Below are 142879 nucleotides of genomic sequence, written 5' to 3'. Positions count from 1 at the left end.
GAGCAGAGCCCAGCAGCTCCTGGCTCCATCCTCCTCTCAGGCACTTGTAGGGAGCCATCAGGTTCCCCCTGAGCCTTCTCTTCTCCAGACTGGACCCCCCAGGTCCCTCAGCCGTTCCCCATCACACTGTGCTGCAGGCCCTGCACCAGCTCCAGTGCCCTTCTCTGGCCCCGCTCCAGCACCTCAATGTCTCTCTTGTAGTGAGGGGCCCAGAGCTGATTTGAGGTGCAGCCTCACCAGTGCCCAGTGCAGGGCACAACCACTGCCCTGGCCCTGCTGCCACACTGGTGCTGATCCAGGCCAGGATGCTGGTGGCTTCGTGGCTGCCTGGGCACAAGCTGCTCCTGTTCAGCTCCATCAGTCAGCACCCCCAGCTCCTTTCCCATGAGCAGTTTCCAGCCACTCTTCCCCAAGCCTGGAGCGTTGCAGGGGGTTGTTGTGGCCCAAGTGCAGGAGCCGGCACTTTGCCTTCTGGAACCTCATTCCATTGGCCACAGCCCATGCATGCAGCCTATCCAGATCCCTCTGCAGAGCTTCCTACCCTCCAGCAGATCAACGCTCCCATGCAATTCGGTGTCATCTGCAAGTTTACACATCCCAGTATGGAGCAGTACAGACCAGTTTGTACCAGTACAAACCAATATAGGCCACTACGGCCCCAGATACTGCTGGGGTTTCAATATCCCAGTGCTCCCAGTCCCTGCCGCAGGTCTTCCCTCTTGCAGCCGTGCTCAACTTCCAATCCCTCCCAGTGCTCCCACTACCTGCTGCAGGTGCTCCCAGTCCCTCTCAGTCCTCCCAGTGCTCCCAGTCCCTGCCACCGGTGCTCCTGCTCCTCCCCCACCAGACCTCCTTGGTTTTTTTCGGGGGGACACCCCAAATCAGGCACCCTCCCACTCTGGGGTTGCCCCCCCAATCCCTGGTACGGGGGGGTGTTGGAGGGTGGAGGCGTTGGAATGCCCCATGGGGTGTGGTTTGGGGACAACAAGGAGCGTTTTGATACTGGTGGCTTTGGGGGGAGCAGCTTTCTGGGGGCATCCCCATTTGGGGGAGTGTGCTTGGAGGGGCACTTCCAGGATTTGGGTCCCTGGGTTCATTTGGGAGGTCCCGGGGTGATGGTGGGGTGCAGGTCACTTTTGGGCTGCCCCAGGATCCCCATTTGGGGGTCCTGTCTGCTCTTGTGATGCTTCAGGAAGATTTGGGGTACCCCACGATTTTGGGTGGCACCGCAACTGGTTTGGGTGCCTCCAGGGCCCTTTGGGGGGGGCAGCGTGGTTTTGGGGTGCCCCTTAATTGAGGTGCCCCTTTTGGTGGATCAACCCTCTCTGGCCCCCTAAATTCACTCCTGAACCCAAAGCAATGTTGGGGTCTCCCCAGTGGATTTGAGGTCCCAGAGCACCTTAGGGGACCCCCAGGGCAGGTGCTGGGGGAACCCCTCTTTTCAGGACACCCCTTTTAGCAGGCTTCTGCCACTGAGCTGAGACGGGGCAGCTTTGGAGCTGCGGGCACTGAATTTGGGGAGATTTGGAGAGGTCCTGGGATGATTTGGGGGATTCAGGCTGGTCCCGAAAATGCCTCGAGGTGGCACAGTTATTTGAGGGACACCCCGTCTCCCAAAAATAGGGGGTCCATCTATCCCAGGGCAGCCAAATCTCATTGGATGCTCTAGGGAGACCCATAGCCATAAATGGGAGGAATTTGCGTGCTTGGAGGGATTGGGGGTTCAAGGAACATTTAGAGGTTCAACAGGGGTCCCCAAAACTCGCTGTAGGAAGCACATTATATTGGAAGATCTCCCATATGCTGAAAACAGCGGGTACCTGGGTCCCAGGGCACATTGGGTGAACAATGTTCCCTCAGAGTGGTGATGTGTTGAGGGGAAGAGTTTGGGGTTTCAGAGGGGATTTGGGCATTGAGGGGGGATCCCCAAATCTCCGCAGGGTGCTGCAGGGATTTGCAGAACATCCAGTGTCCCAAAACTTGGGGTTCCATTTGTCCCAGGGTACCCTGACTCTTCAGTGCCCCTGTTTGCCCATGACAGTGAATGGGAGGGATTTCGGGTTCAGAAGGGAACTGGAAGTTTTGGGGGATTTGAAGGTTCATGGGAATGTGCCCAAGCTCTGTAGGGGGCAGAGTAGTTTTGGAGACCAATGGAGCCCTCAAAGAGTAGCTACAGCCACCAGAGACCACCCCACAGATCATCGGGGATGGGAGAACTGGAGATATGGGGGGACCCTGCCAGGTTTTGGGGTGCAGCTGAGGGATTACCCCTTAATCTTTCCTGTGAGGATGCTGGCGATGAGCTCATGCCTCTGCCTGGGGGGGGATGAAACTAAGAGGGGTTCCTGGGAGCTGGGGTGACCCTTGCACTCCCCTAGGCTCTGACAGGGACGTAGAAGCTCTTCTGCACTGACACCTTCTCAGCACCTCTGACACCAGCAGCTCCTGCACACAGAAGGCTCCTGCTTCGCCCCCAGCACCTCTGCAGGCAGAGCTCAGCTCCAAGCACATGAACGAGCCCAGCACCTCCTCCTCACCCAGCCCCTGCTCCTACAGCTGGGATGGCACCAGCACATCTCCTGACAGCTTCTCCTCCCTTTAGAGCACGCACCCACCATGTGTTTCAAGCCAACACTACAACAGGATTGCAAAGTCAAAGAACACGTACCTGGATGCGCAGGGCAGGCACGGGAGATGCAGCCTCCCGAGGGAGGGCTCTCCTCTGCACTGGTTTCTGCAGGGCTCTGGCTCCTTAAATAGCCCACGCTCAGCGTGTGGGCCCCGTCACAATGGGCGTCTCCACAGCGACCACCACGGCTTTGTGATGGGGCAGCATCGTGCCCGTGGCACTGGGCACCCAGGGGTGCTCCAGGAGTCACTGTAGGGGACCAGCCTCTGCCCAGATGGCTCGGGGATGTCCCTCATGGGCTGCTCTACCTCAGTGCCTTTGGTCCGGAGGTGGAGCATGCGAGGGGTCACAGCTCAACCTGGGCAATGGAACAGGGCGTCACGGCCACCTAAGACAAGTGCAGAGTGACCGACATTTGCACAGCAGAGAATCATGGAATCCCAGACTGAGTTGGGCTGGAAGGGCCCTTAAAGCTCATCCAGCTCCAGCCCTTGCCACGGGCAGGGACAGCTTCCACTAAAGCAGTTTGCTCCAAGGCCCTGTGTCTTTGTGCACTCACAGAGCATCCGAGGATACCCCTACTGAATCCCAGAGAATGCCTACAGCACCTCCAGAGCACCCCATGGGCCCAAAATGAGCTCATGCATCACAATGAACATGGGGACATGGGGAACTCAGTGTTGGCTGATTCTGCAACTCCCCGTGTTCAGGTGTGCGATGCCATGGAACCCCACGGAATCCTTCAGTGGAGGCACCGGGAGACCACAGCTGGCTCATGGAACACAAGTTACCAGTGGAGGAGGCAAGAGCAGCTCCTCTGGTGGTTCCCGTCTTGGTGTCTTGGAGCCGGTGACACCTGTGGACACAGGAGCATGGGACGAGGTGGGTGGCGATGGCGATCTTGGGGTGCTTTAGGAGTTGCCAAGAACACCTCAAGTGACTTCCCCAGAGTGGCTGCTTTGGACTCGGTGTGCGAGTTGTGCTGGCTGAGCCGGCAGCGGAGTGCTGCGGCTGCCTTAAATCCTGGGATCTGGCCTCATTTCTTGTGGGGAGAAGAAGGGCCTGTGGGGATGGGACAAGGAGGAACGGCTTTAACCTGATAGAGAGGAGATTGAGGTGAGATCTTAGAAGTTGTTCCCTGTGAGGGTGGTGGGACACTGGCATACGGTGCCCAGAGAAGCTGTGGCTGCCCCATGGCTTGCCATGTTCAAGGCTAGATTGGATGTGGCTTGGAGCAAGCTCCTCTAGTGGAAGGTGTCCGTGCCTATGGCAGGGATTGGAGCTGGAGGAGCTTTAAGGTTCTTCCCAACCCAAACCATTGCATGCTTCTATGACATCCTCAAGTCCCCAGTGCTGCTGAGTGGCAGGAGCTGCCCCTCAGGAGCTCTGCACTGACGTCTCCTTTCTCCTGCAGGCTGCACACTCTCTCCCTGCTGCTCCGCTGACCTCAGGCTGGCATCGGAGAGACTCGTCCTGGCCATGGGCTGCACCGTGTGTCTGACGGTTCCACCGCTGCAGGGTGGCAGAGCTGTCACCTGGGAATACAAAACTGCCCAGCAGGAAGGAGCCATCCTCAGTTATGGTTTCGATGGAGCCAGCACCACCGCTCCCCCCATGAGAACCACGTGAGGTTCAACAGAAGGAACTTTTTGCTGCAGATGGTGCTGCAGCAGGGGGACCACTGGCTGTAGAGCTTCAGGTCCCAGCTGGAGGTCATGTGCTAGTTGCAGCTGCACGTTGTGGGTGAGTGGTGAGATAGAAACCTTCTTTCTCCACAGCCAGAGAGCTTGAAGGTGCTTTGGGTGTGGGACCTATGGAATTGTGGGTTTGAGCGCTGACAGTCACTGCATCTCTCCTAAAACCACTTTCCAAGCCAGAAATAGTGGGCAACTCATCCGTGAAAGTAGATTTTTGCTTGGGTGTTTGGGGGAGTTAAATTCAGTCTGGGTGCAGACACTGTGGATTCCCTTCTCCAGAGATACAGCAAATGTGGTGCTGCCCATGATGCTGGCAAGCTTTGCCGTGGGCTCACTGGCAGGTGAGTGCTGGGCCTGGCTCTTGCCCTGGCTTTTGGGCCACTGCAGTGGATGCTGCATGTGAGGAGGGATGTGGGAAGAGGCTCTGTGCTGGCTGAGGTGGCATGGTCATGTTTCCACCCCAGGAACTCCATGGGCAGGGACTGGGGCTTTGTCACTGCTGTCATTGCAAGCAGGGTATCCCCTATCCAAGGAGGTTGTGTTGTTCTCTGCTCCTTTCCCACTTCTGCCTAGGACACCCCTCAGCTGCAGCCCAGCAGTGCTGCTCTGCCTCCCTTTGGCTGCATGGCCTCACTCCAGTGTTTCCTATATTCCAGACAGGGAAATGCTCTGTGTGCTCTGGGAAAGCCCGAGAGTCCCCTTTCCATCCTCCCTTGGAGAGCATCCTCTCCTCAACATGCTATTGATTCCTGAATCCTGGAATCCCAGACTGGGTTGGGCTGGAAGGGACCTTAAAGCTCATCCAGTTCCAACCGCCTGCTACGCGCAGGGACAGCTTCCAGTAGAGCAGGTTGCTCCAAGCCCCTCTGTCTAAGCTAGCCTTGAACAGTGCCAGAGATGGGGCAGCCACAGCTTCTCTGGGCACCCTGTGAGGGCTTGGGCATCCCTGTCCCCATGGGGCACACCAGAAGGGTTCTGTGTTTGACTCTGCTTTATTGACTGTCCAGAAGAGTTTGTGTGGGTGTGTTCTGTGACAGCACCGCTGCTGCCTTTGGAGCTGTGCCCCCTGTGTCCCTCCTGTCCCCTCTCCCTTCTTCCCACGGACTCTCTGTGCCCAAGGCTGGAACCCAGGGGCAGGTCTCGAGGCTCCTGGCCTCCTCCTCAGCTGCTGGAGCTGAGCCAGAGCCCGTGGCCTTTGCTGGGTCCCCACATCCCTTGGGTGTCGCTGGGCCCGCAGGAGCTCTGGAACGGAGGGAGGTCGCTCCTTGCAGTTCAGTGTCTTTGAAAGAGGCGACTTGAACATTAAAGTTCTTTTTGGTCCATCAGGGCCAGTTTGAATAGGTCACAGGAAGAGCCATGCTCAGCAAAACCCCATTCTACTAGGGGGGGAGGGGCGGGGTGCAGGCCCCAGTGACAGGTTTTAATTCCTGTATTAGGAATTTCCTGCTTCCTCATGCTCTGGATTCCATTCCCATGGCTTTCCCTTTCATAACTGTGAGTACAGTGGGTGAGCAATGATAGAGAATCCGGGTCCATGTTTCCTCCAGTATCCTGGAGGACACATAAGCTGTTGTAATTCTTTCCTAAACTGGGGCATCTGCCCTTGTTCTGTTTTTCTGAAGGTGTCTGCAGGAATCACTGCACTGCTGCTATCCACCAAGTACCCCCCGATTTGACTGCTTTCTGCTTTGTTTCTGACATTCCTTAGGTGGAACTTCAACTTCTGCACCAGGGAGTGCTTGCAACACTTCTGAGGAAGTGAGAGCTCCTGTGGGTTTGTGGTGTTCATGGGAGGGAGCTGAGTCCCCTTCCAGCCCCACGGCTACAATCCTAGGATGAGATGCCTCAACTGAGCAGGCTGAATCCCTTCCTTCAGCAGGGGTAAAGGAGATCCCAGCCTGTCCTGGCCTGCCTGTCCTGTCCTGTCTGATGATGGGACAAGAAACAGGCTGCCTGCAGAAGTGGTTATGTCACCATCCCTGGAGTTATATAAAAGACATGTTCTAAGGGACATGGTTAATGTGTTGAGACAGTGAGTTAGCTGGTGCGTGGATGTGTTTCAGCAGCCATACACTGCCTGCTGTCCTCTGCAGAGGGCTCCAAGTGTAGGTCATGACAGACCTTGTCTGTCCTTGCTACTTTACAGTTGTTTTTCCACTTGTGCCATTGCTATCTTCAAAGACATGTCAGTTTTCATCTCCTGCTACTTACGTATCCAAGCAACTTGTCTGACCCACAGATTTTGTGTCAATGGTGGTCTGTCATTGTATTTGAGCTGGGGATGTCCAGCCTGGAGAAGAGGAGGCTCCAGGGAGACCTTACTAAGCCCATACCTAAAAAAGCCTACAAGAAATCTGGAGAGGGGCTTTTTACAAGGGCCTGTAGGGACAGGACAAGGGGAATGGCTTTAACCTAACAAAGGGGAGACTGAGATGAGCTCTTAGGCAGAAGGTCTTTCCTGTGAGGGTGCTGAGGCGCTGGCACAGGGTGCTCAGAGAAGCTGTGGCTGCCCCATCCCTGGCAGTGTTCAAGGCCAGGTTGGACACAGGGGCTTGGAGCAAGCTGCTCTAGTGGAAGGTGTCCCTGCCTGTGGCAGGGGTTGGAACTGGATGAGCTTTAAGGTCCCTCCCAAGCTTGTACATAAATATTTAGTGCCTCTACAACTGAAGTGTTCCAGGCAGGTCAGGTTTTGATAAAAGCTACTGGTGTGCTGAATGCACAGTGGGTTGGTGTGATTCTGAAAAGGGATTAGAGCTCAGCTGAAGCAGTGACCCCTGGTGTCACAGAGAAGAGTGTGTGTTTCCTTCCTGTCACTGGTGGATTTCTTGGGAGAAAAAATCCCAGCTATTTCTGGAGTCCCCAGCTGTGCAGTTCCCAGCAGGGCACTGCAGGTACAGCTGAAAATTACCTGCCTGTTTCCTTGGTACATGGTTGAATTGCTTTGGAGATAAATTCTACCCTACAGATCTAACCCCAAAAGGAATTGTTCCATATTTTCCGTGGTAATTGGAATGTATTTTTGTTATTAAAGGTAATATTTCATTCCCTCCTCCCCTGTGCTCTAGGAGGAAAAGCAACAAAGGTCTCCCTCAATCCATCCTTCTCACAGAGTGTTGTGTTCACCCCTTGTCTCTGTGCCTCCAAACAGAGTAGTGCTGAATTCCAGTTACAAATTGAGGGAAATGTTTGGTTGGTTTACTCAGTTATTAAGAGATTGTTAAATGTTTTTAAGTCCCATGATCTATGCGAGGGGGTTTCTGCAGTAAGGTAACTTGTCCAGCTGATTTCCATGCTCTAATGTAGAGCAGAATGTTTAATAACAAACAGGATAGAATAGAAATGAGTGAAATTATGGTAGGCTGTAAAATTTGACTTGCTTCCAGTTGCTGTTGGTGACCATCCAAACAGGGTATCCCACAGGGATGTTGCCATGGTCAGCGTGTGGACTTGTTAGGGACAGGTTAACGGCTGGACTCGATGTTCTCAAGGGTCTTTTCAAATGCAATGATTCTGTGATTCGAATAAAATTTGATTTTTAGCCTTAACTCTGTCTCTCAGCAGAGAAATGACACTGCAGGAAGGCAGTGTGTCTGCCAGCTGAGGGAGGGAACATCAGTGCTTGCTTCAGGCTGTTTCACTTTTGGGTTGATTTTTCTCTCCTCTCTCTGGAGACTGATCCCTCGGGGATGGCATCTTTGCTGCATCTCGTCACCCTGTCACTGGCATTTGGGACCCTGCTTGGTGGGACCCACAAGGCATGAGATGAAAATGCTCTTCCACCTAACTACTAGATCAACCAGTCTTTAAAGTATTCATAGGTCTTTTATTTATACGTGTGTCTCTATATATTTATATGTGCACTGTAATGTGATGAGGTAGTGGACTTTACCTGGAAGCTTCATCCCAGCCCTGGAACTAGGATTTTTCTTTAGGGTATCTTAGAGCTGTCTGTGAAGGAGAAGGGGTATTGCAGCCCAGCAGAAATAATGGCAGAATCCCAGCCCCTCCAGCATGTCTGTGAAACCCTCCTACTCTCCCGCACACCATTAATCAGTATCTCTTGCAGGACTGGTCCAGGGACATCTGCCTCAATAGACAAGAGCAGGACTGCAGCAGAAGTAGCATGAGCGCCTGGCAGAGTTTGACTAAGACTAGTAATTGGTAGTGAGGGTGCTAGTGCTCAGTCCAAGTATGTGGTACGTGACCGTTTGAAGGTTGTGAGAACCCTGTGTAAAACCACATTTTCGGTTCCCCAATGTGACTGGGAAACCCTTGTAATCCTCTGCTTTGTATCCCAGCCTCTGGGCACAGTGGGCACGGGCCACTTGCAGATTGTGGTGGCAGTTTGTCAAGGCAGATGGGACACAGCCAACTGCCTGAGCCAGCGTCTCCCCAGAACCTGGGCTCCAATGATCCACACTGCTGGCTGGGGGTGAGTTCACCTCCAGGTACTGAGGTGTCAGGGCAGTGGGTTCTCCATAGCTATGCTATGCTCTGTTGTTCTACGACATGCTGTGCCTTGCTATATGCTACATGCTGTGCTCAGACCTCCCCGAGCCGGCTGTGCCGAGGCTGGACCTCCCACGGCTACTCCCGGAGCACCACTGGGTACCCAGTGCCATGGGCACGATGCTGCCGCCATCACAAAGCCGTGGTGGTCGCTGTGGAGATGCCCATTGTGATGGGGCCCCCACGCTGAGCATGGGCTATTTAAGGAGCCAGAGCCCTGCAGTAACCAGTGCAGAGGAGACCCCTCCCTCGGGAGGCTGCATCTCCCGTGGCTGCCCCGTGCATCCAGGTACGTGTTCTTTGACTTTGCAATCCTCTTTTAGTGTTGCCTTGAAACACATGGTGGGTGCAAAGCAGGAGCCTTCTGTGTGCAGGAGGCATGTGTGTAATCCACCATTCTTCATCGGGCTTCTTGGCTCCTAAGACTAGGTAATTTCCCATCCTCTGTTTGATAACTTGGAACTTCATTACCCAAGCTCTGATACTTATGAGGCAATAGTAATGAAAGGTCCCCACCCACAGCTTCTTCGGCTGCTTTGTCAGCAACATGATTACCAATATTCTCTGGAGTGTTATCAAACTAATGTGCCTCAAAAGCAAATTTTGACTTTCTGACAATTTCAGAAGTCTCAGTAGCACCATCAGCTCAGCTTTCTGTGCTGATGTGTTGGGGGAGGAGGAATGCAGGGCTTTAGCCTCTATTATGTTTGGTTTAGCTCTATAATGTTATGGTCTGTAAACAGTTGTGAGTCAGCTCTCTTGCTTCTGGATCTCTTGTCAAAACCACTGCTGCTACAAACGGTTTGATACTTTCAAGTCTACGTCCTCTTGTCATAGAGGAATAGTTACTGCTTCTGCATCTTGTGATGGTCCTCGTGCTTCGGCAGCCCATACTTGCGGATATACCCACTTTCTCTGTGATATCCGGCTCTGTGCCTGCTCTTACCTCCACAGCTTTTTTTTTTTCATTATGAACATGGACCTGAATTTTCTTTCTTTAACCCTAATGGATGCATGTAATTTACTCAGTAAATCCCTATCCAATAACAGCATAGGGCACTCGGGCATGCAAAGAACTTGATGGCTCAACATCTGTTTGCCAATTTCTCAAATGTAAAGGAAGGATGAGTTCCTGTCCACCTGTGGCACCAATGCCTGAAGCTGTTTGTTTGCTTGATTGCCCTTTACAAGTATCTATAACAGAATAAGTAGCTTCTGTTTCTACAAGGAATTTTACCTTCCCATTCCCCAACCTAACTGTAGCCAGGGGCTCTGCTGGGGAGGGATTCGAATCTTCCTCCGCTCCTCCTCAATCTTCATCTAAAGGAATCATTCTCTCTTCCTGTCCTGATGGTCCACTAAATCTCCAGTGTTTCTTTTGATTCTGAGGGCATTTTCCCTTTGAGTGCAACCTGTGGAGTCTGTTCACAACCCTTTCCATGTAATCCTTGTTTCGTCTCCTCCTGGGCCACTCCCCCCTTTCCTGGTTTCTTGTGGGATAGCTACAGGCAGCAACTTTTCTCTCTTTTTTTTTCTCCTAAAGATTCCAGTTTTACTCTGGAGCTTATCTTATGGCTCCACATATACATTAACAAATTCCTAGTTGAAACCTGACACACTATAACCAACAAAACACAATGTTGTATTATATTAATAATTATATGAATTCTATTAATAATACCTATATTAAGCATCAGGGATTGAAAGCCCTCCCCAGTACTACTGAACCACTTGAACCATTTCAGAGAACTTGCACCAGAGCAATAGTGGTCCGATTGTGATAGGTCTTCAAGGCCACATCCATTGTTTTTACCAAATCACATTGGTCCTCCCCCTGAAGATTTTGTACCCTTTTCCTTATGTCTTCCATGGATTGACTTTTTGTTAAATGGCCTAACACTTTCTTTCCTCTGCTTCAGGATCAATAGTAGCATATTTATGCATCACATTTTCTAATCTTCCCACAAATCCAGAAGGTGATTCATTTACATCTTGCTTTATTTCATATAGCTTAGACCAGCTCACTGCCTTGGGGACCGCATTCCTAATGCTGAATAAAATCCACCTCCGATATTGCTTCAAAGCTTGCCTGTCCCGATTAGGGTCCCAGTTAGCATCGGGGGTAGGTACGTGAAAATTCACTGTACCTGTCGCTGTGCCTGCTGTTATTTGTTGCTGCACTGCAGTCTGAGCCTTACGAATAATCATATTTGTGTCAACACTCTAGAAAGCATGATGCATAATTACCAGCCACTTGTTTCCAACTCTTCAAATCTATAATAGTAAAGAGAATCTTCATTATGAGCAGACCATCATTACGCACAGCTTGACTTAAAGGTGCAATCACTGTTTCCCCTCATTTTCCCCTAGTTTGTTCTCCTGAAGAGCAAAATCCTTCAGCCCCCTCCACCCCCCCAATATCTCTGGTGCCTGTGCTGGTGCTTGTGCTTGATTCTCATTGTCAGCAACTTCAGCCCAATTATTCACAGTACCCCTTTTCCGGGGGGCTCCCATCAAATCCAAATCCTCCTCCGCATTCCTCAAATGTTTAGTGCATAACCACTCTATGGTACACAAAGAGCAACAGCGTTTAAGCTAATTTCACTGTCTTTCTCCAAGACAATACAGACAGGTCCTGCAGTGCAAAATTAAAACTGCAATCCTTTTGCCGTTCCAGATGATTTCTCAAAGTGAAACACATTTCTGCATAAGCTACTTCATCCCAAATTCCTTCTCATCTTAAGAATAACATCCACCACTGACGACAGTATTTTACCAGAGTCTCCCAAGTAACCTAACACCTCAGGGGTCCACCACTTTGTTTCAAAATCTCCCCAGTGACCAAACCACACAGGGGTTCACCGATTTCTTTCCAGTGTTGTGAAATGCAACCCAATGGGGATTCTTCAACCCCCCCTGTGAAGGCAGTGGTCCTGACCTCCACCGGGATTGTTGCAAAATGCAACCCAATGGGGACCTTTTCAGGATCCCCCCTTTGGAGGCAGTGGTACCCACGATCCTGACCTCCACCAAATACCAAAGTCCAGACAACCAAAACTAAACTGCCTTTTAACCTCCGTGCAGGGCGTCCCTCTTTGCCTTACGTGGAAAGGGACCAAAAAGAATGCCTTTTTAAAGAAATTAAATCAGGGTCTCACTGAGGTCCCGAGATTAGTTCTGGAAACTGGGTTTCCTTTCAGGCAAACTCCCCCGATGCTGGCGTGAAGGTCCCAGAGACTCCCCAGATCTGTGGGAAACACAGCTGAGCATCCCTGTTCAGGCACCAAATTGTTACCATCAAAGCAGGTCAGAGAAACTCTCTAAGGCTCAATTTGGAGTTTCAGAAAGCAGCATTCTTTATTGCAGCGCTGGTCGCACGCATGAATCGTTTCACAAAGGTGAGCACACCTGGTACTTGCCAACAGCAGCTCTATATTTATTTTTTATATATATATATATCTATATATATATAATTTATATATTATATATATAAATTATATATATATTATATATATTTTATATATATTATATATATTATATATATTATATATATATTTATATATTATATATAAATATTATATATATTTTTTATTTATTTTTTATTTATTTTTTTATATATATTATATTATATATATAGCAGCTCTATATTTATTTTATATATTATATTTTTATATATATATTATATATTTATATATTATTTTATATATTTATTTATGTTCTTTTATATTTATCCACGCTGGGTGCCACTCTGCTGTCTTGAAGGCTGGCATCCTTGGTCTTATTTACTGTCTCCTTAGCTGTTATCAGTCCCATGATGTTCCTTCCCCCAGCAGCCAAACATTCCTTTTTCTCTACACGTTAGGAAGTTAGAACAGTTTGGTCTATTCTACTATGCTAAAGGCACACACACTATTGTTAGTTTAAGATTTAAGGTTACAACACAGTGACCACGGGGACGCACTAGGGACAGGGTGCCCATAGGGACATGGTGGGTCACATGAGGACCATGGGGACACAGACATCAAAATGACCATAGAGACATGGGACCACAGGGGTGGCTGAGTCTGGAACACCCCATGTTCAGGTGTGCGAGGCCACGGAACCCTACGGAACCCTTCACCAGAGGCACTCGGAGATGACAACTGCTCCTTGGAACACAAGCTATGGGTGGAGGAGGCAAGAGCAGCTCCTATCCTGGTTCCTGTCTTGGTGCATGGACAGGCAGCGGGGCTGCTGTGACACACTGTGACATCACCTGCCACACACTGTGACGTCACCTGCCATGCACTAGGACATCACCGCTCCCACTGCTTATATTGCATGCGGTGACTCCCCACGGCAGTCACTGTGCAGAGACGACTCTCAGAATTTCCCAAAGCAGCATCATTGGGCAGCATCCAAGAAGAGGGACCTTCTGCAGTGCCAGCGCCAGCATCCCCAGGTGCATCAACCCTCCACGATGGCCCAAGGGCTTGTGGGGAGCTTCCAACCTCTGCCTGGGAGTCCCTGTTCCAGGGGCACCCACAGTTCCTCCGGTTGCGGCAGCCCTGGCTTGTCTTAGGAACTGGAGCAGTTCTTTGGTGTGAAGGGTTTCAAGGCTGCCTGGGCAGGCAGCGAGCCTGGTGCTGGCCTCAGGGATGATCTCCCATCCCCTGGTCAGACAGCAGGGCTGGTGCTGACATCGGGGTTGAGCTCCCAGCCCCCTGGGTGGCATTTTGGCTGCGATAGATTTAATCCTCTTTCCTGTGGCTGGTGCAGTGCTGTGTTCTGCCTTTATTCTGGCAATAATGCTGGTAACACACTGATGCTTTAGTTGTTGCTCAGTAGCACTTACCCTGATCAAGGACTTTTCAGTCTCTCATGCTCTGCAGTGAGGAGGGGCACAAGAAGCTGGGAGGAAGCAGACAGGACCTCTGACCCAAACTAGCCAAAGAGGTATTCCATCCCACAGCACGTCATGCCCAGGATAGAAACTGGGGGAGTCACCCTGAAGGGATGGGATTGGGTCAGGCTGGGTATTGCTCAGTGGGTACTGAGCAATTGCATTGGGCATCACTGCTGGTTAGCATTATCCTCTCTCCTGTCTAGTTTTATGCTCTGTCCCTTTTAAACCACAACAGCTCTACAGCAGCAAAGTTTGCTGTACAGCTCTTCATAGTGTTTTTAGTGATAGAAGGTTTTACCTTTTCTGTTGTTGCTCCAGGTTCGGTTTTTCACTTCTTTTCGTGACTTTGTTCTTGTATTTTTAAAGAGCTCTGGCTGGTGGGTGAGTTATTTCTCTCTCTAATTCCTGCAGGTTTCCGATCCCACCCCTTGCTCCTTCAGCTGCTGATTGCCAGGTTTTCCATGTGGGTCCTTCCCTCTGTGTGCGTCCCATGCCCGTCCCAGGTCTGTAGCGTTCCCGTCAGCAGTCTGGTGGAGGTGCAGAGTGGCTCCTGCTCCCCAGCTCCCTGTGGCCATAGTTGTGGTCGCTGCCGTTTCCCTGGCACGGGCAGATTCTCAGTCTGCAGCTGAAGGTTGCTTTTCAACAGGGGGGTCTTGTCTGGGGCTGGGGCAGGGTGGGGGCTGGTCCCGGCGGTCTGCGCTGTTGTGTCTGGCCATGGGACCATGTGTTGAGTTGGTGGGATTTGTGCTCACAGTTGCTAATAGTGCACAGTGTAGTGAACGCAGGAATCTGGTTTGTTTTCCATGCGGATTGAAGTAAAGGGAAGGACTTAGCAGGATGGAGCCATTTCATTCTTGTGGGGTTGCGGGATGAAGGATGCTGCAAGCGTGCGGAATGCGGGGCATCCCAGCATGGCTATTGCGGGGCTTGAGGTTTTTCTCTTACTGAGACTGACTGTGGCTCTGGCAGCAGAGGCCAGAGGCTGGTCCCCCTATGTCCACTTCCGGAGCACCCCTGGGTGCCCAGTGGCCATGGGCACGATGCTCTGAAGCCATCACAAAGCCGTGGTGGTCGCTGTGGAGACGCCCATTGTGACGGGGCCCCCACGCTGAGCGTGGGCTATTTAAGGAGCCAGAGCCCTGCAGGAACCAGTGCAGAGGAGAGCCCTCCCTCGGGAGGCTGCATCTCCCGTGGCTGCCCTGCGCATCCAGGTACGTGTTCTTTGACTTTGCAATCCTGTTTTAGTGCTGGCTTGAAACACATTGTGGGTGCGTGCTCTAAGGGGAGGAGAAGCTGTCAGGAGATGTGCTGGTGCCATCCCAGCTGTAGGAGCAGGGGCTGGGTGAGGAGGAGGTGCTGGGTTTGTTCATGTGCTTGGAGCTGAGCCCTGCCTGCAGAGGTGCTGGGGGCGAAGCAGGAGCCTTCTGTGTGCAGGAGCTGCTGGTGTCAGAGGTGCTGAGAATGTGTCAGGGCAGGAGCAGCCCCTGGGCAGTGCAGCTGCTGGTGCTGTCACTGGGAGCTCAGCACAAGGGGACCTGCCTGGCTCTGGCCAGGCCCGTGCAAGCCCCCCGGGCATTGCGGAAGGCAGGAGGGGTGCTGGCAGGTTCAAGTGATCCCTGTGCCAGGCATTCCACAAGTCACAGAACACACATCGAGAAGAGGATCAGAGCAGAGTGGCTCAGGGCTTGATTCAGCCTGAGTTGGAAATCCCCAAAGCCAGAGACTGCACAGCCCCTCTGGGTGACCTGATGCAGCACTTGCCTGAGCCTATGGGAGCAAGGTTTCCTTATGTCCTGGCTCAACCTCTCCTCTGTCACTATCCCCCATTGCCTTTTCCCCTCCCACCAGGCACCATGGTCAGGAGCCTGGTTCTGTATTCTCCATGTCATCCTTGCCGGTACAGGCAGCCATTCCCGACAGCCTTCCCTTCCCAAGATCTCAGGTCCCCATCAGCCTTTCCTTCTCCAGGCTGGACAAGCCCAGCTCCCCCAACCTCTTCCCACAGGCACTGTGCTCCAGTCCCCACCTGTCCTGAGGGCCAATTGCTAAACCCACTCCTGCTTGCCAATGGTGTTCCTGAACTGAGGATCTGAAACCTGGATGGAGTATTCCAGAGCATCCCTTCCCTTGTTCTCCTGCCGTGCTCCTGGTCATACAGCCCACCATGCTGCTGTCCTCCCTTGCTGCCAGGGCACACGCTGCCTCCTGTCCAGCTCCTGCCCACCCAGCCCTTTCCCATGGGCTGCTCCCAGCCAGGCAGCCCCAGCCTGGGCCATTGCAGGGGAGTCCCCTGCAGGGACCCCTGTGTCCCCTGCTCTCCTGCCCAGGACACCCTGAGAGCTCTGCAGCCCCCCCATGCCATCCCATCTCCCCACACCAGCACAACAGCCCCCGGCCCTTGGGCTCCTCAAGAGCTCTTCCTGCTCCAGGCACAGAGCAGCCATCCCAGAGCTGGAGCAGCCAGAAAGCTGATTTCATTCCCCTTCATTCAGAGAATGACAGAATCCCAAGGGTTGGAAGGGAGCTCAAAAGATCATCTAGTCCAACCCCCCTGCAAGAGCAGGGTAACCTAGAGTACATCACACAGGAACTTGTCCAGCCAGGCCTTGAATATCTCCAACATAGGAGACTCCACAACCCCCCTGGGCAACCTGTTCCAGTGCTCTGTCACTCTCACAGTAAAGAAGTTTTTCCTGATGTTCACATGGAACCTCTTATGCTCCAGTTTACACCCATTACCCCTTGTCCTATCACTGGACATCACTAAGAAAAGCCTAGCTCCATCATCCTGACACTCACCCTTTACATATTTGTCAACACTGATGATGTCACTCCTCATTCTCCTCTTCTCCAAGCTAGAGACCCAGCTCCCTCAGCCTCTCCTCATAAGGGTGGTGTTCCACTCCCTTAATCATCTTTGTGGCTCTGTGCTGGACTCTTTCAAGCAATTCCCTGTCCTTCTTGAGCTGAGGGTCCCAGAACTGGACACAATATTCCAGATGTGGCCTCACTAAGGCAGAGTAGAAGGGGAGGAGAACATCTCTTGACCTACTAACCACACCCTTTCCAATGCACCCTAGGATGCCATTGGCCTTCTTGGCCACAAGGGCACATTGCTGGCTCATGGTCATCCTCCTATCCACCAGGACTCCCAGGTCCCTTTCCCCTTCACTACTTTCCAGCAGGTCAACCCCCAACCTGTACTGGTACATGGGGACTCCCTTGCAATGGCACAGGCTGGGACTGCCTGGCTGGGAGCAGCCCATGGGAAAGGTCTGGGTGGGCAGGAGCTGGACAGGAGGCAGCGTGTGCCCTGGCAGCAAGGGAGGACAGCAGCATGGCGGGCTGTATGACCAGGAGCACGGCAGGAGAACAAGGGAAGGGATGCTCTGGAATACTCCATCCAGGTTTCAGATCCCCAGTTCAGGAACGCTATTGGCAAGCAGGATTGGGTTTAGCAACGGGCCCTCAGGACGGGCAGGGACTGGAGCACAGTGCCAGTGGGGAGAGACTGGGGGATCTGGGCTTGTCAGGCCCGGAGAAGGAAAGGCTAATGGGGACTTGAGATCTTGGGAAGGGAAGGCTGTCGGGGACTGCCTGCCTGTACTGGCAAGGAGAACGTGGACAATACAGAACCAGGCTCCTGACCATGGTGCCTGGTGGGAGGGGAAAAGGCAATGGGGGATAGTGACAGAGGAGAGGATGAGCCAGGACATAAGGAAACCTTGTTCCCATAGGCTCAGGCATGTGATGCATCAGGTCACCCAGAGGGGCTGTGCAGTCTCTGGCTTTGGGGTTTTCCAACTCAGACTGAATTGAGCCTTGAAAAACTTGGTCTGATCCTCTTCCTAGCAGGTTGGACTTGGGACCTCCTGGGGTCCCTTCCAACCTCTGTTCTCTTATGATCTTACAATGATGGGATTACAAAAGGCCACAAAGATGCTTCTAGGGCTGGAGCACGTCTCTGAGGAAGAGGCTGAGAGACCTGAGGGTGTTCAGCCTAGAGAAGAGAAGGCTCCAGGGAGACATCTTAGCAATCTGCCCATACTTAGACAGGGCCGACAAGAAATCTGGAGAGGGGCTTTCTGCAAGGGTGACAAGGACAGGACAAGTGGGAATGGCTTTAGGCTGAAGAAAAAGAGGTTTAGCTTGAACATTCGGAGGAAGTTCTTCCCTGTGAGGGTGCTGAGGTGCAGGAAGAGAGTGCCCAGAGAAGCTGTTGCTGTCCCATTCCTGGAAGTGTTGAAGGCCAGGTTGGATGGGAGTCAGGTTTGCTCTGAAGCAGTGCTTTGTCCAGCTCTGATGTTCACAAGGGATTTCAGATGAAATCCAGCTTTATTGTAAAGTTCTCTACTTGGACTCATGACTCGGATGAGTCTAGGCTGCACAAGAGAAGCTCAGCATGGTCTTAGTGTCATTTTGACTGTGTTATTTAGAATCATAGAATCATAGAATAGTTAGGGTTGGAAAGGACCTTAAGATCATCTAGTTCCAACCCCTCTGCCATGGGCAGGGACACCTCACACTAAACCATGTCACCCAAAGTTCTGTACAACCTGGCCCTGAACACCAACAGGAATGGAGCATTCACGTCTTCCCTGGGCAACTCATTCCAGTGCCTCACCACCCTAACAGGGAAGAACTTCTTCCTTAGATCCAATCTAAATTTCTCTGTTTAAGTTTGAACCCATTACCCCTTGTCCTGTCACTACAGTCCCTGATGAATAGTGCCTCCCCAGCATCCTTATAGGCCCCTTCAGATACTGGAAGGCTGCTGTTAGGTATCCATGCAGCCTTCTCCAGGCTGAACAGCCCCAACTTTCTCAGCCTCTCTTCACACAGGAGGTGCTCCAGTCCCTTGATCATCCTCGTGGCCCTCCTCTGGACTTGTTCCAACAGTTCCATGTCTTTTTGATGTTGAGGACACCAGAAGCATGCACAATACTCCAAGTGAGGTCTCACGAGAGGAGAGCAGAGCAGAGGGGCAGGATCACCTCCTTCGACATGTTGGTCACACTCCTTTTGATGCAGCCCAGGATACGCTTGGCTTTATGGCCTGCGAGTGCACACTGCAGCCGGCTCATGTTCATTTTCTCATCGACCAACACCCCTAAGTCCTTCTCCACTGGTCTGCTCTGGATCTCTTCTCTGCCCAACCTGTAGCTGTGCCTGGGAATGCTCCAACCCAGGTGTACGACCTTGCACTTGGCAAGGTTAAACTTCACAAGGTTGGCATCAACCCACCTTACAAGCATGTCAAGGTCCCTATGGATGGCATTCCTTCCTTCCAGCATATCAACCGAACCACACAGCTTGGTGTCATCGGCAAACTTGCTGAGGGCGCACTCAATCCCATTGTCCATGTCAGCGACAAAGATGTTGGAGAACACCGGTCCCAACCCTGACCCCTGAGGGACACCATTAATTACTGGTCTCCAGCCAGATATTGAGCCATTGACCACAACTCTTTGCGTGCAGCCATCCAGCCAGTTCTTTATCCACCGAGTAGTCCACCTATCAAATTGATGTCTCTCCAATTTAGAGACAAGGATGTAATGTGGGACAGTGTCGAATGCTTTGCACATGTCCAGGTAGATGACATTAGCTGCTCTACCCCTGTCCGCCAGTTCCATAGCCCCATCATAGAAGGCCAACAAATTGGTCAGGCAGGATTTCCCCTTAGTGAAGCCATGCTGGCTGTCACCAACCACCTTGTTGTTTTTCATGTGCCTTAGCATGCCTTCCAGAAGAATCTGCTCCAAGATTTTGCCAGGCGCAGAGGTGAGACTGATTGGTCTGTAATTCCCTGGCTCATCCATTTTCCGCTTCTTGAAAATGGGGGTTATATTCACATTTTTCCAGTCGTCAGGAACTTCACCTGACTGCCATGATTTTTCAAATATGATGGCCAGTGTCTTAGCAACTTCATTTGACATCTCCTTCAGGACCCGCAGATGGATGTCGTCAGGTCCCATGGACCTGTGTATGTTCAGTTTCTCAAGATGGTCTTGAACCAGATCCTCTCCTACAGTGGGCCCAAGGTCTTCATTCTCACAGTCCTTGCTTCTGCCTTCCAAGACTCAGGTGGTGCAATCAGAGCATTTGCCAGTGAAGACCAAGGCAAAGAAGTCATTAAGAACCTCAGCCTTCTCCAAATCCAGGGCAGTCAGTTCTCCCAATATCTTCCAGAGGGGGTCTACGTTGTCCCTAATCTGTCTTTTATTCACTACGTACCTACAGAATCCCTTCCTGTTATCCTTAACATCCCTAGCGAAGTTCAGTTCTAACCGGCCCTTAGCTTTCCTCACCTGGTCCCTAGCTTCCCAAACAACATCCCTGTATTCTTCCCAGGTTGCCTGTCCTTGCTTCCACTTTTTATAAGCCTCTTTTTTCCTTTGAATTTTCCTGAGCAGCTCCTTATCCATCCAGTCAGGTCTCCTGGCCCTCCTGCTGCACTTCCTTCTAGTTGGGATGCAACATTCCTGAGCAGGTGATCCTTGAATATCAACCAACAGCCTTGGGCTCCCCTGCCCTCTAGGGCTATATCCCATGGAACCTTACTAAGCAGGTTCCTGAAGAGGCCAAAGTCTGCTCTCTTGAAGTCCAGGGCAGTGAGCTCGCTGCACACTCTTCTCACTGTGCTGAGGATCTCAAATTTGACCATCTCAAGATCGCTGCAACCAAGGCTGCTCTGGAGTGTCACATTTCCAACGAGCCCTTCCCTGTTGGTGAGCACGAGGTCAGGCATGGCACCTCTCCTTGTCGGCTCCTCTATTACTTGCAGAAGGCATTTGTCTTCTACACAGTCGAGGAACCTCCTGGATTGCTTGTGCTGGGCCGTACCATTGCTCCAACAGGTATCAGGGTGGTTGAAGTCCCCCATGAGAACAAGGGCCTGCGAGCGTGAGGCTCTTCCTATCTGTCTGTAGAGTGCTTCATCCACAGACTCCTCTTGATCAGGTGGTCTGTAGCAGATGCCCACAGTAATGTCTCCCATGGCTGTTCTCCCTTTAAACCTGACCCATAAGCTCTCTGTTGACTGCTCACCTGTCCACAGGCAGAGTTCCATGCTCTCCAGCCATCACAAAGCTGTGGTGGTCGCTGTGGAGACGCCCATTGTGACAAGGCCCCCATGGTGAGCATGGGCTATTTAAGGAGCCAGAGCCCTAGAGTAACCAGTGCAGAGGAGTCCTCTCGCTAGGGAGGCTGCATCTCCCGTGCCTGCCCTGCGCATCCAGGTACATGTTCTTTGACTTTGCAATCCTGTTGTAGTGTTGGCTTGAAAAACATTGTGGGTGTGTGCTCTAAAGGGAGGAGAAGCTGTCAGGAGATGTGCTGGTGCCATCCCAGCTGTAGGAGCAGGGGATGGGTGAGGAGGAGGCGCTGGGCTTGTTCATGTGCTTGGAGCTGAGCCCTGCCTGCAGAGGTGCTGGAGGCGAAGCAGGAGCCTTCTGTGTGCAGGAGCTGCTGGTGTCAGAGGTGCTGAGAATGTGTCAGGGCAGGAGCAGCCCCTGGGCAGTGCAGCTGCTGGTGCTGTCCCTGGGAGCTCAGCACAAGGAGACCTGCCTGGCTCCGGCAAGGCCCACGCAAGCCCACTGGGCATTGCGGAAGGCAGGAGGGGTGCTGGCAGGTTCAAGTGATCCCTGTGCCAGGCATTCCACAAGTCACAGAAATTTCTAAACTGAAAAGTAAGAAAATAAACACTTTCAAATAACTTTTATCAGACGCTCTTTGTAATCTTCCTGCACTCAGAAACCTCCAATGTGTTGTGTCATCTGAAAGACTTCACAAAACCCAAAGGTTTTCATGAGCCCCATGATATCTTTGGGCTCAGTCCATGAACCTCAGGTGCTGAGAGGACACTGAAGAAACCTCTCAAGATGTCCAAGTCAGAAACAAAGCCCCAAGGCCCTTCAGCATTAATGGACCCCACTGAGGGCTGTTACTGACAAAGCCTCCCCAGGGACTCGTTAAAGAAAGTAACTGCAGGCTGTGATTACTGGGAGACAAAGGCAAAATGCAGGTGTTTGATGGTGAGAAAACCCTTGGTTTGTTTGATGAAGCAGAAAGGCCAAGCCCTGACCACAGCCCTTGGAGAAGAAGAGCCTGAAATCCTGAGAATGAAAGTTCTCCTCAAAGGCCTTGATGAAAGAGGCAACTGCCATAGCCCAGGGCACAGAGACCTTTTGTTCTTTTGGGCCTTTCAGCCTTGCCAGAATCCTCACTCATCTCTGCTGCAGGCTGTCCTGCACTGGCCCATGCCTGCACCTCTTTCCCTTCAGGCTGTTGACACCCATCTTGCTTTCCCACCTGGCTCTCACCTGGCATTTCTGTACCTTCAGTCACATCTCTGCACCCATCGCTGTCTGCTCCTTGACACACAAAGCCATGGGCTGAGCAAGACTCCCTCTGGGTGACCTCTGGCACCACAACTCCACATTTGAGAGACATTTCTCTTTCCTAACTTTGAGTCTGAACCTTCCAAATGGCACTTTGCAGAGGTTTCCTTCTCTTGCTGCTAGCAAGAAAATCTCCATCATCTCTGAAGCCACATTTCAAGTAGTTGTAGGCTGCTACTGTAGTGTCAATTCAGCAGGTGGAGTGAATATTCCTCAGCAAGGCCATCTAAAGGAGGCTTCTAGAGGAATGGGTGATGCCATCAGGATAGAGAGCTAAGCACCATGGGAGAGCAGTGGGAAAAGCCAATGGTCTGGATTGAGAACTTCCTGGCAAAAGCCATAAGGAAAGGTGGTGTCCTTGGGTGCAAGCTACCCCATGCTGTGAGGACAGGGCACCTTATCTGGGACAGCTTCCTGCCTGTAGCACCCTCTCTGCTGTGCACACCCCACTCTCTGCTCAAGCTCACAAGTGTCTCACAGAAGCTTTGCACTTCCCCTGCAGCAGCAACCCCTCACTGCAGAAGGTTCCTGCATTCTCCAGGCTCAGGGATGGATCCTGCATTCCAGGCAAGTTTGGGTAGTGCAGGAGAGGCAGACAGGAAGGTCGGCTCATGGGGCATGATGAGCAGTGTTGGACTGGACTCTGCTCCTAAGGAACAAGGGATGGGACAAGAGGAAATGGCCTCAAGCTGCACCAGGGCAGATTTAGATGGAGCTGAGGAACAATTCCTTCCCCAGAGGGTGCTCTGGCATTGGAACAGGCTGCCCAGGGCAGGGCTGGAGTCACCGTCCCTGCAAGTGGTCACACACTGTGGAGACGAGCCCCTCAGTGCCATGGGTTAGTGGTGGCCTCAGCAGTGCTGGGGTAAGGTTTGGACTGGATGAGCTTAAAGGTCTTTTCCAACCTGGCTGATTCTATGATTCTATGATCCCTTTCGCTGAGGCATCAGTGAACCAGTGAACCATTCTGTTGAAGTTCCATCATTGAAAGGGAGGTGCTCCTAAACGTGGTGAGGGTTTGAAAGGTTTCTTTAATGCTAATGTCTCTGCATTTGCAGGCATCTTCAGTAGTCTGGAAACTTCAGTCTGTCCTTCAGGTAATTTCACTTCCTCTGCAACCCCTGGTAGGTAGGCATGCCATTTTCTGCCAGTGGGTTTGTGCATCTTCGTCCTGAAGGGCAGTTCCCTTTGGAATACTGTCAAATCAAGTGAATTTACTGAATGGATGTTTTGTGCTGCTTGTTCTTGATCATGTTCTCAGTTTGTTTTACTGATGTAATTAAAGTCAAGAGTCTCTTTTCCCACTCAGAATGTCGGTTTAGTGTCTTATAAAGAGGCAACTTGAACATTAAATTTCTTTCCGGTCCATCAGAGCCAGTTTGAATAGGTCACAGGAAGAGCCATGCTCAGCAAAACCCCATTCTACTGTGAGAGGGTGGTGGGAGTGTACAGGTGCCAGTGACTGGTATGGTTTTGATTCCTGTATTAGGTATTTCCTACTTCCTCATGATCTGGATTCAATATGCATGAGTACATTGGGTGAGCAATGATAGAGAATCCAGGTCCATGTTTCCTCCAGTGTCCTAGAAAACCAATAAGCTGTTGTAATTCCTTCCCAGAGTGGGGCATCTGCCTTTGTTCTGTTTTTCTGCAGGTATCTGCAGCAATGACTGCACTGCTGCTATCAACCAAGTACCCCCCGATTTGACTGCTTTCTGCTTGGTTTCTGACATGCCTTAGGTGGAACTTCAACTTCTGCACCAGGGAGTGCTTGCCACACTGTGGTTTCTGCAGTTCTTTGGGGCAACCTCCTCTGATTAAGACATCATCTCTAGAATGGCACATTTTCACCTTCTGAGGAAGTGAGACCTCGTGTGGGTTTGTGGTGTTCATGGGAAGGAGTTGAGTCCCCTTCCACCCCCAGGGCTACAATTCTAGGATAAGGTATGCCAACTGAGGAGGCTGAATCCCTTCCTTCAGCAGGGGTAAAGGGGATCCCAGCCTGTCCTGGCCTGCCTGTCCTGTCCTGTCCTGTCTGATGATGGGACAAGAAACAGGCTGCCTACTGAAGTGGCTGTGTCACCATCCCTGGAGGTATATAAAAGACATGTTCTAAAAGACATGGTTAACATGTTGAATTGCAAGTGAGCTGGTGCCTGGATGTGTTTCAGCAGCCATACACTGCCTGCGGTGCTCTGCAAAGGGCTCCAAGTGTAGGTCATGACAGATCACATCTGTCTTTGCTGCTTTACACTTGTTTTTCCACTTGTGCCATTGCTATCTTCAATGACGTGTCGGGTTTCATCTCCTGCTACTTACATATCCAAGCAACTTGTCTGACTCACAGACTTTGTGTCAGTGAGGGTCTGTCACTGTATTTGATTTAGGGGTGTCAAGCATGGAGAAGAGGAGGCTCCAGGGAGACCTTACTAAGCCCATACCTAAAGAGGGCCTACAAGAAATCTGGAGAGGGGCTTTTTACAAGGGCCTGTAGGGACAGGACAAGGGGAATGGCTTTAACCTAACAAAGGGGAGACTGAGATGAGCTCTTAGGCAGAAGTTCTTCCTTGTGAGGGTGCTGAGGCGCTGGCACAGGGTGCCCAGAGGAGCTGTGGCTGCCCCATCCCTGGCAGTGTTCAAGGCCAGGTTGGACACAGGGGCTTGGAGCAAGCTGCTCTAGTGGAAGGTGTCCCTGCCTGTGGCTGGGGGTTGGAATTGGATGAGCTTTAAGGTCAGAGCACTCCACACACCTCTGGACGGGCTGGGCCATTGCTCTGGCTCTGGCAGAGGCACAACTGCCTTTGGAAGCTGCCAGCGAACAACAAGAGCTGAGAAGCAGCTGCTGAAGGGCTCTGCTGTGGGGCTGAAAGCCAAGGGTGGTGCAGGGGAAAGGAGAGACTGCAGAGCCTCAGCCCTGGGGCTTCTTTCAGAGAAGGTGGCGGTGCCACCCTTGATCCTGGCTGTTCTCTAGGCCTGATCTGCCCCCAGTGGTCTCCAGTGACCTCTGCCGAGGCCAGCAGCAGAGACAGGATGTTCCTGCACAAATGTCTGCACCTGATCCTGGGCCTGACTCAGTGCTGAGAGCTCTTCTGCAGCCAAATGCAGATCGTTTTTTACAGTCATACAGTCACAGCCTGGTTTGGGCTGGAAGGGACCTTAAAGCTCACCCATTGCCAGCCCCTGGGTGCCCAGTGCCATGGGCACGATGCTGCCGCCATCACAAAGCCGTGGTGGTCGCTGCGGAGACGCCCATTGTGACGGGGCCCCCACGCTGAGCGTGGGCTATTGAAGGAGCCAGAGCCCTGCAGGAACCAGTGCAGAGGAGAGCCCTCCCTCGGGAGGCTGCATCTCCCGTGGCTGCCCTGCGCATCCAGGTACGTGTTCTTTGACTTTGCAATCCTGTTTTAGTGCTGGCTTGAAACACATGGTGGGTGCGTGCTCTAAAGGGAGGAGAAGCTGTCAGGAGATGTGCTGGTGCCATCCCAGCTGTAGGAGCAGGGGCTGGGTGAGGAGGAGGTGCTGGGCTCGTTCATGTGCTTGGAGCTGAGCTCTGCCTGCAGAGGTGTTGGGGGCGAAGCAGGAGCCTTCTGTGTGCAGGAGCTGCTGGTGTCAGAGGTGCTGAGAAGGTGTCAGGGCAGGAGCAGCCCCTGGGCAGTGCAGCTGCTGGTGCTGTCCCTGGGAGCTCAGCACAAGGGGACCTGCCTGGCTCTGGCAAGGCCCGTGCAAGCCCCCCGGGCATTGCGGAAGGCAGGAGGGGTGCTGGTGGGCTCTGGGAAAGGCCAGGCCAGCGCCGGGCATTGCGCAAGGCTCCAGTGCTCTGCTGGGCTCTGCCAATGCATTCGGGAAGGTGACAAAGGCCCTGGCAGGCGCAGGCAAAGCCCAGAAGCCCAGCGGGCATTGCGCAAGGTGGGAAGGAGCTGGTGGGCTCTGGGCACACCTGCGCAATCCTGACTGCGGCAATGCCCGCGGGAGCCCCTCTGGTCCCCCAGCAACAGGGCCAGGACAGGAGCTGTTGCTGGGCCTCCCCTGCCCTTGGCAAGCACTGCCCCAGCCCCAGCAACACTCGGGAGCTGCGCTTCCTGAGCCAAGGAATGCTGCTTCCAGCTGCGTGCCCATACAAAGAGCCCAGTTCCAAGAGTGCAAACGTCCAGCCCCTGCTGCCACAGCAAAGGGGCTAGGACAGGGGAAGTGTTGAACCCCAGCCAGGAACTCAGCACCAGCAGCCGCTTGCTCAGCACCCAGGTGGGTTGGGGAGGAGGATGGGAACAGTGTGAAACCCACAGGTGGAGATGAGAACAGGTCAGGAACTGAAATCAAGCACAATGTAATATTAGTGTTATTGTTATTGATAAGAATGGAAACAACAAGGGGAGAGATACAGAACCAAAAGGGGAAAGAAAGCTCCTATAATAAGTAGTGACGCCTAATACCATTGCTCAGCACCCACTGAGCGACATCCAGCCCGACCCAGCCAGCAAGGTGTCCCTTCTTGGTGACTCCCCCACTTTCTATGGCCTGGGGTGTCATGGGCCCATTGGGCTGAAAAGCATTTATTGTACAGTATATGAATTATAATGGTAATATATATGTTACCATCAAAATCGGTCAGAGAAACTCTCTAAGGCTCAATTTGGAGTTTCAGAAAGCAACATTCTTTATTGCAGCACTGGGTACACATGTGAATCATTTCACAAAGGTGAGCACACCCGGTACTTGCCAACAGCAGCGCTATATTTAGCATACTCATGCATATTCACAGCTTTTCCCAGGAACTAGTTATCATATTTGCATCCTAGTTACGCATGCGCTTTCTTGCTGAGTGGGAGTCTTTGGTGGGCACAGATAGTCTTCCTCACTGTGTTTACTGAATGAACTCTGTGCTTGCGCATGCTCGCAAGGCCCGAGTGCCCAGTTAGCAGTTGGTATGTCCTTGCTTCTGCTCTATTCCAGTCTGGCTCCACACTGAGCGCCACTCTGCTGTCCTGAAGGCTGGCATCCTTGGTCTTATTTACTGTCTCCTTAGTTGTTATCAGTCCCATGATGTTCCTTCCCCCAGCAGCCAAACATTCCTTTCTCTCTACATGTTAATAAGTTAGAACAGTTTGGCCTATTCTACTATGTTAAAGGCACACACATTATTGTTAGTTTAAGATTTACGGTTACAGTTCGATCAGCTGTATCTTTATCCTTACCAAAGCAATTGCTAGGGCTTGTATCCAAGTTCAACAAGTTTCTTGACATATTTTACTTAATTGTACCCTGAGTGTCTGATTCGTATGTTCCACTTTTCCACTAGCCTGAGGTCTCTATAGGGTATGCAGATCATGCTTCATTCCCAAACACTCTCCCACCTTCCTATTTACTTCTGCAACAAAATGCAGACCTCTGTCCAAGGAGAAGCCTGCTGGTACACCATATCAGGGTATTATCTGATTCCAAATATGTTTTTCTACTTCACGAGCCATATTGGTGTGAGAGTGGAAAGCCTCTGGCCAAGCAGAAAATGTATCTATCAGTAGATATATATATATGTGTCGTCGCGCACGGAGGGAACACATGCACAGTCAATATGATTGATAAAAGTGATCCGTTTATTGTGCTCAAATAATGGGTATATATAGTGTCAAACTGCCACGTACACACAGGTTCCCGTAGTGATTGGTTGGCATATACAGCATTGGGTACATTCCAGGTGCATTTCGGTGATTTTCCCCTGCTCATATACACATCCTCCTCTCAAGGTCTCAGCTCCTAGTTCACAGACAATTTTTAGCTACAAGGTTGGCCAGCTGGTCTTCTATCTCTATTGGTTAACTTCCAGGGTTTTTCCACTGCTGGCAACTGTACACAACTGGTGTTTTTTCTCACTTTCACAGAATCTGTGCTTAATTAAGCTCAGACATGGGAACATGACCTTTGCTTGCTAACCATGTCTCCACAGTGTCCCTGCCCACAGCAGGGGGGTTTGAACTAGATGATCTTAAGGTCCTTTCCAGCCCTAACTATTCTATGATTCTATGATTCTATTATTATTACTGGTGGTAGCGGCGGTGGTTTGTGTTATTCCTTAGTTACTGGACTGTTCTTATCTCAACCTGTGGGAGTTACATTTTTTCGATTCTCCTTCCCATCCCTCCGGGAGCGGGGAGGAGGAAGGGGAGGGAGCGAGCGACTACGTGGTTCTGAATTACTGACTGGACTTAAACCACGGCACCGCGGCAGCACATCGGGGCTACTGGAAGGCGGCAGAGGCCCTGCTGGGAAACTGGAGGATGCTGTCTCTGAAAGTCAGATGTAGCCAAGGACACAGTTAAAATGCTTGGGCTGTTCCTTAGCTGAATCATCAAGGGAGTGAGTAAAGACCCTGCAGTGATGTACTTCGTGTTCACTCAATGCCTGCAGCTAAAGGGTGGCAGAAAGGACAGACCTGGCATCACTGATAGCAACTGATGCCTGATGCTTCTGAGCGCTTACAAGAATATTCCCAACGATATATTCTTGTCTCTATATCAGCCTGCATGTATCTTTGGCCTGTCTCTATAACTTGCATGTAACTTTGACCAGCCCTGTAATGCCAAATGTCTCCAGAGATATGCACCCAGACACCTCACTCCTGGCCCCAGTCAATGTTAATGCTGAGACAAAGCTCCCTCATGTAGGTGCCTTTTCAAGGAAGACCTGACCAGAGGCAGGAGGAATCCTACCTCCTGTGGGTTTGTGGTGTTCATGGGAGGGACCTGAGTCCCCTTCCAGTCCCAGGCCTACAGACTGAGGAGGAGATGCCTCAACTAACCAGGGTGAATCCACTCCATCAGCAAGGGTAAAGGAGATCCCAGCCTGTCTTTGTCTGGCTATCCTAACGATGGGACAAGAAACAGGCTGCCCACAGAAGTGGTTCTGTCACCATTCCTGGAGGCCTTTAAAAGACATGGAGATGTGGCTCTTGTTGACATGGGTCAGTGGTGGACATGACAGTGTTTGGTTAATAGAGTTAAGAGTTGATCTTACGGGTCTTTTTGAATCTATATGATTCTGTAATTCTGAGAAACTTTGTTTACACCAAACTGCATCTCTCAGCAGAGAAATGACACTGCAGGAAGGCAGTGTGTCTGCCAGCTGAGGGAGGGAACATCAGTGCTTGCTTCATGCTGTTAACCATGAGGTTCCTCTGGAGCCCCAGGGAGCCCTGGAGGGCGCCCAGTGGGGCAGAAGCAGAGCCACCTTGGGCTGGGCCTCTCCTGATGAGCTGGGACCAAGGGGAGACCTGCGAGCCTCAGAGAGCTTAAAGGCACTTGGCAGTGGAGGATGCTGAGAGCTCCCTGCAGGAGAAACCTTCCCAGCCCTGTGCATGCTAAGGCTCTGGGTGCAGGGCAATGCAGCTGCAGTTCTGGAGGGATCTGCTCAAGCTGCTGCCTCGGACAGGCCATGGGATCTGTCAGGAGGACTCTCTTGGTTTCTCTGTGTAGATAGGCACAAATTCACTAAAAAAGGGGAGTCCTAAAAAGAGGGGCTCCCCCAGCACTCACCCTGGGGGTCCCCTAAGGTGCTCTGGGACTTCAAATCCACTGGGGGGACCCCAACATTGCTTTGGGTTCAGGAGTGAATTCAGGGGGCCAGAGGGGGTGGATCCCCCAAAAGGGGCGCCCCAAATAAGGGGCACCCCAAACCCACACTGCCCCCACAAAGGGCCCTGGAGGCACCCAAACCAGTTGCGGTGTTACCCAAAATCCTTGGGTACCCCAAATCTCCCTGAAGCACCACAAGAGCAGGCAGGACCCACAAATGGGGGTCCTGGGGCAGCCCAAAAGTGACCTGCACCCCACCATCACCCCGGGCCCTCCCAAATGAACCCAGGGAACCAAATCCTGGAAGTGCCCCTCCAAGCCCCCCCACCCCAAATGGGGATGCCCCCAGAAAGCTGCTCTCCCAAAACCACCAGTACCAAAATGCTCCTTGTTGTCCCCAAACCACACCCCATGGGGCATTCCAACACCCCCCTCCCCACCCTCCCCATCCCCTGTATCAGGGACTGGAGGGACAGACCAAGAGTGGGAGGGTGCCTAATTTGGGGTGTCCCCCCGAAAAAGACCAAGGAGGTCTGGTGGGGGAGGAGCAGGAGCACAGGTGGCAGGGACTGGGAGCACTGGGAGGGACTGGGGAGGGCTGAGAGGGATTGGGATCACCTGCAGCAGGTAGTGGGAGCATTTGAAGGGATTGGGAGATGAGCATGACTGCAAATGAGAAGACCTGCAGCAGGGACTGGGAGCACTGGGATATTGAAACCCCAGCAGTATCTGGTGCCATAGTGGCCTATATTGGTCTGTACTGGTGCAAAGTGGTCGGTACTGCTCCATACTGGGATGTGTAAATTTGCAGATGACACCAAATCGGGTAGGAGCATTGATCTGCTGGAGGGTAGGAAGCTCTGCAGAGGGATCTGGACAGGCTGCATCCATGGGCTGTGGCCAATGGGATGAGGTTCCAGAAGGCAAAGTGCCGGCTCCTGCACTTGGGCCACAACAACCCCCTGCAACGCTCCAGGCTTGGGGAAGAGTGGCTGGAAACTGCTCATGGGAAAGGAGCTGGGGCTGCTGATTGATGGAGCTGAACAGGAGCAGCTTGTGCCCAGGCAGCCACGAAGCCACCAGCATCCTGGCCTGGGTCAGCACCAGTGTGGCAGCAGGGCCAGGGCAGTGGTTGTGCCCTGCACTGGGCACTGGTGAGGCCGCACCTCGAATCCTGTGTTCAGTTCTGGGCCCCTCACTACAAGAGAGACATTGAGGTGCTGGAGCAGGGCCAGAGAAGGGCACCGGAGCTGGTGCAGGGCCTGCAGCACAGTGTGATGGGGAACGGCTGAGGGACCTGGGGGGTCCAGTCTGGAGAAGAGAAGGCTCAGGGGGAACCTGATGGCTCCCTACAAGTGCCTGAGAGGAGGATGGAGCCAGGAGCTGCTGGGCTCTGCTCCCAAAGAACAAGGGATGGGACAATAGGAAACGGCCTCAAGCTGCACCAGGGCAGGTTTAGATGGAGCTGAGGAACAATTCCTTCCCCAAAGGGTGCTCTGGCATTGGAACAGGCTGCCCAGGGCAGGGCTGGAGTCACCGTCCCTGCAAGTGCTCACAACCCGTGGAGACGAGGCCCTGAGTGCCATGGGTTAGTGGTGGCCTCAGCAGTGCTGGGGTAAGGGTTGGAGTGGAAGAGCTTAAAGGTCTTTTCCAACCTGGATGTTTCTATGACTCTAAGATCCCTTTTGATGAGGCATCAGTGAACCAGTGAAACATTCTGCTGAAGTTCCCTCGTTGAAAGGGGGGTGCTTCTAAACCTGGTGAGGGTTTGAAAGGTTGTTGTAACGCTGATGGCTCTGCATTTACAGTCTAGAAACTTCAGTCTGTCCTTCAGATAATTTCACTTCCTCTTCAACCCCCGGTAGGTAGGCATGCCATTTTCTGCCAGTGGGTTTGTGCTACTCCATCCTGAGGAGCAGTTCCCTTTGAGATACTGTCAAGTCAACTGAATGGATTGAATGGATGGTTTGTACTGCTTGTTCTTGATCAATGTTCTCTGTTTTACTGCTGGAACTAAAGACAAGAGTCCCTTTTCCCACTCAGAATATCTCAGTTCTGTGTCTTTGAAAGAGGCGACTTGAACATTAAACTTCTTTTTGGTCCATCAGAGCCAGTTTGAATAGGTCACAGGAAGAGCCATGCTCAGCAAAACCCCATTCTACTATGGAAGGCAGTGGAGGTGTACAGGCCAAGTGACTGGTACGGTTTTAATTCCTGTATTAGGTATTTCCTGCTTCCTCATGCTCTGGATTCCATTCCCATGGCTTTCCCTTTCAGAAAAGTGAGTACAGCGGGTGAGCAATGATAGAGAATCCAGGTCCATGTTTCCTCCAGTATCCTGGAGGACACATAAGCTGTTGTAATTCCTTCCCAAAGTGGGGCATCTGCCCTTGTTCTGTTTTTCTGCAGGTGACTGCAGCAATCACTGCACTGCTGCTATCCACCAAGTACCCCCCGATTTGACTGGTTTCTGCTTTGTTTCTGATATTCTAGCCTGTCCTGTCTTGGCTGTCCTGTCTAATGAAGGGACAAGAAACAGGCTGACCATAGAAGTGGTTGTGTCACTGTCCCTCGAGGTCTATAAAAGACATGGTCTAAGGGACATGTTTAATGTGTTGGCTTGCCAGTGTTCAGTTAATGGTGGACTCAATGTTCTTAAGGGTCTTTTCCAACCTCAGTGATTCCATGATTCTACAAAATCTCGTTTTGCAGACCAAGCTCTGTCTCTCATCAGAGAAATGACACTGCAGGCAGGCAGTGTGTCTGCCAGCTGAGGGAGGAAACATCAGTGCTTGCTTCAGGCTGTTTCCGATGGGGTTCGCCTGGAGCACCAGGGAGCCCTGGAGGGATCCCAGTGGGGCAGAGGCAGAGCCACCTTGGGCTGGGCCTCTGCTGCTAAGCTGGGCCAGGCTCCTGGGACACAGAGAGATGCTGGCAAGCGGGCAGCGCTGCAGAGAGACAGCTCTGCCCAGGAGCAGGGCTGGGGCACTGGCTGCAGGCACCCAGGGGGGACCTGTGAGCCTCAGAGAGCTTAAAGGCACTTGGCAGGGGAGGATGCTGAGAGCTCCCTGCAGGAGAAACCTTCCCAGCCCTGTGCATGGTAAGGCTCTGGGTGCAGGGCAATGCGGCCGCAGTTCCTGGAGGGATCTCCTCAAGCTGCTGCCTCGGACAGGCCATGGGATCTGTCAGGAGGACTCTCTTGGTTTCTCTGTGTAGATAAGGAGGAGGATGTGCTGCAGAGCAGGGCTTCTCTCTGCACCATGCGAGGGACAGGACAAGGCAGGTCCCTTGTCCCGGGGCTGGCTGCAGGCTGTGAATGTGGGTGTGCAGGCAGGGGTGCCCAGTGCTGTCCTTGCGAGCAGGGTGCCTGCAGCCCAGGGGCTGTGTGCAGGGGCAGGGACTCTGCTGCCTGCCAGGGTCAGCACTCAGCCTGCCCGGGAGCTGCCCACGGTGCTGGATGAGAAGCTTTGGGTGGAGAAACATCCCCTGGCAGGGAAGGAAAAGTGTTCTTGTGCACTGGAGAGGGTGCTGTGTGTGGGTCAGGGCTGCTCACAGCTCCACATCACTCTGAGCACGTTTGCAGAGGGTCCTTCTGAAAGACACTGAGGCAGCGATTGCCTGATAGAGAAGGATCCTGAGCTCTGATGTTTTCCACTCTTGGTGGGCAGGTTGGGCAGTGGGAGCTGGGAATTTCCTTCTCTGCTTTGGAGAAGGCACCGAGAGTCTTGTCAGGACTTGTGTGAGCTGCTCCTGAGCCCCTGCAGAGGCAGAGCTGCCCCTGGGCAGAGCCCTGCTGCCGGGAGGGGTGTGCAGGGCAGAGCTGAGCACACAGCCCATGGGATGGGCTCTGGGAGCACTGAGAGGGAGCAGAGCTGGGCCCAGAGCAGCAGCTCCTGGCAGGGACAGCTCCAGGCAGCAGAGACATGGGCAGGGAGTGGGGGGAAAGTGCAGCCCAGGCCTGGGGAGGGTGCATTCACGCAGCTGTCTTGAGCAGGAGAGCTGGGAACAAGAATGATGGACCCTGCAAGTCTCCAGACTATGCACTACACAGTCCTTGGAGCCACAGTGCTTCTGCCAGCACACTCAGCCACCAGCACCAGGAAAGGGAAAATGCATTTGCGGGGATGGTGGAAATCTGATGGGAAATGAACTGGTTTTATCCTGAGAAGTCTCCCGTAACCTCTCACTGCCTTTTCCTCCTGTGACAGTGCCCCATGCCCAGAGGCAGCAGATGTCCAATGGCAGCTCCATCACCCACTTCCTCCTCCTGCCATTCGCAGACACACAGGAACTGCAGCTCTGGCACTTCTGGCTCTTCCTGGGCATCTTCCTGGCTGCGCTCCTGGGCAACGGCCTCATCATCACCAGCACAGCCTGCGACCAGCACCTCCACACCCCCATGTACTTCTTCCTCCTCAACCTCTCCCTGCTGGACCTGGGCTGCATCTCCACCACTGTCCCCAAATCCATGGCCAGTTCCCTCTGGGACACCAGGGCCATCTCCTACACAGGTTGTGCTGCACAGATCTTTTTCTTTCTCTTTTTCATTTCGGCAGAGTATTTTCTCCTCACTCTCATGTCCTACGACCGCTACGTGGCCATCTGCAAGCCCCTGCACTACGGGAGCCTCCTGGGCAGCAGAGCTTGTGTCCACATGGCAGCAGCTGCCTGGGGCGCTGGGTTTCTCAATGCTCTGCTGCACACAGCCAATACATTTTCACTGCCCCCCTGCCGAGGCAATGCTGTGGAGCAGTTCTTCTGTGAAATCCCCCAGATCCTCAAGCTCTCCTGCTCACATTCCTACCTCAGGGGAGTTGGGCTTCTTGTGCTAAGTTTCTGTTTGGTACTTGCCTGTTTTGTGTTCATTGTGGGGTCCTATGTGCAGATCTTCAGGGCTGTGCTGAGGATCCCCTCTGAGCAGGGACGCCACAAAGCCTTTTCCACGTGCCTCCCTCACCTGGCCGTGCTCTCCCTGCTTGTCAGCACTGGTACCTTTACCTATTTGAAGCCTCCCTTCATCTCCTCCCCATCCCTAGATCTGGTGGTGTCAGTGCTGTACTCAGTGGTGCCTCCAGCAGTGAACCCCCTCATCTACAGCCTGCGGAACCAGGAGCAAAAGGATGCTGTGAGGAAGCTGGTGACTGGATGTGTTTCAGCAGCCATACACTGCCTGCTGTCCTTTGCCAAAGCCTTCCATTGTAGGTCATGACAGGCCACATCTGTCTTTGCTGCTTTAAATTTGTTTTCCTGTTTCAATTTGTGATGATGTTTCCTTCATAGAAATGTCAGTTTTCATCTCCTCCTGGTTAAGTAGCCAGTCGTCTTGTGTGACCCACAGACTTTGTGGCAGAGGGGGATCTCACAGTATTTGAGTTAAATAAATGATCCTGCAGCACCTTCTGCTCTGTGCTATGTCCTCACATGCCAGGAATGAAGGGGAATGAAATCAGCTTTCTGGCTGCTCCAGCTCTGGGATGGCTGCTCTGTGCCTGGAGCAGGAAGAGCTCTTGAGGAGCCCAAGGGCCGGGGGCTGTTGTGCTGGTGTGGTAAGATGGGATGGCATGGGGGGGCTGCAGAGCTCTCAGGGTGTCCTGGGCAGGAGAGCAGGGGACACAGGGGTCCCTGCAGGGGACTCCCCTGCAATGGCCCAGGCTGGGGCTGCCTGGCTGGGAGCAGCCCATGGGAAAGGGCTGGGTGGGCAGGAGCTGGACAGGAGGCAGCGTGTGCCCTGGCAGCAAGGGAGGACAGCAGCATGGCGGGCTGTATGACCAGGAGCACGGCAGGAGAACAAGGGAAGGGATGCTCTGGAATACTCCATCCAGGTTTCAGATCCCCAATTCAGGAACGCACTTTGCAAGCAGGATTCGGTTTAGCAACAGGCCCTCAGGACAGGCAGGGACTGGAACATGGTGCCTGTGGGGAGAGGCTGGGGGGGCTGGACGTCAACTGCTTTAACTGAGTTATTTATTTACTAGCATAACACTGCTGAGTTGTTTTTTTGGTTATAAAACATTCTCTGTATGACTGAAAACCAGAAGAGTATTGAAACAGGGAGAAGTTCTCAGCTCTTTATAACTTAGTGCAGAGCCAGGTGAGCTGCAGTGTCCATCAGTCCTTTCCCATTTGCCCTCTGCTTTCACTTGCAGTGCCTGTAAGATGCCTTCACACACAAATTGATCTGAAGAACCCCCACAAACACCTGTCCTGTGCTGAGAGCAGGGCAGCACGGTTTCAAAGGGCAGATCAGGGAGCTCTCATGGGGAGAAGCAAAGGACTGTGCCCAGCAGAGCATGGCCAGCAGCCACCTCCAGTGCCAGACACCAAGAGAGCTGCCTGAACGCACCCTCCCCAGGCCTGGGCTGCACTTTCCCCCCACTCCCTGCCCATGTCTCTGCTGCCTGGAGCTGTCCCTGCCAGGAGCTGCTGCTCTGGGCCCAGCTCTGCTCCCTCTCAGTGCTCCCAGAGCCCATCCCATGGGCTGTGTGCTCAGCTCTGCCCTGCACACCCCTCCCGGCAGCAGGGCTCTGCCCAGGGGCAGCTCTGCCTCTGCAGGAACCTCACACCTGGCACTCCATCAATGGTGAATGGAGAAACATGGTCACCCCCTGAGGAAAGCCTTGAGAGCTTCTTAACTCTTCAGTGAGTTACTGGTGGCAATGAGCAGTGTGCAGGGAGGTGAGGGAGGGTGGAGGGAAGTCAGCAAGAAGCAAGGTGATGGTTCAGGGCTTTAACCAATCCTTACAAGCAGGATGGAGCCCAGCAATGGAGAGCAGTTGATGTCTGTAGGTGGAGGAGGAGGAGGTGTTCCTGGAGTGTGGCTGCAGAGCCTGGACAAACCAGAAGCTATCTGAGAAGTTTCCCTCATGGGAACATGCCTCAGCGTGGCCCATGGGGAATGCCCACTGCTGGGGGTGCCTGAACACTGCTCCTCATGCCCCATGAGCCGACCTCCCTGTCTCCCTCTCCTGCAGTACCCAAACTTGCCTGGAATGCAGGATCCATCCCTGAGCCTGGAGAATGCAGGAACCTCCTGCAGTGAGGGGTCGCTGCTGCAGGGGAAGTGCAAGGCTTCTGTGAGACACTTGTGAGTGTGGGCAGAGAGAGAGGTGTGCACAGCAGAGAGGGTGCTACAGGCAGGAAGCTGTCCCAGATGAGGTGCCCTGTCCCTGTTAGGAAACAGATAAAATTTTATGTTAAATATAATCATATTCCATTCTAGCGGTCATTATATTTGACAAGTTTGTAAAAACAATAGAAAGCCTTTATGCACATGTTAAAATTTGTAACTTTGCTGTACTGCACCTTAGTTATTTTATAACTGTTCCAATAGTTGATTGTGTTTAAAATCATAGATCAAAGCTTCATACATTGAATACTACAATTGTGTTGGTTTGTGCTTAGTTACTTTATAACTAAATGTTATACTGGTAGCCTTAGGAATAGAAACAAATGTGTAGGAAGGAATGTACTGTGAAACTCCAACTTAGCAGAATCAAAGTTTGAACCACATACCAAGGGCAACCAAGTGAGGATCAAAGGAAGGTGCGTCCACATAGTGGTTGGGGCCAATCCAAAGAACAGAGAGGTGAAAAGGACAGAGTGAGGAAGACTTCTTACTTCATCAAAGGTGAAAAGGGCAGAGTGAGGAAGACTCCTTACTTCATCAGGACGACCACAAGACGACCACCACAGGGGGCTGCGCAAGCACAGAAGAGGCTGATGTTGTAATGGACTGATGAAGCAATCCCTGATGCATATGTATTAGTTAGTGTAGCAACCTATGTTGAATATGCATTAATTGCGAGACTTTTAAAGTATAAATTGCGAACGCGATGTGACGAGGTTGGAATCAGATTTGGGTGAGTACCCCTGGTTCCTGGCACCTCAATAAAGCACCTCATATAACCATTCCGGTGCTTATGTGTTTATCTTGACGCTAACATCCCCACAGCATGGGGTACCTTGCACCCAAGGACACCACCTTTCCTTATGGCTTTTGCCAGGAAGTTCTCAATCCAGACCATTGGCTTTTCCCACTGCTTTCCCATGGTGCTTAGCTCTCTATCCTGATGGCATCACCCATTCCTCTAGAAGCCTCCTTTAGATGGCCTTGCTGAGGAATATTCACTCCACCTGCTGAATTGACACTACAGTAGCAGCCTACAACTACTTGAAATGTGGCTTCAGAGATGATGGAGATTTTCTTGCTAGCAGCAAGAGAAGGAAACCTCTGCAAAGTGCCATTTGGAAGGTTCAGACTCAAAGTTAGGAAAGAGAAATGTCTCTCAAATGTGGAGTTGTGGTGCAAGAGGTCACCCAGAGGGAGTCTGGCTCAGCCCATGGCTTTGTGTTTCAAGGAGCAGACAGCGATGGGTGCAGAGATGTGACTGAAGGTACAGAAATGCCAGGTGAGAGCCAGGTGGGAAAGCAAGATGGGTGTCAACAGCCTGAAGGGAAAGAGGTGCAGGCATGGGCCAGTGAAGGACAGCCTGCAGCAGAGATGAGTGAGGATTCTGGCAAGGCTGAAAGGCCCAAAAGAACAAAAAGTCTCTGTCCCCATGGCTATGGCAGTTGCCTCTTTCATCAAGGCCTATGAGGAGAACTTTCATTCTCAGGATTTCAGGCTCTACTTCTCCAAGGGCTGTGGTCAGGGCTTGGCCTTTCTGCTTCATCAAACAAACCAAGGGTTTTCTCACCATCAGACACCTGCATTTTGCCTTTGCCTCCCAGTAATCACAGCCTGCAGTTACTTGCTTTAACGAGTCCCTGGGGAGGCTTTGTCAGTAACAGCCCTCAGTGGGGCCCATTAATGCTGAAGGGACTTGGGGCTTTGTTTCTGACTTGGACTTCTTGAGAGGTTTCCTCAGTCTCCTCTCAGCACCTGAGGTTCATGGACTCAACCCAAATACACCATGGGGCTCATGAAAACCTTTGGGTTTTGTCAATCCTTGCAGATTGCACAGCACATTGGAGGTTTCCGAGTGCAGGAAGATTGCAAAGAGCATCTGATAAAAGTTATTTTGAGGGTTTTTTTTTCTTACTTTTCAGTTTAGAAATTTCTGTGACTTGTGGAATGCCTGGCACAGGGATCACTGGAACCTGCCAGGGCCCTGCTGCCTTCCACAATGCTTGATGGGCTTGCACGGGCCTTGCCCGAGCCAGGCAGGTCCCCTTGTGCTGAGCTCCCAGTGACAGCACCAGCAGCTGCACTGCCCAGGGGCTGCTCCTGCCCTGACACCTTCTCAGCACCTCTGACACCAGCAGCTCCTGCACACAGAAGGCTCCTGCTTCACCCCCAGCACCTCTGCAGGCAGAGCTCAGCTCCAAGCACATGAACAAGCCCAGCACTTCCTCCTCACCCAGCCCCTGCTCCTACAGCTGGGATGGCACCAGCACATCTCCTGACAGCTTCTCCTCCCTTTAGAGCACGCACCCACAATGTGTTTCAAGCCAACACTACAACAGGATTGCAAAGTCAAAGAACACGTACCTGGATGCGCAGAGCAGCCAAGGGAGATGCAGCCTCCCAAGGGAGGGCTCTCCTCTGCACTGGTTCCTGCAGGGCTCTGGCTCCTTAAATAGCCCACGCTCAGCGTGGGGGCCCTGTTACAATGGGCGTCTCTGCAGCGACCACCACGGCTTTGTGATGGCGGCAGCATCGTGCCCATGGCACTGGGCACCCAGGGGTGCTCCAGGAGTCACTGTAGGGGACCAGCCTCTTCCCAGCTGGCTCAGGGAGGTCCCTCACGGGCTGCTCTTCCTCAGTGCCTTTGATCTGGAGGTGCAGCATGCAAGGGGTCACAGCTCAACCTGGGCAATGGATCAGGGCGTCACGGTCACCTACGACAAGTGGAGAGTGACCGACATTGGCACAGCAGAGAATCATGGAATCCCTGACTGGGCTGGGCTGGAAGGGACCTTAAAGCTCATCCAGCTCCAATCCCTTCCACAGGCAGGGACACCTTCCACTAGAGCAGCTTGCTCCAAGCCCCTGTGTCCAACCTGGCCTTGAGCACTGCCAGGGATGGGGCAGCCACAGCTTCTCTGGGCACTCTATGCCAGTGTCCCACCACCTTTACAGGGAAAAACTTCTTCCTGAGATCTCATCTCATCTCCCCTCCCTGTCAGGGTAAAGCTGTTCCCCCTTGTCCTATCACTACACACCCTTTAAAAGAATCCCCCTCCACCTCTCTTGTAGGCATCCTGTTAGGTGCTGAAGGCAAAGTCATTGTCTTGGGCTTGGAGAAGCCTCACTGTATGTCTATGAGGTTGGAGTAGCAGCAGTTTCTGTCTTCAGACATTGGAGTAGCCGCATTGCCGTGGCTGGCACTGCAGTAGCTGCTGTGCTTGTTGCAGTGGTGGGAACAGCTGCTGTGTTTATGCCTGTTGTTGGCATAACTTCAAAGATCCCACCTCAATCTCCCCTTTCTGTCAGGTTAAAACCATTCCCCCTTGTCCCATCCCCACAGGCCCTTCTTCTCCCCACAAGAAATGAGGCCAGATCCCAGGATTTAAGGCAGCCGCAGCGCTCCGCTGCCGGCTCAGCCAGCACAACTCGCACACCGAGTCCAAAGCAGCCACTCTGGGGAAGTCACTTGAGGTGTTCTTGGCAACTCCTAAAGCACCCCAAGATCGCCATCGCCACCCACCTCGTTCCACGCTCCTGTGTCCACAGATGTCACCGGCTCTGAGACACCGAGACTGGAACCACCAGAGGAGCTGCTCTTGCCTCCTCCACTGGTAGCTTGTGCTCCATGGGGCTGCCGTCGTCTCCCGGTGTCTCCGCTGAAGGGTTCCGTGGGGTTCCGTGGCCGTATTCCAGAATCAGCCACCACTGTGGTCCCCATGTCCCCAAGGTCATTGTGATGCGTGAGCTCTGGTTTGGTCCATGGGGTTCTCTGGAGGTGCTTCAGGCATTCTCTGGGATTCTCTAGGGGTATCCCAGGGGTGCTCTGAGGGTCCTGAGGATGCTCTCAGGGTGCTTTAGGGGTCATCGCATATCAAATTCCACCCCAATCTGGCAAACTGGGTGTTTATGGTTTTTTTTACTCCAATCTTGCCATGAGCAAGGAGCACTTTTTCAGTCCTGACCCTTATTCAATAGAATTTCTCTCCTCATCAAACCTATATTAAGTCTGTGGTAAATCTGGTCAGAGCTGCCTCTCTGCATGCCTGGAACCAGGAAAGACCTGCTGCCAAATGGATATCGTTCTGGGCTACCTGTGACAGTGTCCCACCACGCTCACAGGTAAGAACTTCCTCCTAAGGTCTTATCTTATTCACTCCCCTCTGTCAACTTAAAGCCGTTCCCACTTGTCTGATCACTTCATGCCCTTGTAAGGAATCCCCCTCCAGCTTTCTTGTAGGCATCAAACAGATACTGGAATTCAAAGTCATTGCCCAAGTCATCATCTAAATTATCATTTACATCATCTTCAAATCGTTGTTAATTCACAGTTGAATTAAAATTCAATTATTGCTAAATCACCATTGGATTCCCATTTGATTTTAATTCAGTCACTGATCAATTACCATTGGTCATTAATAAGGCCCTTTCAGTTATCCCCACAAGGATGACTTGTCTGAACCATTCCCCTCTGAAGCACAATGAGTCACAGCTCCAAGTCCACTTCCCTTCAGGTGTGCAGCAGCAGATCCAGCAAGTGTTTCTGCTCCAAATCAGTTCCTTGGCCTCCCTCTGCTCAGCTTTCGGCCAAAGCAGGGGAGAAGGCCTGCTGTCCTGTGGCTGGTCACTCCGCTAAGGTGATCGTGTGTTCTCAGAAGCCCCAACAGAAGGTGGGGATGCTCAAAGGCTGGTAGTTGCAAAGCAGAGGAGGAGAGGTGGGCAGGCTGCCTTACCTTTCCTGGGCAGTAGTCTGCTGGCCCCGGCTTCTCTGTTTTGTCTCCTCCAAGGCTGCTTTTGGTTCCATCGTGTACGTGGGACCCCCTTTTCTGTAGATGTCCAGTTCCACCTTGGGGAATGCAGCAGGACGTGGGGTCTATAAGAGAGGCAGGGAGGTTGCTGGGCTTACAAGTGTTCTTCTGACAGGCAGGGTACTCAACAAAAGGATCACACGCTAGCTGGATAACATGCACAGTAAATTAAACAAGCACACTAAAGCAAACTGGGTAGATATCTCTGTATAGTAAATAAGTACAATAAAACAAACCACGTATATGTATAAATATACAAGTAAAGTACAGAGGAAAATTAGCAATGCATCAAACCAATACTGCATAGAGAGAACAGAGATTAAGAAGAAACACATCACCAGTCACCACCGAATCATCATCCAGGCCCACACTTCAGCTGGAAAGCCCCGTTGCAGACGATGGCAGGAGTCTCAGGTAATGGGGAAGTTCCTATGCAGTGCATCCACCCATAGGTGAGGCCTCAGATTTGGCTACAAGAGATTCCTGCTTTTATACCCTTAGAAACAGAAGGGGCTTTATGCCAGCTCTGTTACTGTTGGCTCACGGGGCCGTGCAGTTTCTCATCATCTCAGTGTTGGCTGCACTGAGAGCATTGGCCAGGCACCCTGGCGTGCCCAAGTGGCAAGCTCATAGAACAGCTGCACCCTCACAGTCAGTATTTACAACCCAGATTCCACCAGGCCTGAGAATCATGAGTCTGCTGTGTTGATGGTTGCCACCAAATAGTTCAGGATTGCCTTTGCACCAGCATCAGGACTGCAAGAAAACACCCAGTTTGGGGCAGTGTCTATAATCTACCAATTGTGGACATGCAGTATCAGTTTGCTCCTTCTCACACCCTTTCCCCTGACTGGAAGGGTTGAGGACAGCCCCTACCTGGGTCCCCATCCCCTTGGGTAGGGAGCATTCTGGAGGGTAGATTTTGTCTAGTTAAGCCCACCAGCACTTTTGGATCATTGACTAATGCTGCGCTTGAGCATTTTGGGCATCTCCCCACTGCCCCAGTCCCGCCAGCCCATCTGTGCCAAGCACTTAGAATCAACCGAGGGAAGCAGAGTGATGAGGGCGTATTTAATAAAATGCTCAGTAACACTAAGGCCGTAAATGACAGAATCACAGAATATCTCCCTGCTGAACACAAGTGCATGTCCTGTCTTTCACAGTGCTACCTCCTGTGCTCTTCAACTTGCCTTCTTGAGCTTACATGGTTTACCTTTAATGCTTATTTCTAGTCAAGGTAGTTTGAATCCTACTAACCCTTAAAGCTGTCACAATGTAATTAGAGAAACCCAAGCTGGATCAAACTATTTTTAAAGAAGTCATCTTTTAGAAACTTGCATGCCAGAAGATAATTGCTCTTTTGTTGGATTTAGTCTCAAGTACCTTTATGCAGATGTCATTTTGAGGCTGCAGCTGGGGAGCTGTTGGTGACTCCCATCCAATGCAAGTGGGTGCATTCACTGGCAGGTCCTGCTGCCATCCCCAGCATGCCCAGCCCCTGCCCCAGAGTGGGCTCCATCAGTGCCTGCACCTCCCCTGCTGGGTCAGGCCTCGCTTTTTGTGCCCTCCTGGCACAGCCCAGCCCACCTCACCCCACCGCATCCCTGCTGTACCCCCTGCCCACCCCGCTCCATCCCCTTCCACAGCCCTAATCCCTCCACTGCATCTCTGCCCCCGACCCCCTGCCCCCCATCTCAATCCCAACCCACAGCCCTGCCCTTCCCACTCAATCCCTGACACAGCCCTGCTCACTCTGCTCCTGACCGGCTCCTTTGGGCTCCATCACACCCGATCCTGGTTCAATCCCGGCTCCATCCTGCTCCATCTCCGTTCCATCCTGCTTGGTCCTAGTTTGATCCTGGCTTTATGCCCGGTTCAATCCCAGCTCCATCCCGCTTGTACCCGGTTCGATCCTGGCTTCAAAGGTTCCTGCTAAGAAACACCAAGTGCTGGAACTCACCTGCCTCTGCCCCGGGAGTAGGGTCAGGCCCCACAGCTCTGCTCCTGCCAGCGCTGCCGAGCCCTGCAGGCACTTGATGGTGCCATCAGAGCACTCCACACTTCGCAGCACGGGCTGGGCCATTGCTCTGGCTCCGTCAGAGGCACAACTGCCTTTGGAAGCTGCCAGCGAACAACAAGAGCTGAGAAGAGGCTGCAGAAGAGCCCTGCTGTGGGGCTGAAAGCCAAGGGTGGTGCAGGGGAAAGGAGAGACTGCAGAGCCTCAGCCCTGGGGCTTTCTTCAGAGGAGGTGGCGCTGCTGCCCTTGATCCTGGCTGTTCTCCAGGCCTGACCTGCCCCCAGTGGTCTCCAGTGGCCTCTGCCGAGGCCAGCAGCAGAGACAGGATGTTCCTGCACAAATGTCTGCACCTGATCCTGGGCCTGACTCAGTGCTGAGAGCTCTTCTGCAGCCAAATGCAGATCCTGTTTTACAGTCATGCAGTCACAGTGATATGCGGATAAACTCCACAACTCATTAACGTTGTAAAGTAGGTATGCTTTCTTCAGCGCTGAGATGCATGGGGGATCATTCCTCCGAAAGCGTGCGCAGCCCAGCGTTGTTTCCCTCTACATTTATCCTCTAAAGTAATACATATGTGTTAGGTTGCACAATGTGCCTATACGTATTCATGTCCTATCCCTGCTTCGTATAATAAGGAGCTAAAAGGTCCTTTGCACTTGCGCAGTGTCTCCTGGTGGTTGTGTGTGAGGGTCTCAAGATGAAATAAATGAGTCTTCCTTTGGCCTGAACTTTTCAACTTGGTCCTGAACTTTACAACTCTAGTCGTCGTGCAGGCTCCCTGTGTGTTTAAACTGCAAAGCTGGTTTTAGCCAGCTTAGGGGTCCAGAGGGCAGGAACTAATTTAGGGTTCCTTCCTCTTATCAACAGTCTACATTGTTTAACAAGCAGCTTCAGCCCCTGATAAATCATCCCTTAACCCTAACTCCCTTGCATTGGTGAACCCCTCACATCAACAGCCTGGTTTGGGGTGGAAGGGACCTTAAAGCTCACCCAGTCCCAGACCCTGGGTGCCCAGTGCCATGGGCACGATGCTGCCACCATCACAAAGCCGTGGTGGTCGTTGTGGAGACGCCCATTGTGACGGGGCCCCCACGCTGAGCGTGGGCTATTTAAGGAGCCAGAGCCCTGCAGGAACCAGTGCAGAGGAGAGCCCTCCCTCGGGAGGCTGCATCTCCCATGGCTGCCCTGCGCATCCAGGTACGTGTTCTTTGACTTTGCAATCCTGTTGTAGTGTTGGCTTGAAACACATTGTGGGTGCGTGCTCTAAAGGGAGGAGAAGCTGTCAGGAGATGTGCTGGTGCCATCCCAGCTGTAGGAGCAGGGGATGGGTGAGGAGGAGGCGCTGGGCTTGTTCATGTGCTTGGAGCTAAGCTCTGCCTGCAGAGGTGCTGGGTACAAAGCAGGAGCCTTCTGTGTGCAGGAGGCATGTGTGTAACCCACCATCCTTCATCGTGCTTCTTGGCTCCTAAGACTAGGTAATTTCCCATCCTCTGTTTGATAACTTGGAACTTCATTATCCAAGCTCTGATACTTATGAGGCAATAGTAATGAAAGGTCCAAACCCACAGCTTCTTTGGCTGCTTTGTAAGCAACGTGATTACCAATATTCTCTGGAGTGTGCTAAAAACTGCCTTAAAAGTTTTTTTATCACTGCCTAAAAATTTGCCGTAAAAGCAAATTTTGGCTTTCTGACAATTTCAGAAGTCTCAGTAGCACCATCAGCTCAGCTTTCTGCCTTTTCTTTCTGCCAATACCAGCATGGGGCACTCAGGCGTGCAAAGAACTTGATGGCTCAACATCTGTTTGCCAGTTTCTCCAATGTAAAGGAAGGCCGGGTTCCTGTCCACCTGTGGCACCAATGCCTGAAGCTGTTTGTTTGCTTAATTGCCCTTTACAAGTATTTATAACAGAATAAGTAGCTTCTGTTTCTACAAGGAATTTTACCTTCTCATTCCTCAACCTAACTGTAGCCAGGGGCTCTGCTGGGGAGGGATTCGAATCTTCCTCCGCTCCTCCTCAATCTTCATCTAAAGGAATCATTCTCTCTGCCTGTCCTGACGTTCCACTGAACCTCCAGTGTTTATTTTGATTCTGAGGACATTTTCCTTTCGAGTACAACCTGTGGAGTCTGTTCACAACCCTTTCCATGTAATCCTTGTTTCCTCTCCTCCTGGGCCATTCCCCCCTTCCTGGTTTCTTGTGGGATAGCTACAGGCAGCAATTTTTCTCTCTTTTTTTTTCCCCTAAAGATTACAGTTTTACTCTGGAGCTTATCTTATGCCCCCACATATACATTAACAAATTCCTAATTGAAACCTGACACACTCTAACCCACAAAACACAATATTGTGTTATATTAATAATTATATGAATTCTTTTCATAATATATACATTAAGAATCAGGGACTGAAAGCCCTCCCCAGTACTGCTGAACCATTTGAACCATTTCAGAGAACTTGCACCAGAGCAATAGTGGTCCGATTGTGATAGGTCTCCAAGGCTACATCCATTATTTTTACCAAATCACATTGGTCCTCCCCATGAAGCTTTTGTACCTTTTTCCTTATGTTTCCGTGGATTGACTTTTTGTTAAATGGCATAACTCTTTCCTTCTTTCCTCTGATTCAGGATCAATACTAGTATATTTGTGCATCACATCTTTTAATCTTCCCACAAATTCAGAAGGTGATTCATTTACATCTTGCTTTATTTCATATAGCTTAGACCAGCTCACTGCCTTGGGGACCGCATTCCTAATGCCGAATAAAATCCACCTCCGATATTGTTTCAAAGCTTGCCTGTCCCAATTAGGGTCCCAGTTAGGATCAGGGGTAGGTACGTGAAGATTCACTGTACTTGCCTCTGTGCCTGCTGTTATTTGTTGCTGTACTGCGATCTGAGCCATACGAATAATCATATTTGTGTCAACACTCTAGAAAGCATGATGCATAATTACCAGCCACTTGTTTCCAACTCTTTAAACCTATAATGGTAAGGGGAATATTCATCGTGAGCAGACCATCATTACACACAGCTTGACTTAAAGGTGCAATCACTGTTTCCCCTCATTTTCCCCTAGTTTACCCTGCTGAAGGGCAAAATCCTTCAGCCCTCCCCACCCCCCCAATATCTCTGGTGCCTGTGCTGGTGCTTGTGCTTGATTCTCATTGTCAGCACCTTCAGCCCCATTATTCACATTACCTCTTCTCCAGGGAGCTGCCATCAAATCCAAATCCTCCTCCGCATTCCTCAAATGTTTAGTGCATAACCGCTCTATGGTGTACAAAGAACAACAGCGTTTAAGCTAATTTCACTGTCTTTCTCCAAGACAATACAGACAGGTCCTGCAGTGCAAAATTAAAACTGCAATCCTTTTGCCGTTCCAGATGATTTCTCAAAGTGAAACACATTTCTGCATAAGCTACTTCATCCCAAATTCCTTCTCATCTCAAGAAAAACATCCAGCATTGATGAAAGTATTTTACCAGAGTCTCCCAAGTAACGTAACCCCTCAGGGGTCCACCACTTTGTTCCGAAGTCTCCCCAGTGACCGAACCACACAGGGGTTCACCGATTTCTTTCCAGTGTTGTGAAATGCAACCCAATGGGGTTTCTTCAACCCCCCCCTTGTGGAGGCAGTGGTCCTGACCTCCACCGGGATTGTTGCAAAATGCAACCCAAGGGGGACCTTTTCAGGATCCCCCCTTTGGAGGCAGTGGTACCCATGATCCTGACCTCCACCAAATACCAAAGTCCAGACAACCAAAACTAAACTGCCTTTTAACCTCCGCGCAGGGCGTCCCTCTGTGCCTTACGTGGAAAGGGACCAAAAAGAATGCCTTTTTAAAGAAATTAAATCAAGGTCTCACTGAGGTCCCAAGATTGGTTCTGCGAACTGGGTTTCCTTTCAGGCAAACTCCCCCGATGCTGGCGTGAAGGTCCCAGAGACTCCCCAGAGCAGTGGGAAACACGGCTGAGTGTCCCTGTTCAGGCACCAAATTGTTACCATCAAAGCAGGTCAGAGAAACTCTCTAAGGCTCAATTTGGAGTTTCAGAAAGCAACATTCTTTATTGCAGCACTGGGCGCACACGTGAATCGTTTCACAAAGGTGAGCACACTCGATACTTGCCGACAGCAGCTCTATATTTAGCACAGTCATGCATATTCACAGCTTTTCTACGAACTAGTTATAATACTTGTATCCTAGTTATGCATGTGCTTTCTTGCTGAGTGGGGGTCTTTGGTGGGCACCGATAGTCTTCCTCACTGTGTTTACTGAATGACCTCAGTGCTTGCGCATGCTCGCAAGGCCCGAGTGCCCAGTTAGCAGTTGGTATGTCCTTGCTTCTGCTCTGTTCCAGTCTCGCTCCACGTTGGGCGCCACTCTGCTGTTTTGAAGGCTGGCATCCTTGGTCTTATTTACTGTCTCCTTAGCTGTTATCAGTCCCATGATGTTCCTTCCCCCAGCAGCCAAACATTCCTTTCTCTCTACGTGTTAATAAGTTAGAACAGTTTGGCCTATTCTACTATGCTAAAGGCACACACACGCTATTGTTAGTTTAAGATTTACAGTTACAATTTGATCAGCAGTATCTGTATCCTTAACAAAGTAATTGGCTTGTATCCAAGTTCAACAAGTTTCTTGACATATTTTACTTAATTGTACCCTGAGTGTCTGATTCGTATGTTCCACTTTTCCACTAGCCTGAGGTCTCTATAGGGTATGCAGATCATGCTTCATTCCCAAACACTCTCCCACCTTCCTATTTACTTCTGCAACAAAATGCAGACCTCTGTCCAAGGAGAAGCCTGCTGGTACACCATATCAGGGTATTATCTGATTCCAAATATGTTTTTCTACTTCACGAGCCATATTGGTGTGAGAGTGGAAAGCCTCTGGCCAAGCAGAAAATGTGTCTATCAGTAACTATATATATGAATATATACTCAGAACTTGGAGCTTTAAAGCCTCAGTCATTGATTCTGTTCCCCCTTGAGCTGCCTGGTGGGTTTCTCCTCGTAAGAGGCTTGGCAATTATTACTTCCTTGTTTGGTGTAACCCACCATCCCTCATTGTGCTTCTTGACTCCTAAGAATAGGTAATTTCCCATCCTCTGTTTGATAACGTAGAACTTCATTATCCAAGCTCTGATACTTTTGAGGCAATATTAATAAAAGGTGCCCACCCACAGCTTCTTCAGCTGCTTTGTCAGCAGCGTGATTACCAACATCACTGGAATGTTATCAAACTGATGTGCCTTAAAAGCAAATTTTGGCTTTTCGAGAATTCCAGTCATTTCTGCATAAGCTACTTCATCCCACTTTCCTTCTCGTCTCAAGAATAATATCCAGCATTGATGACAGTATTTTACCAGAGTCTCCTGAGTAACCGAAACCCCTCAGGGGTCCACCACTTTGTTCCAAACTCTCCCCAGTGACCGAACCACCTGGGGGTTCACTGATTTGTTTCCAGCGTTGTGAAATGCAACCCAATGGGGATTTCTTCACACCCCCTGTGGAGGCAGTGATCCTGACCTCCACCCAGATGGTTCTAAAATACAACCAAATGGGGACCGCTTCAGGATCCTCCCTTGGAGGCAGCGGTAACCATGATCCTGACCTCCACCAAATACCAAAGTCCAGACAACCAAAACCAAACTACCATTGCCTGTGGGGAGATGCCGGGGAATCTGGACTTGTCCAGACTGGAGAAGGGAAGGCTGATGGGGACCTGAGATCTTGGGAAGGGAAGGCCTTCTGGGACTCTAGGCTCAGGGATGGATCCTGCATTCCAGGCAAGTTTGGGTAGTGCAGGAGAGGGAGACAGGGAGGTCGGCTCATGGGGCATGAGGAGCAGTGTTCAGGCACCCCCAGCAGTGGGCATTCCCCATGGGCCACGCTGAGGCATGTTCCCATGAGGGAAACTTCTCAGATAGCTTCTGGTTTGTCCAGGCTCTGCAGCCACACTCCAGGAACACCTCCTCCTCCTCCACCTACAGACATCAACTGCTCTCCATTGCTGGGCTCCATCCTGCTTGTAAGGATTGGTTAAAGCCCTGAACCATCACCTTGCTTCTTGCTGACTTCCCTCCACCCTCCCTCACCTCCCTGCACACTGCTCATTGCCACCAGTAACTCACTGAAGAGTTAAGAAGCTCTCAAGGCTTTCCTCAGGGGGTGACCATGTTTCTCCATTCACCATTGATGGATCCATTGAGTGCCAGGTGTGAGGCTCCTGCAGAGGCACAGCTGCCCCTGTGCAGAGCCCTGCTGCCGGGAGGGGTGTGCAGGGCAGAGCTGAGCACACAGCCCATGGGATGGGCTCTGGGAGCACTGAGAGGGAGTAGAGCTGGGCCCAGAGCAGCAGCTCCTGGCAGGGACAGCTCCAGGCAGCAGAGACATGGGCAGGGAGTGGGGGGAAAGTGCAGCCCAGGCCTGGGGAGGGTGCGTTCAGGCAGCTCTCTTGGTGTCTGGCACTGGAGGTGGCTGCTGGCCATGCTCTGCTGGGCACAGTCCTTTGCTTCTCCCCATGAGAGCTCCCTGATCTGCCCTTTGAAACCGTGCTGCCCTGCTCTCAGCACAGGACAGGTGTTTGTGGGGGTTCTTCAGATCAATTTGTGTGTGAAGGCATCTTACAGGCACTGCAAGTGAAAGCAGAGGGCAAATGGGAAAGGACTGATGGACACTGCAGCTCTCCTGGCTCTGCACTAAGTTATAAAGAGCTGAGAACTTCTCCCTGTTTCAATACTCTTCTGGTTTTCAGTCATACAGAGAATGTTTTATACCCAAAAAAAAACCAACTCAGCAGTGTTATGCTAGTAAATAAATAAAACAGAGCAGTCGACGTCCAGCTCCCCCAGCCTCTTCCCACAGGCACCGTGCTCCAGTCCCTGCCTGTCCTCAGGGCCCACTGCTAAACCCACTCCTGCTTACCAATGGTGTTCCTGAATTGGGGATCTGAAACCTGGATGGAGTATTCCAGAGCATCCCTTCCCTTGTTCTCCTGCCGTGCTCCTGGTCATACAGCCCGCCATGCTGCTGTCCTCCCTTGCTGCCAGGGCACACGCTGCCTCCTGTCCAGCTCCTGCCCACCCAGACCTTTCCCATGGGCTGCTCCCAGCCAGGCAGCCCCAGCCTGGGCCATTGCAGGGGAGTCCCCTGCAGGGACCCCTGTGTCCCCTGCTCTCCTGCCCAGGACACCCTGAGAGCTCTGCCGCCCCCCCATGCCATCCCATCTCCCCACACCAGCACAACAGCCCCCGGCCCTTGGGCTCCTCAAGAGCTCTTCCTGCTCCAGGCACAGAGCAGCCATCCCAGAGCTGGAGCAGCCAGAAAGCTGATTTCATTCCCCTTCATTCCTGGCATGTGAGGACATAGCACAGAGCAGAAGGTGCTGCAGGATCATTTATTTCCCATAAATACAATGAGAGACCCTCACTTACATGAAGTCTGTGGGTCACATCAGACGGTGGCTGCTTAAGCAGGAGGGTGATAACTGACATTTTTATGAAAACAAAGTCATCATAAATTGAATAGGAAAACAAACGTAAAGCAGGAAAGACAGACGTGGCCTGTCATGACCTACACTTGCACCCCTTTTTATAGGAAAGCAGGCAGTGTATGGCTGCTGAAACACATCCAGTCACCAGCTTCCTCACAGCATCCTTGAGCTCCTGGTTCTGCAGGCTGTAGATGAGGGGGTTCACTGCTGGAGGCACCACTGAGTACAGCACTGAGGCCACCAGATCCAGGGATGGGGAGGAGATGGAGGGGGGCTTCAGGTAGGCAAATACTGAAGTGCTGACAAGCAGGGAAAGCACGGCCAGGTGAGGGAGGCACGTGGAAAAGGCTTTGTGGCGTCCCTGCTCAGAGGGGATCCTCAGCACAGCCCTGAAGATCTGCACATAGGACCCCACAATGAACACAAAACAGGCAAGTACCAAACAGAAACTTAGCACAAGAAGCCCAACTCCCCTGAGGTAGGAATGTGAGCAGGAGAGCTTGAGGATCTGGGGGATTTCACAGAAGAACTGCTCCACAGCGTTGCCTCGGCAGGGGGGCAGTGAAAATGTATTGGCTGTGTGCAGCAGAGCATTGAGAAACCCAGCGCCCCAGGCAGCTGCTGCCATGTGGACACAAGCTCTGCTGCCCAGTAGGCTCCCGTAGTGCAGGGGCTTGCAGATGGCAACGTAGTGGTCGTAGGACATGACAATGAGGAGGGAAAACTCGGCTGACATGAAAAAGAGAAAGAAAAAGAGCTGTGCAGCACAACCTGTGTAGGAGATGGCCCTGATGTCCCACAGGGAATTGGTCATGGATTTGGGGACAGTGGTGGAGATGCAGCCCAGGTCCAGCAGGGAGAGGCTGAGGAGGAAGAAGTACATGGGGGTGTGGAGGTGCTGGTCGCAGGCTGTGCTGGTGATGATGAGGCCGTTGCCCAGGAGCACAGCCGGGAAGATGCCCAGGAAGAGCCAGAAGTGCCAGAGCTGCAGTTCCCGTGTGTCTGCGAATGGCAGGAGGAGGAAGTGGGTGATGGAGCTGCCGTTGGACATCTGCTGCCTCTGGGCATGGGGCACTGGCACAGGAGAAAAAGGCAGTGACAGGCTAGGACAGGAGGGATGTCAGATATAGAAGTTCAGAAGTTCACTTTCAGGCTACAGAAGAGAGGCTCAGCATGAGTTGGTTGTGATTATCTCTGAGGTTGTTTGCTTTGTTTGTTTTCCCGGTGTCACAGCTGACAAGTGACATTTTGGGGATAAATTTGCTAAGAAGTATTTTGAAGGCAACTGTGAAGAGTCTCAGCATGGGACAGTCAAAAGGGCTCAATTGTCTGTGGGTTCCTGACTATTCAAGGTTGCTGCAGAGTCCATCAGTCTGGTTCTCAGCTGCACTGCACTTTCTAGAGGGACAGTCAGCTCCTTGCCCAGCAGAGCATGGCCAGCAGGCACCTCCAGTGCCAGACACCAAGAGAGCTGCCTGAACGCACCCTCCCCAGGCCTGGGCTGCACTTTCCCCCCACTCCCTGCCCATGTCTCTGCTGCCTGGAGCTGTCCCTGCCAGGAGCTGCTGCTCTGGGCCTAGCTCTGCTCCCTCTCAGTGCTCACAGAGCCCATCCCATGGACTGTGTGCTCAGCTCTGCCCTGCACACCCCTCCCGGCAGCAGGGCTCTGCCCAGGGGCAGCTCTGCCTCTGCAGGGGCTCAGGAGCAGCTCACACAAGTCCTGACAAGACTCTCGGTGCCTTCTCCAAAGCAGAGAAGGAAATTCCCAGCTCCCACTGCCCAACCTGCCCACCAAGAGTGGAAAACGTCAGAGCTCAGGATCCTTCCCTATCAGGCAATCACTGCCTCAGTGTCTTTCAGAAGGACCCTCTGCAAACGTGCTCAGAGTGATGTGGAGCTGTGAGCAGCCCTGACCCACACAGCACCCTCTCCAGTGCACAAGAACACTTTTCCTTCCCTGCCAGGGGTTGTTCCTTACCTTCAGCGCCTCTCCCCCAGCACAATGGGGAGCTCCCTGGCAGGCTGAGTGCTGACCCTGGCAGGCAGCAGAGTCCCTGCCCCTGCACACAGCCCCTGGGCTGCAGGCACCCTGCTCGCAAGGACAGCTCTGGGCACCCCTGCCTGCACACCCACATTCACAGCCTGCAGCCAGCCCTGGGACAAGGGACCTGCCTTGTCCTGTCCCTCGCATGGTGCAGAGAGAAGCCCTGCTCTGCAGCACATCCTCCTCCTTATCTACACAGAGAAACCAAGAGAGTCCTCCTGACAGATCCCATGGCCTGTCTGAGGCAGCAGCTTGAGGAGATCCCCCCAGGAACTGCAGCTGCATTGCCCTGCACCCAGAGCCTTAGCATGCACAGGGCTGGGAAGGTTTCTCCTGCAGGGAGCTCTCAGCATCCTCCACTGCCAAGTGCCTTTAAGCTCTCTGAGGCTCGCAGGTCTCCCCTTGGTCCCAGCTCATCAGGAGAGGCCCAGCCCAAGGTGGCTCTGCTTCTGCCCCACTGGGCGCCCTCCAGGGCTCCCTGGGGCTCCAGAGGAACCTCATGGTTAACAGCATGAAGCAAGCACTGATGTTCCCTCCCTCAGCTGGCAGACACACTGCCTTCCTGCAGTGTCATTTCTCTGCTGAGAGATGCAGTTTGGTGTAAACAAAGTTTCTCAGAATTACAGAATCATATAGATTCAAAAACACCCTCAACATCAACTCTTAACTCTATTAACCAAACACTGTCAAGTCCACCACTGACCCATGTCAACAAGCGCCACATCTCCATGTCTTTTAAAGGCCTCCAGGAATGGTGACAGAACCACTTCTGTGGGCAGCCTGTTTCTTGTCCCATCGTTAGGACAGCCAGACAAAGACAGGCTAGGATCTCCTTTACCCTTGCTGATGGAGTGGATTCACCCTGGTTAGTTGAGGCATCTCCTCCTCAGTCTGTAGGCCTGGGACTGGAAGGGGACTCAGGTCCCTCCCATGAACACCACAAACCCACAGGAGGTAGGATTCCTCCTGCCTCTGGTCAGGTCTTCCTTGAAAAGGCACCTACATGAGGGAGCTCTTTGTCTCAGCATTAACATTGACTGGGGCCAGGAGTGAGGTGTCTGGGTGCAAATCTCTGGTGACAGTTGGCATTACAGGGCTGGTCAAAGTTACATGCAGATAATAGAGACAGGCCAAAGATACGTGCAGGCTGATATAGAGACAAGACAATATCGTTGGGAATATTCTTGTAAGTGCTCAGAGGCATCAGGCATCAGTTGCTATCAGTGATGCCAGGTCTGTCCTTTCTGCCACCCTTTAGCTGCAGGCATTGAGTGAACACAAAGTACATCACTGCAGGGCCTTTACTCACTCCCTTGATGATCCAGCTAAGGAACAGCCCAAGCATTTTAACTGTGTGCTTGGCTACATCTGGCTTTCAGAGACAGCATCCTTTATGCACAGCGATGGGTCATAGCAAATCTCAGACAAGCTCAAACAGGAATTGAAGAGCACCAGGATGAGATGCTCCTACTTCAGGAACAGTTAAAGAAGAAACAAGGTAACACAGGACCACCACTAAATAAAGCAAGAGTACATGCAGGTAGATCTCAGATAGCGTATCTCCTCTTTGCCTCAGTTACCACCAGCAAGATCTCTCAGGACTTTGTGCTTTGAGAAAGGACCCTGGATGGGAAAGGGAAACAACCGGCACTGGATGGGGATCAAGTAAGGGATTAGGATCTTTGCAGACTACACCCTTACCAGTCCATGAGACCAAAGGGGCAGCATCCAAGGTGCTGAGAGAATGTTTTTCACCAGGACCTGCTGGTCTGTTGCTGTCCCAGGAAAAAATGCACTGGACTCTGTGAGGCATCATTTAAAATGCTGTTCCCTAGATCTAGCTCTGTAAGGAGAGAATTGTACAGGTAGTCTCATGTCCCTTTGATGGCTGGAACCCCAAGAGGTGTAGCATGGAGACAAGAAGGATGAGGAGGGTGGATGCCCCCTGCATGAAGGGGAAACTTGGATTTCTGGAGGTCCTCTGTGTGACAGGGAACAGGTGGGGTTGGCTTTTGTGACTGAGGATCAGAGGAGTTGGTGAGAGGGACATGGTGCTCACAGTTACAAACTACTTGCTCAGGGAGGGGAAACAGAAAAGGTCTTTTGCCAGCAGCTAAGGAAGCCTCCAGGCTAATGAGCAGGTACCTTGCAGGTAATTGCCCTGGCAGTCCCTGGCCATGCAAAGCAACAGGGTGCAACAGTGTGGAGGCTCTTGGCACAACCAGTTAACACAGGTGCAGGGCGGGCCAACAAGGGTGATGCTCCCCTGGAAAAGCTGCTCAGGATGTGATCATCAGTGTCAGCCTTGGCTGTCATGAGCATGCAATAGTGGGGACTCAGATGCTAAAGGGCATGAGGAAGGCCAGCAGCAGAGAACAGACTCTGGACTGACTTGGCGACAGTTCCAGGAGTTTCCATGGGGAATGGCTCTGATGGTGAAGGAGCATGAGCAAGTCTGATAACGATCCCTGAGGCTGGAATACCTGGAGGGCTTCCAAGGTCCACCATGGCTTTTGCCACCTTTCTGAATGCCGGTCAGGCTCCTGAGGGCTTTAGCACAGTGCCAGAGCACCTGCGCATTCTGGAATGCCTGGTGTTATTCCGCAGCCTTGCCAGAGCCTGCTGAGGCCTCTGCCTCCATCCAGAATGCTTGAGGAGATTCTGCAGGGTTGTTGCAGACTGCCAGGGCCCTGCCATGTTCTGCAATGTTGGGTGTCCTTCCAAGCGTGCTGGTGGAAGCACTTAAACTCTGTTTAAGCTTTAACCCATTGCCCCTTGTCCTGTCACTACAGTCCCTAATGAAGAGTCCCTCCCCACCATCCTTATAGTCCCCTTCACATACTGGAAGGCTGCTATGAGGTCTCCACGCAGCCTTCTCTTCTCCAGGCTGAACAGCCCCAACTTTCTCAGCCTCTCTTCATACGGGAGGTGCTCCAGTCCCTTGATCATCCTCGTGGCCCTCCTCTGGACTTGTTCCAACAGTTCTATGTCCTTTTTATGTTGAGGACACCAGAAGTGCACACAATGCTCCAAGTGAGGTCTCGCGAGAGCAGAGTAGAGGGGCAGGATCACCTCCTTCGACCTGCTGGTCACGCTCCTTTTGATGCAGCTGAGGATACGCTTGGCTTTCTGGGCTGCGAGCGCACACTGCAACCGGCTCATGTTCATTTTCTCATCGACCAACACCCCCAAGTCTTTCTCCACAGGGCTGCTCTGAATCTCTGCTCTGCCCAACCTGTAGCTGTGCCTGGGAATGCTCCGACCCAGGTGCAGGACCTTGCACGGGGCATGGTTAAACTTCATAAGGTTGGCATCAGCCCACCTCACAAGCATGTCAAGGTCCCTCTGGATGGCATCCCTTCCCTCCGGCGTATCAACTGGATCACACAGCTTGGTGTCATTGGCAAACTTGCTGAGGGCGCACTCAATCCCACTGTCCATGTCACCAACAAAGATGTTGAACAAGACCGGTCCCAACACCCATTCCTGAGGGACACCACTCGCTACTGGTGTCCAGCCGGACACTGAGACATTGACCACAACTGTTTACATACGGCCATCCAGTCAGTTCTTTATCCACTGAGTGGTCCACCCATCAAATTGATGTCTCTCCTATTTAGAGACAAGGACGTCGTGTGGGACAGTGTCAAACGCTTTGCACAAGTCCAGGTAGATGACATCAACTGCTCTACCGCTGTCCATCAGTTCCCTAGCCCCATCATAGAAGGCCAACAAACTGGTCAGGCAGGATTTCCCCTTCGTGAAGCCATGCTGGCTGTCACCAACCACCTTGTTGTTTTTCATGTGCCTTAGCATGCCTTCCAGGAGAATCTGCTCCAAGATTTTGCCAGGCACAGAGGTGAGACTGACTGGTCTGTAATTCCCTGGCTCATCCATTTTCCTCTTCTTGAAAATGGGGGTTATATTTCCCTTTTCCCAGTCATCGGGAACTTCACCTGACTGCCATGTTCTTTCAAATATGATGGCCAGTGTCTTAGCAACTTCATTTACCAGCTCCTTCAGGACCCATAGATGGATTTCATCAGGTCCCACGGACTTGTGCACGTTCAGGTTCTCAAGATGGTCTCGAACCAGATCCTCTTCTTCAGTGGGTCCAAGGTCTTCATTCTCACAGTCCCTGCTTCTGCCTTCCAAGACTTGGGTGATGTGGTCAGAGCCTTTGCCAGTGAAGACTGAGGCAAAGAAGTCATTAAGAACCTCAGCCTTCTCCAAATCTAGGGTAGCCAGTTCTCCTGATAGCTTCCACAAAGGGCCTACGTTGTCCCTAGCCTATCTTTCATTTGCAATGTAACTATAGAATCCCTTCCTGTTATGTTTCACATCCCTAGCCAAGTTCAATTCTATCTGGGCCTTAGCTTTCCTAACCTGGTCCATAGCTTCCCGGACAACATCCCTTTATTCTTCCCAGGCTACCTTCCACCATCCCCTAAAGTTCAAATGCATTTTCCCTTTCCTGGTGCTCGTGGCTGTGTGTGCTGGCAGAAGCAATGTGGCTCCAAGGACTCAGCTCTGTACCACTACAGGGGTTTCATTAAGCTGCTCTGCGAAAGCTCCAATACCCACCAGGGATGTCAGATGTAACAGAGTTTCAGTGTCTGCACTCACAACTATGAAGATTGTGGCTGCAGGGCAGAGCCTCAGCGTGACTTTATCAGGATTTTTGCAGGAGTTTCTCAGCTGACAAGTGCTATTTGAAGTGTAGAAATCCTAATTTTTGTAACTGAACGCGTGGTCAGTATTAGGACAGGAGAGATGAAAGGGCTCAGCAGTCCATGGATTAGTGCATAGTCTGGAGAGCTGCAGATTCCATCACTCTTGTTCCCAGCTGCCCTGCACTGGTCCTTGTGATGCCCAAAGTATTTCTGCACACAAAGATAAATTGAGAGATTAAAAGGAGAAAGAATGAGATAAAGAACAACTGGACTCTGGTGCCAGCTAGGGACCTCTGCTGTTGCAAAGGGCAGAACTTCTCCCTTGCATCCCAGAGTGCAGATGTGATAGACAGAGCAGGACACAGCCCTTGGAAGCAGAAGCAAAGGACTCTGAGTGCAGAGCGCCAACCCCAAGGGAAGGCTCCGCAATAGTCAGGACCCTACGGGAGAGCATCTCTCTGCGTCCCAGGAGCCAGGCCCAGCTCAGCAGCAGAGGCCCAGCCCAAGGTGGCTCTGCCTCTGCCCCACTGGGATCCCTCCAGGGCTCCCTGGTGCTCCAGGCGAACCCCATGGGAAACAGCCTGAAGCAAGCACTGATGTTCCCTCCCTCAGCTGGCAGACACACTGCCTGCCTGCAGTGTCATTTCTCTGATGAGAGACAGAGATTGGTCTGAACAACAAGATTTTGTAGAATCATGGAACCATTTAGGCTGGAAAAGAACCTTAAGATCATCGAGTCCAACATTAACCAAACACTGGCAAGTCAACACATTAAACATGTCCCTTAGAACATGTCTGTTAAATACCTCCAGGGTTGGTGACACAACCACTTCTGCAGGCAGCCTGTTTCTTGTCCCATTATTAGACACCCTCTCACAGTAGAATGGGGTTTTGCTGAGCATGGCTCTTCCTGTGACCTATTCAAACTGGCCCGGATGGACCAAAAAGAACATTAATGTTCAAATTGCCTCTTTTAAATACACTGAACCAACATATTTTGAGTGGGAAAAGGGACTCTTGTCTTTAGTCCCAGCAGTAAAACAAACTGAGAACACTAATCAAGAACAATCTTCCATTCAATCCATTCAGTCAACTTGATAGTATCCCAAAGGGAACTGCTCCTCAGGATGGAGCTGCACAAACCCACTGGCAGAAAACGCCATGCCTACCTACCGGGGTTTGCAGAGGAAGTGAAATTACCTGAAGGACAGACTGAAGTTTCCAAACTACTGCAGATGCCTGTAAATGCAGAGCCATCAGTGTTACAACAACCTTTCAAACCCTCACCAGGTTTAGCAGCACCTCCCTTCACCGAGGGAGCAACAACAGAAAATACCTTGTTCACCGGTGCCTCAGCAAAAAGGATCACAGAATCATAAAATCATCCAGGTTGGAAAAGACCTTTAAGCTCTTCCAGTCCAACCCTTACCCCAGCACTGCTGAGGCCACCACTAACCCATGGCACTGAGGCCTTGTCTCCATGGAGTGTGAACACTCACAGGGAGGGTGACTCCAGCCCTGCCCTGGGCAGCCTGTTCCAATGCCTGAGCGCCCTTTGGGGAAGGAATTGTTCCTCAGCTCCATCTAAACCTGCCCTGGTACAGCTTGAGGCCGTTTCCTCTTGTCCCATCCCTTGTTCCTTGGGAGCAGAGCCCAGCCCCTCCTGGCTCCATCCTCCTCTCAGGCACTTGTAGGGAGCGATCAGGTCCCCCCTGAGCCTTCTCTTCTCCAGACTGAACCCCCCAGGTCCCTCAGCCATTCCCCATCACACTGTGCTGCAGGCCCTGCACCAGCTCCGGTGCCCTTCTCTGGCCCTGCTCCAGCACCTCAATGTCTCTCTTGTAGTGAGGGCCCCATAACTGAACACAGGATTCGAGGTGCGGCCTCACCAGCGCCCAGTGCAGGGCACAACCACTGCCCTGGCCCTGCTGCCGCACTGGTGCTGATCCAGGCCAGGATGCTGGTGGCTTCGTGGCTGCCTGGGCACAAGCTGCTCCTGTTCAGCTCCATCAATCAGCACCCCCAGCTCCTTTCCCATGAGCAGTTTCCAGCCACTCTTCCCCAAGCCTGGAGCATTGCAGGGGGTTGTTGTGGCCCAAGTGCAGGAGCCGGCACTTTGCCTTCTGGAACCTCATCCTGTTGGCCACAGCCCATGGATGCAGCCTGTCCAGATCCCTCTGCAGAGCTTCCTACCCTCCAGCAGATCAATGCTCCTACCCGATTTGGTGTCATCTGCAAATTTACAGTCCTCCCCAGTCCCTCCCAGTGCTCCCAGTCCCTGCCACCGGTGCTCCTGCTCCTCCCCCACCAGACCTCCTTGGTCTTTCTCGGGGGCACACCCCAAATTAGGCACCCTCCCACTCTTGGTCTGTCCCCCCAGCCCCTGATAGGGGGGGCGTGGGGGTGGGTGGGGGTGTTGGAATGCCCCATGGGGTGTGGTTTGAGGACAAGAAGGAGCGTTTTGGTACTGGTGGCTTTGGGGGGAGCAGCTTTCTGGGGGCATCCCCATTTGGGGTGGGGGTGTTTGGTGGGGCACTTCCAGGATTTGGGTCCCTGGGTTCATTTGGGAGGGCCCGGGTGATGGTGGGGTGCAGGTCACTTTTGGGCTGCCCCAGGACCCCCATTTGGGGGTCCTGTCTGCTCTTGTGGTGCTTCAGGAAGGTTTGGGGTACCCAAGGATTTTGGGTAGCACCGCAACTGGTTTGATACGCTGAAGGGAAGGGATGCCATCCATAGGGACCTTGACATGCTTGTAAGGTGGGCTGATGCCAACCTTATGAAGTTTAACCATGCCAAGTGCAAGGTCCTACACCTGGGTTGGAGCATTCCCAGGCACAGCTACAGGTTGGGCAGAGCAGAGATCCAGAGCAGCCCTGTGGAGAAAGACTTGGGGTGGTGGTCGATGAGAAAATGAACATGAGCCGGCTTCAGCTTGAGCTCGCAGCCCAGAAAGCCAAGCATATCCTGGGCTGCATCAAAAAGCGTGTGACCAGCAGGTCGAAGGAGGTGATCCTGCCCCTCTGCTCTGCTCTCGTGAGACCTCACTTGGAGTATTGTGTGCACTTCTGGTGTCCTCAACATCAAAAAGACACGGAACTGTTGGAACAAGTCCAGAGGAGGGCCACGAGGATGATCAGGAGACTGCAGCACCTCCCGTATGAAGAGAGGCTGAGAAAGTTGGGGCTGCTCAGCCTGGAGAAGGCTGCGTGGAGACCTCAGAGCAGCCTTCCAGCATCTGAAGGGGGACTATAAGGATGCTGGACATGGACTCTTCACTAGGGACTGTAGTGATAGGACAAGGGGCAATGGGTTAAAACTTAAACAGAGAAATTTAGATTGGATCTAAGGAAGAAATTCTTTACTGAGAGGGTGGTGAGGCACTGGAATGGGTTGCCCAGGGAAGCTGTGAATGCTCCATGTCTGGCGGTGTTCAAGGCCAGGTTGGACAAAGCCTTGGGTGACATGGTTTAGTGTGAGGTGTCCCTGCCCACGGCAGGGGGGTTTGAACTAGGAACGGTTCCAGGGAGATACCCCCCAAAAGGGGATGGACCCCCTGTCCTCTCAGACAGAGGGGGATGACCCGAGACAGCCCCTGCGCTGTAGCTGTCACGCAGAGGTAAGGGACCAAAAAGACGATGAGGGCTGGAAGCGAGTTCCAGTTCGGAACCGTGGGCAACCCTCCTCCCTTCCTGCCCTGCTTCCCCAAGTGCTCCTCCGTAATAGGTCTGAGGCCCTGGATCTTGATGGAGAGGTAAGTGAGGATGTGGTGCAAGGCCAGACTACAAGGTCACATAGGAAAAGGCGGTTGACTTCACGCCTCAAGACTGCCTCTGACAAGAAAGAATGAAAGGTCATTGTTGTAGGCGATTCCCTTCTGAGAGGAACAGAGGGCCCGATATGCAGAGTTGACCCTCATCATAGGGAAGTGTGTAATCTGCCTGGAGCCCGGATCAGGGATATCACCAAGGCGCTCCCCAGCCTGGTGCACCCGACAGACTACTACCCGCTGCTGGTCTTCCAGACAGGTGGGGGGGAAGCTGCTTCCCGCAGTCTGAGGGGTATGAAGAAAGACTACAGGGCCTTGGGGCGGATGGTGAAAGAGTCTGGGGCTCAAGTGATCTTCTCCTCACTTCTTCCATCTTCCGGTGATGATGTGGGACTGAATGGGAAAATTCAGTCCATAAACAATTGGCTACGAGACTGGTGCTTTAGGCAGGGCTTTGGGTTCTTTGATAATAGCTGGTTTTATAAGGCTCCAGTCCGGATGATGGCACGTGGGAAAGGTTTAACTCACAGAGGTAAAAGGATGCTGGGGTATGAATTAACAGGGCTCATTTGGAGAGCTTTAAACTAGATTCGAAGGGGGATGGGGTTGTAACGGCTTGCCCCAGTGGGGCAGCACTCTAGAATTGATGAAGACTGGGAGGCCTCCTATAATCCTAGGGTGAAATCGGTGAGCTCAGCTCCCTCCTTGAAATGCCTGTACACCAGTGCGTGCAGCATGGGAAATAAGCAGGAGGAGTTGGAGACCTGTGTTAAGTCAGGAGATTATGATCTGGTGGCAATTACAGAGACGTGGTGGGACAGCTCGCATGACTGGAATATACTCATGGAGGGCTATGTCCTTTTCAGGAAAGACAGGCCAGCCAGGCGGGGTGGTGGGGTTGCTCTTTATGTGCGAGAGCAGCTGCAATGTACTGAGTTCTGTCCAGGGACAGAGGACGAGCGAGTTGAGAGTCTGTGGGTGAGAATTAAGGGGCAGGCTGGCAGGGGTGATACTGTTGTGGGTGTCTGTTACAGGGCGCCAGATCAGGGTGAGGAAGTTGACGAGGCCTTCTACAGGCAGCTGAGAGCGGCCTCACAGTCACAGGCCGTGGTTGTCGTGGGGGATTTTAATTTCCCTGATGTTTGCTGGAAGGACTACACAGCAACCCAGCCACAGTCCAGGAGGTTCCTCCAGTGTGTGGATGATAACTTCCTCATGCAAATGGTGGATGAGCCAACCAGGAGAGGAGCGCTGCTGGATCTCATCCTCACTAACAAGGAGGGTCTGGTCGAAGCAGTAAAGGTTGAGGGCTGCCTTGGTTGGAGCGACCACGGGATGGTGGAATTCAGGATCTTGTGTGGTAGGACCAGTACAATTGCAAGTAGAATTGCAACCCTGGACTTTAGCAGAGCAAACTTTGGCCTTTTCAAGCAATTGCTAGGGGAAATCCCATGGGCAAGGCTGCTTGAAGGTAAAGGGGCCCAAGATTGTTGGTTGACATTCAAGGATTGCTTATTCCGAGCTCAAGAGCAGAGCATCCCGACACGTAGGAAGTCAAGGAAGAGGGCCAAGAGACCTGCGTGGCTAAATAAGGAACTGCTGGGTATGCTCAAGTGGAAGAGGAGAGTTTACAGGTCATGGAAGGAGGGGCTGGCCACTCGGGAGGAATATAAGGCTACTGCTAGAGGATGCAGGAAGGCAGCTAGGATGGCTAAGGCCTCCTTAGAATTAAATCTGGCGAGAGGGGTCAAGGACAACAGAAAGAGCTTTTTCAAATACATAGCTGATAAAACTAACACCAGAGGCAAGGTTGGCCCACTGGTGAACGGGATGGGTGCCCTGGTGACAGAAGATACAGAGATGGCAGAGTTATTGAATGCCTTCTTTGTCTCAGTCTACTCTGCCGGAGGCAGTCCTGAAGAGCCCTGTACCCCTGAGACCTCAGATGAAGTCAGGTCACTGGAGCAGTTTGCCTTTGCCGATGAGGAATGGGTTAGGGACCAGTTGAGCAATCTGGACATCCATAAATCCATGGGTCCAGATGGGATGCACCCGTGGGTGCTGAGGGAACTGGCAGAAGTCATTGCTAGATCACTCTCCATCATGTTTACCAAGTCTTGGGAAATGGGAGAGGTGCCTGAGGACTGGAGGAAAGCAAATGTCACTCCAGTCTTCTAAAAGGGCAAGAAGGAGGACCCGGGTAACTATAGACCGGTCAGCCTCACTTCCATCCCTGGGAAAGTGATGGAACACCTTATCCTTGATGCCATCTTAAGGCATGTCAAGGATAAGAGGGTTATGAGGGGCAGTCAACATGGCTTTACCAAGGGGAAGTCATGCTTGACCAACCTCATAGCCTTTTATGAGGAAATAACACGGTGGATGGATGATGGCAGAGTGGTGGATGTGGTCTACCTTGACTTCAGCAAAGCACTTGACACAGTCTCCCACAGCATCCTCATAGCTAAATTGAGGAAGTGTGGCCTGGATGATCAGGTAGTGAGGTGGACTGCAAACTGGCTGAAGGACAGAAGCCAGAGAGTTGTAGTCTATGGGGTGGAGTCTAGTTGGAGGCCGGTATCTAGTGGAGTGCCTCAAGGGTCAGTACTGGGACCAGTATTATTTAATATATTCATCAATGATTTAGATGAGGGAATTGAGTGTACTATCAGCAAGTTTGCTGATGACACTAAGCTGGGAGGAGTGGCTGACACGCCAGAAGGCTGTGCTGCCATCCAGCGGGACCTGAACAGGCTGGAGAGTTGGGCAGGGAGTAACTTGATGAAATATAACAAGGGAAAGTGTAGAGTCCTGCATCTGGGCAGGAACAACCCCAGGTTCCAATATAGGTTGGGGAACGACCTGTTAGAGAGTAGTGTAGGGGAGAGGGACCTGGGGGTCCTAGTGAATGGCAGGATGACCATGAGCCAACACTGTGCCCTTGTGGCCAAGAAGGCCAATGGCATCCTAGGGTGTATTAGAAGGAGGGTGGTCAGTAGATCGAGAGAGGTCCTCCTTCCCCTCTACTCCGCCCTGGTGAGACCGCATCTGGAATATTGTGTCCAGTTCTGGGCCCCTCAGTTCAAGAAGGACAGGGACCTGCTGGAGAGAGTCCAGCGCAGGGCAACTAAGATGGTGAAGGGAGTGGAGCATCTCCCTTATGAGGAAAGGCTGAGGGAGCTGGGTCTCTATAGTTTGGAGAAGAGGAGACTGCGGGGGGACCTTATTAGTGTATATAAATATATAAAGGGGGAGTGTCATGAAGATGGAGCCAGGCTCTTCTCAATGGCAAACAATGATAGGACAAGGGGTAATGGGTATAAACTGGAACACAAGAGGTTCCACTTAAACTTGGGAAGAAACTTCTTCTCAGTGAGGGTGACAGAACACTGGAACAGGCAGCCCAGGGAGGTTGTGGAGTCTACTTCTCTGGAGACATTCAAAACCCACCTGGACACATTCCTGTGTAACCTTATCTAGGTGTTCCTGCTCTGGCAGGGGGATTGGACTCGATGATCTTTTGAGGTCCCTTCCAATCTCTAACCTACTGTGATATTGTGATACTGTGATCTTAAGGTCCTTTCCAACCCTAACTATTCTATGGTTCTACGATTCTATGATTCTATTATTATTACTGGTGGTAGCGGCGGTGGTTTGTGTTATTCCTTAGTTACTGGACTGTTCTTATCTCAACCTGTGGGAGTTATATTTTTTCGATTCTCCTTCCCATCCCTCCGGGAGTGGCGGGGAGGAAGGGGAGGGAGTGAGCGAGCGACTACGTGGTTCTGAATTACTGACTGGACTTAAACCATGGCACCGCAGCAGCACATCGAGGCTACTGGAAGGCGGCAAAGGCCCTGCTGGGAAATTGGAGGGTTCCAGCAATGCCCATGGAAGTGCTTCCACCAGCACGCTTGGAAGGACACCCAACATTGCAGAACATGGCAGGGCCCTGGCAGTCTGCAACAACCCTGCAGAATCTCCTCAAGCATTCTGGATGGAGGCAGAGGCCTCAGCAGGCCCTGGCAAGGCTGCGGAATAACACCGGGCATTCCAGAATGCGCAGGTGCTCTGGAACTGTGCTAAAGCCCTCAGGAGCCTGATCGGCATTCAGAAAGGTGGCAAAAGCCATGGTGGACCTTGGAAGCCCTCCAGGTATTCCAGCCTCAGGGATCGTTATCAGACTTGCTCATGCTCCTTCACCATCAGAGCCGCTTCCCATGGAAACTCGTGGAATGGTCCCCAAGTCAGTCCAGAGTCTGTTCTCTGCTGCTGGCCTTCCTCATGCCCTTTAGCATCTGAGTCCCCACTATTGCATGCTCATGACAGCCAAGGCTGACACTGATGATCACATCCTGAGCAGCTTTTCCAGGGGAGCATCACCCTTGTTGGCCCGCCCTGCACTTGTGTTAACCGGTTGTGCCAAGAGCCTCCACACTGTTGCACCCTGTTGCTTGGCATGGCCAGGGACTGCCAGGGCAATTACCTGCAAGGTACCTGCTCATTAGCCTGGAGGCTTCCTCAGGTGCTGACAAAAGACCTTTTCTGTTTCCCCTCCCTGAGCAAGTAGTTTGTAACTGTGAGCACAATGTCCCTCTCACCAACTCCTCTGATCCTCAGTCACAAAAGCCAACCCAACCTGTTCCCTGTCACACAGAGGACCTCCAGAAATCCAGGTTTCCCCTTCATGCAGGGGGCATCCACCCTCCTCATCCTTCTTGTCTCCATGCTACACCTCTTGGGGTTCCAGCCATCAAAGGGACATGAGACTACCTGTACAATTCTCTCCTTACAGAGCTAGATCTAGGGAACAGCATTTTAAATGATGCCTCACAGAGTCCAGTGCATTTTTTCCTGGGACAGCAACAGACCAGCAGGTCCTGGTGAAAAACATTCTCTCAGCACCTTGGATGCTGCCCCTTTGGTCTCATGGACTGGTAAGGGTGTAGTCTGCAAAGACCCTAACCCCTGACTTGATCCCCATCTGTTAGAAAAGGGTGAAGTTTTATGTTAAAAATAATCATATAGAGTGATAGAAGTGATTATATTTGAAAAGTTTGTAAATCAATAGAAGGCCTTTATATGTTAAAATGTTGTAACTTTACTGTTCTGTATCTTAGTTACTCTATAACCAAACATCACAATGGTAGCCTTAGCAGTAGAAACTAATATAACCATACATGGGAAGGGGATATAGGAAAGAATGTACTGTGGGGCTCTACCCAAGCAGAACCTAAGCTTAAGATAGCCAGAAAAGCATACCAGAGGCAGCTAAGTGAAGATAAGAGAATGCTGCGTCCGCATAATGGTTGGGGCCTGTCCAAAGAACAGAAAGGTGAAAAGGACAGAGTGAGGAAGACTTCTTACTTCATCAGGACGACCACCAGAGGGGGCTGCGCAAGCGCAGAAGAGGCTGATGTCGTAATGGACTGATGAGGCAAACCCTGATACATACTGTGAAACTTTTAATGTATAAATTGCGAACGTGATGTGACGAGGCTGGAATCAGATTTGGGTGCGTACCCCTGGTTCCCGGCGCCTCAATAAAGCACCTCATATAACCATTCCAATGGTAATGTGTTTGTCCTGACACTAACACATCCAGTGCTGGTTGTTTCCCTTTCCCATCCAGGGTCCTTTCTCAAAGCACAAAGTCCTGAGAGATCTTGCTGGTGGTAACTGAGGCAAAGAGGAGATAGGCTATCTAAGATCTACCTACATGTACTCTTGCTTTATTTAGTGGTGGTCCTGTGTTATCTTGTTTCTTCTTTAACTGTTCCTGAAGTAGGAGCATCTCATCCTGGTGCTTTTAAATTCCTGTTTGAGCTTGTCTGAGATTTGCTATGACCCATCGCTGTGCATAAAGGATGCTGTCTCTGAAAGCCAGATGTAGCCAAGGACACAGTTAAAATGCTTGGGCTGTTCCTTAGCTGAATCATCAAGGGAGTGAGTAGAGACCCTGCAGTGATGTACTTTGTGTTCACTCAATGCCTGCAGCTAAAGGGTGGCAGAAAGGACAGACCTGGCATCACTGATAGCAACTGATGCCTGATGCCTCTGAGCGCTTACAAGAATATTCCCAACGATATTGTCTTGTCTCTATATCAGCCTGCACGTATCTTTGGCCTGTCTCTATTATCTGCATGTAACTTTGACCAGCCCTGTAATGCCAACTGTCACCAGAGATTTGCACCCAGACACCTCACTCCTGGCCCCAGTCAATGTTAATGCTGAGACAAAGAGCTCCCTCATGTAGGTGCCTTTTCAAGGAAGACCTGACCAGAGGCAGGAGGAATCCTACCTCCTGTGGGCTTGTGGTGTTCATGGGAGGGAGCTGAGTCCCCTTCCAGCCCCAGGCCTACAGACTGAGGAGGAGATGCCTCAACTAACCAGGGTGAATCCGCTCCATCAGCAAGGGTGAAGTTTTGTCAGGACTTGTGCAAGCTGATCCTGAGCCCCTGCACAGGCAGAGGTGCCCCTGGGCAGAGCCCTGCTGCCGGGAGGGGTGTGCAGGGCAGAGCTGAGCACACAGCCCATGGGATGGGCTCTGGGAGCACTGAGAGGGAGCAGAGCTGGGCCCAGAGCAGCAGCTCCTGGCAGGGACAGCTCCAGGCAGCAGAGACATGGGCAGGGAGTGGGGGGAAAGTGCAGCCCAGGCCTGGGGAGGGTGCGTTCAGGCAGCTCTCTTGGTGTCTGGCACTGGAGGTGGCTGCTGGCCATGCTCTGCTGGGCAAGGAGCTGACAGTCTCTCTAGAAAGCGCAGAGCAGCTGAGAACCAGAGTGATGGACTCTGCAGCAATTTGAGTAGGCACGAACCCACAGACAGTTGAGCCCTTTTTTCTGTCCAATACTCTTCACAGTTGCCTTCAAAATATTTCTTAGTAAATTTATCCCTAAAATGTCACTTGTCAGATGTGACACTGGGAAAACAAAGAACCCAAACAACCTCAGAGACAATCATGACCAACTCAGGCTGAGCCTCCCTTCTGTAGCCTTAAAGTGTTCACAGTTGTGAGTGTGTAAATAGAACTTTTGTATCTGACATCCCTCCTGTCCTAACCTGACACTGCCTTTTTCTGCTCTGACAGTGCCCCATGCCCAGAGGCAGCAGATGTCCAACGGCAGCTCCATCACCCACTTCCTCCTCCTGCCATTCGCAGACACGCGGGAGCTGCAGCTCTGGCACTTCTGGCTCTTTACATTTGATTTCCTGTTCCAATTTGTGGTGATGTTGTCTTCATAGAAATGTCAGTTTTCATCTCCTCCTCCTTAAGTAGCCATGATGTTGTGTGACCCAAGACTGTGTCAGTGAAGCTCTCTCATTGTATTTAAGGGAAATAAATGATCCTGCAGCAACTTCTCCTCTGTGATATGTGCTCACATGGCAGGAATGAAGGGGAATGAAATCAGCTTTCTGGCTGCTCCAGCTCTGGGATGGCTGCTCTGTGCCTGGAGCAGGAAGAGCTCTTGAGGATCCCACGGGCCGGGGCTGTTGTGCTGGTGTGGGAAGATGGGATGGCATGGGGGGGCTGCAGAGCTCTCAGGGTGTCCTGGGCAGGAGAGCAGGGGACACAGGGGTCCCTGCAGGGGACTCCCCTGCAATGGCCCAGGCTGGGGCTGCCTGGCTGGGAGCAGCCCATGGGAAAGGTCTGGGTGGGCAGGAGCTGGACAGGAGGCAGCGTGTGCCCTGGCAGCAAGGGAGGACAGCAGCATGGTGGGCTGTAGGACCAGGAGCACGGCAGGAGAACAAGGGAAGGGATGCTCTGGAATACTCCATCCAGGTTTCAGATCCCCAGTTCAGGAACACCATTGGTAAGCAGGAGTGGGTTTAGCAATGGGCCCTCAGGACGGGCAGGGACTGGAGCATGGTGCCTGTGGGGAGAGGCTTTGGGAGCTGGGCTTGTCCAGCCTGGAGAAGGGAAGGCTGATGGGGACCTGAGATCTTGGGAAGGGAAGGCTGTTGAGGACTGGCTGCCTGTACTGGCAAGGAGGGCATGGAGAATACAGAGCCAGGCTCCTCACCATGGTGCCTGGTGGGAGGGCAAAAGGCAATGGGGGATAGTGACAGAGGAGAGGTTGAGCCAGGACATAAGGAAACCTTGCTCCCATAGGCTCAGGCAAGTGCTGCATCAGGTCACCCAGAGAGGCTGTGCAGGCTTTGGCCTTGAGGATTTCCAACTCAGCCTGAATCAAGCCTTGAACCACTTTTTCTGATATTGTTCCTGACGGGTTGGACTTGAGACCCACTAGGGTACCTTCCAACCTCTGTTCTCTTATGATCTTACAATAACGGGCTTATGAGGGGCCTAAAAGATGCTTCGAGGACTGGAGCACTTCTCTGCTGAAAACAGGCTGAGAGAGCTGGAGGTGTTCAGCCTGGAGAAGTCAAGTCTCCAGGGAGACATCCTAGCAATCTGCCCATACTTAGACTGGGCCAACAAGAAATCTGGAGAGGGGCTTTCTACAAGTGTGTGCAGTGACAGGACAAGAGGGAATAGCTTTAGCTGAAAAAAAGGCAGATTTAGCTTGGACATTAGGAGGAAGATTTTCCCTGTGAGGGTCTGAGGTGCGCACAGACGGTGCTCAGAGAAGATGTGGCTGCCCCATCCCTGGCCGTGTTCAAGGCCAGGTTGGATGGGAGTCAGGTTTGCTCTGAAGCTGTGCTTTGCCCAGCTCTGATGTTCACAAGGGATGTCAGATGAAATCACAGAATCATTTCATTTGAAAAGACCCTTGAGAACATCGAGTCCAGCCATTAACTGCTGTGCTCTAAGGGCTGGAGCATGTCTCCGATGAAGGCAGGCTGAGAGAGATGGGGGTGTTCCGCCTGGAGAAGAGAAGGTTCCAGGGAGACATCTTAGCATCTGCCCATAGCTAAACAGGGCCTACGAGAAATCTGGAGAGGGGCTTTTTAGAAGGGTGTGCAGTGACAGGACGAGGGGGAATGGATTTAAGCTGAAAAAAGGAAAATTTATCTTGGGCATTTGGAGGAATTTTTTTCTATTTGAGGGTGGTGGGACACTGGCACAGGGTGCCCAGAGGATCCGTGGCTGCCCCATTCCTGGCAGTGTTCATGGCCATGTTGGGTGGGAGTCATCTTATGTCTGAAGCAGTGCTTTGTCCAGGTCTAATGTTCACAAGGGATGTCAGATGAAATCCAACTTGATTGTAAAGTTCTCTACATGTACTCATGACTCCGATGAGTCTGGTCTGCACAAGAGAGGCTCAGCATGGCCTTAGAGTCACTTTGACTGCATTATTTATTTACTGGCTTAACACTGTTGAGGTTTTTTTATTTTTTGGAGGGGTGTTATAAAACATTCTGTGTATGACTGAAAACCTGAAGAGTATTGAAATAGGGAGAAGTTCTCAGCTCTTTATAACTTAGTGCAGAGCCAGGAGAGCTGCAGTGTCCATCAGTCCTTTCCCATCTGCCCTGTGCTGAAACTCCCACTGCCTGTAAGATGCCTTCACACACAAATTGATCTGAAGAACCCCCACAAACACCTGTCCTGTGCTGAGAGCAGGGCAGCACGGTTTCAAAGGGCAGATCAGGGAGCTCTCATGGGGAGAAGCAAAGGACTGTGCCCAGCAGAGCATGGCCAGCAGCCACCTCCAGTGCCAGACACCAAGAGAGCTGCCTGAACGCACCCTCCCCAGGCCTGGGCTGCACTTTCCCCCCACTCCCTGCCCATGTCTCTGCTGCCTGGAGCTGTCCCTGCCAGGAGCTGCTGCTCTGGGCCCAGCTCTGCTCCCTCTCAGTGCTCCCAGAGCCCATCCCATGGGCTGTGTGCTCAGCTCTGCCCTGCACACCCCTCCCGGCAGCAGGGCTCTGCCCAGGGGCAGCTCTGCCTCTGCAGAAGCCTCACACCTGGCACTCCATGGATCCCTCAATGGTGAATGGAGAAACATGGTCACACCCTGAGGAAAGCCTTGAGAGCTTCTTAACTCTTCAGTGAGTTACTGGTGGCAATGAGCAGTGTGCAGGGAGGTGAGGGAGGGTGGAGGGAAGTCAGCAAGAAACAAGGTGATGGTTCAGGGCTTTAACCAATCCTTACAAGCAGGATGCAGCCCAGCAATGGAGAGCAGTTGATGTCTGTAGGTGGAGAAGGAGTAGGTGTTCCTGGAGTGTGGCTGCAGAGCCTGGACAAACCAGAGGCTATCTGAGAAGTTTCCTCATGGGAACATGCCTCAGCGTGGCCCATGGGGAATGCCCACTGCTGGGGGTGCCTGAACACTGCTCCTCATGCCCCATGAGCCAACCTCCCTGTCTGCCTCTCCTGCACTACCCAAACTTGCCTGGAATGCAGGATCCATCCCTGAGCCTGGAGAATGCAGGAACCTCCTGCAGTGAGGGGTTGCTGCTGCAGGGGAAGTGCAAAGCTTCTGTGAGACACTTGTGGGTGTGGGCAGAGAGAGGGGTGTGCGCAGCAGAGAGGGGGTGCTACAGGCAAGAAGCTGTCCCAAATGAGGTGCCCTGTCCCCAGAACATGGGGTACCTTGCACCCAAGGACACCACCTTTACTTCTGGCTTTTGCCAGGAAGTGCTCAATCCAGACCATTGGCTTTTCCCACTGCTCTCCCATGGTACTTAGTTCTCTATCCTGATGGCATCACCCATTCCTCTAGAAGCCTCCTGTAGATGGCCTTGCTGAGGGATATTCACTCCACCTGCTGAATTGACACTATAGTAGCAGCCTACAACTACTTGAAATGTGGCTTCAGAGATGATGGAGTTTTCTTGCTAGCAGGAAGAGAAGGAAACCTCTACAAAGTGCAGCTTGGAAGGTTCAGACTCAAAGGTAGGTAAGAGAAATGTCTCTCCAAAGGTGGAGTTGTGGTGCAGGAGGTCACCCAGAGGGAGTCTGGCTCAGCCCATGGCTTTGTGTGTCAAGGAGCAGACAGGGATGGGTGCAGAGATGTGACTGAAGGTACAGAAATGCCAGGTGAGAGCCAGGTGGGAAAGCAAGATGGGTGTCAACAGCCTGAAGGGAAAGAGGTGCAGGCATGGGCCAGTGAAGGACAGCCTGCAGCAGAGATGAGTGAGGATTCTGGCAAGGCTGAAAGGCCCAAAAGAACAAAAGGTCTCTGTGCCCTGGGCTATAGCAGTTGCCTCTTTTATCAAGGCCTTTGAAGAGAACTTTCATTCTCAGGATTTCAGGCTCTACTTCTCCAAGGGCTGTGGTCAGGGCTTGGCCTTTCTGCTTCATCAAACAAACCAAGGGTTTTCTCACCATCAGACACCTGCATTTTGCCTTTGTCTCCCAGTAGTCACAGCCTGCAGTTACTTTCTTTAACGAGTCCCTGGGGAGGCTTTGTCAGTAAGAGCCCTCAGTGGGGCCCATTAATGCTGAAGGGACTTGAGGCTTTGTTTCTGACTTGGACTTCTTGAGAGGTTTCCTCAGTCTCCTCTCAGCACCTGAGGTTCATGGACTCAGCCCAAATATACCATGGGGCTCACCTTTCGGATTTGTCAAGCCTTGCAGATTGCACAGCACATTTTAGGATTCCGAGTGCAGGAAGATTGTAAAGAGCAACGGATAAAAGTTTTTTTGAGGGTTTTTTTTTCTTACTTTTCAGTTTAGAAATTTCTGTGACTTGTGGAATGCCTGGCACAGGGATCACTAGAACCTGCCAGCACCCCTCCTGCCTTCCGCAATGCCCGGTGGGCTTCTGCAGGCCTTGCCAGTCCCCTTGTGCTGAGCTCCCAGTGACAGATTTACAGGAGGGTGAAAATTTCTGGAACCATTCTAGCAGTGATTATATTTGAAAAGTTTGCAGTTTGCAAAGAAAGCCTTTGTACATATGTTAAAATTTTGTAACTTTGCTGTTCTGTATTTTAGGTACTGTTCCAGTAGGTGATTGTGTTTAGAAATCATAAATCAATAAAGAAGCTTCATACGCTGAATGCTGCAATTGTGTTGGTTTGCATCTTAGCTACTTTATAACTAAAGGCTACAATGGTGACTTTAGGAATAGAGACAAATATAACCTTGTATAATAAAAGGAGTGTAGAAAAGAATATACTGTGAAACTCCAACTTAGCAGAACCAAAGATTAAGTAAGCCTGAACCACATACCAAGGGAAGATAAGAGAATGCTGTATCCACATAATGGTTGGGATTTGTAAAAAGAACAGAAAGGTGAAAAGAGGCCAGAGTGAGGAAGACTCTTTACTTCATCAGGGCGACCACCAGACGACCACCAGAGGGGGCTGTGCAAGCGCAGGAGAGGCTGATGTCGTAAAGGACTGATGAAGCAATCCCTGATACCTATTGCGAAACTTCTAACGTATAAATTGCGAACGCGATGTGACGGGGTTAGAACCAGATTTGGGTGCGTACCACTGGCTCTCGCGCCTTAATAAAGCACCTCATATAACCATTCCGATGGGTATGTGTTTGTCCTGACGCTAACAAAAGCACCAGCGGCTGCTCCTGCCCTGACACCTTCTCAGCACCTCTGACACCAGCAGCTCCTGCACACAGAAGGCTCCTGCTTTGCCCCCAGCACCTCTGCAGGCAGAGCTCAGCTCCAAGCACATAAACAAGCCCAGCGCCTCCTCCTCACCCATCCCCTGCTCCTACAGCTGGGATGGCACCAGCACATCTCCTGACAGCTTCTCCTCCCCTTAGAGCACGCACCCACAATGTGTTTCAAGCCAACACTAAAAGAGGATTGCAAAGTCAAAGAACATGTACCTGGATATGCAGGGCAGCCACGGGAGATGCAGCCTCCCGAGGGAGGGCTCTCCTCTGCACTGGTTCCTGCAGGGCTCTGGCTCCTTAAATAGCCCACGCTCAGCGTGAGGGCCCCGTCACAATGGGCGTCTCCACAGCGACCACCACAGCTTTGTGATGGCGGCATCATCGTACCCATGGCACTGGGCACCCAAGGGTACTCCGGGAGCGGACATGGGGGGACCAGCCTCTGCCCTCTGCTGCCATAGCCACAGAGTCAGTCTCAGTAAAAGACAAACCTCAAGCCCTGCAGAAGCCACACTGAGCTCCCCTGCACCCCGCACGCTCGCAGCATCCTTCATCCCGCAACCCTAGAAGAAAGGGATGGCTCCATCCCGCCAAGTGCTTCCTTCAATCCGCATAGAAAACAAACCAGATTCCTATGTTCCCTACACTGTGTGCTATTTACTGTGAGCACAAATCCCACCGACTCAATATGCAGTCCTACCGCCAGACCCGATAGGGCAGACTGCCAGAGCCAGCCCCCACCCTGCCCCAGCTCCAGACAAGACCCCCCCGCAAAATAGCAACCCTCAGTTGTAGACTGAGAATCAGAGCAACAACAGGAAAAGTAAAATCTTCTATCACTAAAATCACTATGAAGAGCTGTACAGCGAACTTTGCTGCTGTAGAGCTGTTGTGGTGTAAAAGGGACAGAGCATAAAACTAGACAGGAGAAAGGATAATGCTAACCAGCAGTGATGCCCAATGCAATTGCTCAGTACCCACTGTCCTGGGTTCAGCAGCAGCAGTCAGTTTTTCTCCTTCTTAGTAGCTGTTGCAGCACTGTGTTTTTGACTTTTGGCCTGGGAACAGCTGATAACACTGATGTTTAGACTGACCGAGGACTTTGTGAGTCTCATGCTCTGCCAGGGAGGAGGAGGGGCCGGGAGGAAGCAGGGACAGGACGCCTGACCCAAACTAGCCAAAGAGGTATTCCATACCACAGCATGTCATGCCCGGGGATGTAACTGGGAGCTACCCGGAAGGGCACATCCTCTTTGCGGTCGGGCTCTTTTCCGGCGAGCGGTATCGTATTCTCTTCCCTTGTTATTTCTCTTATCATTATTATTATTGGTGGCAGCAGTAGTGATTTGTGTTATACCTGAGTTACTGGACTGTTTTTATCTCAACCCGTGGGAGTTACATTCTTTCGATTCTCCTCCCCATCCCTCTGGGGAGTGGGGGGGGGGGAGTAGAAACTGCATGGTTCTAATTTACAGCCGGGGCTTAAACCACGACAGTTCTTTTTGGCACCCAACGTGGGGCACGAAGGGTTGAGATAACAACAGATCTGACCGGAGTGTGTCTAATCGTATTTGTGATAAGCATTCAGTGTTTTGGATTAATAGTCACTCGTCACAATGCTGATTTATTGGCTCTCAAAGTTGTTGTTTTTGATCTCACAGTCTCAATATGCCGTAGGTTACTTAGAGCCGGTATTTGCTGTGTTGGTGTTTTTCAAGTGTGGGGCTTGGGCTAAGGTTGTTGTCTCGTTGTATTTTGTGGCAATGACTTGTAATACAATAGAAGGATTGATCATGAAACTGATCTGGGTTGTGTTCCCAGTGTGGTCACCACCTTTATACTTTGGGAGGTATATAATACAAATGCTTAGCAACTATACATCTTTTTTCTCCTTCCTGGGTGGTCAACCTATGAAGGAGACATTCTTTTACCCTCCCAGTGCCCCTCCCAGACCCTTTACAGCATCGTTTGAGAGTTTTGAAATTTTTGAGTGGCCTTTTAATATTGTTGAGACCTGTTTGTTGATTGTGATGGGGGTCACCATGTTGGCACGCATACAGAGTGTGTTTTGTTCACAATCATTACGTCTGATCTCAAGAGTTAAGCAGAGTCGGGTTTGGGTCTTGTCTGAAGTTAGATGACAAAATAGGGGGACTGAGAGATTTTCCCCGAGGTTGGATAGCCATGAGTGGCAGGGTGTGTGGGATAGTATGGGCAAGTATCTAGGTCAGTGGGCCCCTCCAGTGCTTTGGAATTTCACCACCGAACAACTGCAAAATCCAGAAGAATTAGTAAAACACTTAAATGAGGCGTGTTGTCATCCTGGTCATACCAGAGAGGGACAAATCATGTCAACGTGTTGGGGCTTGGCCTATGCTTACCGGGCCTTGTTCAACACTATCCAGCACCTTCAAAAGGGAAAAAATGTCCCTGGATCTGAGGGCGAAGCAACAGATAGCGTAGCTACTCCAGCTCCGAGCACAGCAGCTACACCACCCCCAGCGACAAGTACAGCCACTACTCAAACTTCGACTGCAACAGACAGTGCAGCTACCCCAGCGACAAGTACAGCCACTACTCAAACTTCGACTGCAACAGACAGTGCAGCTACCCCAGCGACAAGTACAGCCACTACTCAAACTTCAACTGCAACAGACAGTGCAGCTACCCCAGCGACAAGTACAGCCGCTACTCAAACTTCAACTGCAACAGACAGCGAAGCTACCCCAGCTCCAACCACAGCAGCTACACCACCCCCAGCGACAAGTACTGTTGCTACTCAAACCACAGTGATGACTGCAGCTAAACCAGAGGACCAATTCGTACCAATATCGATTGCCCCTCTACGCAACAGAAAAAGCAAAAAAGAGGCAAGAAGGGTGAAGCAAGATGAAGAAACAATGTATTCACCACCCGGGCCACCATCTGATCAGGAGTCATCATCACATGACGAAGAAGAAGAAGAGGTGACTTCTCGACCTCGGACCTCAACCGAGCTACGGAATATGCGAAAAGATTTTACCCGTCAACCAGGGGAGCACATCGTCACCTGGTTGCTCCAATGCTGGGACAATAGGGCTGATGGTCACGAACTAGAAGGTGCAGAAGCCAAGAAGCTGGGATCACTTGCTAGATAAGGGGGAATTGACAAAGCAATTGCAAGAGAGAAAAAGTCCCTCAGTCTTTTGAGGCAGCTCTTGGCAGCTGTGAAAGAAAGGTTTCCATGCAAGGACAATGTTATGAGTCGTTCGGCCAAGTGGACTACTTTAGACAAAGGCATCCAGTCTCTGAGGGAATCAGCCATCGTAGAGATGATCTATCACATCAAACCGAATAACGGGGATATAACCATAGACCCAGATGAAGTCGAATGTACATGACCCATGTGGCGAAAACTTACACGGAATGCACCCTCATCATATGCCCATTCATTGGCAACAGTAACCTGGAATGACGTAGTATCACTAACAGTGGATGAAACGATTCATAAACTCCGAGAGTTCGAAGACAATCTCACCCCTTCCATCATCTCAGCTGTGGAAAAACTGTCCCAGGATGTCAAACAATTGAGGGACGATCTATCTGATTTATCCAGCTCCTCACGTGTACCAACACACGTCTCAGCTGTTAACAAAAGACGTCCTATTGTTCGAGACAGAAGATACAGAAGGCAAACACCACGGGCCACCCTATGGTTTTACCTGCGGGATCATGGAGAAGACATGACGAAGTGGGATGGAAAACCTACTTCAGCTTTGGAGGAACGGGTGTGTGAATTGAAAATAGGAACAAGGGTCAAGACTAATCATCCCATGAGAGCTGCGGCTTCAGTCTCTGGTGAGCAGGTTCCCAGATGGAGTGGAAGAGCTGATTTTACTCCAGCTCCTATGATAACGAAGAATAATCCCTTTCAATACAACTTAGGTGTCCAACGTTGTGATGACTGTTAGAGGGACCCTGCCTCCAGCCAGGTGGAGGTAGGGGATAATCGGATTTACTGGACTGTGTGGGTCAGATGGCCTGGCACATCAGTCCCACAGAAGTATAAAGCTCTCGTAGATACGGGTGCACAGTGTACCCTGATGCCGTCAAGCTGTCAAGGGGTGGAACCCATCTATATCTCTGGAGTGACAGGAGGATCCCAAGAGTTGACTGTACTGGAGGCTGAGATCAGCCTGACTGGAAGGAAATGGCAAAAGCACCCCATTGTGACTGGTCCAGAGGCTCCATGCATCCTCGGCATAGATTACCTCAGGAGAGGGTACTTCAAAGACCCAAAAGGGTACCGATGGGCTTTTGGTATTGCTGCTTTGGAGACTGAGGAAAATGAGCAGCTGTCCACCTTGCCTGGTCTCTCAGAGGATCCTTCTGTTGTGGGGTTGTTGAAGGTCGAAGAACAACAAGTGCCAATCGCGACCACAACAGTGCACCGGCGGCAATATCGCACCAACCGAGACTCCCTGATTCCCATCCATAAGCTGATCCGTAGTCTGGAGAGTCAGGGAGTGATCAGCAGGACCCGCTCACCCTTTAATAGCCCCATATGGCCAGTGCGAAAGTCTAACGGAGAGTGGAGACTAACAGTAGACTATCGTGGCCTGAATGAAGTCACACCACCATTGAGTGCTGCTGTACCGGACATGCTAGATCTTCAGTATGAACTGGAGTCAAAGGCAGCCAAGTGGTATGCCACGATTGATATTGCCAATGCATTCTTCTCAATTCCTTTGGCAGCACAGTGTAGGCCACAGTTTGCTTTTACTTGGAGGGGTGTCCAGTACACTTGGAACCGACTGCCCCAGGGGTGGAAACACAGCCCTACCATTTGCCATGGACTGATCCAGAATGCACTGGAACAGGGGCAAGCTCCAGAACACCTGCAGTACATTGATGACATTATTGTGTGGGGTGATACAGCAGAAGAAGTCTTTGAGAAAGGGAGGGAAATAATCCAAATCCTGCTGAAAGCTGGTTTTGCCATAAAGCGGAGTAAAGTCAAGGGACCTGCACAGGAGATTCAGTTTTTGGGAATAAAATGGCAAGATGGACGTCGCCAGATCCCTACAGATGTGATCAACAAAATAACAGCAATGTCTCCACCAACTAATAAGAAAGAAACACAAGCTTTCTTGGGTGCTGTGGGGTTCTGGAGAATGCACATCCCAAATTACATTTTGATTGTAAGCCCTCTCTATCGTGTGACTCGGAAGAAGAATGATTTTAAATGGGGCCCTGAGCAACAACAAGCCTTTGAGCAAATTAAATGTGAGATAGTTCATGCAGTAGCCCTTGGACCAGTCCGGACTGGGCCAGATGTAAAAAATGTACTGTACACCGCAGCCGGGGAGAATGGTCCTACCTGGAGCCTCTGGCAGAAAGCTCCAGGGGAGACTCGAGGTCGACCCCTCGGCTTTTGGAGTCGGGGATACAAAGGATCTGAGGCCAGCTATACCCCACCTGAGAAAGACATACTGGCAGCCTATGAAAGGGTTCGAGCTGCTTCGGAGGTGATTGGCACTGAAGCACAGCTCCTCCTGGCACCCCGGTTGCCCGTTCTGGGCTGGATGTTCAAAGGCAGGGTCTCCTCTACACATCATGCGACCGATGCGACATGGAGTAAATGGGCTGCACTAATTACACAATGAGCTCGAATAGGAAATCCCAGTCATCCAGGCATTCTAGAAGTCATCATGGACTGACCAGAGGGCAAAGATTTTGGAATGTCACCAGAGGAGGAGGTGATGCGTGCTGAAGAGGCCCCACCATATAATAAACTGTCAGAAAGTGAAAAGCAGTATGCCTTGTTTCCTGATGTGTCCTGCCGTATTGTGGGAAAGCATCGGAGATGGAAGGCAGCTGTATGGAGTCCTCAACGACAAGTTGCAGAAACTGCTGAAGGGGAGGGTGAATCGAGTCAGTTTGCCGAGGTGAAAGCCATCCAGCTGGCCCTGGACATTGCTGAACGAGAAAAGTGGCCAGTACTTTCTCTCTATACTGACTCATGGATGGTGGCAAATGCCCTGTGGGAGTTGTTGCAGCAATGGAAGCAGAGCAACTGGCAACGCAGAGGTAAACCCATCTGGGCTGCTGCACTGTGGCAAGATATCGCTGCCCGGGTGCAGAACCTGGTGGTGAAGGTACGCCATGTAGACGCCCATGTACCCAAGAGTCGGGCCACTGAGGAACACCAGAACAACCAACAAGTGGATAAAGCTGCTAAGATTGAAGTGGCTCAGATGGACTTAGATTGGCAACATAAAGGTGAATTATTTTTGGCTCGGTGGGCCCATGACACTTCAGGCCATCAGGGCAGAGATGCAACATACAGATGGGCCCGTGATCGAGGGGTGGACTTAACAATGGACACTATTGCCCAGGTTATTCATGAGTGTGAAACATGTGCTGCAATTAAACAAGCCAAATGGTTAAAGCCTCTTTGGTATGGAGGATGATGGCTGACGTATAAATATGGGGAGGCGTGGCAGATTGATTATATCACACTCCCACCAACCCGCCAAGGCAAGCGCCATGTGCTTACCATGATGGAAGCAACCACCAGATGGCTGGAAATATACGCTGTGCCCCATGCCACTGCCAGGAACACTATCCTGGGCCTTGAGAACCAGATTTTGTGGCGACATGGCACCCCAGAAAGAATTGAATCAGATAATGGGACTCATTTCCGGAATAACCTTATAGACACTTGGGCCAAAGAGCATGGCATTGAGTGGGTATATCACATCCCCTACCATGCACCAGCCTCTGGGAAAATCGAACGGTATAATGGGCTGTTAAAAACTACACTGAGAGCAATGGGTGGGGGAACTTTCAAGCATTGGGATACACACTTACCAAAGGCCACCTGGTTGGTCAACACCAGAGGATCTGCCAACAGGGCTGGCCCAGCCCAGTCAGAACTTTTACATATTGTAGAGGGGGACAAAGTTCCTGTGGTGCACATGAAGAATTTGCTGGGGAAGACAGTCTGGGTTATTCCTGCTTCAGGTAAAGGCAAACCCACTCGTGGGATTGCTTTTGCTCAGGGACCTGGATATACTTGGTGGGTAATGCAGGAAGATGGGGAAGTCCGATGCGTACCTCAAGGGGATTTGATTTTAGGGGAAAACAGACAATGAACTCAATTGTACGCTGTTGCCTGCTATAGCCATCAACTAGAAGTCTGCAGGGCACCAGCGACTGGCCCCGACTTCCCTCCGACCATCATCCCAACAGAGAATGAACTTTGATAGAACCGAACGAGTTCTACAGTAAAGGAATGATCAGCATCAGCAGACAACGATCCAACACTGCACACAGCTTCTCCTGCCCTGAAAGACTGTTACAAGAGATGGAGCCCAACATCATGAACCGAATGGACTCAGTAGCTTTATAGGAATTGGTCCGTGCACTAAGATAACAGTGCACTGAGATGAGAGTGAGGGTATATGGAAAATGTGGGATCTGAGCATGACGTGAATGGTATGGAATAAGGGGTGGATACTGTCCTGGGTTCAGCAGTAGCAGTCAGTTTTTCTCCTTCTTAGTAGCTGTTGCAGCACTGTGTTTTTGACTTTTGGCCTGGGAACAGCTGATAACACTGATGTTTAGACTGACCGAGGACTTTGTGAGTCTCATGCTCTGCCAGGGAGGAGGAGGGGCCGGGAGGAAGCAGGGACAGGACGCCTGACCCAAACTAGCCAAAGAGGTATTCCATACCACAGCACGTCATGCCCGGGGATGTAACTGGGAGCTACCCGGAAGGGCACGTCCTCTTTGCGGTCGGGCTCTTTTCCGGCGAGCGGTATCGTATTCTCTTCCCTTGTTATTTCTCTTATCATTATTATTATTGGTGGCAGCAGTAGTGATTTGTGTTATACCTGAGTTACTGGACTGTTTTTATCTCAACCCGTGGGAGTTACATTCTTTCGATTCTCCTCCCCATCCCTCTGGGGAGTGTGGGGGGGGAAGTAGACTGCGTGGTTCTAATTTACAGCCGGGGCTTAAACCACGACACCCACTGAGCGATACCCAGCCTGACCCAATCCCATCCCTTCAGGGTGACTCCCCCAGTTTCTATCCTGGGCATGACGTGCTGTGGGATGGAATACCTCTTCGGCTAGTTTGGGTCAGGGGTCCTGTCTGCTTCCTCCCAGCTTCTTGTGCCCCTCCTCACTGCAGAGCATGAGAGACTGAAAAGTCCTTGATCAGGGTAAATGCTACTGAGCAACAACTAAAGCATCAGTGTGTTACCAATGTTATTACCAGAATAAAGCCAGAACACAGCACTGCATCAGCCACAGGAAAGAGAATTAATTCTATCCCAGCCAAAATGCCACCCAGGGGGATGGGAGTTCAACCCCGATGTCAGCATCAGCCACGCTGCCTACCCAGGGGATTGGGAGCTCAGCTCTGAGGCCAGCACCAGCCCCGTTGCCTGCCCAGGCAGCCGTGAAACCCTTCACACCAAAGAACTGCTCCAGTTCCTAAGACAAGTCAGGGCTGCAGCAACTGGAGGAACTGTGGGTGCCCCTGGAACAGGGACTCCCAGGCAGAGGATGGAAGATCCCCATGAGCCCTTGGGCCATCGTGGAGGGTTGATGCACCTGGGGATGCTGGCGCTGGCACTGCAGAAGGTCCCTCCTCTTGGATGCTGCCCAATGATGCTGCACGTGCTGCTTTGGGAAGTTCTCAGAGTTGTCTCTGCACAGTGACTGCCGTGGGGAGTCACTGCATGCAATATAAGCAGTGGGAGTGGTGATGTCCTAGTGCATGGCAGGTGACATCACAGTGTGTGGCAGGTGATGTCACAGTGTGTCAGAGCAGCCCCGCTGCCTGCCGAGGCACCAAGACCGGAACCAGGATAGGAGCTGCTCTTGCCTCCTCCACCCGTAGCTTGTGTTCCAAGGAGCAGTTGTCATCTCCCAGTGCCTCACCATAGGGCGACTATGCACTAAACATTTGAGGAATGCAGAGGAGGATTCGGAATTGATGGTAGCCCCCTGGAGAAGGGGTACTGTGAATAATGGGGCTGAAGTTGCTGACAATGAGAATCAAGCACAAGCACCAGCACAGGCACCAGAGATTTTTTTTTTTTGGGGGGGGGGCACAGGCTGAAGGATTTTGCTCTTCAGCAGAACAAACTAGGGGAAAATTAGGGGAAACTCTGATTACATCTTTAAGTCAAGCTGTGTGTAATGATGGTCTGCTCATGATGAAGATTCCCTTTACCATTATAGACTTGAAGAGTTGGAAACAAGTGGCTGCTAATTATGCATCATGCTTTCCAGAGTGTTGACACAAATATAATTATTCATATAGCTCAGACGGCAGTACAGCAACAAATAACAGCAGGCACAGCGGCAGGTACAGTGAATCTTCACGTACCTACCCCTGATCTGAACTGGGACCATAATTGGGACAGGCAAGCTTTGAAACAATAGTGGAGGTGGATTTTATTCAGCATTAGGAATGCGGTCCCCAAGGCAGTGAGCTGGTCTAAGCTATATGAAATAAAGCAAGATATATATGAACCACCTTCTGGATTCGTGGGAAGATTAAAAGATGTGATGCATAAATATACTACTATTGATCCTGAAGCAGAGGAAAGAAGGAAAGAGTTAGGCCATTTAACAAAAAGTCAATCCATGGAAGACATAAGGAAAAGGGTACAAAATCTTCAGGGGGAGGACCAATGTGATTTGGTAAAAACAATGGATGTGGCCTTGGAGACCTATCACAATCAGACCACTATTGCTCTGGTGCAAGTTCTCTGAAATGGTTCAAATGGTTCAATAGTACTGGGGAGGGCTTTCAGTCCCTGATTATTAATATAGGCATTATTATTAGAAATAATATAATTATTAATATAATACAACATTGTGTTTTGTGGGTTAGAAAGTTTCAACTAGGAATTTGTTAATGTATATGTGGAGCCATAAGATAAGCTCCAGTGTAAAATTGAAATCTTTAGGGTAAAAAAAAGAGAGAAAAGTTGCTGCCTGTAGCTATCCCACAAGAAACCAGGAAAGGGGGAGTGGCCCAGGAGGAGACAAAACAAGGATTGCATGGAAAGGTTTGTGAACAGATTCCACAGGTTGCACTCAAAGGGAAAATGCCCTCAGAATCAAAAGAAACACTGGAGACTTAGATCAGGATAGGCAGAGAGAATTATTGCTATAGATGAAGATTGAGGAGGAGTGGGGGGAGATTCGAATCTCTCCCCAGCAGAGCCCCTGGCTACAGTTAGGTTGAGGAATGGGAAGGTAAAATTCCTTCTAGAAACAGAAGCTACTTATTCTGTTATAAATACTTGTAAAGGGCAATTAAGAAAACAAACCGCTTCAGGCATTGGTGCCACAGGTGGACAGGAACCCGGCCTTCATTTACATTTGAGAAACTGTCAAACAGAGGTTGAGCCATCAAGTTCTTTGCATGCCCGAGTGCCCTATGCTGGTATTGGATAGAGATTTACTGAGTAAATTACATGCATCCATTAGGGTTAAAGAAAGAAAATTCAGGTCCATGTTCCCGATGAAAAGGCTGTGGAGGCCCCAGTTTTTATGTTACAGAAACCAGGCACTGAGCCAGATATCCCAGAGGAAGTGGGTACATCCACAAGTATGGGCTGCTGGAGCACCGGGACCATCACGAGCTGCAGAAGCAGTAACTATTTCTCTGAAACCAAACATTACACCGCTAAGACAGAAACAGGATCCTACAAAACTGGAAGCCAGAAAAGGACTAGAGACCCTAATAGAAAAAATTATCAAATACTTTGGGACAAAAATGGACCGTATTTGTACTTCACAGGCTAACAACCATTCTGGAACAGAAAAGCAGTCATTGGCTTTCCCCAAGCAGGCTGTGATTCTATGACAAGAAGATGTAGACTTCAAAGTATCAAACTTTTGAAGCAGCAGTGGTTTTGACAACAGATCCAGAAGCAGGAGAGCTGACTCACACCTGTTTACAGACCATAACATAATAGAGCTAAACCAAACATAATAGAGGCTAAAGCCCTACATTCCTCCTCCCCCAACACATCAGCAGAGAAAGCTGAGCTGATGGTGCTACTGAGACTTCTGAAATCGTCAGAAAGTCAAAATCTTCTTTTAAGGCACATCAGTTTGATAACACTCCAGAGAATATTGGTAATCACATTGCTGACAAAGCAGCCGAAGAAGCTGTGGGTCGGGACCTTTCATTACTATTGCCTCATAAGTATCAGAGCTTGGGTAATGAAGTTCCAAGTTATCAAACAGAGGATGGGAAATTACCTAGTCTTAGGAGCCAAGAAGCACAATGAAGGATGGTGGGTTACACACATGCCTCCTGCACACAGAAGGCTCCTGCTTTGCACCCACCATGTGTTTCAAGGCAACACTACAAGAGGATTGCAAAGTCAAAGAACACGTACCTGGATGCGCAGGGCAGGCACGGGAGATGCAGCCTCCCGAGGGAGGGCTCTCCTCTGCACTGGTTCCTGCAGGGCTCTGGCTCCTTCAATAGCCCACGCTCAGCGTGGGGGCCCCGTCACAGTGGGCGTCTCCACAGCGACCACCACGGCTTTGTGATGGCAGCAGCATCGTGCCCATGGCACTGGGCATGCAGAGGCTGGGACTGCATGAAACAACGCTGGGCTGCGCACGCTTTCGGAGGAACGATCCCCCATGCATCTCAGCTCTGAAGAAAGCATACCTACTTTACAACTTTAATGAGTTGTGGAGTTTATCCGCATATCACTGTGACTGTGTGACTGTAAAACAGGATCTGCATTTGGCTGCAGAAGAGCTCTCAGCACTGAGTCAGCCCCAGGATCAGGTGCAGACATTTGTGCAGGAACATCCTGTCTCTGCTGCTGGCCTCGGCAGAGGTCACTGGACACCACTGGGGGCATGTCAGGCCTGGAGAACAGCCAGGATCAAGGGCAGCAGCGCCACCTCCTCTGAAAGAAGCCCCAGGGCTGAGGCTCTGCAGTCTCTCCTTTCCCCTGCACCACCCTTGGCTTTCAGCCCCACAGCAGGGCTCTTCTGCAGCCTCTTCTCAGCTCTTGTTGTTCGCTGGCAGCTTCCAAAGGCAGTTGTGCCTCTGACGGAGCCACAGCAATGGCCCAGCACGTGTTGCGGTGTGTGGAGTGCTCTGATGGCACCATCAAGTGCCTGTAGGGCTCGGCAGCGCTGGCAGGAGCAGAGCTGTGGGGCCTGACCCTACTCCCGGGGCAGAGGCAGGTGAGTTCCAGCACTTGGTGTTTCTTAGCAGGAACCTTCGAAGCCAGGATCAAACCAGGTACAAGCGGGATGGAGCTGGGATTGAACCGGGCATAGAGCCAGGATCAAACTAGGACCGAGCCGGATGGAGCCGAGATGGAGCAGGATGGAGCCGGGATTGAACCAGGATCGGGTGGGATGGAGCCCAAAGGAGGCAGGCAGGAGCAGAGTGAGCAGGGCTGTGTCAGGGATTGAGTGGGAAGGGCAGGGCTGTGGGTTGGGATTGAGATGGGGGGCAGGGGGTCGGGGGCAGAGATGCAGTGGAGGGATTAGGGCTGTGGAAGGGGATGGAGCGGGGTGGGCAGGGGGTACAGCAGGGATGCGGTGGGGTGAGGTGGGCTGGGCTGTGCCAGGAGGGCACAAAAAGCGAGGCCTGACCCAGCAGGGGAGGTGCAGGCACTGATGGAGCCCACTCTGGGGCAGGGGCTGGGCATGCTGGGGATGGCAGCAGGACCTGCCAGTGAATGCACCCACTTGCATTGGATGGGAGTCACCAACAGCTCCACAGCTGCAGCCCCAAACCAACATCTGCATAAAGGTAATTGAGACTAAATCCAACAAAAGAGCAATTATCTTCTGGCATGCAAGTTTCTAACAGATTACTTCTTTAAAAATAGTTTGATCCAGCTTGGGGTTCTCTAATTACATTGTGACAGCTTTAAGGGTTAGTAGGATTCAAACCACCTTGACTAGAAATAAGTATTAAAGGTAAACCACGTAAGCTCAAGAAGGCAAGTTGAAGAGCACAGGAGGTAGCACTGTGAAAGACAGGACATGCACTTGTGTTCAGCAGGGAGATATTCTGTGATTCTATCGTTTACGGCCTTAGTATTACTGAGCATTTTATTAAATACGCCCTCATCACTCTGCTTCCCTCAGTTGATTGTAAGTGCTTGGCACAGATGGGCTGGCAGGACTGGGCAGTGGGAAGATGCCCAAATTGCTCAAGCACAGCATTAGTCAATGATCCAAAAGTGCTGGTGGGCTTAACTAGACAAAATCTACCCTCCAGAATGCTCCCTACCCAAGGGTTTGGGGACCCAGGTAGGGGCCGTCCTCAACCCTTCCAGTCAGGGGAAAGGGTGTGAGAAGGAGCAAACTGATACTGCATGTCCACAATTGGTAGATTATAGACACTGCCCCAAACTGGGTGTTTTCTTGCAGTCCTGATGCTGGTGCAAAGGCAATCCTGAACTATTTGGTGGCAACCATCAACATAGCAGACTCACAATTCTCAGCCCTGGTGGAATCTGGGTTGTAAATACTGACTGTGAGGGAGCAGCTGTTCTATGAGCTTGCCACTTGGGCACGCCGGGGTGCCTGGCCAATGCTCTCAGTGCAGCCAACACTGAGATGATGAGAAACTGCACGGCCCCATGAGTCAACAGTAACAGAGCTGGCATAAAGCCCCTTCTGTTTCTAAGGGTATAAAAGCAGGAGTCTCTTGTAGCCGAATTTGAGGCCTCGCCTATAGGTGGACGCACTGCATAGGAACTTCCCCATTACCTGAGACTCCTGCCATCGGCTGCAAGGCGGCTTCCAGCTGAAGTGTGGGCCTGGATGATGATTCGGTGGTGACTGGTGATGTGTTTCTTCTTAATCTCTGCTCTCTCTATGCAGTATTGATTTGATACATTGCTAATTTTCCTCTGTACTTTACTTGTATATTTATACACATATATGGTTTTTTTTATTGTACTTATTTACTATACAGAGATATCTACCCAGTTTGCTTTAGTGTGCTTGTTTAATTTACTGTGCATGTTATCCAGCCAGCGTGTGATCGTTTTGTTGAGTACCCTGCCTGTCAGCAGAACACTTGTACGCGCAGCAACCTCCCTGCCTCTCTTATAGACCCCAGGTCCTGCTGCATTCCCCAAGGTGGAACTGGACATCTACAGAAAAGGGGGTCCCACGTACACGATGGAACCAAAAGCAGCCTTGGAGGAGACAAAACAGAGAAGCCAGGGCCAGCAGACTACCGCCCAGGAAAGGTAAGGCAGCCTGCCCACCTCTCCTCCTCTGCTTTGCAACTACCAGCCTTTGAGCATCCCCACCTTCTGTTGGGGCTTCTGAGAACACACGACCACCTTAGCGGAGTGACCAGCCACAGGACAGCAGGCCTGCTCCTCTGCCTTGGCCCAAAGCTGAGCAGAGGGAGGCCAAGGAACCGATTCGGAGCAGGGGCACTTGCTGGATCTGCTGCTGCACACCTGAAGGGAAGTGGACTTGGAGCTGTGACTCATTGTGCTTCAGAGGGGAATGGTTCAGACAAGTCATCCTTGTGGGGATAACTGAAAGGGCCTTATTAATGACCAATGGTAATTAATCAGTGACTGAATTAAAATCAAATGGGAATCCAATGGTGAGTTAGCAATAATTGAATTTTAATTCAACTGTGAATTCACAACGATTTGAAGATAATATAAATGATAATTTAGATGATGACTTAGGCAATGATTTTTCATTCTAGTATCTGTTTGATGCCTACAAGAAAGCTGGAAAGGGATTCTTTACAAGGGCATGAAGTGATCAGACAAGTGGGAAGGGCTTTAAGTTGACAGAAGGGGGTGAATAAGATGGGACCTTAGGAGGAAGTTCTTCCCAGTGAGCGTGGTGGGACACTGTCACAGGTTGCCCAGAACGATACCCATCCGGCAGCAGGTCTTTCCTGGTTCAAGGCATGCAGAGAGGCAGCTCTGCCCGGATTTACCACTGATTTAATATAGATTTGATAAGAAGGAGAGAAATTCTATTGAATAAGTGTCAGGATGGAGAAAATGCTCCTTGCTCGTGGCAAGATTGGAATAAAAAAAATCCAATAAACTCCCAGTTTGCCAGATTTGGGAGGGATTTGGTCTGCGGTGACACCTAAAGCATCCCCAGAGCATCCTGGGGATACTCCTAGAGAATCCCAGAGAATGCCTGCAGCACCATCAGAGCAACCCATGGACCCAGTCAGAGCTCATGCATCACAATGACCATAGGGACATGGGAGCACAGGGGTGGCTGATTCTGGAACTCTGCGTGTTCAGGTATGTGAGGTCATGGAACCCCACGGAACCCTTCAGTGGAGGCACTGGGAGACCATAGCTGCCCCACGGAACACAAGCTACTGGTGGAGGAGGCAAGAGCAGCTCCTTTGGTGGTTCCCGTCTTGGTGTCTCGGAGCCGGTGACGCTTGTGGACACAGGAGCATGGAACGAGGTGGGTGGCGATGGCGATCTTGGGGTGCTTTAGGAGTTGCCAAGAACACCTCAAGTGACTTCCCCAGAGTGGCTGCTTCGGCCTCAGTGTGCGAGTTGTGCTGGCTGAGGCAGCAGCTGAGTGCTGAAGCTGCCTTAAATCCTGGGATCTGGCCTCATTTCTTGTGTGGAAAAGAAAGGCCTGTGGGGATGGGACAAGGGGGAACGGCTTTAACCTGACAGAGAGGGGAGACTGAGGTGAGATCTTGGATGTTGCTCCCTTGAGGGTGGTGGGACATAGGCACAGGGTGCCCAGCGAAGCTGTGGCTGCCCCATCCCTGGCAGGGTTCAAGATACAGCTGAAAATTACCTGCCTGCTTCCTTGGTACATGGTTGAATTGCTTTGGAGATAAGTCTGGCTCTACAGATCTAACACCAACAAGAGTTGTTCACCTGCATGTGCAGTAGACACACAGATCTCTTCCTGTGTCATGTGCACTTGTCAGTTATTGAGGAAACTATCCATGGGCTGGGAAAGGAAACAGCACAGGAGGGAATTTTTAGTTAATTGTTGTTCTTCCTGGTAAAACCTGTTGGACTTCAGCATCTTGCTCCATATTTTCCATAGTAATTGGAATATATTTTTGTTATTAAAGGTAATATTTCATTCCCTCCTCCCTGTGTTTTTTTTTTTTTTGGTAGAAAAAGCAACAAAGGTCTCCCTCAATCCACCCTTCTCACAGAGTGGTGTGGTCACCCCTTGTCTCTGTGCCTCCAAACAGAGTAGTGCTGAATTCCAGTTACAAATTGAGGGAAATGTTTGGTATACTCAGTTATTAAGAGATTGTTAAATGTGTTTAAGTCCCATGATCTATGCAAGGGGTTTCTGCAGTAAGGTAACTTGTCCAGCTGATTTCCATGCTCTAATGTAGAGCAAAATGTTTAATAACAAACAGGATAGAATAGAAATGAGTGAAATTATGGTAGGCTGTAAAATTTGACTTGCTTCCAGTTGCTGTTGGTGACCATCCAAACAGGGTATCCCACAGGGATGTTGTCATGGTCAGCGTGTGGACTTGTTAAGGACAGGTTAAAGGCTGGACTCGATGTTCTCAAGGGTCTTTTCAAATGCAATGATTCTGTGATTCTAAGAAAAGCAGATTTTTAGCCTTAACTCTGTTTCTCAGCAGAGAAATGACACTGCAGGAAGGCAGTGTGTCTGCCAGCTGAGGGAGGGAACATCAGTGCCTGCTTCAGGCTGTTTCACTTTTGGGTTGTTATTTCCTCCCCCCTCTCAGGAGACTGATCCCCCTGGGATGGCATCTTTGCTGCCTCTCGTCACCCTGTTACTGGTGTTTGGGACCCTGGGTTGTGGGACCCACAAGGCATGTGATGAAAATTCTCTTCCTCTAACTACTAGATCAACCAGTCTTTAAAGTATTCATAGGTCTTTTATTTATACGTGTGTCTCTATATATTTATATGTACACTGTAATGTGATGAGGTAGTGAATTTTTCCTGGAAGCTTCATCCCAGCCCTGGAACTAGGCCTTTTCTTTAGCGTATCTTAGAGCTGTCTGTGAAGGAGAAGGGGTATTGCAGCCCAGCAGAAATAATGGCAGAATCCCAGCCCCTCCAGCATGTCTTTGAAACCCTCCCACTGTCCCACACACCATTAATCAGTATCTCTTGCAGGACTGGCTCCAGGGACATCTGCCTCAATAGACAAGAGCAGGACTGCAGCAGAAGTAGCATGAGCGCCTGGCAGAGTTTGACTAGGACTAGTAATGACGGTGCTAGTGCTCAGTCCAAGTGTGTGGTACGTGACCATTTGAAGGTTGTGAGAACCCTGTGTAAAACCACATTTGGGGTTCCCCAGAGTGACTGGGACACCCTTGTAATTCTCTGCTTTGCATCCCAGCCTCTGGGCACAGTAGACATGGGCCACTTGAAGATTGTGGTGGCAGTTTGTCAAGGCAGATGGGACACAGCCAACTGCCTGAGCCAGCGTCTTCCCAGAACCTAGGCCCCGATGATGCGCACTGCTGGCTGGGGGTGAGTTCACCTCCAGATACTGAGCTGTCAGGGCAGTGGGTTCTCCATAGCTATGCTATGCTCTGCTGTTCTATGATATGCTGTGTCTTGCTATATGCTATATGCTGTGCTGGACCCCCCTGAGCCGGCTGGGCAGAGGCTGGTCCCCCCACGGTGTCTCCTGGAGCACCCCTGGGTGCCCAGTGCCATGGGCACGATGCTGCCGCCATCACAAAGCCGTGGTGGTCGCTGTGGAGATGCCCATTGTGACGGGGCCCCCACGCTGAGCGTAGGCTATTTAAGGAGCCAGAGCCCTGCAGGAACCAGTGCAGAGGAGAGCCCTCCCTCGGGAGGCTGCATCTCCCGTGCCTGCCCTGCGCATCCAGGTACGTGTTCTTTGACTTTGCAATCCTGTTTTAGTGTTGCCTTGAAACACATGGTGGGTGCAAAGCAGGAGCCTTCTGTGTGCAGGAGGCATGTGTGTAACTCACCATCCTTCATCGGGCTTCTTGGCTCCTAAGACTGGGTAATTTCCCATCCTCTGTTTGATAACTTGGAACTTCATTACCCAAGCTCTGATACTTATGAGGCAATAGGAATGAAAGGTCCCCACCCACAGCTTCTTTGGCTGTTTTGTCAGCAATGTGATTACCAATATTCTCTGGAGTGTTATCAAACTGATGTGCCTTAAAAGCAGATTTTGACTTTCTGACGATTTCAGAAGTCTCAGTAGCACCATCAGCTCAGCTTTCTCTGCTGATGTGTTGGGGGAGGAGGAATGTAGGGCTTTAGCCTCTATTATGTTTGGTTTAGCTCTATTATGTTATGGTCTGTAAACAGGTGTGAGTCAGCTCTCCTGCTTCTGAATCTGTTGTCAAAACCACTGCTGCTTCAAAAGGTTTGATACTTTGAAGTCTACGTCTTCTTGTCATAGAATCACAGCCTGCTTGGGGAAAGCCAATGACTGCTTTTCTGTTCCAGAATGGTTGTTAGCCTGTGAAGTACAAATACGGTCCATTTTTGTCCCAAAGTATTTGATAATTTTTTCTATTAGGGTCTCTAGTCCTTTTCTGGCTTCCATTTTTATAGGATCCTGTTTCTGTCTTAGCGGTGTAATGTTTGGTTTCAGAGAAATAGTTACTGCTTCTGCAGCTCGTGATGGTCCCGGTGCTCCAGCAGCCCATACTTGTGGATGTACCCACTTCCTCTGGGATATCTGGCTCAGTGCCTGGTTTCTGTAACATAAAAACTGGGGCCTCCACAGCCTTTTCATCGGGAACATGGACCTGAATTTTCTTTCTTTAACCCTAATGGATGCATGTAATTTACTCAGTAAATCCCTATCCAATACCAGCATAGGGCACTCGGGCATGCAAAGAACTTGATGGCTCAACCTCTGTTTGCCAGTTTCTCAAATGTAAAGGAAGGCCGGGTTCCTGTCCACCTGTGGCACCAATGTCTGCAGCGGTTTGTTTGCTTAATTGCCCTTTACAAGTATCTATAACAGAATAAGTAGCTTCTGTTTCTAGAAGGAATTTTACCTTCCCATTCCTCAACCTAACTGTAGCCAGGGGCTCTGCTGGGGAGGGATTCGAATCTTGCCCCGCTCCTCCTCAATCTTCATCTATAGCACTAATTCTCTCTGCCTGTCCTGACAGTCCACTAAATCTCCAGTGTTTCTTTTGATTCTGAGGGCATTTTCCCTTTGAGTGCAACCTGTGGAATCTGTTCACAAACCTTTCCATGTAATCCTTGTTTTGTCTCCTCCTGGGCCACTCCCCCCTTTCTGGTTTCTTGTGGGATAGCTACAGGCAGCAACTTTTCTCTCTTTTTTTTACCCTAAAGATTTCAATTTTACACTGGAGCTTATCTTATGGCTCCACATATACATTAACAAATTCCTAGTTGAAACTTTCTAACCCACAAAACACAATGTTGTATTATATTAATAATTATATTATTTCTAATAATAATGCCTATATTAATAATCAGGGACTGAAAGCCCTCCCCAGTACTATTGAACCATTTGAACCATTTCAGAGAACTTGCACCAGAGCAATAGTGGTCTGATTGTGATAGGTCTCCAAGGCCACATCCATTGTTTTTACCAAATCACATTGGTCCTCCCCCTGAAGATTTTGTACCCTTTTCCTTATGTCTTCCATGGATTGACTTTTTGTTAAATGGCCTAACTCTTTCCTTCTTTCCTCTGCTTCAGGATCAATAGTAGTATATTTATGCATCACATCTTTTAATCTTCCCACGAATCCAGAAGGTGGTTCATATATATCTTGCTTTATTTCATATAGCTTAGACCAGCTCACTGCCTTGGGGACCGCATTCCTAATGCTGAATAAAATCCACCTCCACTATTGTTTCAAAGCTTGCCTGTCCCGATTATGGTCCCAGTTCAGATCAGGGGTAGGTACGTGAAGATTCACTGGACCTGTTGCTGTGCCTGCTGTTATTTGTTGTTCTACTGCGGTCTGAGCCATACGAATAATTATGTTTGTGTCAACAGTCTGGAAAGCATGATTCATAATTACCAGCCACTTGTTTCCAACTCTTCAAGTCTATAATGATAAAGGGAATCTTCATCATGAGCAGACCATCATTACGCACAGCTTGACTTAAAGGTGTAATCAGAGTTTCCCCTAATTTTCCCCTAATTTGTTCTGCTGAAGAGCAAAATCCTTCAGCCCATTCCCGCCTCCCCCCCCCCCCCCCCCCCATAATCTCTGGTGCCTGTGCTGGTGCTTGTGCTTGATTCTCATTGTCAGCAACTTCAGCCCCATTATTCACAGTACCCCTTCTCCAGGGGGCTACCATCAATTCCGAATCCTCCTATGCATTCCTCAAATGTTTAGTGCATAGTCGCCCTATGGTGCACAAAGAGCAACAGTGTTTAAGCAAATCTTGCTGTCTTTCTCCAAGACAATACAGACAGGTCCTGCAGTGCAAAATTAAAACTGCAATCCTTTTGCCGTTCCAGATGATTTCTCAAAGTGAAACACATTTCTGCATAAGCTACTTCATCCCAAATTCCTTCTCATCTCAAGAAAAACATCCAGCATTGATGAAAGTATTTTACCAGAGTCTCCCAAGTAATGTAACCCCTCAGGGGTCCACCACTTTATTCCGAAGTCTCCCCAGTGACCGAACCACACAGGGGTTCACCGATTTCTTTCCAGTGTTGTGAAATGCAACCCAATGGGGTTTCTTCAACCCCCCCTGTGAAGGCAGTGGTCCTGACCTCCACTGGGATTGTTGCAAAATGCAACCCAAGGGGGACCTTTCCGGAATCCCCCCTTTGGAGGCAGTGGTACCCATGATCCTGACCTCCACCAAATACCAAAGTCCAGACAACCAAAACTAAAGTACGTTTCATTCATTGCACAGGGCGTCCCTCTGTGCCTTACGTGGAAAAGGACCAAAAAGGATGCCTTTTTAAAGAAATTAAATCAGGGTCTCACTGATGTCTAGAGATTGGTTCTTTGAGCTGGGATTCCTTTCAGGCAAACTCCCCTGATGCTGGCTTGAAGGTCCCAGGGACTCTCCGAATCTGTGGGAAACACGGCTGAGTGTCCCTGTTCAGGCGCCAAATTGTTACCATCAAAGTCGGTCAGAGAAACTCTCTAAGGCTCAATTTGGAGTTTCAGAAAGCAGCATTCTTTATTGCAGCGCTGGGTGCACGCATGAATCATTTCACAAAGGTGAGCACACCCGGTACTTGCCAACAGCAGCTCTATATTTAGCATACTCATGCATATTCACAGCTTTTCTACGAACTAGTTATAATACTTGTATCTTAGTTACGCATGTGCTTTCTTGCTGAGTGGGGGTCTTTGGTGGGCACCGATAGTCTTCCTCACTGTTTTTACTGAATGAACTCTGTGCTTGCGCATGCTCACAAGGCCCGAGTGCCCAGTTAGCAGTTGGTATGTCCTTGCTTCTGCTCTGTTCCAGTCTCGCTCCACGCTGGGTGCCACTCTGCTGTCTTGAAGGCTGGCATCTTTGGTCTTATTTACTGTCTCCTTAGTTGCTATCAGTCCCATGATGTTCCTTCCCCCAGCAGCCAAACATTCCTTTCTCTCTACAAGTGAGTAAGTTAGAACAGTTTGGTCTATTCTACTATGCTAAAGGCACACACACTATTGTTAGTTTAAGATTTAAGGTTACAACACAGTGACCACAGGGACGCACTAGGGACAGGGTGCCCATAGGGACATGGTGGGTCACATGGGGACCATGGGGACACAGACATCACAATGACCATAGAGACATGGGACCACAGGGGTGGCTGATTCTGGAACACCCCATGTTCAGGTGTGCGAGGCCACGGAACCCTACGGAACCCTTCACCAGAGGCACTGGGAGATGACAACTGCTCCTTGGAACACAAGCTACGGGTGGAGGAGGCAAGAGCAGCTCCTATCCTGGTTCCTGTCTTGGTGCCTGGACTGGCAGCGGGGCTGCTCTGACACACTGTGACATCACCTGCCACACACTGTGACGTCACCTGCCATGCACTAGGACATCACCGCTCCCACTGCTTATATTGCATGCAGTGACTCCCCACGGCAGTCACTGTGCAGAGACGACTCTGAGAACTTCCCAAAGCAGCACCTGCAGCATCATTGGGCAGCATCCAAGAGGAGGGACCTTCTGCAGTGGCAGCACCAGCATCCCCAGGTGCATCAACCCTCCACGATGGCCCAAGGGCTCATGGGGATCTTCCAACCTCTGCCTGGGAGTCCCTGTTCCAGGGGCACCCACAGTTCCTCCGGTTGCGGCAGCCCTGACTTGTCTTAGGAACTGGAGCAGTTCTTTGGTGTGAAGGGTTTCAAGGCTGCCTGGGCAGCCAGCGAGGCTGGTGCTGGCCTCAGGGCTGAGCTCCCATCCCCCTGGGTAGGCAGCGTGGCTGATGCTGACATCGGGGTTGAGCTCCCAGCCCCCCTGGGTGGTGTTTTGGCTGGGATAGAATTAATTCTCTTCCCTGTAGCTGATGCAGTGCTGTGTTCTGGCTTTATTCTGGCAATAATGCTGGTAACACACTGATGCTTTAGTTGTTGCTCAGTAGCACTTACCCTGATCAAGGACTTTTCAGTCTCTCATGCTCTGCAGTGAGGAGGGGCACAAGAAGCTGGGAGGAAGCAGACAGGACCCCTGACCCAAACTAGCCAAAGGGGTATTCCATCCCACAGCACGTCATGCCCAGGATAGAAACTGGGGGAGTCACCCTGAAGGGATGGGATTGGGTCAGGCTGGGTATCACTCAGTGGGTACTGAGCAGTTGCATTGGGCATCACCACTGGTTATCATTATCCTTTCTCCTGTCTACTTTTATGCTCTGTCCCTTTTAAACCACAACAGCTCTACAGGAGCAAAGTTTGCTGTACAGCTCATCATAGTGATTTTAGTGATAGAAGGTTTTACCTTTCCTGTTGTTGTTCCAGGTTTGGTTTTTCACTTCTTTTCATGACTTTGTTCTTGTACATTTAAAGAGCTCTGGCTGGTGGGTGAATTATTTCTCTCTCTCTAATTCCTGCTGGTTTCCAACCCGCGCCTTGCTCCTTCAGCTGCTGATTGCCAGGTTTTCCACGTGGGTCCTTCCCTCCGTGTGCGTCCCGTGCCCATCCCGGGTCCATCACGTCCCCGTCAGCAGCCTGGCAGAGGTGAGGCTCCTGCTCCCCAGCTCCCTGTGGCCATAGTTGTGGTCGCTGCCGTTTCCCTGGCACGGGCATATTATCAGTCTGCAGCTGAGGGTTGCTTTTCCACAGCGGAGTCTTGTCTGGGGCTGGGGCAGGGTAGGGGCTGGCCCTGGCATTCTGCCCTATCGGGTCTGGCGGTAGGACTGCATATTGAGTCGGTGGGATTTGTGCTCACAGTAAATAGCACACAGTGTAGGGAACATAGGAATCTGGTTTGTTTTCTATGCGGATTGAAGGAAGCACTTGGCGGGATGGAGCCATCCCTTTCTTCTAGGGTTGCGGGATGAAGGACGCTGCGATCATGCGGGGTGCAGGGGAGCTCAGTGTGGCTGCTGCAGGGCTTGAGGTTTGTCTTTTACTGAGACTGACTCTGTGGCTCTGGCAGCAGAGGGCAGAGGCTGGTCCCCCCATGGCCACTCCCGGAGCACCCCTGGGTGCCCAGTGCCATGGGCACGATGCTGCCGCCATCACAAAGCCGTGTTGATCGCTGTGGAGACGCCCATTGTGACGGGGCCCCCACGCTGAGCGTGGGCTATTTAAGGAGCCAGAGCCCTGCAGGAACCAGTGCAGAGGAGACCCCTCCCTTGGGAGGCTGCATCTCCCATGGCTGCCCTGCGCATCCAGGTACGTGTTCTTTGACTTTGCAATCCTGTTTTAGTGCTGGCTTGAAACACATTGTGGGTGCGTGCTCTAAAGGGAGGAGAAGCTGTCAGGAGATGTGCTGGTGCCATCCCAGCTGTAGGAGCAGGGGCTGGGTGAGGAGGATGCACGGGGCTTGTTCATGTGCTTGGAGCTGAGCTCTGCCTGCAGAGGTGCTGGGGCGAAGCAGGAGCCTTCTGTGTGCAGGAGCTGCTGGTGTCAGAGGTGCTGAGAAGGTGTCAGGGCAGGAGCAGCCCCTGGGCAGTGCAGCTGCTGGTGCTGTCACTGGGAACTCAGCACAAGGGGACCTGCCTTGCTCCGGCAAGTCCCGTGCAAGCCCCCCGGGCATTGCAGAAGGCAGGAGGGGTGCTGGCAGGTTCTAGTGATCCCTGTGCCAGGCATTGCAGAAGTCACAGAAATTTCCAAACTGAAAATGTAAGAAAGAAAAACTCCTCAAAATAACTTTTATCCGTTCCCATTTGCAATCTTCCTTCACTCAGAATCCTACAATGTGCTCTGCAATCTGCAAGGCTTGACAAATCCCAAATGTTTACCCCATGGTGTATTTGCGCTGAGTCCATGAACCTCAAGGGCTGAGAGGAGACTGAGGAAACCTCTCAAGAAGTTCCAAAAGGGCCTCCCAAAAGAGCCCCCGAAACTGCCCCCCGAAAGTGCCTCCAGAAAGTGCCTACCAAAAGGGCCTCCCAAAAGTGCCTCCCAAAAGTGCCTCCCAAAAGTGCCTCTCAAAACTGCCTCCCAAAAGTGCCTCTCAAAACTGCCACCCAAAAGTGACTCCCAAATGTGCCTCCCAACAGTGACTCCCAAAACTGCCTCCCAACAGTGCCTCACAAAAGGGCCCCCCAACAGTGCCTCCCAAAACTGCCACCCAGAACTGCCTCCGAAAATGGCCTCAAATATGGCCTCCCAAAACAGCCTCCCAAAACTGCCACCCAAAATTACCTTCCTATAGTGCCTCCAAAAATTGGCTCTCAAAACTGCCTCCCGAAACTGCCACCCGAAAGTGCCTCTCGAAAGTGCCTCTCAAAAGTGCCTCCCAAAAGTGCCTCCCAAAACTACCTCCCAAAACTGCTTCCCACAACTGCCTCCCACAACTGACTCTGAAAAGGGCCCCTGAAACAGCCCCCCGAATCGGCCCCCCCAAAACGGCCCCTCAAAAATGCCTCCGAAACTACATCCCAAAAGTGCCACCCACAACTGCCACCCAAAAGTGCCTCCTGAAAGGGCCTCCCAAAAGGGCCTCCCAAAAGTGCCTCCCAAAATTGCCTCCCAGAACTGCCTCCTAGAATGGCCTCCCAGAACAGCCTCCCAGAACAGCCTCCACAAAATACCTCCCAAAATTGCCACCCAAAAGTGCCTCCCAAAACGTCCTCCAAAAAGTGCCTCCCAAAAGTGCCTCCCAAAAGTGCCTCCCAAAAGTGTCTCCCAAAACTGCCTCAAAAACTGCCTCCCAAAAATGCCTCCCAAAACTGCCTCCCAACAGTGCCTAGCAAAACTGCCTCTCAACAGTGCCTCCCAAAACGGCCTCCCAAAACTGCCACCCAAAAGTGCCTCCCTAAAGTGCCTCCCAAAACGGCCTCAAAAAAGGGCCCCCGAAATGGACCCCGAAAATGCCTCGCAAACTACCTCCCAAAAGTGCCTCCCAAAAGTTCCTCCCAAAAGTGCCTCCTAAAAGTACCACCCAAAACGTCCTCCAAAAAGTGCCACCCATAAGTGCCTCCCAAAAGTGCCTCCCAAAACTGCCTCCCAAACGTGCCTGTCAAAAGTGCCTCCCAAAACTGCCTCCCAAAAATGCCTCCCAAAAGGGCCTCCCAAAACTGCCTCTCAAAACTGCCTTCCAAACGTGTCTCACAAAAGGGCCTCCCAACAGTGCCTCCCAAAACTGCCTCCCAGAACTGCTTCCCAAAAATGCCACCCAGAACTGCCTCCAAAAACGGTCTCCCAATACAGCCTCCCAAAACGGCCTCTCAAAACGGCCTCCCAAAATGGCCTCCCAAAACTGCCAAACAAAATTATCTTCCTATAGTGCCTCCGAAAACTGGCTCTGAAAACAGCCTCCCAAAAGTGCCTCCCAAAACGGCCCCCCAAAACGGCCCCCCAAAAGTGCCTCCCAAAACGGCCTCCCAAAAGACCCTCCCAAAAGGGCCTCCCGCAACTGCCTCCCACAACTGCCTCCCAAAACTGCCTCCCACAACTGACTCCCAAAAGGGCCCCCGAAAAGGCCCCCCGAATCGGCCCGCCAAAAACGGCCCCCAGAAAATACCTCCGAAACTACTTCCCAAAAGTGCAACCCAAAACTGCCACCCAAAAGTGCCTCCCGAAAGGGCCTCCCAAAAGCGCCTCCCAAAAGTGCCTCCCAAAAGTACCTCCCAGAACTGCCTCCTAGAATGGCCTCCCAGAACCGCCTCCACAAAATACCTCACAAAATTTCCACCCAAAAGTGCCTCCCAAAACGTCCTCCAAAAAGTGCCTCCCAAAATGGCCTCCCAAAAGTGCCTCCCAAAAGTGCCTCCCAAAAGTGCCTGCCAAAAGTGCCTCCCAAAAGTGCCTCCCAAAACTGCCTCCCAAAACTGCCTCAAAAACAGCCTCCCAAAACTGCATCCCAAAACTGACTCCCAAAAGGGCCTCACAAAAATGCCTCTCAAAAGGGCCTCCCAAAACGGCCTCCCAAAACTGCCACCCAAAAGTGCCTCCCTAAAGTGCCTCCCAAAACGGCCTCAAAAAAGGGCCCCCGAAATGGACCCCGAAAATGCCTCACAAACTACCTCCCAAAAGTGCCTCCCAAAAGTGCCTGCCAAAAGTGCCTGCCAAAAGTACCTCCGAAAAGTGCCTCCCAAAAGTGCCTCCCAAAACTGCCTCCCAAAACTGCCTCCCAAAACTGCCTCAAAAACAGCCTCCCAAAACTGCATCCCAAAACTGACTCCCAAAAGGGCCTCCCAAAAATGCCTCCCAAAAGGGCCTCCCAAAACGGCCTCCCAAAACTGCCACCCAAAAGTGCCTCCCTAAAGTGCCTCCCAAAACGGCCTCAAAAAAGGGCCCCCGAAATGGCCCCCTGAAAGTGCCTCGCAAGCTACCTCCCAAAAGTGCCTCCCAAACTGCCTCCCAAAAGTTCCTCCCAAAAGTGCATCCCAAAAGTGCCACCCAAAACTGCCACCCAAAAGTGCCTCCCGAAAGTGCCTCCCGAATCTGCCACCCGAAACTGCCACCCGAAAGTGCCTCTCAAAAGTGCCTCCCTAAAGTGCCTCCCAAAAGAGCCTCCCAGAACTGCCTCCCAAAACAGCCTCGCAGAACAGCCTCCCAAAACGGCCTCCCAGAACTGCCTCCCAAAACAGCCTCGCAGAACAGCCTCCCAAAACGGCCTCCCAGAACTGCCTCCCAAAACTGCCTCCCAAAACTGCCTCCCAAAACGTCCTCCCAAAAGTGCCTCCCAAATGTGCCTCTCAAAAGTGCCTCCCAAAACTGCCTCCCTAAGGTGTCTCCCAAAACTGCCTCCCAAAAGGGCCTCCCAAAACTGCCTCCCAAAACTGCCTTTCAAACGTGTCTCACAAAAGGGCCTCCCAACAGTGCCTCCCAAAACTGCCTCCCAGAACTGCTTCCCAAACCTGCCACCCAGAAATGCCTGAAAAAACGGTCTCCCAATATGGATTCCCAAAACAGCCTCTCAAAAGTGCCTCCCAAAACGGCCTCCCAAAACGTCCTCCCAAAAGGGCCCCCAAAGGGCCCCTGAAAATGCCTCCCAAACTACCTCCCAAAAGTGCCTTCCAGAACTGCCTCCAGAAAGTGCCTCCCGAAAGTGCCTCCTGAATGTGCCTCCCAAAAGTGCCTCCCGAAAGTGCCTCCCAAAAGTGCCTCCCAGAACTGTCTCCCAGAACTGCCTCCCAGAACGGCATCCCAGAACAGCCTCTCAGAACGGCCTGCCAAAACGGCCTCCACAAAATACCTCCCAAAATTGCCACCCAAAAGTGCCTCCCAAACCGTCCTCCAAAAAGTGCCACACATAAGTGCCTCCCAAAAGTGCCTCACAAAACTGCTTCCCAAAAGTGCTTCCCAAAACTGCCTCCCAACAGTGACTCCCAAAACTGCCTCCCAAAAGGGCCTCCCAAAAATGCCTCCCAAAAAGGCCTCCCAAAAGGGCCTCCCAAAACTGCCACCCAAAAGTGCCTCCCTAAAATGCCTCCCAAAACGGCCTCCCAAAAGGGCCCCCAAACGGCCCCCTGAAAATGCCTGCCAAACTACCTCCCAAAAGTGCCTCCCAAACTACCTCTCAAAAGTTCCTCCCAAAAGTGCCTCGCAAAAGTACCACCCAAAACTGCCACCCAAAATACCTCCCGAAAGTGCCTCCCGAAACTGCCACCCGAAAGTGCCTCTCAAAAGTGCCACCCAAAACTGCCTCACAAAACTGCCTTCCAAAACTGCCTCCCAAAAATGCCTCCCAAAAGTGCCTCCGAAAACTGGCTCTCAATACTAGCTCCCAAAAGTGCCTCCCAAAACTGCCTCCCAAAAGAGCCTCCCAAAAGAGCCTCCCTAAAGTGCCTCCCAAAACTACCTCCCGAAAGTGCCTCTCAAAAGTGCCTCTCAAAAGTGCCTCCAAGAACGGCCTCCCAGAACGGCCTCCCAGAACGGCCTCACAAAACTGCCTCCCAAAAAAGCCTCCCAAAACTTCCTCCCAAATGTGCCTCCCAAAAGTGCCTCCCAAAAGTGCCTCCCAAACGTGCCTCCGAGAACTGGCTCCAAAAAGTGCCTCCCAGAAGTCCCTCCCAAAACTACATTCCAAAACTGCCCCCCAAAAGTGCCTCCCTAAACTGCCTCCCAAAACGGTCCCCAAAACGGCCCCCCAAAACTGCCACCAAAAAGGCCTCCCAAAACTGCCCCCCGAAACGGCCCCCCAGAAATGCCTCCCAAACTACCTCCCAAAAGGGCCTCCCAAACTGCCTCCCAAAAGTTCCTCCCAAAAGTGCCTCGCAAAAGTACCACCCAAAACTGCCACCCAAAAGTGCCTCCCGAAAGTGCCTCGGAAACAGCCACCCGAAACTGTCTCTCAAAAGTGCCTCCCAAAACTGCCTCCCAAAAGTGACTCCTAAAACTGCCTCCCAACACCGTCTCCTAAAACTGCCTCAAAAACTGCCTCAAAAACTTCCTCCCAAAACTGCCTCCCAAAAGTGCCTCCCAAAAGTGCCTCCGAAAACTGGCTGTCAAAACTGGCTCTCAAAACTGCCTCCCAAATTTTCTCCCAAAAGTGCCTCCCAAAAGTGCCTCCCAAAAGAGCCTCCCAAAAGAGCCTCCCAAAAGAGCCTCCCTAAAGTGCCTCCGAAAACTCCCTCCCAAAAGAGCCTCCTGAAAGTGCCTCCCAGAACGGGCTCTCAGAACGGCCTCCCAGAATGGCCTCACAAAACTGCCTCCCAAAAGTGCCTCCCAAAAGGGCCTCCCAAAAAAGCCTCCCAGAAGTGCCTCCCAAAAGAGCCTCCCAAAAGAGCCTCCCTAAACTGCCTCCCAAAACTCATTCCTGAAAGTGCCTCCCGAATGTCCCTCCCGAAAGTGCCTCCCGAAAGTGCCTCTCAAAACTGCCTCCCAAAACTACCTCCCAAAACTGCCTCCCAAAAGTGACTACCAAAACTGACACTGAAAAGTGCCTCCCAAACGTGCCTCCGAGAACTGGCTCCCAAAAAGGCCTCCCAAAAGTACCTCACAGAACTGCCTCCCAGAACGACCTCCCAGAACACCCTCACAAAACTGCCTCCCAAAACTGCCTCCCAGAACTGCCTCCCAAAAGAGCCTCCCAAAAGAGCCTCCCAAAAGAGCCTCCCAAAAGAGCCTCCCTAAAGTGCCTCCCAAAACTCCCTCCCGAAAGTGCCTCCCGAAAGTGCCTCTCAAAAGTGCCTCCCAGAACACCCTCCCAAAACAGCCTCCCAAAACTGACTCCCAAAACTGCCACCCAAAAAGGCCTACCAAACGTGCCTCCAAGAACTGGCTCCCAAAACGGCCTCCCAAAAGTGCCTCCCAAAACTACCTCCCAAAACTGCCTCCCAAAAGTGCCTCCCAAAACTACCTCCCAAAACTGCCTCCCAAAAGTGACTCCCAAAACTGACTGTGAAAATTGCCTCCCAAACGTGCCTCCGAGAACTGGCTCCCAGAACGGCCTCCCAGAAGTGCCTCCCAGAACTACCTCCCAGAACGGCCTCCCAAACGTGCCCCCGAGAACTGCCTCCGAAAACAGCCTCCCAAAACTGCCTCCCAAAACTGCCTCCCAACAGTGCCTCCAAAAAAACCCTCCCAAAAGGACCTACCAAATGGGCCTCCCAAAACTGCCACCCAAAACGGCCTCCCAAAAGTGCCTCCCAAAACTGCCTCCCAACAGTGCCTCCAAAAAAACCCTCCCAAAAGGGCCTACCAAATGGGCCTCCCAAAACTGCCACCCAAAACGGCCTTCCAAAAGTGCCTCCCAAAAGTGCCTCCCGAAAGTGCCTCCCGAAAGTGCCTCTCAAAAGTGCCTCCCAGAACGGCCTCCCAGAACGGCCTCCCAAAAGTGCCTCCCAGAACTGCCTCCCGAAGGTGCCTCCCGAAAGTGCCTCCGAGAACTGGCTCCCAGAACGACCTCCAAGAACGGCCTCCCAAAACTGCCTCCCGAAAATGCCTCCCATAAGTGCCTCCCATAAGTGCCTCTCAAAAGTGCCTCTCAAAAGTGCCTTGCAAAAGTGCATCTCAAAAGTGACTCCCAAAAGTGCCTCCCAAAAGTGCCTTCCAAAAGGGCATCCCAAAAGGGCCTCCGAAACTACATCCCGAATGTGCCACCCACAACTGCCACACAAAAGTGCCTCCCGAAAGGGCCTCCCAAAAGGGTCTCCCAAAAGTGCCTCCCAAAATTGCCTTCCAGAACTGCCTTCCAAAACTGCCTCCCAGAACTGCCTCCTAAAATTGTCTCTAAAAACGGCCTCCCAAAATTCCTGCCCAAAAGTGCCATGCAAAAGTGCCTTCCAATAGTGCCTCAGAAAACTGGCTCTCAAAATTCCTCCCAAAAGTGCCTCCCAAAAGTGCCTCTCAAAAGTGCCTCCCAGAAGTGCCTCCCAGAACACCCCCCCAAAACAGCCTCCCAAAACGAACTCCCAAAACTGACTCCCAAAACTGCCACCCAAAACTGCCACCCAAAAAGGCCTACCAAACGTGCCTCCGAGAACTGGCTCCCAAAACGGCCTCCCAAAAGTGCCTCCCAAAACTACCTCCCAAAACTGCCTCCCAAAAGTGACTCCCAAAACTGACTGTGAAAATTGCCTCCCAAACGTGCCTCCGAGAACTGGCTCCCAGAACGGCCTCCCAGAAGTGCCTCCCAGAACTACCTCCCAGAACGGCCTCCCAAACGTGCCCCCGAGAACTGCCTCCGAAAACAGCCTCCCAAAACTGCCTCCCAAAACTGCCTCCCAACAGTGCCTCCAAAAAAAGCCTCCCAAAAGGGCCTACCAAAACTGCCTCCCAAAACTGCCTCCCAGAACTGCCTCCCAGAACTGCCTCCCAAAATAGCCTCCCAAAAGAGCCTCCCTAAAGTGCCTCCCAAAATTGCCTCCCAAAACTGCCACACAAACGTGCCTTCTAATAGTGTCTCTGAAAACTGGCTCTCAAAACTGCCTCCCAAAAGTGCTTCCCAAAACTGCCTCCAAAGACTGCCTCCCAAAACAGCCTCCCAAAAGTGCCTCCAGAAAGTGCCTCCCAAAACTGACTCCCAAAAGTGCCTCCCAAACGTGCCTCTGAAAACTGGCTCCCAAAACGGCCTCCCAAAAAGGACTCCCAAAAGAACCTCCCAAAAGTGCCTCCCAAAAGGGCCTCCAAAAAGAACCTCCAAAAAATGTCTCCCAAATTTGCCTCCCAAAACTGACTCCCAAAACCGCCTCTCGAAAATGCCTCCCGAAACTACCTCTCAAAAGTGCCTCCCAAAACTGTCTCCCAAATGTACCTACGAAAACCGCCTCCCAAAACTGCCCGCCAAGACAGCCTCCCAAGACGGCCTCCCAAGACGGCCTCCCAAAACGGCCTCCCAAAACAGCCTCCCAAAATGGACGCCGAAAAGTGCCTCCGAAAAGGGCCTCCAGAACTGCCTCCCAGAACTGCCTCCCAAAACTGCCTCTCAAAACTACCACCCAAAACTGCCACCAAAACTGCCTCCCAAAAGTGCCTCCAAAAAGTGTCTCCCACAACTGCCTCCCAACAGGGCCTCCCAAATCTGGCTCCCAAAACTGGCTCCCAAAACTGGCTTCCAAAACTGGCTCCCAAATCTGGCTCCCAAATAGCCACGCAAAAGTGCCTCTCACAACAGCCTCCCAAAAGGGCCTCCACAAACTGCCTCCCAAAAGGGCCTCCACAAACTGCCTCCCAAAACTGTCTCCCAACACTACCTCCCAACACTGCCTCCCAGCACTGCCTCCCGAACGTGTCCCCCGAAAGTGCCTCTCAAAACTGCCTCCAAAAACTTCCTCCTGAAACGGCCTCCGAAAACTGGCTCTCAAAACTGCCTCCCAAAAGGGCCTCCCAAAAGGGCCTCCCAACAGGGCCTCGGAAAACTGGTTCCCAAAACTGCCCCCCCACACTGCCCCCCCAACACTGCCCCCAAAAACTGCCTCCCGAAAGTGCCTCCCAACAGGGCCTCCAAAAACTGCCTCTCAAAACTGCCTCCAAAAACTTCCTCCCGAAACGGCCTCTGAAAACTGGCTCTCAAAACTGCCTCCCAAAAGGGCCTCCCAACAGGGCCTCCCGAAACGGCCTCCCGAAACGGCCTCCCGAAAGCGCCTCCCAAAAGGGCCTCCCAAAAGGACATCCCAAAACTGCCTCCCAAGACTGCCTCCCAAGACTGCCTCCCAAGACTGCCTCCCAAATCTGGCTCCCAAATAGCCACGCAAAAGTGCCTCTCACAACGGCCTCCCAAAAGGGCCTCCACAAACTGCCTCCCAAAACTGCCTCCCAAAACTGTCTCCCAACACTGCCTCCCAACACTGCCTCCCAACACTGCCTCCAAACACTGCCTCCAAACACTGCCTCCCAACACTGCCTCCCAACACTGCCTCCCAACACTGCCTCCCAGCACTGCCTCCCAACACTGCCTTCAGAAAGTGTTCCCCGAAAGTGCCTCCTACAATGGCCTCCCACAATGGCCTCCCACAAGGGCCTCCCAAAAGGGCCTCCCAAAAGGGCCTCCCAAAAGGGCGTCGGAAAACTGGCTCCCGAAACTGCCACCGAAACGGCCTCCCAAATGGGCCTCTAAAGATTGCCTCCCAAAAGTGCCTTCAAAGACTGCCTTCCAAAAGGGCCTCCAAAGACTGCCTCCCAAAAGGGCCTCCAAAGACTGCCTCCCAAAAGGGCCTCCAAAGACTGCCTCCCAAAAGGGCCTCCAAAGACTGCCTCGCAAAAGGGCCTCCAAAGACTGCCTCCCAAAAGGGCCTCCAAAGACTGCCTCCCAAAACGGTCTCCAAAGACTGCCTCCCAAAAGGGCCTCCAAAGACTGCCTCCCAAAAGGGCCTCCCGACAGTGCCTCCGAAAACTGGCTCCCAAATCTGGCTCCCAAAACTGCCTCCCAAAACTGCCTCCCAAAACTGCCTCCCAAAAGGGCCTCCCGACAGTGCCTCCGAAAACTGGCTCCCAAATCTGGCTCCCAAAACTGCCTCCCAAAACTGCCTCCCAAAACTGCCTCCCAAAAGGGCCTCCCGACAGTGCCTCCGAAAACTGGCTCCCAAATCTGGCTCCCAAAACTGCCTCCCAAAACTGCCTCCCAAATAGCCATGCAAAAGTGCCTCTCACAACGGCCTCCCAAAACGGCCTCCACAAACTGCCCCCCAAAACTGCCCCCCAACACTGTCCCCCCACACTGCCCCCCCACACTGCCTCCAAAAACTGCCTCCAAAAACTGCCTCCAAAAATGGCCTCCCAAAACGGCCTCCCAAAACGGCCTCCCAAATAGCCACGCAAAAGTGCCTCTCACAACGGCCTCCCAAAAGGGCCTCCACAAACTGCCTCCCAACACTGCCTTCCAACACTGCCTCTCAACACTGCCTCCCAACACTGCCTCCCAACACTGCCTCCCAACACTGCCTCCCGAAAGTGTCCCCCGAAAGTGCCTCCCACAACGGCCTCCCAAAAGGGCCTCTGTGGAGACATGGTTAGCAAGCAAAGGTCATGTTCCCATGTCTGAGCTTAATTAAGCACAGATTCTGTGAAAGTGAGAAAAAACACCAGTTGTGTACAGTTACCAGCAGTGGAAAAACCCTGGCCGTTAACCGATAGAGATAGACGGCCAGCTGGCCTACCTTGTAGCTAAAAATTGTCTGTGAACTAGGAGCAGAGACCTTGAGAGGAGGATGTGTATATGAGCAGGGAAAATCACCGAGATGCACCTGGAATGTACCCAATGCCGTATATGCCAACCAATCACTACAGGAAGCTGTGTGTACGTGGCAGTTTGACACTATATATACCCATTATTTGAGCACAATAAACGGATCACTTTTATCAATCATATTGATCGTGCATGTGTTCCCTCCGTGCGCGACGACATATTGGCGCCCCAAACAGCGACCAACAGAGGAACCCGGGTACCCGTAGTGGCTGGGAGAATTGCGCACGGAGCGGGAAAGCACCGGAGAAGCAGCATCCGGAGGGCTGAAAGAAGAAAAAATGCTCGGTTTTGCTGGTCGAAGATGCTGGGCAGAGAATGGGCAGTGAAAGAAGAAAAAAGAGGCCAATCCTGAAAGAGAAGAGGAGCCTAAGAAAAAAGAGGCCAATCCTGAAAGAGAAGAGGAGCCTATGATAAAAAAAAAAAAAAAGGAATCGGACTACTAAGTAGTCCTAAGGTAAAGCCCGGAGAAGAGACAGAGGTCAATCCTGAAAGAGAATAGGAGCCTCTGAGCCTGGAGGACGAAGAGGGAGCCTCCGCCGCCAGCTGAGTTGGCCTGCTTGCTGGTGAGCTGCATTGGCACCAAAACTTAAAAAAGAGAGAGTAGTGAAAAATGGAAAGACAAGCAGCCTTTGATTTATTTAAGTGCTTCTTAGAGAAGCGGGATCTAGGAAAAGGGCTTACTGCCCTCTTTGATTATGGAAGGAGATGTGGGGTGCTATTGAGAAAGTTATCTCCAGGAGAGGAGCTGCTGGAGCGCTGCGAGTAGAGGAGCCATGGGTGCAAACCTTTGCGCGGGAGCTGCGGAGGAAGGTGCCCCGGGAGGTGCGGCCGGAGCTCTCAGGCCGCGCGGCCGAGCGGGCAGTGCTGGAGCTGCAGCGCAACTGCCAGAAACCGCGGCAACGGCAACAGCAACAACGGCAGCTGCAGGAAAACGCGAAGTGGAGCATTGTGAGCCCTGGTAACACTCCCCCTTGTGCGACAGGGTGAGGGACAGGGGTGTTCCCCACAACGAGCGACAACAACCCTCAAAGCCTACCCTGGGGGAATCCTCCCTGCTGACGACAAATTGGCCCCTAAAATACAAAAAGAAAAAAAAAGAAAAAAAGAGTGCCCTTATAGCCTTTTGAACATGTTGTATAAGTAATGTGGCAGGCTGTGGACTTGAAACCCCATATACAACTTGTTTGATAGTCTCTTTTTTATCCACAAGTACTAGAAGTTGGCAAATATATATCCATGTATATTTATGTTTCTATTAGCCCTTGGAGACTTTTTAAGGATATTGCTGACCACTTCTTCCCATGTAGGCTGGCCACCTGCATCGGAACGAGTGTGCATTTTGGTCAGTGTAAAAGCCCAAGGCTCATGCAATGTGAGGAGGCAGAGCCTCTGCGGGGACACCCGCTAAAGTTGAGCCTGCAACCTCACACTGCAATGATGCTGCTTGGAGCTGATTTTTGATTGTCTTCACAGGGTCCTTACACCACGTTCCGTATGAGGGACCATGTAGTGGGAGTAATGATTGTCTAGGCTTTGTGTTTTGAATATTGTAGTTGTATGGAGTGTGTTTGTGGGATCCCGTGTGTGTGTGTGTGTGTGTGTGTGTGTTGAGGGCAGACAGTGTTCTGTGTATTTTTTGTTGCTGGGTTTGTGTAAAAGTTTTAATGGGTAACAGATTAACATTTTGGACAAGAAAGGGTTAATGCAAAAGTGTGGTTGCTGGCAGGTATTTATGGCTGCTGCTAAGCAGGCAGGCAGCTGTAGCTTCACATTCTTTTCCCATCAGAATGCCTTTGAATCACTCTAACCCAGCTCCTTCTCAGGAGCTGAGAGGGGGTATGTTTGTATCCTCCTACCTAAAGATCCATGGTGGCTACTTGCAAAGTTTGTTAACCCTTACCATAAGCTGGACAGACAAGTGGAGAAACCTGATACCTCAGCTATAGGAGCTGACAGTAAATACCCCGAGCAGAATGAGATAGAGGAAGAGAAAAATAAATTATTGCAGGACATCACTTGGGGGTAACTGAAAAGTAACAACTTGAATATGTGTGCTTGTAACGTAGCTATTATTAGAGGCTGTGATTTTGTGTATAAAACCACCTGTATTTACTAGCCAGTTACTAATGAGAAACTATACCTTGTGTTGTGTGGATTTGTTACTTGTAAAAGAGATGTTAGAGCATGCAAATTTGCAGCAGCTACTAGAAAATGCTAAGACAAAAACTAGAAAGATTGTAATACAACGATAGTGTAGAGGGTGAAAAAAAAAAAAAAAAAAAAAAAAAGCTGTCTTCAACATGCTGCACAAGAAGCTGCACCAGTAGACCTGGACGAGAGCCTGAACATTTGGACTCTTATCAACCACAAACCTTGAAAGAAGTGGAAGGGAAAAGTTGGGAAGAACCGGAGAAAGAACATCGGGTGGAACCGAAGAGAGAACAGCAAGATAATTTCTGAGGACTGTAAATTTGGAAACAGGAGGATGCTTAAGACATGATAAAGAATGTGTAGTCAAGGGGAAGTGAAAGTTTCAATATAATGAGTAGTGATGGCAAAGAACTATGTTTAGAAATAATTGGTCAAGCAAAAGTGCGTGGACAGTAATATGATTCGCTGAGAAAGTGCGTGATCAATAAGATTGTTTCCTGATGGAAAAGTACCAAAGGAACTAACCCACTACTAACCGCTAGGCAGAATACTATAAAAGCCTGTAAGCTCACTCAATAAGGGATTTTGTTTGTAGCCAGAAACGGAGTCTGTGCCTTAGTTGCCACAGGATCGGGCCTGGCAGGGGGTGCCGTCCCGTATAAAGTCCCATATAATTGCCCATGTACAGTAGGTATCTTAGGCATGTTTATCCCTAATAGCACTATGATAATATACAAAAGAGGATTGTGTTCTTGAAGATCAAAGCATGCTTTTCATTTGAGCTGTGATGACAAAGTAAACTTTTGGAACCTGGGTGAAATGATAGCTGCCTCATTTTTAGCTCCCAAAGTAGCTAGAGCTCAAGCTTTAGCAACATTAAATAAACTAGGCTGTTGGCTTGCAAGACAGACAAATGCTACTTCACTTGCTATAAGCGGACTTTTAACTGATGTCGATAGTATTCGTCATGCCACCTTACAGAACAGAGCAGCAATCGATTTTTTGTTGCTGGCACAAGGACATGGTTGCGCAGAGTTTGAAGGAATGTGCTGTATGAATTTGTCAGATCATTCGGAGTCAATTTATAAAAATATACAACAATTAAGAGAAGGGGTCAAGCGACTAATGAAAGATGATGGGATGGACTGGCTGACAAAACTCTTTAAAGGATGGGGAATTTCTGGATGGCTTAAAGATTTGCTTATACAAGGTGCAACTATATTATGTACGGTAGTCTTATTCATATTAATAGCAAGTTGTATGCTGCGATGTGTGATATCAATGCTTAAGAAAAGTGTAGCGTCCATTTGGCTTGCTCAAAAAGAAAAAGGGGGAATTGTGGAGACATGGTTAGCAAACAAAGGTCATGTTCCCATGTCTGAGCTTAATTAAGCACAGATTCTGTGAAAGTGAGAAAAAACACCAGTTGTGTACAGTTACCAGCAGTGGAAAAACCCTGGCCGTTAACCAATAGAGATAGAAGGCCAGCTGGCCTACCTTGTAGCTAAAAATTGTCTGTGAACTAGGAGCAGAGATCTTGAGAGAAGGATGTGTATATGAGCAGGGAAAATCACCGAGATGCACCTGGAATGTACCCAATGCCGTATATGCCAACCAATCACAACGGGAAGCTGTGTGTACGTGGCAGTTTGACACTATATATACCCATTATTTGAGCACAATAAACGGATCACTTTTATCAATCATATTGATCGTGCATGTGTTCCCTCCGTGCGGGACGACATAGGGATGGCTCTGATACGCGCATAAGTAAAGTAGGTATGCCTTTATTCAGCTGAGACGCATGGGGGATCATCCTCCAAAAGCATGCGCAACCCAGTGTTGTTTTCCCTCTATATTTATTCTCTAAAGGTATACATATTAATCAGGTTACACAACACGCCTATACCTATTAATGGTCTATCTCTGCTTCATATTATAATGAGGGAAAAAAGTTCTTTGCGCTTGCGCAGTGCCTCCTGGTTGTCGTGGGCGAGGGTCTCAAGACGCAGTAAATGAGGCTTCCTCGGGTCTGAACTTTTCACCTCTAGTCGTCACGCATGCTCCCTTGGTCCCTTGGTCTTGGTCCAAGCTCAGAGGCTGGTTTCAGCCGGCTTAGGGGTCCAAGGAGCAGGAACCGAGTCACAGTTCCTTTCCTTTTATCAGTAGCCTTGCATCCTTCCAACCTGCCTTGGCAAGCACAGTAAATATTAAGCAAGCAGTGTACATTGTTTAGCAAATAGCTGTAGCCCCTAATAAATCATGGTAAGGCATGGTAGGCATTAAGCAAGCAATGTACTCTAAGCAATACCCCCCTGTAAAACCCCCCTGTACAATAGTCCATATCAGCTCCATCCCTTCAAGTGCTTCATTTTATTTCAATCTGCATGGAAAACAAACCAGATTCCTATGTTCCCTACACTGTGCACTATTAACTGTGAGCGCAAATCCCATCGGCCCCACAAATCCCACGCGGTCCCACGGCCATTGCATCACAATGACCATGGTGACTGGGGACCACAGTGGTGGCTGATTCTGGAACTCCCCGTGTTCATGTTTGCGCGGCCACAGAACCCCATGAAACCCTTCAGTGGAGGCACCGGGAGACCACAGCTGCCCCACGGAACACAAGCTACCCGTGAAGGAGGCAAGAGCAGCTCCTCTGGTGGTTCCCGTCTTGGTGTCTCAGAGCCGGTGACGCCTGTGGACACAGGAGCGTGGAACGAGGTGGGTGGCAATGGCGATCTTGGGGTGCTTTAGGAGTTGCCAAGAACACCTCAAGTGACTTCCCCAGAGTGGCTGCTTTGGACTCGGTGTGCGAGTTGTGCTGGCTGAGCCGGCAGCAGAGCGCTGCGGCTGCTGAGGGGAGATCCTGGGATCTGCCCTCATTTCTTGTGTGGTGAAGGGCCTGTGGGGATGGGACAAGGGGGAAGGGCTTTAACCTGACAGAGAGGCGAGATTGAGATGAGATCTTAGGAAGTTGTTCCCTGTGAGGGTGGTGGGACACTGGCACAGGGTGGGTGATGGGATAGAAATAGTTAATAAAATGGATCCAGGCATTATCACCCTGGTCCAGCTTAAGGCTTGGGAACAGTAAAGAAAACACCAGGTGCTATTGCCCTGGTTGGGCTTAAGCCTTGGGAACAGTCAAGAGAACAATGAAGTGCCAAGATCACTTAGCAAAATGAAGGGGGCGTTTTGCAAGCTAAAGCAGGGTGTGCATCTCAGAAACAGACCAAACAATGTAAGTATTTGTAACCCTTAGTAGTTTCTCCCTGAATCGGGATGATACGGAAGTAACAGAGTGCAAAGTTACTGCTTAGCAGTTAGTAGACTATGAAAGGGATGGGAGACGCAAAATAAATGTCTTCAGATTTCACCAGAACTGGAGTTCATCTTTGGTACGATACAGCACAGGGTGCCCAGAGGAGCTGTGTCTGCCCCATGGCTGGTCGTGTTCAAAGCCAGGTTGAACACAGGGGCTTGAAGCAACCTGCTCTAGTGGAAGGTGTCCCTGCCCATGGCTGGGGTTGAAGATGGATGAGCTCTAAGGTGTGAGGATGGAAGGCATGGAGCCCGCTACAAGCTGGATAGTTTATTACAAGGATTACATGATATTTGTATTCTTCCAAGCAATTAGCTAAGCACATCTGTGTCTGCCTTGCAGTTACATTTATGACTTTGGGCAAAAGGTCTATCTGATTTTTCTCATCAACATCCTCTATCCAGTTCCGACATCCTTATTCCTTGCCAGTTCCAACATCTTCCAAGTACCAGTCAGGGACGGGTCACTCCTAATTGCCTGCTGTAGTTCTTCCTTCCCATGGTCTCTGACAGTTTTGATACATTCCAACCCCCACACTAAGGCCCCTCCCAACCCAAACTGGGTGGCAGCCCATGATGCTGGCACGCAGTGCTGTGAGCTCGCTGGCAGGTGATTGCTGGGCCTGGCTCTTGCCCTGGCTTTTTGGCCATTGCAGTGAATGCTGCATGCGAGGAGAGATGTGGGAAGAGGCTCTGTGCTGGCTGAGGTGGCATGGTCATGCTGGGACCTGCACCCAGGAACCCTGTGGGTAGGGACTGGGGCTTTGTCACTGCTGTCATTGCAAGCATCCAAGGAGGTTGTGTTGTTCTCCGCTCCCTTCTCACTTCTGCCTAGGTCACCTCATGTCTGCAGCCCAGCAGTGCTGCCTGTAGCACCCCCAAAAGTGAACCTCACCCCACCATCACCATGGGTCCCGCCAAATGAAACTGGGGACCCAAAATCCTGGAGTGGTTCGACCCCCACCCCAACTGGAGATGCCCCAAAAAAGCTGTTGCCCCCCCCCCAAGACACCAGCCCCAAAATGCTCCTTGTTGCCCCCAAACCACACACCATGGGGCACACCCAACCCCTACCTGCTCCGGTATCAGGGAACTGCGGGGGGGGGGAGGGGGGCGCAACCCTAGAGTGGGGGGGTGCCTAATTTGGGGTGTCCCCCCCAAAAGAGCCCAAGGCAGGAGGTTGAGTGGGGGATGAGCTGGAGCACCTGCAGCAGGGACTGGGAGCCCTGGGATATTGAAACCCCAGCAGGATCTGGGGCCATAGAGCTTACGTTGGTCTGTAATGGTGCAAACTGGTCCATTCTGCTCCATACTGAGATGTGTAAGTTTGAGGCCAACACCAAGTTGGGTGAGAGGGTTGACCTGCTGGTTTCTACTTGGTTTCTGACATGGCTCAGGTGGAACTTTGACATCACGCAGTGCTTCCCACACTGCTGTTGCTGCTTCCTCTGCCTCTGCAGTCAATTGTTAATCATCTTCTTCAACCAGGTTCCTGACTTGCCAAACTGGTGAGTTCCATAGGGAGTGAGTTCTGGAAATGATCTTTTGCTTTTCCAAATCAGCTGTGACTTCAGAGATCCCCTTTTGTGCTGTTGCAGACACTGGGGATTGTGGTACAAGGGTAATCTTTGAACCCCACCTCCTGTGGGTTTGTGGAGAGCATGGGAGGGAGCTGAGTCTCCTTCCAGCCCCAGGGCTATAATCCCAGGATAAGATGCCTCACCTAACCAGGCTGAATCCCTTCCTTCAGCGGGGGTAAAGGAGATCCCAGCCTGTCCTGGCCTGCCTGTCCTGTCTGATGACGGGACAAGAAACAAGCTGCCCACAGAAGTGCTTGTGTCACCATCCCTGGAGGTGTATAAAAGACCTCTCAGGTATATAAAAAGACCTTTTATATACATGGATGTGGATGATTTTCTGGCAAAGAACGGCCACATACTCAGATCAGCAAGTGCCTACGTGGAGTTCGACAGGAACCAAGGAACAGCAAAAGGTGAAGGAGGATGGGAGTGAGGCACTGGGAGTAAGAATACCAGCAAGATAAGAAGGAGCTGGAATTTACTGAGTTGCTAAATTGAGGACTGTTGGAAAACTTTGAAGGTCAGGTTCTCACACCTGTGCTAACCAATTCTATGTTAGTTGTTAAGGGCTTCGCAGATATGTATCCAATCACAATGTGCCAAGTTAGTGCAAACAACTTTAAGAAATAGTATATAAAGGGTTAGTTTTCTATAATAAATGGCTTTTGTCTGATCACATTGATCACCGACTGAGTCCATTCTGCGACACATGGCGCCTGAACAGGCTTTTTCACACTGAAAACGAAGAACGCGGTGCCGCAGGGAAGTCGATCCGGTAGGACCGGGATTCATCTGGCAGGACTGGGATCCGGCAGGACCGGAACACTACGGAGCCTTTGAGCCCGGGAGGCAGAAGCCTCGGAACGGAATGGAGCCTTTGAGCCCAGGAGACACTACAGTGGAATTCAGGTGAGCAGCCGAGTGTTCAGAAAGGGATTAAAATGGGGATTCAATTGAGTAAAGAAGCAGCAATATTTAAGCTCTTCCAGCATATCCTCTTTACGAGAGGGATAGAGTATGATGGCTCTATGTTAAAGAGGTTGTTGCTCTGGAGTAAAGAGAAAAACTTAATCCAGGGTGTTGGCGAAGCCTTTGAGCTTGGGACTTGGGAAAAGATAGGGGCACGCTTGTGGGACGAAATTACCCTTGGGTCTAAAGAAGCAAAATCTCTAGCTACCCTGTGGTGGTTACTAAAAGAAACCATATCCATGATGAAGGTTGAGCAACAAGTAGTAAAGTCAGCTTTTGCGGCTTTTTCTGGCTCGCATTCACAAAACCATGGGGGACCGGCTGCTGTGAGTCCGACACCTGACGCCGTAGTTAAGGGGGAACTGCCTGCCGCTTCAAGCGCAAAACATCTGGTTCGAAAGCTTGTGCGCCCTAGAGTGCGAATGATTGAGGATCCAGCGCATCCTCCCTATCCTGTGCCGACTACACCTTCACCGGTGGCAGCAATAACTAGTGATCGGGATTTTGAAAAGGATGATGGACAGCCAAAATGCCCTGACTCGAATCCTTCTTGTGCTGCTACCGCCCCTGAGCCCAGCCCCCAAATTCCCCTGCCCACCCCTCACGCCGCCATCACAGCCTCCCCCACCGCCCCTCCACCGCCTGATGCAGAAGAATGGGAACCTCCAGAGGAGGACAGTGAGACTCCGAATTTATACCCACCCGTACCATGTACACCATCCTTAGCGTTGCCCCAACCGGGGCCAAAAATTAAACAGGATTGGGGGCAGTGGACTAAGCTTTTAAATAAAAAATTACAGGAGCTATGAGACCAATTAGAGCAAAGAGAGAGGGGCATGAATCAGAGAAGTTAAACAAGGTTAATCCTTTTGTTACACCCTTGCCACCGCCCTCAAAGCCCCCTCTGCAAACTAACTCTAGTGCCTTGAGATGGTGAGGTCTTATTCAAGACACAATCATAGACAGCACTGTTCTGCCGATTGACGTTCTCGCTGCATTTCCGGTTATTACAAATGCTCAGGGACAAACCCAATGGACTCCTATGGACTGGAAAATCATAAAGGAACTTAAGGGAGCAATTTCTCAATATGGGTTGTCTTCTCTGTATACACAACAAATGTTAACTCCCTTGTTTTCTAGTGTGGTCTTAACTCCCAATGATTGTCTTAAGGTAACTTCAGTCCTGTTAACTCCTTCGCAGCTATTACATTTTGAAAGTGGGTTTGAGGAGCTTGCTGAAACAGCCGTTGATGATAATTTAGGTTGCAATCCTAATGATCCCTTACATGGTGTTACATCTGAAATGTTAATAGGGAAGGGACAATTTCACCCTGATGCAGTACAGGCTTGTATGAGAACCGAGGTGTTACAGCAAGCGCAGCAATTGGCCTTAGCTGCTTTGAAAGCTGTGCCAGAAGCAGGAAAAGCTAATCCCTCCTATATGTCGATAAAACAGGGAATTACTGAGCCATATATGCAATTTATTGATAGATTGTCAGCAGCTATTGAGAAAAATATTGATTTGGCACCTAATGCTAAAGAATCTGTGCTTATGTCCTTGGCTGTGGAAAATGCTAACCCAGCTTGTAAGTGTATTTTACAGGTTTTACCAAAATCTGCTGGCTTGGAGGAAATGATGGACGCTTGTTCTAAAGTGGGCACGGCCGAGGAAAAGGCAGAATACATGGCTACTGCCTTTGCCGCTGCTGTCAAACCTCTGTTACAGCAAGGTTGAGGTGATCGAGGGGGTATGAAGGGCATGAGATGTTTTAATTGTGGGAGAATGGGACATCACAGAAAACAATCTACAGTAAAGAAAACTAACCCAGCAGGTGGTGCTTCAGGTTTTACAGGCGGTTGTACTAGGTGCGACAAACATGGCCATAGGGCAACTGAATGTCACTCAAAGTATAAGAAAGATGGAACTCCGTTGGGAAACTTGAATGTGAGCGCGACGCCACCCCGCATGATGACACAAAATCAGGGAGTTTGGACTGCATCCAATCCGCTACAGCAGGGAGTGCTGGAGTGGATGTGGCAACAGCAATGGATTTTACCATAACTGATACCTCTCCAAACTGGGAAAAGTAGGTTTAGTAATTGTACCTGAAAAGGTACAGCGTAATGCCCCATGGAGACACCTGGGGTGGATTATTTCCGGAACTGATGTTAGGCCCCAGAAGATGAAGATTACTACAGAGATAAGAACCTTGTCAGACGTGCAGAAATTGATAGGTGACATTCAGCGGATCTGTTCCTTACGTGGAATTACTAATGACGATCTGGCAGAACTAATGCCTCTTTTGAAGAGCAAACCACAGGCAGAGGAAAAGGGAACTCTGTCAAAAATCCAGCATGAGGCTCTAGCCCATATTATGGCTAAAATATCTACTTCTTATGCTTCCCAATGGAACCCAGATTTATCTATAACTTTGTTTGTTGTAAACAATCAGTATCATCCGTTTAGTCTGTTGGCACAATGGACTCCGCAGTCACTCGGGCCTCCCAGGGAGCCTTAGTGATGGTAATGACAAAGCAGATAAATTAGTTGCTCCAGCTTGGGCAGGACCACCGGTAGATATTTTTCAACAAGCCCGAGCATCTCACGCCTTCTTTCATCAATCAGCAAAAATGTTAGTTCGGCAGTTTGGCTTCTCCCTGACAGATGCCCGAGGCATTGTACAGTCTTGTCCTGATTGTCAGGGCCAGACAATAGGCATAGGCCTTGGAGTCAATCCTCGAGGTCTCCAACCTCTCCAACTTTGGCAGATGGATGTAACCCATGTATCATCTTTTGGAAAATTGAAGTATGTCCATGTTACTATCAACACCTTTTCTCACTTTGTTTGGGCTACCCCTCTGGCTGGCGAAACCGCACACCACGTAATCACGCATTTGCGTGGCTGTTTCGCAGTTATGGGAGTACCTTTACAGCTTAAAACGGATAATGCACCTAGCTACACTTCTTCAATGCTGTCTAAATTTTTAAATAACTGGGGCATTGCTCATATCACTAGTATTCCTCATTCTCCTACAGGTCAGGCTATTATTGAACGGACACATCAGACCTTGAAACAATTGTTAGACAAACAAAAAACGGGGGAAGAAGGGCTTAACCCGGAAGCAAGAATACAGAAAGCTGTGTATGTTATGAGCTGTTTGCGATTGGTAGGAGACTCTAGTGACCCTCCTGCTGTAATACATGGTCAAGCGTTAGGGTCAGGTTATGTGAATAAGACTCAGGGTATACTGGTCCAGTATAAGGATCTGGAAACCGGTACCTGGAAGGGTCCTGTGGAAGTAAAACTAACTGGTAGAGGCTATATGTGTGCAATCACAGACTCTGGTCTGTGTTGGGTACCGGCTCGATGGGTGAAACCTTGGAAGGAGCCAGTGTTGCCAGGAGCCAGCGTTGCCAAAAGAAGCCAGAACACCCTCATTGCCAGTGAATGAATCGGCTGGATGACGAGGCACAAGCCAGGTTTCACGCCTAGAATTTTTGAAGGAGAGTTTGAGCTGCAGAGACGGGTATTGAGGCAGAAGCAGCAGATACGCATTATTCAATTTGAATGTTCAAAGCCCTTACTGGTGCCATACAAATGGCAGATTCCTCCTGAGCATTGGGAGGGGACTATGCGAAGTTGTGCTAAGCCATTTGCTTAGAAGCACGAAGATAGACATAGTCATGAGTGTAAATAGAACCTTCTTTCTTTCAATATTCATGTTTATGTTACAGATAGCTATACTACTTTTAAGGCTAATGTTTATGTAGATCTGTTAGAAAAGGTAGTTAATTATACGCAAGTGAAAAACTGCTGGGTGTGTGGAAATATAGAGCAATTTCGTGTACCATTATTAGGAGTCCCTTTAAGTAAATGGGCAAGTATTAACCCTTATAGCCTTTTGAACACGTTATATGAGTACCATGACGGACTGTGGTCTTGGGATCCCATATACAACTCATTTGATAGTCTCTCTGTGATCCACATGTACTAGAAGATAGCAAATATAAGTATATCCATGTTTCTATCAACTCTTGGAGACTTTTATGGATATTGCTGACCACTTCTTCCGATGTAGGCTGGCCACCTGCATCGGAATGAGTGTGCATTTTGGTCAGTGTAAAAGCCCAAGGCTCATGCAATGTGGGGGAGGCAGAGCCTCTGCAGGGATGCCTGCTGAAGTTGAGCCTGCCACCTCGCACTGCGATGATGCTTCTTGGAGCTAGTTTCTTGATTGTCTTCACAGGGTCCTTACGCCACGTTCCATATGAGGGACCATGTAGTGGGAGTAATGATTGTCTGGGATTTGTGTTTTGAATATTGTAATTGTATGGAGTTTGCTGTGTGTGTGTGTGTGTGTGTGTGTGTGTGTGTGTGTTCAGGGCAGGTGGTGTTTTGTGTATTTTATTGCCGTGTATTTTTCAATGTATTCAATGCATGGTTTTGAATGCTACAAAGCGCGTATGGCTTGTGTAAAAAGAAAAAGGGGGAGATGTGGATGACTTTCTGGCAAAGAATGGCCACGTACTCAGATCAGCAAGTGCCTACGTGGAGTTCGACAGGAACCAAGGAACAGCAAAAGGTGAAGGAGGATGGGAGAGAGGCACTGGGAGTGAGAATCCCAGCAAGATAAGAAGGAGCTGGAATTTACTGAGTTGCTAAATTGAGGACTGTTGGAAAACTTTGAAGGTCAGGTTCTCACACCTGTGCTTAACCAATTCTATGTTAGTTGTTAAGGGCCTCACAGATATGTATCCAATCACAATGTGCCAAGTTAGTGCAAACAACTTTAAGAAATAGTATATAAAGAGTTAGTTTTCTATAATAAATGGCTTTGTCTGATCACATTGATCACTGACTGAGTCCATTCCGCGACAACAGGCCATGTCTGTCTTTGCTGCTTTACAATTTGGGTAATTTTTCACTTTTGGTGATATTGTCTTCAAAGCCATGTCAGTTTTCACCCCCTGCTTACTTCAGTATCTGCCCTCCTTGTCTGACCCACAGTGTGTCAGTGAAGGTCTCTCATTGTATTTAAGCACAATAAACCATCCTGCAGCAACTTCTTCTCTGTGCTATGTGCTCACATGGCAGGAATGAAGGGGAATGAAATCAGCTTTCTGGCTGCTCCAGCTCTGGGATGGCTGCTCTGTGCCTGGAGCAGGAAGAGCTCTTGAGGAGCCCAAGGGCCGGGGCTGTTGTGCTGGTGTGGTAAGATGGGATGGCATGGGGGGGCTGCAGAGCTCTCAGGGTGTCCTGGGCAGGAGAGCAGGGGACACAGGGGTCCCTGCAGGGGACTCCCCTGCAATGGCCCAGGCTGGGGCTGCCTGGCTGGGAGCAGCCCATGGGAAAGGTCTGGGTGGGCAGGAGCTGGACAGGAGGCAGCGTGTGCCCTGGCAGCAAGGGAGGACAGCAGCATGGTGGGCTGTAGGACCAGGAGCACGGCAGGAGAACAAGGGAAGGGATGCTCTGGAATACTCCATCCAGGTTTCAGATCCCCAATTCAGAAATGCTATTGGCAAGCAGCAGTGGGTTTAGCAGTGGGCACTCAGGACAGGTGGGGACTGGAGCACAGTGCCTGTGGGTAGAGGCTGGGGGAGCTGGGCTTGTCCAGCCCGGAAAAGGGAAGGCTGATGGGGACCTGAGATCTTGGGAAGGGAAGGCTGTTGAGGACTGGCTGCAGGTACTGGCAAGGAGGACATGGAGAATACAGAACCAGGCTCCTCACCATGTTACCTGGTGGGAGGGCAAAAGGCAATGGGGGATAGTGACAGAGGAGAGGTTGAGCCAGGACATAAGGAAATCTTGTTCCCATAGGCTCAGGCAAGTGCTGCATCAGGTCACCCAGAGAGGCTGTGCAGGCTCTGGCCTTGGGAATTTCCAACTCAGACTGAATCAAGCCTTGAACAATGTGGTCTGACCCTGTTCCTGAGGTGCTGGGGTCCCTTCCAAACACTGTTCTCTTATGAGCCTACAAAGATGGGTTTATGATGGGCCCTGAAGTTGTTCTGTGGGCTGGAGCTCATCTCCAATGATGACAGCTGAGAGAGCTGAGGGTGCTGAGCCTGGAGAAGGCTGCAGGGAGACATCCTAGCAATCTGCCCATACTTAGACAGGGCCTACAGGAAATCTGGAGAGGGGCTTTCTACAAGTGTGTGCAGTGACAGGACAAGGGGGAATGGCTTCAGCTGAAAAAAGGCAGATTTAGACTGGACATTAGGAGGAAGTTCTCTGTGAGAATGCTGAGGTGCGCACAGACGGTGCTCAGAGAAGATGCGGCTGCCCCATCCCTGGCAGTGTTCAAGGCCAGGTTGGATGGGAGTCAGGTTTGCTCTGAAGCTGTGCTTTGCCCAGCTCTGACATTCACAAGGGATGTCAGATGAAATCCCAGAATCATTTCATTTGAAAAGACCAGCCATTAACTGCTGTGCTCTAAGGGCTGGAGCACGTCTCCGATGAAGGCAGGCTGAGAGAGATGGGGGTGTTCATCCTGGAGAAGAGAAGGTTCCAGGGAGACATCTTAGCATCTGCTCATAGCTAAACAGGGCCTATGAGAAATCTGGAGAGGTGTTGCCTTCACGTAGGCGTAGCGACCTGGTTCAGGAACGGCACGGCGACCAATCCCAGGCCACTCGGGCCATAAGCTCACTGACACCAATGTGGTGGACAGCAAATGGTGTTTTATTGCTTAATGGCACGGTGTTATATAGCTTTGGTTTACAACGTCACATCCGTCTGCTTACATCATAAACTAAGTGTTATTGGCTATTGAGAGAGGGGCCCTATCTTTCCGTACAGTGCGATATCTTCCGACCGTTAGACCCTGGCTACCCACATTTCCCCCCTCCCTATGCATAATTATATTAACTAAAAAGTAATTAGCTTAAAGAAAATATATTGTATTGCAAAAAGGATCTTATTTCTACTGTGTATCGTAAAATAATTTTATACTATATATTACAAACTCGAGTAGAAAACATAAGGCACATTAAGTCAAAGGTAATCAAGAGGTATATTGGAACAACGAGGTAAGATTGGGGGTAACTAAAGGGAATGTTGAGAACAAGTATAGCTGAAAACAAGATCTCTCTGAGGTGTTGTATTCCAGATCAAATTTATGGGCCCTGGGAAGACCATCGATAAACTATCTCCGAGAGGCATCACTGCTGTGTGAGGTGACAGACTCAACCCTAGCGGGCGTCCCCGCGCAGGCAACGTTGACCTGACTGTGATGAGTTTTCGTTCCCTTCACTCAGCATGAGGTTCGGGTGTTCCAACCTTTAAAAGTGCATGCCTGTTACCATGTAGGGGGCCAGTCTACGTGGTAAGAGGGGGTGACAATGTCCAAAAAGGTTTCCCAGGGGTTTGGATTTGTCCAGATAGTTGAATTCAAGTAAAATAACTTGAGGTAACATTAACCAAACACAATACCAAAGCAATTGCCGGCGTTCTACTAACATAATGTTAACCGTTACTAGCCGGCTCTTAATAAACAACACAAGCTTATTTAATATACAGGGTCCGAGGACCAGTGCCAGTACAATCATTACAATCGGTCTTATCAAGGTAGGTATCAAGGAAGTCAGTCATGGCGATTGGGTAAACCAGGATGTAAACCAGTCTTGGTGTGCCTCTCGTTCTCTTCTTCATTTTTCTAAACCCTCCCGTAACTTTGCCATGGTGTCTCTTACCACTCCGGCGTGGTCTGCATATACACAGCACTCCTCTTTCGACACAGCACACACTCCTCCCTCCATACCGGGGGCGCCCTCTTGGTCCCCAATGGGGGGACCTTCTTAGTCTCCCCAACGAATTGTCTTTCACTTGTTTACACTTGTAAGGGGTCTGAGAGACTTTCAAGAAGGGATCTTTCCTGGGTTCTGGGACCCACACATTTGCAATCGTCTCACAGCCCCAATATCCACAGTAATAGTGTCCGGGGAAGTTACAGTACCCTTTTCTCGGATTGGGAGCAGGGCAAAGATAAAGGTCCATGATATTTTGATATGGACGTACAGGTGTTAGTTAACACAAGGTGACCTTAAAGCTAGGAGCCCCTGAAGTTGTTATAGTTTGTATAACTGTGCCAGAGCCAAAGTGATACAATGTCCATGTGAATGGCTGATGGGGATAATGAGAATCTGATTCTGCCTTCCCCATGGTGATAAGCCCCAAAAACATGATTGCCCCCCCCCCCGCGAAGGGCATTTTGACGTTGCTGGTGTTCTGTCAATGCGGGGTATTCAGTTGCTGCAGGGCTCTTAGGTGTGGGTAGGGAGTTTGTTGGCTCATTGTCGCCTTCTGGTAGTAGGAAGTACCGGTCACGAGGGTGTCCAATGAATCGGTCCTGTAAACAAAACCTCACAAGTTTCATTAGCTTTATTCTGGAGGTCCGGTTTAATAAACTTAAGCGGATACCACTGGAGGGTTATCACACTTTACTGCCAGGGCCACCCTGGGGTCTCACCCCCAGGAGGTGGTCCTTGTTGTCCCCGAGGTAGGGACTGATTCGGCTGGATCGTTGGTTGGACCATGAAGTTGGTCGCTTCTCGAGGGGATAGCGGGTTCGGAAGCGCTTCGCCCCATCCAGGGTTGGCATAGTTGGGCCGCCTCACATTCCAAGTGGGAGAGGGCTGTGTGCGGCCCAGGTGTCCCCTCCCCTTCCTGTTTCTCTGTTTGGATCTACAGTCCTTAGCAAAATGTCCTTTCTTTCCACAGACCCAACACGGTCCTCTGGGCCTGTTCTGGCGCGGGGGGGGGGCAATGGGCAATTAGTGACAACGTGGCCTGTCTGGCCGCATTTAAAACATATCATCATATTGGTGACTGCAGTGCGAACAGCCACCTGAATTGGGACTAAATGCTCTTCCTTTGCGACGTGCTTGATCATGTCTGTGATACTCGACCCCACCGGGAGTGATCACAGAATCTCTTTGGTTATCGAATTACACTGTTGGTGTAAACATTCTGCTACGACCGGGCCCTTCGCTTCCACAGGCAGGTTCGAAGAGACGACCACAGCCTGGAGACGATCCACAAACTGCGTAAAGCTTTCACTTTCATTTTGCTTTATTGTGGCCCATGGCAATGGCTTAGCAACAACTCTAGAAGCTGTGCGAATGGCTTCTCTAGCTGCGCGGGTGGTTGTCATTACCTCGTGAGCCCGCAGGCCCTGGGCCTGTGCCTGGGGGGTAATCATTGTTGGGTCTGTGCCCATCAGCCGCTGCAGACTGGAGCCATGTAGTGGATGATCTGCCCCAGCTGCTTGGGCTAACTGTCTTGCACAGTTATCCTCCCATTCCTGTTTGAAAACGATCATCCCCGCTCCATCAAAAATCAATCTACAAGTTTGTTTTATATCGAATGGGAGCATATCGTCTGCCCCAAAGACACCATCTATAAGGGTAGAGACCATTGCAGAATTAAGGCCTTTGTCTGCGATTGCTTTAACAATTGCTTGTATATCCTTAGAGTTTATTGGCGAGTGGACCCTCTGTCCCCCATCCGTCACTCGGACCGGAAACGCTAACACGGTTGATGGGGTTCAGTTGGCACACTCAATCATTATTTTTCTCCAGTCCGTGAGAGGGACCTCCTCCTCCCGTGATTCCTTTTTAATTTGGATGGGGATATTTTGGCCCTTAATTCTGTTTATCTCCGTTCCTGGCCGCCCTAAATTTGGACCAGTTGTGAGCCGCTCATCCCAACTATTGTCTGATCCCCAGCCAGTGTCTGATTCAGACTCAGAACTCGACTGACCGGTTGTATCCGGTGTCCGGTTTCCCCTTGCCGGGCTCCGGCCCCGCCCGCTTCTTTTGTGGGCGGGCTGTTCCTTCCCCTTATGGGCGGGCCGTTCCTCCCCCTTTTGCCCGCCCCTCCTTCCTGGTCCGCTCCTCCCCCTTGGTTCGTCCCACCCTCCGTCTTTTTGCTCAGCGCCATCTTGAGGCGCATAGAGCGATAGCTCGACCCAGCCTTCTCGGGGCTCCGCATTCCCCGCAGCAATTCCAGCCTCGCCACCCCAAACGGACTCTGGTGGTTTCCGTTTATCCGGAAACAGATCGGGGTTCGGAAGATGGGGAGGTGCGTCGCCTTCCTGAGATAGCACAGGCTCAGGAGAGCCGGGACCGTCGGGGGGGTGCAGAGTCCGCGTGGCCACCCCGACCCCCAGTCTTGGGGTGTCTCGCAGGCAGGATTTCGCCGCCTTCCAGGTTTCCTGCTCGCATATGGCTTTCTGCAGGGCATGTATAACCTTCCCCAAAAGCCTCGCAACTGCAAGAGTAAAATCTTTGGGCTTACAATCAGTACCCCACTGCCTATGCATTTTGGATATGACCTTCACAACGGATTCCATCCTCCTTGTGGGTCCGGGAGCGTCCTCCCCGCCGGGCTGGATTTGCAGCTCCGGCCGCCGTTCACCCGTCCAGGCGATTTCCCGGGTTTCGGCACCACTTGTTGCCTTCGAATAGGCGTAGCAACCTGGTTCAGGAACGGCACGGCGACCAATCCCCGGCCGCTCGGGCAATCAGCTCACTGACACCAATTTGGTAGATGGCAAATGGCGTTTTATTGCTTAATGGCACGGCGTTATATAGCTTTGATTTACAACGTCACTTCCGTCTGCTTACCTCATAAACTAAGTGTTATTGGCTATTAGGAGAGGGGCCCTATCTTTCCGTACAGCGTGATATCTTCCGACCGTCAGACCCTGGCTACCCACAGATATGGTTTCTTTTAGTAACCACCACAGGGTAGCTAGAGATTTTGCTTCTTTAGACCCAAGGGTAATTTCGTCCCACAAGCGTGCCCCTATCTTTTCCCAAGTCCCAAGCTCAAAGGCTTCGCAAACACCCTGGATTAAGTTTTTCTCTTTACTCCAGAGCAACAACCTCTTTAACATAGAGCCATCATACTCTATCCCTCTCGTAAAGAGGATATGCTGGAAGAGCTTAAATATTGCTGCTTCTTTACTCAATTGAATCCCCATTTTAATCCCTTTCTGAACACTCGGCTGCTCACCTGAATTCCACTGTAGTGTCTCCTGGGCTCAAAGGCTCCATTCCGTTCCGAGGCTTCTGCCTCCCGGGCTCAAAGGCTCCGTAGTGTTCCGGTCCTGCCGGATCCCAGTCCTGCCAGATGAATCCCGGTCCTACCGGATCGACTTCCCTGCGGCACCGCGTTCTTCGTTTTCAGTGTGAAAAAGCCTGTTCAGGCGCCATGTGTCGCAGAATGGACTCAGTCGGTGATCAATGTGATCAGACAAAAGCCATTTATTATAGAAAACTAACCCTTTATATACTATTTCTTAAAGTTGTTTGCACTAACTTGGCACATTGTGATTGGATACATATCTGCGAAGCCCTTAACAACTAACATAGAATTGGTTAGCACAGGTGTGAGAACCTGACCTTCAAAGTTTTCCAACAGTCCTCAATTTAGCAACTCAGTAAATTCCAGCTCCTTCTTATCTTGCTGGTATTCTTACTCCCAGTGCCTCACTCCCATCCTCCTTCACCTTTTGCTGTTCCTTGGTTCCTGTCGAACTCCACGTAGGCACTTGCTGATCTGAGTATGTGGCCGTTCTTTGCCAGAAAATCATCCACATCCATGTATATAAAAGGTCTTTTTATATACCTGAGAGGTCTTTTATACACCTCCAGGGATGGTGACACAAGCACTTCTGTGGGCAGCTTGTTTCTTGTCCCGTCATCAGACAGGACAGGCAGGCCAGGACAGGCTGGGATCTCCTTTACCCCCGCTGAAGGAAGGGATTCAGCCTGGTTAGGTGAGGCATCTTATCCTGGGATTATAGCCCTGGGGCTGGAAGGAGACTCAGCTCCCTCCCATGCTCTCCACAAACCCACAGGAGGTGGGGTTCAAAGATTACCCTTGTACCACAATCCCCAGTGTCTGCAACAGCACAAAAGGGGATCTCTGAAGTCACAGCTGATTTGGAAAAGCAAAAGATCATTTCCAGAACTCACTCCCTATGGAACTCACCAGTTTGGCAAGTCAGGAACCTGGTTGAAGAAGATGATTAACAATTGACTGCAGAGGCAGAGGAAGCAGCAACAGCAGTGTGGGAAGCACTGCGTGATGTCAAAGTTCCACCTGAGCCATGTCAGAAACCAAGTAGAAACCAGCAGGTCAACCCTCTCACCCAACTTGGTGTTGGCCTCAAACTTACACATCTCAGTATGGAGCAGAATGGACCAGTTTGCACCATTACAGACCAACGTAAGCTCTATGGCCCCAGATCCTGCTGGGGTTTCAATATCCCAGGGCTCCCAGTCCCTGCTGCAGGTGCTCCAGCTCATCCCCCACTCAACCTCCTGCCTTGGGCTCTTTTGGGGGGGACACCCCAAATTAGGCACCCCCCCACTCTAGGGTTGCGCCCCCCTCCCCCCCCCCGCAGTTCCCTGATACCGGAGCAGGTAGGGGTTGGGTGTGCCCCATGGTGTGTGGTTTGGGGGCAACAAGGAGCATTTTGGGGCTGGTGTCTTGGGGGGGGGGCAACAGCTTTTTTGGGGCATCTCCAGTTGGGGTGGGGGTCGAACCACTCCAGGATTTTGGGTCCCCAGTTTCATTTGGCGGGACCCATGGTGATGGTGGGGTGAGGTTCACTTTTGGGGGTGCTACAGGCAGCACTGCTGGGCTGCAGACATGAGGTGACCTAGGCAGAAGTGGGAAGGGAGCGGAGAACAACACAACCTCCTTGGATGCTTGCAATGACAGCAGTGACAAAGCCCCAGTCCCTACCCACAGGGTTCCTGGGTGCAGGTCCCAGCATGACCATGCCACCTCAGCCAGCACAGAGCCTCTTCCCACATCCCTCCTCGCATGCAGCATTCACTGCAATGGCCAAAAAGCCAGGGCAAGAGCCAGGCCCAGCAATCACCTGCCAGCGAGCTCACAGCACTGCGTGCCAGCATCATGGGCTGCCACCCAGTTTGGGTTGGGAGGGGCCTTAGTGTGGGGGTTGGAATGTATCAAAACTGTCAGAGACCATGGGAAGGAAGAACTACAGCAGGCAATTAGGAGTGACCCGTCCCTGACTGGTACTTGGAAGATGTTGGAACTGGCAAGGAATAAGGATGTCGGAACTGGATAGAGGATGTTGATGAGAAAAATCAGATAGACCTTTTGCCCAAAGTCATAAATGTAACTGCAAGGCAGACACAGATGTGCTTAGCTAATTGCTTGGAAGAATACAAATATCATGTAATCCTTGTAATAAACTATCCAGCTTGTAGCGGGCTCCATGCCTTCCATCCTCACACCTTAGAGCTCATCCATCTTCAACCCCAGCCATGGGCAGGGACACCTTCCACTAGAGCAGGTTGCTTCAAGCCCCTGTGTTCAACCTGGCTTTGAACACGACCAGCCATGGGGCAGACACAGCTCCTCTGGGCACCCTGTGCTGTATCGTACCAAAGATGAACTCCAGTTCTGGTGAAATCTGAAGACATTTATTTTGCGTCTCCCATCCCTTTCATAGTCTACTAACTGCTAAGCAGTAACTTTGCACTCTGTTACTTCCGTATCATCCCGATTCAGGGAGAAACTACTAAGGGTTACAAATACTTACATTGTTTGGTCTGTTTCTGAGATGCACACCCTGCTTTAGCTTGCAAAACGCCCCCTTCATTTTGCTAAGTGATCTTGGCACTTCATTGTTCTCTTGACTGTTCCCAAGGCTTAAGCCCAACCAGGGCAATAGCACCTGGTGTTTTCTTTACTGTTCCCAAGCCTTAAGCTGGACCAGGGTGATAATGCCTGGATCCATTTTATTAACTATTTCTATCCCATCACCCACCCTGTGCCAGTGTCCCACCACCCTCACAGGGAACAACTTCCTAAGATCTCATCTCAATCTCGCCTCTCTGTCAGGTTAAAGCCCTTCCCCCTTGTCCCATCCCCACAGGCCCTTCACCACACAAGAAATGAGGGCAGATCCCAGGATCTCCCCTCAGCAGCCGCAGCGCTCTGCTGCCGGCTCAGCCAGCACAACTCGCACACCGAGTCCAAAGCAGCCACTCTGGGGAAGTCACTTGAGGTGTTCTTGGCAACTCCTAAAGCACCCCAAGATCGCCATTGCCACCCACCTCGTTCCACGCTCCTGTGTCCACAGGCGTCACCGGCTCTGAGACACCAAGACGGGAACCACCAGAGGAGCTGCTCTTGCCTCCTTCACGGGTAGCTTGTGTTCCGTGGGGCAGCTGTGGTCTCCCGGTGCCTCCACTGAAGGGTTTCATGGGGTTCTGTGGCCGCGCAAACATGAACACGGGGAGTTCCAGAATCAGCCACCACTGTGGTCCCCAGTCACCATGGTCATTGTGATGCAATGGCCGTGGGACCGCGTGGGATTTGTGGGGCCGATGGGATTTGCGCTCACAGTTAATAGTGCACAGTGTAGGGAACATAGGAATCTGGTTTGTTTTCCATGCAGATTGAAATAAAATGAAGCACTTGAAGGGATGGAGCTGATATGGACTATTGTACAGGGGGGTTTTACAGGGGGGTATTGCTTAGAGTACATTGCTTGCTTAATGCCTACCATGCCTTACCATGATTTATTAGGGGCTACAGCTATTTGCTAAACAATGTACACTGCTTGCTTAATATTTACTGTGCTTGCCAAGGCAGGTTGGAAGGATGCAAGGCTACTGATAAAAGGAAAGGAACTGTGACTCGGTTCCTGCTCCTTGGACCCCTAAGCCGGCTGAAACCAGCCTCTGAGCTTGGACCAAGACCAAGGGACCAAGGGAGCATGCGTGACGACTAGAGGTAAAAAGTTCAGACCCGAGGAAGCCTCATTTACTGCGTCTTGAGACCCTCGCCCACGACAACCAGGAGGCACTGCGCAAGCGCAAAGAACTTTTTTCCCTCATTATAATATGAAGCAGAGATAGACCATTAATAGGTATAGGCGTGTTGTGTAACCTGATTAATATGTATACCTTTAGAAAATAAATATAGAGGGAAAAGGACACTGGGTTGCGCATGCTTTTGGAGGAGCGATCCCCCATGCGCCTCAGCTGAATAAAGGCATACCTACTTTACAACTTTAACGAGCTGGGGAGTCTATCTGCTTATCAGAGCCATCCCTTTCTTTTGGGGTTGCAGGATGAAGGACGCTGCGAATATGCTGGTTGCGGGGGAGTACAGCGAGGCTGCTGTGGGGCCCGGAGGTTTGTCTCCCACTGAGACAGAATCTTGGGCTCTGGTAGCAAAGGGCAGAGGCTGGTCCCACCGTGGCCACTCCCGAGGCACCCCTGGGTGTCCAGAGCCATGGGCTCCTTCCCTCTGTGTGCGTCCCGTGCCCGTCCCAGGTCTGTAGCGTTCCTGTCAGCAGCCTGGCAGAGGTGCGGAGCGGCTCCTGCTCCCCAGCTCCCTGTGGCCATAGTTGTGGTCGCTGCCGTTTCCCTGGCAAGGGCTGATTCTCGATCTGCAGCTGAGGGTTGCTTTTCCACAGCGGAGTCTTGTCTGGGGCTGGGGCAGTGTGGGGGCTGGCCCCGGTGGTCTGCGCTGTTGTGTCTGGCCGTGGGACTGCGTGTTGAGTCGGTGGGATTTGTTCTCACAGTTACTAATAGTGCACAGTGTAGGGAACGCAGGAATCTGGTTTGTTTTCCATGCGGATTGAAGTAAAAGGAAGCATTTGGTGGGATGGAGCCATTTCATTCTTGTGGGGTTGTGGGATGAAGGATGCTGCAAGTGTGCAGAATGCAGGGGAGCCCAGCACGGCTGTTGCGGGGCTTGAGGTTTTTTGAGGAGAAAAAGCAACAAAGGTCTCCCTCAATCCATCCTTCTCACAGAGTGGTGTGGTCACCCCTTGTCTCTGTGCCTCCAAACAGAGTAGTGCTGAATTCCAGTTACAAATTGAGGGAAATGTTTGGTTGTTGTACTCAGTTATTAAGAGATTGTTAAATGTGTTTAAGTCCCATGATCTATGCAAGGGGTTTCTGCAGTAAGGTAACTTGTCCAGCTGATTTCCATGCTCTAATGTAGAGCAGAATGTTTAACAACAAACAGGATAGATTAGAAATGAGTGAAATTAGGGTAGGCTGTAAAATGTGACTGGGATCCAGTTGCTGTTGGTGACCATCCAAACAGGGTATCCCACAGGGATGTTGCCATGGTCAGCGTGTGGACTTGTTAGGGACAGGTTAAAGGCTGGACTCGATGTTCTCAAGGGTCTTTTCAAATGCAATGATTCTGTGATTCTAAGAAAAGCTGATTTTCAGCCTTAACTCTGTCTCTCAGCAGAGAAATGACACTGCAGGAAGGCAGTGTGTCTGCCAGCTGAGGGAGGGAACATCAGTGCTTGCTTCAGGCTGTTTCACTTTTGGGTTGTTATTTCCTCCCCCCTCTCAGGAGACTGATCCCCCTGGGATGGCATCTTTGCTGCCTCTCGTCACCCTGTCACTGGCGTTTGGGACCCTGGTTGGTGGGACCCACAAGGCATGTGATGAAAATTCTCTTCCTCTAACTACTAGATCAACCAGTCTTTCAAGTATTCATAGGTCTTTTATTTATACGTGTGTCTCTATATATTTATATGTACACTGTAATGTGATGAGGTAGTGGATTTTTCCTGGAAGCTTCAGCTCAGCCCTGGAACTAGGACTTTTCTTTAGGGTATCTTAGAGCTGTCAGTGAAGGAAAAGGGGTATTGCAGCACAGCAGAAATAATGGCAGAATCCCAGCCCCTCCAGCATGTCTTTGAAACCCTCCCACTGTCCCGCACACCATTAATCAGTATCTCTTGCAGGACTGGTCCAGCGGCATCTGCCTCAATAGACAAGAGCAGAACTGCAGCAGAAGTAGCATGAGCACCTGGCAGAGTTGGACTAGGACTAGTAATTGGTAGTGAGGGTGCTAGTGCTCAGTCCAAGTGTGTGGTATGTGACTGTTTGAAGGGTGTGAGATCCCTGTGTAAAACCATATTTGGGGTTCCCCAGTGTGACTGGGACATCCTTGTAATTCTCTGCTTTGCATCCCAGCCTCTGGGCACAGGGGGCATGGGCCACTTGCGGATTGTGGTGGCAGTTTGTCAAGGCAGATGGGACACAGCCGACTGCCTGAGCCAGCGTCTCCCCAGAACCTAGGCCCCGATGATTTGCAGTGCTGGCTGGGGGTGAGTTCACTTCCAGATACTGAGGTGTCAGGGCACTGGTTTCTCCATAGCTATGCTATGCTCTGCTGTTCTATGACATGCTGTGCCTTGCTATATGCTACATGCTGTGCTCGGACATCCTCGAGCCGGCTGGGCCGAGGCTGGACCTCCCGCAGTGACTCCCGGAGCACCCCTGGGTGCCCAGTGCCATGATGCTGCAGCCATCACAAAGCCGTGGTGGTCGCTGTGGAGACGCCCATTGTGATGGGGCCCCCACGCTGAGCGTGGGCTATTTAAGGAGCCAGAGCCCTGCAGGAACCAGTGCAGAGGAGACCCCTCCCTCGGGAGGCTGCATCTCCCGTGCCTGCCCTGCGCATCCAGGTACATGTTCTTTGACTTTGCAATCCTCTTTTAGTGTTGCCTTGAAACACATGGTGGGTGCAAAGCAGGAGCCTTCTGTGTGCAGGAGGCATGTGTGTAACCCACCATCCTTCATCGGGCTTCTTGGCTCCTAAGAATAGGTAATTTCCCATCCTCTGTTTGATAACTTGGAACTTCATTACCCAAGCTCTGATACTTATGAGGCAATAGGAATAAAAGGTCCCCATCCACAGCTTCTTCAGCTGCTTTGTCAGCAATGTGATTACCAATATTCTCTGGAGCGTTATCAAACTGATGTGTCTCAAAAGCAAATTTTGACTTTCTGACAATTTCAGAAGTCTCAGTAGCACCATCAGCTCAGCTTTCTGTGCTGATGTGTTGGGGGAGGAGGAATGTAGGGCTTTAGCCTCTATTATGTTTGGTTTAGCTCTATTATGTTATGGTCTGTAAACAGTTGTGGGTCAGCTCTCCTGCTTCTGAATCTGTTGTCAAAACCACTGCTGGTAGAAACGGTTTGATACTTTCAAGTCTACGCCCTCTTGTCATAGAGGAATAGTTACTGCTTCTGCATCTCGTGATGGTCCTTGTGCTTTGGCAGCCCATACTTGTGGATATACCCACTTTCTCTGTGATATCCGGCTCTGTGCCTGGTTTCTGTAACAAAAGCTCTTACCTCCGCAGCTTTTTTTTTTTCATTATGAACATGGACCTGAATTTTCTTTCTTTAACCCTAATGGATGCATGTAATTTACTCAGTAAATCTCTATCTAATACCAGCATGGGCTACTCAGGCATGCAAAGAACTTTATGGCTCAAAATCTGTTTGCCAATTTCTCAAACATAAAGGAAGGACGAGTTCCTGTCCACCTGTGGCACCAATGCCTGAAACTGTTTGTTTGCTTAATTGCCCTTTACAAGTATTTATAACAGAATAAGTAGCTTCTGTTTCTACAAGGAATTTTACCTTCTCATTCTCCAACCTAACTGTAGCCAGGGGCTCTGCTGGGGAGGGATTCAAATCTTCCCCCGCTCCTCCTCAATCTTCATCTAAAGGAATCATTCTCTCTTCCTGTCCTGATGGTCCACTAAATCTCCAGTGTTTCTTTTGATTCTGAGGGCATTTTCCCTTTGAGTGCAACCTGTGGAATCTGTTCACAAACCTTTCCATGTAATCCTTGTTTCCTCTCCTCCTGGGCCACTCCCCCTTTCCTGGTTTCTTGTGGGATAGCTACAGGCAGCAACTTTTCTCTCTTTTTTTTTCTCCTAAAGATTCCAGTTTTACTCTGAAGCTTCTCTTATGGCTCCACATATACATTAACAAATTTCTCGTTGATACCTGACATACTATAACCCACAAAACACAATGTTGTATTATATTAATAATTATATGAATTCTATTAATAATACCTATATTAATAATCAGGAATTGAAAGCCCTCCCCAGTATTATTGAACCATTTGAACCATTTCAGAGAACTTGCACCAGAGCAATAGTGGTCCGATTGTGATAGGTCTCCAAGGCCACATCCATTGTTTTTACCAAATCACATTGGTCCTCCCCCTGAAGATTTTGTACCTTTTTCCTTATGTCTTTCATGGATTGACTTTTTGTTAAATGGCCTCTTTCCTTCTTTCCTCTGCTGCAGGATCAATAGTAGCATATTTATGCATCACATCTTTTAATCTTCCCACGAATCCAGAAGGTGATTCATTTACATCTTGCTTTATTTCATATAGCTTAGACCAGCTCACTGCCTTGGGGACCGCATTCCTAACGCTGAATAAAATCCACCTCCGCTATTGTTTCAAAGCTTGCCTGTCCCGATTAGGGTCCCAGTTCAGATCAGGGGTAGGTACATGAAGATTCACTGTACCTGTCGCTGTGCCTGCTGTTATTTGTTGCTGTACTGCAGTCTGAGCCTTACGAATAATCATATTTGTGTCAACACTCTAGAAAGCATGATGCGTAATTAGCAGCCACTTGTTTCCAACTCTTCAAATCTATAATAGTAAAGGGAATCTTCATAATGAGCAGACCATCATTACGCACAGCTTGACTTAGAGGTGTAATCAGAGTTTCCCCTAATTTTCCCCTAGTTTGCCCTGGTGTAAGGCAAAATCCTTCAGCCAGCCCCCCTCCCCCCCCGCCCCAATATCTCTGGTGCGTGTGCTGGTGCTTGTGCTTGATTCTCATTGTCAGCAACTTCAGCCCCATTATTCACAGTACCCCTTTTCCAGGGGGCTGCCATCAAATCCAAATCCTCCTCCGCATTCCTCAAATATTTAGTGCATAACCGCTCTATGGTGTACAAAGAGCAACAGCGTTTAAGCTAATTTCACTGTCTTTCTCCAAGACAATACAGACAGGTCCTGCAGTGCAAAATTAAAACTGCAATCCTTTTGCCGTTCCAGATGATTTCTCAAAGTGAAACACATTTCTGCATAAGCTACTTCATCCCAAATTCCTTCTCATCTCAAGACTAACATCCACCAATGACAACAGTATTTTACCAGAGTCTCCCAAGTAACCTAACCCCTCAGGGGTCCACCACTTTGTTCCAAAGTCTCCCCAGTGACCGAACCACCCGGGGGTTCACCAATTTGTTTCCAGTGTTGTGAAATGCAACCCAATGGGGTTTCTTCATCCCCCTCTGTGGAGACAGTGGTCCTGACCTCCACCGGGATTGTTGCAAAATGCAACCCAATGGGGACCTTTTCAGGATCCCCCCTTTGGAGGCAGTGGTACCCATGATCCTGACCTCCACCAAATACCAAAATCCAGATGACCAAAACTAAACTGCCTTTTAACATCCGCGCAGGGCGTCCCTCTGTGCCTTACGTGGAAAGGGACCAAAAAGAATGCCTTTTTAAAGAAATTAAATCAGGGTCTCACTGAGGTCCCGAGATTGGTTCTGCGAACTGAGTTTCCTTTCAAGCAAACTCCCCTGATGCTGGCGTGAAGGTCCCAGAGACTCCCCAGATCCGTGGGAAACACAGCTGAGCGTCCCTGTTCAGGCGCCAAATTGTTACCATCAAAGTTGGTCAGAGAAACTCTCTAAGGCTCAATTTGGAGTTTCAGAAAGCAGCATTCTTTATTGCAGCGCTGGGCGCACACGTGAATCGTTTCACAAAGGTGAGCACACCCGGTACTTGCCAACAGCAGCTCTATATTTAGCATACTCATGCATATTCACAGCTTTTCCCAGGAACTAGTTATAATACTTGCATCCTAATTATGCATGAGCTTTCTTGCTGAGTGGGAGTCTTTGGTGGGCACCGATAGTCTTCCTCACTGTGTTTACTGAATGACCTCAGTGCTTGCGCACGCTCCCAAGGCCCGAGTGCCCAGTTAGCAGTTGGTATGTCCTTGCTTCTGCTCTTTTCCAGTCTCACTCCACGCTGGGTGCCACTCTGCTGTCTTGAAGGCTGGCATCTTTGGTCTTATTTACTGTCTCCATAGTTGTTATCAGTCCCATGATGTTCCTTCCCCCAGCAGCCAAACATTCCTTTCTCTCTACAAGTGAGTAAGTTAGAACAGTTTGGTCTATTCTACTATGCTAAAGGCACACACACTATTGTTAGTTTAAGATTTAAGGTTACAACACAGTGACCACAGGGACGCACTAGGGACAGGGTGCCCATAGGGACATGGTGCGTCACATGGGGACCATGGGGACACAGACATCACAATGACCATAGAGACATGGGACCACAGGGGTGGCTGAGTCTGGAACACCCCATGTTCAGGTGTGCGAGGCCACGGAACCCTACGGAACCCTTCACCAGAGGCACTTGGAGATGACAACTGCTCCTTGGAACACAAGCTATGGGTGGAGGAGGCAAGAGCAGCTCCTATCCTGGTTCCCGTCTTGGTGCCTGGACAGGCAGCAGGGCTGCTGTGACACACTGTGACGTCACCTGCTACACACTGTGACGTCACCTGCCATGCACTAGGACATCACCGCTCCCACTGCTTATATTGCATGCAGTGACTCCCCACGGCAGTCACTGTGCAGAGACGACTCTGAGAACTTCCCAAAGCAGCACCTGCAGCATCATTGGGCAGCATCCAAGAGGAGGGACCTTCTGCAGTGCCAGCGCCAGCATCCCCAGGTGCATCAACCCTACACGATGGGCCAAGGGTTCGTGGGGAGCTTCCAACCTCTGCCTGGGAGTCCCTGTTCCAGGGGCACCCACAGTTCCTCCGGTTGCTGCAGCCCTGGCTTGTCTTAGGAACTGGAGCAGTTCTTTGGTGTGAAGGGTTTCAAGGCTGCCTGGTCAGGCAGCGAGGCTGGTGCTGGCCTCAGGGATGATCTCCCATCCCCTGGTCAGGCAGCGTGGCTGATGCTGACATCGGGGTTGAGCTCCCAGCCCCCTGGGTGGTGTTTTGGCTGGGATAGATTTAATTCTCTTTCCTGTGGCTGGTGCAGTGCTGTGTTCTCGCATTATTCTGGCAATAATGCTGGTAACACACTGATGCTTTAGTTGTTGCTCAGTAGCATTTACCCTGATCAAGGACTTTTCAGTCAATCACGCTCTGCAGTGAGGAGGGGCACAAGAAGCCGGGAGGAAGCAGACAGGACCCCTGACCCAAACTAGCCAAAGGGGTATTCCATCCCACAGCACGTCAAGCCCAGGATAGAAACTGGGGGAGTCACCCTGAAGGGATGGGATTGGGTCAGGCTGGGTATCGCTCAGTGGGTACTGAGCAATTGCATTGGGCATCACTGCTGGTTAGCATTATCCTCTCTCCTGTCTAGTTTTATGCTCTGTCCCTTTTAAACCACAACAGCTCTACAGCAGCAAACTTTGCTGTACAGCTCTTCATAGTGATTTTAGTGATAGAAGGTTTTACCTTTTCTGTTGTTGCTCCAGGTTTGGTTTTTCACTTCTTTTCATGACTTTGTTCTCGTATTTTTAAAGAGCTCTGGCTGGTGGGTGAGTTATTTCTCTCTCTAATTCCCGCGGGTTTCCGACCCCCCCCTTGCTCCTTCAGCTGCTGATTGCCAGGTTTTCCATATGGGTCCTTCCCTCCATGTGCGTCCCGTGCCCGTCCCAGGTCTGTAGCGTTCCCGTCAGCAGCCTGGCGGAGGTGCGGAGCGGCTCCTGCTCCCCAGCTCCCTGTGGCCATAGTTGTGATGGCTGCCGTTTCCCTGGCAAGGGCTGATTCTCAGTCTGCAGCTGAGGGTTGCTTTTCCACAGCGGAGTCTTGTCTGGGGCTGGGGCAGTGTGGGGGCTGGCCCCGGAGGTCTGCGCTGTTGTGTCTGGCCGTGGGACTGCGTGTTGAGTCAGTGGGATTTGTGCTCACAGTTGCTAATAGTGCACAGTGTAGAGAACGCAGGAATCTGGTTTGTTTTCCATGCAGACTGAAGTAAAAGGAAGCATTTGGTGGGATGGAGCCATTTCATTCTTGTGGGGTTGTGGGATGAAGGATGCTGCAAGCGTGCTGTGTGCAGGGGAGCCCAGCATGGCTTTTGCGGGGCTTGAGGTTTGTCTCTTACTGAGACTGACTCTGCGGCTCTGGCAGGACACAGCCGACTGCCTGAGCCAGCGTCTCCCCAGAACCTAGGCCCCGATGATTTGCAGTGCTGGCTGGGGGTGAGTTCACTTCCAGATACTGAGGTGTCAGGGCACTGGTTTCTCCATAGCTATGCTATGCTCTGCTGTTCTATGACATGCTGTGCCTTGCTCTATGCTACATGCTGTGCTCGGACATCCTCGAGCCGGCTGGGCCGAGGCTGGACCTCCCGCAGTGACTCCCGGAGCACCCCTGGGTGCCCAGTGCCATGATGCTGCAGCCATCACAAAGCCGTGGTGGTCGCTGTGGAGACGCCCATTGTGATGGGGCCCCCACGCTGAGCGTGGGCTATTTAAGGAGCCAGAGCCCTGCAGGAACCAGTGCAGAGGAGACCCCTCCCTCGGGAGGCTGCATCTCCCGTGCCTGCCCTGCGCATCCAGGTACGTGTTCTTTGACTTTGCAATCCTGTTTTAGTGTTGGCTTGAAACACATTGTGGGTGCGTGCTCTAAAGGGAGGAGAAGCTGTCAGGAGATGCGCTGGTGCCATCCCAGCTGTAGGAGCAGCGGATGGGTGAGGAGGAGGCGCTGGGCTTGTTCATGTGCTTGGAGCTGAGCTCTGCCTGCAGAGGTGCTGGGGGCGAAGCAGGAGCCTTCTGTGTGCAGGAGCTGCTGGTGTCCAGAGGTGCTGAGAAGGTGTCAGGGCAGGAGCAGCCCCTGGGCAGTGCAGCTGCTGGTGCTGTCCCTGGGAGCTCAGCTCAAGGGGACCTGCCTGGCTCCGGCAAGGCCTGCGCAAGCCCCCCGGGCATTGCGGAAGGCAGGAGGGGTGCCGCGGGGCTCTGGTAAAGGCCAGGCCAGCGCCGGGCATTGCGCAAGGCTCCAGTGCTCTGCTGGGCTCTGCCAATGCATTCTGGAAGGTGACAAAGGCCCTGGCAGGCGCAGGCACAGCCCAGAAGCCCAGCGGGCACTGCGCAAGGTGGGAAGGAGCTGGTGGGCTCTGGGCACACCTGCGCAATCCTGACTGCGGCAATGCCCGTGGGAGCCCCTCTGCTCCCCCAGCAACAGGGCCAGGACAGGAGCTGTTGCTGGGCCTCCCCTGCCCTTGGCAAGCACTGTCCCAGCCCCAGCAACACTCGGGAGCTGCGCTTCCTGAGCCAAGGAATGCTGCTTCCAGCTGCGTGCCCATACAAAGAGCCCAGATCCAAGAGTGCAAACGTCCAGCCCCTGCTGCCACAGCAAAGGGGCCAGGACAGGGGCAGTGTTGAAACCCAGCCGCTCGCTCAGCACCAGCAGCCGCTCGCTCAGCACCCGGGTGGAATGGGGAGGAGAATGGGAACAGTGCGAAACCCACAGGGGGAGATGAGAACAGGTCAGGAACTGAAATCAAGCACAATGTAATATTAGTGTTATTGTTATTGATAAGAATGGAAACAACAAGGGGAGACATACAGAACCAAAAGGGGAAGGAAAGCTTCCCTAGCGAGCAGTGATGCTCAACACAATTGCTCAGCACCCACTGAGTGATACCCAGGCCGACCCAAGCAGCGACGTGTCCCTTCTTGGTGACTCCCTCCAGTTTCTGTGGCCTGAGGTGCCATGGGCCCACTGGACTGAAAAGCATTTATATTAGAGTGTATAATTTATAATGGTCATATTGATATAGAATCAGTTCTATTATTATAATAGATAATACTTTTATTTGCATTATAGCTTCTTATAAAAAGAAGTGAAGGTTAGATTTGACTTTGGGTCAGGAACAGGGGTTCTGGTCACAAATAGCATTTATAGTCATGGGTTAGGGTTTGTGTTAGGCCACAGTCTCAAAGCAGGGAGGTGACATGGACGTGAGGAGTTTGGGGGTTGCAGTGGTGTTTTGGGGGCTCTGGGGATGTTTTAGGGTGTCCATCGGAAGTTGCAGAGGTGGTTTAGGGTTTTTTTGAGATGTTTCAGGGGTGTTTCTGGGTGTTATGGAGGTGTTTTAGAGAGGTCCACTAGAGCAGCTTGCTCCAAGCCCTGTCCAACCTGGCCTGAAACCAGGGATGGGGCAGGCACAGCTTCACTGGCCGCCCTGTGCCAGCACCTCAGCACCTTCACAGTGAAGAATTCCTTCCTAATGTCTAATCTAAATCTTCCCTCTTTCATCTTCAAGCAGTTCCCCCTTATCATTGCAGACCCTTGTAAAAAACTCCTCTCCGGATTTCTTGTAGGCCCTGTTTAGGTATGGGCTTAGTAAGGACTTCCTGGAGCCCATCATTTTAGGATTATAAGAGAACAGAGGTTGGAAGGGACACCAGGATTTCTGAAGTCCAACCCGTCAGGAACAGGGTCAGAGCAAGTGGTTCAGTTCTTGACAGCCTTCTCTTCCCAAGCTCTCAGGTCCCCATCAACCTTCCCTTCTCTGGACTAGACAAGCCCAGCTCCTCCAGCCTCTCCATACAGGCACTGTGCTCCAGTCCCTGCCTGTCCTGGGGGCCCATTGCTAAATCCACTCCTGCATTGCCTTGGCAGAGGGAGCATGAACATGTATTGGCTGTGTGCAGAAGAGCATAGAGAAACCCAGCGCCCCAGGCAGCTGCTGCCATGTGGACACAAGCTCTGCTGCCCAGGAGGCTCCCGTAGTGCAGCAGGGGCTTGCAGATGGCCACGTAGCGGTCGTAGGACATGAGAGTGAGGGGGAAATACTCTGCAGAAGTGAAAAAGAGAAAGAAAAAGAGCTGTGCAGCACAACCTGTGTAGGAGATGGCCCTGGTGTCCCACAGGGAATTGGCCATGGATTTGGGGACAGTGGTGGAGATGCAGCCCAGGTCCAGCAGGGAGAGGTTGAGGAGGAAGAAGTACATGGGGGTGTGGAGGTGCTGGTCGCAGGCTGTGCTGGTGATGATGAGGCTGTTGCCCAGGAGCGCAGCCAGGAAGATGCCCAGGAAGAGCCAGAAGTGCCAGAGCTGCAGCTCCCGCGTGTCTGCAAATGGCAGGAGGAGGAAGCGGGTGATGGAGCTGCCGTTGGACATTTGCTGCCGCTGGGCATGGGGCACTGTCAGAGGAGGAAAAGGCAGTGAGAGGTTACAGGAGACTTCTCAGGATAAAACCAGTTCATTTCCCACAAGATTTCCACCATCCCCTCAAGTTCAAATGCATTTTCCCTTTCCTGGTGCTGCTGGCTAAGTGTGCTGGCAGAAGCAATGTGGCTCCAAGGGCTCAGCTCTGTATCGCTGCGGGGTTTTCATGAAGCCGCGCTGCGAAAGCTCCGATACCCACCAGGGATGTCAGATGTAACAGAGTTTCAGTGTCTGCCCTCACAACTATGACAATTGTGGCTGCAGAGCAGAGCCTCAGCGTGACTTTATCAGGATTTTCTCAGGAATTTCTCAGCTGACAAGTGCTATTTGAGGTGTAGAAATCCTAATTTTTGTAACTGAACGCATGGCTCGTGGATGAGTGCATAGTCTGGAGAGCTGCAGACTCCATCACTCTTGTTTCCAGCTGCCCTGTGTCCTGGTTTAGCAGGAGCA

General features: G+C 51.1%; 2 protein-coding genes across 2 annotated transcripts; one reads left to right on the top strand and one right to left on the bottom strand.

The window, feature by feature from the left end:
* Positions 1-33915: 33915 nt before the first annotated feature.
* Positions 33916-34893, top strand: LOC308228568 (olfactory receptor 14A16-like; the record flags this gene model as incomplete). The annotated part of the gene is made up of 1 exon (XM_080631945.1): positions 33916-34893. The coding sequence occupies one exon, from the start codon at positions 33916-33918 to the stop codon at positions 34891-34893; it is 978 nt and encodes a 325-aa protein (XP_080488071.1).
* Positions 34894-39428: 4535 nt separating this feature from the next.
* On the bottom strand, positions 39429-142378 carry LOC308228567 (olfactory receptor 14A16-like; the record flags this gene model as incomplete). Its single annotated transcript, XM_080631944.1, has 4 exons — positions 39429-39459; positions 41544-41683; positions 51298-51828; positions 142016-142378. The coding sequence occupies 4 exons, from the start codon at positions 142376-142378 to the stop codon at positions 39429-39431; spliced, it is 1065 nt and encodes a 354-aa protein (XP_080488070.1).
* Positions 142379-142879: the final 501 nt, after the last annotated feature.

Source organism: Psittacula echo (assembly GCF_963264785.1).
Source record: "Psittacula echo genome assembly, chromosome: 19".
Taxonomy (NCBI): Eukaryota; Metazoa; Chordata; class Aves; order Psittaciformes; family Psittacidae; genus Psittacula; species Psittacula echo.
This window is presented reverse-complemented; position numbering and strand designations above follow the sequence as displayed.